We start from the raw sequence: 144,179 nt of genomic DNA on the forward strand, positions 1-144,179 counted from the left end.
ATTACTTAGTTTAGGTATGTGTTTTATTCTTTGCAGTATCTGGTCAGTTTTCTCCTTTATTTTCTACTGGGATCACTATTGGAAAATGTTATTACTATTGACATACAAGTCTTTTACAAAGAGTTCATTTGCTTTGGTGGTTGGAGCTGTGGCACTTGTTAAAATGCAGTAAGGTTGCCCATTCTATTAATAGATCTGTGTTTATCCTATGCTCTTAAAACTGCTCTAGTATAAACTGGCATACTCTACCTGGATGCATTGAATAGATATTAATAGATTTTTATTTGGTCTTTTATTAATAGTTATTAAAGAGGAATGTGCATATTTACTCACTTAGTGGGTACACATGAGGATTTAATTGTATATGATTAAAACTGGTTTAAACTTCCTGAGGGCTTTGTAGGGGAGTTGGGGGTGGGGGGCAGGGGTGGGGACAGGAGGATGGAAACAAAAAGGAACTAGCCATTGAACTAATCGAAAAGATATAGTCCTCTATTACTTTTCACTTGACGCTTAGTTTGATGAAAAAGATAATAGAAAGCATCCAAAATAAAATCTATGGGTCCTCATAGTTCAGCAGTGAAAAAGCTTGAGTTTTAAAGTACAATAAATCGATGCTGTTTTTGAAATTAACTCCTGCTGAGGATTTAATTATTAACCTTTTATAATAGATGGTAAATTTGCCAAAATGTTTTCCTCTAATTCTACACATTTTATAGCTCTTCAAACATTCCTTTGCTCATTGCAGCCAAAAAGTTCTATTTTAACTTCATCAGTCCACAGGACTTGTTTCCAAAATGCATCAGGCTTGTTGAGATGTTCCTTTGAACTTTTTCAATAGAACTTTTTGGCCACAATGAGCAAAGTATGTTTAGAGAAAAATGGATGCAGAATTTCATGAAAAGAACACCTCTCCAACTGTTAAGCATGGGGTGGATCGATCATGCTTTGGGCTTGTGTTGCAGCCAGTGGCATGGGGAACATTTCACTGGTAGAAGGAAGAATGAATTCAATTAAAACCAGCAAATTCTGGAAGCAAACATCACACCGTCTGTAAAAAAAAGCTGAAGATGAAAAGAGGATGGCTTCTACAACAGGATAATGATCCTAAACACTCCTCAAAATCCACAATGGACTACCTCAAGAGGCGCAGGCTGAAGGTCTTGCCATGGCCCTCACAGTCCCCTGACCTAAACATCATCGAAAATCTGTGGATAGACCTCAAAAGAGCAGTGCATGCAAGACCACCCAAGACTCTCACAAAACTCAAAGCCTTTTGCAAGGGAGAATGGGCAAAAATCCCCCAAACAAGAATTGAAAGATTCTTAGCTGGCCACAAAAAATGTTTACTAGCTGTGATACTTGCCAAAGAGGGTATTACTAAGTACTGGCCATGCAGGGTGCCGAAACTTTTTCTTCAGGCCTTTTTGCTTTTTTGTTATTTTGAAACTGTAAAAGATGGAAATAAGAAAGTTTTCTTGCTTAGAATATTAAAGAAACATGTTATCTTTAACTTTATGCCTTTTGGAAATCAGTTCATCTTTTACTTGCTTAGCTATTCACAGTACTGGGAGGCAGATTTTGGAAAGGTGCAAAAATAACAGGGTTGTTATCATGGGTGACTTTAACTTCCTTAATATTGATTGGTACCTGATTAGTTCCAAGGGTTTAGATGGGGCAGAGTTTGTTAAGTGTGTCCAGGACGGATTCCTGTCACAGTATATGGACAGGCCAACTAGAGGGAATGCCATACTAGATCTAGTGCTAGGTAATGAATCAGGTCAGGTCACAGATCTCTCAGTGGGTGAGCACCTGAGGGATAGTGACCACCGCTCCCTGGCCTTTAGCATTATCGCGGAAAGGGATAGAATCAGAGAGGACAGGAAAATTTTTAATTGGGGAAGGGCAAATTATGAGGCAATAAGGCTAGAACTTGCGGGTGTGAATTGGGATGATGTTTTTGCAGGGAAATGTACTATGGACCTGTGGTCGATGTTTAGAGATCTCTTGCAGTATGTTAGGGATAAATTTGTCCCGGTGAGGAAGATAAAGAATAGTAGGGTGAAGGAACCATGGGTGACAAGTGAGGTGGAAAATCTAGTCAGGTGGAAAAAGGCAGCATACATGAGGTTTAGGAAGCAGGGATCAGATGGGTCTATTGAGGAATGAAGGGGGTATGAGAAGTCTTTGGTGAGTAGGACAAAGGAAAACCCCAAAGCATTCTCCAATTATGTGAAGAACAAAAGGATGACAGGAGTGAAGGTAGGATCGATTACAGATAAAGGTGGGAAGATATGCTGGAGGCTGTGGAAGTGAGTGAGGACCTCAATGAATACTTCTCTTTGGTATTCACCAATGAGAGGGAACTTGATGATGGTGAGGACAATATGAGTGAGGTTGATGTTCTGGAGCATGTTGATATTAAGGGAGAAGGGGTGTTGGAGTTGTTAAAATACATTAGTACGGATAAGTCCCTGGGGCCTGACGGAATATTCCCCAGGCTGCTCCATGAGGTGAGGGAAGAGATTGCTGAGCCCCTGGCTAGGATCTTTATGTCCTCGTTGTCCACGGGAATGGTACTGGAGGATTGGAGGGAAGCGAATGTTGTCCCCTTGTTCAAAAAAGTTAGTAGGGATAGTCCGGGTAATTATAGACCAGTGAGCCTTACATCTGTGGTGGGAAAGCTGTTGGAAAAGATTCTTAGAGATAGGATCTCTGGTCATTTAGAGAATCATGGTCTGATCAGGGACAGTCAGCATGGCTTTGTGAAGGGCAGATCATGTTTAACAAGCCTGATAGAGTTCTTTGAGGAGGTGACTAGGCATATAGATGAGGGTAGTGCAGTGGATGTGATCTATATGGATTTTAGTCAGACATTTGACAAGGTTCCACATGGTAGGCTTATTCAGAAAGTCAGAAGGCATGCGATCCAGGGAAGTTTGGCCAGGTGGATTCAGAATTGGCTTGCCTGCAGAAGGCAGAGGGTGGTGGTGGAGGGAGTACGTTCAGATTGGAGGATTGTGACTAGTGGTGCTCCACAAGGATCTGTTCTGGGACCTCTACTTTTCGTGATTTTTATTAACGACCTGGATGTGGGGGTAGAAGGGTGGATTGGCAAGTTTGCAGATGACACAAAGGTTGGTGGTGTTGGAGATAGTGTAGAGGATTGTCAAAGATTGCAGGGAGACATTGATAGGATGCAGAAATGGTCTGAGAAGTGGCAGATGGAGTTCAACCCGGAGAAGTTTGAGGTGGTACACTCTGGAAGGACAACCTCCAAGGCAGAGTACAAAGAAAATGGCAGAATACTTGGTAGTGTGGAGGAGCAGAGGGATCTGGGGGTACATGTCCACAGATCGCTGAAAGTTGCCTCACAGGTGGATAGGGTTGTTAAGAAAGCTTATGCGGTGTTAGCTTTCATAAGTCGAGGGATAGAGTTTTAGAGTCGCGATGTAATGATGCAGCTCTATAAAACTCTGGTTAGGCCACACTTGGAGTACTGTGTCCAGTTCTGGTCACCTCACTATAGGAAGGATGTGGAACCATTGGAAAGAGTACAGAGGAGATTTACCAGGATGCTGCCTGGTTTAGAGAGTATGCATTATGATCAGAGATTAAAGGAGCTAGGGCTTTACTCTTTGGAGAGAAGGAAGATAAGAGGAGACATGATAGAGGTGTACAAGATAATAAGAGGAATAGATAGAGTGGATAGCCAGCACCTCTTCCCCAGGGCACCACTGCTCAATACAAGAGGACGTGGCTTTAAGGTAAGGGGTGGGAAGTTCAAGGGGGATATTAGAGGAAGGTTTTTTACTCAGAGAGTGGTTGATGTGTGGAATGCACTGCGGGAATCAGTGGTGGAGGCAGATACACCAGTGAAGTTTAAGAGACTACTAGACAGGTATCTGGAGGAATTTAAGGTGGGGACTTATATGGGAGGCAGGGTTTGAGGGTCGGCACAACATTGTGGGCCAAAGGGCCTGTACTGTGCTGTACTATTCTATGTTCTATGTTCTATGTCTATGTAACAGAAATTATGACCAAGGGTGCCCAAACTTTTGTATGCCACTGTATATACTCAGTTTCAGTTCATGTTTGTATCTTCTTGACCAACCCATCCTGACATAATGTGCACACTGGGTGAATGCAAATCATACAAGCAATGTTTGTTCAATGGATATAAATAGTTATACACACAATAATTAAACCTGATTTCATCCTTGTGTGCAGGAAAATGTGTTAGAAATGGGGACCGGTGAGGGAATAGAGACTTTCTATGCTTCTAGATTCAAGTAGTATATTACAGTTTACTCAAATATTGTGTACATATTTTAGTTTCAGTGACAGATTCTTTCTTTCTTAAAATAAATTGAACCAAATTTGGCAAGTTTGTGCTGTCACTTGTAACAAAATAAAATCAATTAAGTTATTGTTCTAACTAATTTTAGGAGGACAAAGTAATGAGCTGCCTTCCTGATGCAGATGTGAGCTGAAACAGACTCCTGCACCTGAAACACATGTGATTAAGCAGCACAGGCTCTGAGTGGTATGTGTCATATCCTGAGCTTCTTTCCATTCCTGAATCTGCTGAGTTCACCCTAATGCATGTCAGATGCAGAAAGCCTGAAAGCTGCTGGTAGATTTGCTGGCTGTTAAGCTTTTTAAAAAGTATTTCTGATAGTCAGATTTAAAAATCATTCAAATAGACTTAATTCTATATTTAATGAAAGCACACCCAAGCTAGCATTTTAATTTGCTTGGAGTGAAAAAATAGTTTTTTTCTGTAAGACCGGTGACCCAGTCCTGTCTGGAGTTAATTCTTGATGCAAAGTTCATCCTGACCTTCTCCATCTACAGAAAGAATGCAGGGCAAATGAGGTGACATTCGAGCTGCATCATCACAGATGTCCATGATTGCGTGTGCAAGGAAGTTTATCAGGTAATAGGTAACTAGTTTTTTGTATGTCAAAGCTAGAGTGAAAATAAATTGTTTTTGTTTGCCATCCATACATGCCATTCATCACATCAGTACATCGAATAGTACAAGGGATAAGCAATCACAGAAGATAGACAAAGTCCAGCACAGGCAGGCAATGGAATGCAAGGTCATAAAGAGAAAAATTGTAAGGTCAAGAATTCTTCTGTGGGGAGGGGTCTTTGAATATGCTTTACCTAGGCAGAAACAAGTGTAGATAGAATCTGTGGAGGAGAGTCTAGTTTCTGTGATGTGCTGAGCTGTGTCCACAACTCTCTGCCATTCCTGTGGTTTCAGGCAGAGAAGTTGTCATACCAAGCTGTGATGCATCCCAATAGGATGTTTTCTATGATGCGTCTCTGAAAATTAGTGGGAGTCAATGGGGACATGCCAAATTTTTTAACCTTCTGATTAAGTAGAGGCACTGCTGCACTATCTCGACCATGGTGTCTACGTGGTTGGAGCAGGACAGGCTATTTGTGCTGTTCATTCCAAGGAACCTGAACCTCTCAACCATCTCCACCTCAGCACTGATGATGTAAGCAGGAGCATGTTCACCACCCCCTTCATGAAGTCAAGATGAGCTGAGGGTCTGAACGGCCAATATCCAGCTATTATGAAGGGAACTGCTGTCTACCAGTGAACATACTCTTTCATCATCACTTGATTTAATCTGATGTGATCTTCAAAGAAAGGATATCTATTGCTTATTTTCTTATTTTGCAGAACTCTCATTTTTGCTTTCACCAAAATTTTGACACGCCTTGTAATATAACATTCTGGGATTCAGACTTCAAACCATAAACTAAAAAACTGGCTTTCACATACAACACTTTTGGATCAGATTAATAGCTTTTTTTCAGGTCTTATTGAACCAATTGATTTTTATTTTGTGTGTGTCCATTGACATTGGCAGAATATACTCACATTTATAAGTTTTTATTGTTCAAATTTCCTGACACCTGGCAGTGGCTTATATTTATTAAGAAGAATGGACATACTTGGAAGTCATTATTTTACCAGTCTAGTCACATGCCTTTTATAGAAAGTGCACAAATGAGTTGAGTTATTGTCAATATGTTGTTTAGAAAGAACATAATCTGATCTTGAGCCTTTGCACTTCCTAGATTAAAAAAAACAGTCTTGCTGAATGATTTGATGATTGTACCATTAAACTTTACAGAATTAGAAAGAAGAGATACCCCTAGCTCTGAAAACTCATTAGTGCCAGAAAAATAGGAAAGTTGCGACAGTGTTATGTGGTAGAAATGTCTTGCAGAACTAAAATTCCACAGTACTCCCTGTCTGCTGCTGTGGCTCTGGGAGATGAAGATGGTTAGGTTGCCAATTAATGGTTCAAAGGGGTCAGGGATGTGATTGGGATGAGGTCAGATTGAGACGGGTGTGCTGCAGTGGGAGAGAAGAGATAGATCAGAGATGCTGCCAGTGGCTTTAGAGATATTAGATTTGAAGGAGAAGGGATAGAATTTAAAAGAACACAAAGAAAACACAAACAGTATCAAGCTAACCAAATACTGGCACATCATACTCCATAGAGTAGGCTCCTTTCAACATGCAAAAGCTGTTAACTAGTCTGTATGGTTCTTTGTGAGCGGATTGCTCCGTTAAGAGGCTTTGAATTGACAAATTAACTTTGCATGATGAAAACATGGGCTCCATACCATTTAGTGCCACTGTCCATTCCAGGTAACAATTGTTCACACATGCATGGGTGACCAGCAAGAAATTTTGCAAATTAGATGTCATAAACATGAAGGGTTTATAATGGTATTCGGTTTGCTGTACGTGAAGTTCTGAGGTCAAATGAAGATCATAAGCGATCTCCAATATCGACAGCTACATATATCCTCACTGAAGAGAGGTTATACTGTAGCTATTTAATCTTCAAAGGCTAGATCACTTCACTGTTTATCAGCCATAGCAAGTGATCCCAGACACTTAAAAATTAATGTTGTGAGGACTGACTCTATGAGTATACAAATCTTACAACTATTGATAGATCAGCTATTTGATGAGCTAAGTGATTGAACTAAATAATTTAGCTAGTGTTGGCGGGTTTGATGCAGGCCCAATTAACAAAATCATTGCTTTACACTGCATCTCTTCAGCAGCCATCTACGGGTTGTATGTAGGCCAGCAGTCTGTGCTTTATAGGTGGTGCTGTTTGTTTGCAAAGCTGTGCTTTTAACTGAAGACTGATTTTTTGCTTGCAATTTACATTAAGAACTAAAGAGTGATTCTTGTTTATAACAAAAAGTTGAGCAAAGAATATTGGTTGAAATTTTAACTTACTCAGAAACAACTCTTTGACCCCTAGAATTGTCAACTGCTGTGTTAGAAAGTTGAACTTGGCAAAAAGGCCATGGAGAATGAATGTCCATCACACCACCTACGCACCCCCCCCCACCCCCCACCCCCACCCCCGCTTAGCAAAGATTTCTATCCTAGCTTCTCCTTACGGAAATCGGTTTGGAGATCAGACTCGTGCCAAGGCTCCTGTTGAGAGCAGGCTATCACTTCACCTACTACTCCAGTATGTTACCAGTGCTAGAGGAGGTTTCCTTGATTCGGTGCTCAAAGAACTCATTAAGTACTTACCAATATAGTGGTTTCTGTATGATTTTCTCTTTAGAGTATTCACTTCATTAACTTCAGCTGCGCTCTTTTCTGAAACATCAAAATATTGTTTTCCCATAAACACACGACAACGATGCATATTATAAGTCCATGTAAGCCTAACTTTAAGACGTTCTTCCTCATAAACGGTTCTTGCCTTTTTCTTGATGCAAGATTGGATCACCATCTTTGTTGCCATTAGTTTACCAGGTCAGCTGGCAATGCCCTTCACTAAGCTGAGGCTAGTTCATTTCTTTTATGGGGTGTTGGCAATACTTTGGATGCAGTGCACAATTTTAATTAGGTTTTCTGCAAATGAGTCGTGTAAGCAAGTTACTGCTTGTGTATTGTTGTCTTCTTTTGCCTGAGAATTAATAATGTTACATTATATTAATCTGTTATATGATTCACAATATAATAATATACATGGAGGATGAAACATTTATAGAAGCAGGTTACCTTTACATGTGTAGTGAAGTAAGAAAGGGTACAGTTCTCCTGTTGAGGATTCCATCTGTACTTATAATTGTAGACAAACAGAAAATGGTGTCAGAATGTTAGGATTGGTTATGTCCCTCCCATGGGAATGAATACTCATCGGTATGCTGTAACTTGGCATTCTGATACCACCCTTTCCATCTGCATGAATTTCTTCCCATTTTGCTGATCCTGGACTGCGGGTATAATTGTCCAGGTCTTCCCTCTTTACTTTGTTAAGGATTGGGTCTGACTGAGAGGGATTGAGACTGATGGAGAAGGATTTGGACTGAGTGAGAAGAATTGACACATCTTCCCAATTTTTGTGTTTTCTCAGAAGACTTTCACTGAGCAAAGGCTACCTGCTGTAACCTGTTCATTAGACCATGGGATTTTGACAACCAAATAAACAGATTGTTTCAGTAGTAACATTAGATATAACACAAGTGGCAGTATTGGTAAGCCCAGTGGCCCTACTTGTTACATTGTAGGAATATCGCATATGCAATATATGCCTATACCCAAATAGAAAGTGAATAACAAAATACATCCAAGTACTTCTATCTTGTGACAATATTGCACAACAGAATAAGTAAAAAAGTTATCAAGTAATAACATTCCTCGGGGTAGACACCTTTCTCATCCTGTTAAGTCTTGTAACATTGAATAACATAACACACAAGATATAGTAAGACTGATTGGTTTGAATACAGACATCAAAGGTGTAAACCATGATGGTATAATACCAGCAAAGACAGTGAACAACATATTGACAAAAACATTATTTAAAGTCTTGAGAACCATATTATATAAAAAGTTACCCATGCTAGAAAGTAAAGAAGCAATATCCATAAGTGAGAGAATAATGATTGTCGACTCATTTTTCCATGGGATTGTCTTATTAGACAGATTATTCGCAACAGACACAGTCTGTTCCCCCTCCCCCAGAAGATGAGGTGAGAATCATGCCAACTCATACGTGACTTTAGTGATCAGGACTAGGAAAAGGAAAGGAGCAAGGATAACATGAGCAGGGCCGTCCCTGCTCTTCACTCTTCCAGGATTGAGGGCGAACCAAAGGAATAGGTAAAAGCTGAGTACTTGGCAGTGTATAGCAAGGTAGACATATGGGAGATAGTCTGTGGTAGTAGAAATCAGGTATTGGAGTTAGCAGAATCTTTTGAATTACATATTTACAGTGGAAGACAACTCTATATCTTCAAGCACCTTTGCTGAGACAAACATTTGACACGGAATGTCTAAAAGCCCTGGGGACAGAGATCGCAACCAAAATTAATGCTGTGAGGACTGACTGTATAAGTACACAAATCTCCCAACTATTGAATGATCACCTATTTGATCAAGTTCCAGACCATGGTACAGCTACACAACATATATCACACCGAGCACATAAACCAAAATATAACATTATAAATAAGTTAATAAAATATGATTCAAAATGCATGTGGTAAAGTGCAGCACATGAAAACAATGAACAGTACAGTGAACAGCTCATTATCCTAGTGATGAACCTTTTTGGTGGCAGTGTATTCATTAGACTCACAGCCTGAGGGAAAATGCTAATATCCAGTCTGACTGTCCTAGTCCTGATGCTTCTGTACCTCCTTCCGGACAGTAGTGGGCCAGAGAGATTGTGGGATGGGTTGTAGGAATCCTCAGCATTGCTTTGCGCCCTTCATCTGCAGTATTCTCAGTAAACAGCACAAATAGAGTTAGGGGAGACACCAAATAATCCTCTTGGCAGTTTTTACTGTCCTCTGTAGGGTCCTGTGGTCCAATGTCCTGCAGCTTCCGTACCACACAATGATGTAGCCAGACAGGACACTCTGGAAAATCATTAGAATAGGTGTGGGAAGCCTTGCACACCTCAATCTCCTCATGAAGTGTAGATGCTGCTGTACCTTCTTGAGTAGTGAGGAGGTGTTGTGGATCCAGGTTGGAACATCTGTCACGTATACGCCAAGGAGCTTTGTGCTCTTCAATCTCTCCATGGCAGGTATACAATGGAAAGTTGTTGACCTGTTCCTTCCTGAAGTCCACAATCATCTCTTTTGTCTTGTCCACGTTGAGATTCAGATTGTTGTTCTTGCACAATTTGACAAGCTGCTCTACCTCCTCTCTGTATGCTGACTCATCATTGTTGCTCATAAGGCCAACCGCTGTGGTATCATCAGTGAACACGATGATGTGATTTGAACTAGACCTGGCAGTTCAGTTGTGAGTCAGCAGCATGAGCAGTAGTGGAATGAGCACACAATCCAGGAGGGCACCAGTGCTCAGCATGACAGAGCTTGAGATGTTGCTACCTACTTGGACTGACTGAGGTCTTTGCATCAAGAAGTCCAAGATCCAGTGTTGTGCTAAGTGATAGTTTCAGTCTGGTCTGCAAGCTTTCCTGAACTAAGTAACTTAGCCAGTGTTGGCTGGTTTGATGCAGACCCATTTAACAAACCAATCGTCTAACACTGCATCCCTTGAGCAGCCAGCCATGTGCTGTAGTCCAGCAATTTGTGCTCTATGGACACTGCGGTTTGTTTGCAAAGTTGTCCTTTTAAGTTCAGACTGATTATTGCTTGCAATTTACGGTAAAAGCAGAAGCCCGATTCTTGTTCAGGAAGTTGAGCAAAGAATAATGGTTGGAATTTTAACTTACTCAAAAATAACTCTGACCCCTAGAAGTTTCATCTGCTATGCTGGAAAGCCGAGCTTGGCAAAAAGGCATCCTGAGCCCTGGACGGAGAATGTCCATCACAAAACCTAATCATTGTATAGCTCACATAAAATGGCATGCAAACTTGCTTTGCTAAAGAATTTCTAGATCTTAGTCTTGGCTGATGCGTCTTTTTAAATATACCCCTCCACCAAACAGATGAATATTCTTCATACTTCTGAAGAATGTAGTCTGGACCAATGCTCTCTCTAATCTTTTTTAATGTTAAGATCATTGGAGATGCAAAAAAAAAAAATCAGAATTGAAATAGATTGGGTTCTATTCATAATTGAATTGTAATGGAGTGGGTAACAAAGCAGTATGTGAATTATTATGCCCCTGTCTCTATTCTGCATATCCAAATTCTTTTACCTTTCCCTTCCTTTACTAAATAAAAGGATATTTCCATTAAAACCAGAAAACGTATCATCTTCTCTGTGCAGCATTTACAAGTTTAACCTATTTAGTGGACATTATAGTTTAACAACTGTTCATTTATTCCTGACATTGATTTTTATAATTCAGAAAATCTCATTTTAAACTGGAGAATTTTCCCAAAACTCTTCAACTTAGCCTTTTGCTTTGTCGTGGGTAAAGATGTATTCAAGTTGAATGACATTTAAAAATCCTGAAGTTCCACTGTCCAGATTTATTATTCAGCATATTCATCCGTCTTTTTTTTAAATTTTCAGTGTCTTTAAATTTTATTGAACAAAACTAGATCCAAATGTCAAATTATCCTTTGTATCATAGTATATTATCTTTAATTTAGTACATTGGTTTCTATTGATCTGATATTCATTCATAAGTTAATCAATCATTGCTTTATGAATGCTCGAATTAATCAAGATTTTGTCACTATGATATATTGAGCAGCAATATATGATTCCCCAGGTCCTTTCCTTTGAATGCTATCGCTAACAAATTGGTGTGCTAGACGGTCAGTGCACCAGAACGCTAAGGCTGTTTCAGTAGTATAGCTGTTAAAGCAATGCGCTGACAGCTTGAGGCATCAGAGTTCAGTTCCAGTGTCCTCTGTATGAAGTTTGCATGTGTTCCTTCCCATGAGTGTGTGGGTTTCGTCTGAGTGCTCCAGTTTCTTCCCACAGTCCAAAAATGTACCATTTAGTAAGTTAAGTGGTCATTGTAAATTGTCCTGTGATTAGGCTAGGCTTAAATGGCAGGGTCTGTTCCATGCTTTATCTCTAAATAGCATCAATAAAATAGATCATGGGGGATTTGCAGTAAGTTTCAGTTACCTTCAGCACTACTGCAGAGGTTTATAGAACTTGTCTTCAGTGGGATATTTGCTGAGCAAGACCGTGGGTTGGAGAGAGAATAGGTTGCCACAGGCCTTGAATTGGTTCTTGCAGTTGAGTCAGTGAGGAAGGTGAAATCCTGGAATGGTGTTGGGGTCAGACTGAAGGATCAAGGTGTGATTTTGGTGCTGGTGCTGGTGAAGGAATGTTGTTGTATGGGCCTCGGGACTGGCTCAGGATCATTGAGGGACGTGGAAGTGTTGCATGTTTAAGGATTGAAGAAGTCAGAGCTGCAAGGGGCTGTAGGATTAGGGTTTTTATGACAAAAGAGAAGATGGGGACAGGCCCTGGACCACTAGAGTTTGGGAGTGAGATCAGTGTGTTTGGCACAGGTGTTAATCCATGATGAGTGATGAAAGAAGCTAAAGCTATTTAGGGTCTTCTTGTAAAAGAAAACTATAAAGAAATTACAAATTATTTCTTCTGGAACAACCTGGTTTAAGGTAAGGCCCCCCAACAATGTTTCAAAAAGTTGCCACATAGGGAATGTGCAACCGATAGTAAAAATGAAGGAAATGGGAAGAGTAAATTAATCTGTAAGAGCCCAGCCAAATTTATCAAGTGATGCAAAATGATCTGGAAAATAATATATGCAATTTCTCAATAATGTCAATTTTCAGCTGCAAAATGCTGAAGTAAAAACATACATTATGCACTTTGAATTTCTCAGCCCATATTCATGTGATAAAGAATTGAAGCCAATTATAAAACAAGACTGAAAAATTGGAAGCTATGGTAGTGTTTTATTCTCAGTGACATGTGTGTTAACAGATTGAGAATATTATTTTTTTTATTTTTTCAGTGCTGAATTCTTATTAATTCTTGAAAGTTAATATTGGTTTTAATACTAAGACAATGATAGAATAAATTTCAATAAGCAAGTTTAATGTCAAGTCTGAATGGTTAATTTTGTTTCTGATATCAAGATGAAATAAATTCAAATGGCATAAGCTTAAGGCCAAGATTGAGTGGATTTTATTGCACATAATTTTCTAATCTAGAATGGCCACAAAACAACTTCTCTCCTGCATCTCCAGGGTTACAAATAGTGTGTATTGCCATAACTCACTTCAATAAACCATGAAGGGTTCCAGCAAAAATAAGAATAACCAGTTTGCTTTGATATTTCATCACTGAAAACATCTCCCAGATAATGGGGTTTAATTCCTTTGCATTACTGTCATTTAGGTTTGCTATTTAAAATTACTTTGAAACTGCCTTAGAGCAAAATTATTTAATAAATAAAGTTTTTTCGATAAAGTGTTCCAGATAACTGGAACCCAAAACAACATTTGACTTACAGAGAGGAAAGAATTTGAACTGGTGGTAATTTAAACATCTAGACCTTGATTCATATTCACTAAGCTTCACACAGACATTATTATCAGTTGAGTAGTGATTAGTAAAGCACAGGGATCCACCCGCAAACTCTTTGGAGGTCGGAAAGCTAATTAACCTCTACCTTCATTCCTGAATTCACTGTCAATAGAGAAACCTCCATTCATAAAGGCCCTGTGACAACATTCATCTGGCAGACTTATCTGAACATTTATGAAGGCAGTTAAATCAAAATGATTAGCAAGAACCACATGGGCCTTTTCTTCTAGTGTCTTAAATCAAATATTCTATTATACTGAGTCGTGTTCTACTGGTTGTTAGAGACATTTATACCAGAGTTAGAAGTTTGGACTTATTTTAAATCTACAGCTATTCTCAATGAAAAAGTGATTTCTTAATGGTGTGTCTCCTTTTTAAATTTCAGTTTGTGTTATATCTCATCATTGGGAGCCTTAATGTTAGTCTTGCGCTGTTAGAATGTAGACATTTATCTGTCACTGCACTCAGCATGTAAATACTCTCACGGGTACACTGATAGATAAATGCCTATGGTTGTTGTCTTTGTTACTCTGCTTCATCATTCTGCACCTTAGGAACAGAATTACGCTCCAAATAATGGGGAGGTAACATGCACTCATCCCTACTTCTCACAATGTTCATTTGAACTCTTGGATGGATGGAAGTGCTTCCCTTGTTGTTGCTCGTAAGTAGCTCTCTGAGCCTTCAAACTATCCAAATGTACATGTATATGCCAGTCATCCTGTGCTCCTGGTAAACATGTTCTCTATATCTACTCTGTCCACATTTCAGTAAATCAATGAACAATGCGACTGATCTTTCTTTCTTCTTTTGCACTCCACAAAGTTGCTGTATTGATTCACTGCTGTGTATTTTCAGTACATTTGCTTTAACAATCTTAATGGGTGGTTATGGAAAGATAAAGTCATGACTGCTCCCACTCTAAAAATGAGTAAATGGTGGAAGGGAGCTGAAATATGACATTATTTTGCATTGTTGTGTGCTTCATTGCTATGACATACTATTTGTTTATGCTTGCAAACTCATGAATAATGCAAATAATGCACCTGAATTTGGTTAGGAGAGAGCTCAAAAGCTTTTTATTGCCCAAACAGATCCTAGCATAGCAAGCTAGTACCTTAGCTAGAGGAAATGGACAGAGAATACTCTTCTCATTGAAATTAATGCGGCACCTGTGTATGGTGAATTAATTCACTCTTTATGTACAACAATTATGATTGATTTAACTGGATGCCAGGTAATGCAGCTTCGCAAAGCTGTTGTTTCAGCTTTTATGTTCTGCTTTATTAATTCAGACTTTCTTTCTCTAGTAACACAACTGCCATATCCATATTGGAATAGCCACAAAGTGACTATTTTGAGATAGGAAATTCAGTATCAGCAGTCTAGTCAAACATTATGAGAACAAAGACAATATATCGCAGATGTTAGAAATTTTAGGACATTGATAAAAATTATAAAACCTGTATTTTTTTCTATCTCTCTTACTTCACTGCTGCTTGATCCGTTGAATATTTTCATCATTTCCTCTTTGATTTAAAAAGAATGGAAAATGGCTTTTTATATAGAGACCCCAGCAAGCCCTTTGACACATCTAGTTTATGTTAAACTAATATTCTGCTTAGTCCCATTAACCTGCACCAGCCTTCCATGCCCACCCCCACATCCATATGATATCTAAACTTCTCTTAAATGTGAAATCAAATCTGCATCCACCACTACTGCTGGCAGCTGGTTCCACATTCCCAACATCCTCTGCGTGAAGAAGTTCCCTCTCATCTTCCCTTTAAAAATTTCACCTTTCAACTTTAACCCATGATCTCTTATTCTAGTCTTACCCAATCTCAGTGGAAAAGCCTGCTTACATTTACATCTATCTATGCCCCTCATAACTTTGTATACCCCCATCAAATCTCACTTCATTTTCCTACACTCCGGGGAATAGCATTCTAACCCATTCAATCTTTCTCTATAACACAGATCCTCAAGTCCCAACAATATCATTGCAAATTTTCTTTGTACTCTTTCAATATTATTGATAACTTTTCCTGTAGGTAGGTGACCAGAACTACACGCAATCTTCCAAATTAAGTCTCAGCAACATCCTACATAACTTCAACATAAAATCCTAACTCCTGTACTTAATACTGGAGGCGAGTGGAGTAATGATGGCACCTAACAGCGACTCCTTTGCTTGCATCTTCGGAAACAGCTCTATTTCCATCTTTAATATCTCCATTTTTCCCTTTCAGGGTCCTTTTGAAAACCCTGACCTGGAGTTACATGCTGACTTACGTTCTTTGGGGGAATGGGACCCCCTCTCGGGGTTTCATAACTGGCTGTTGTTCGATATGCCAAGAGCTTGGCCTAAGAGTTCGGCTCACATTTGGAAGCCTAGGATCTCGGGACTCTGGAGATGGGCGGATCGAGGGTTGGTGTTATGGCAGGAGACCTGCGTGTCATCGGGGGAGTCGATATATCTATGGTTGTATGCCCGGAGACCCAAGATCTTTGAGATCTTCGAGCACAGAGTTTGAAAAAAGTGACGTAACGGACTTTTAATGTCGTAAACCAGCGATATGTTTGTTATGTCTCCCCGCTTGCTGGGAAAACAGAGACACCTCCTTCTCCTTTATTAAGGAGCGAGAAAGCCTGTCATATGTCGTATGCCAGGTGAAGTGTGAAGTCTTTGGGGTAACTGCAAGTAGCTGTCTTTGCTACTGCTTTGCTTATGCTTGAGAGCTTGGTGGCAGGTGGCGATACTTTTTTGTCGGTAGGGGGAGGGGGAGTTGTTGCTTGCTACCACTTACATGTGGGAGGGAGGGGAACTGGGGGGGAATTTGGGGTTCTAGCATTTAACTGTCATTCATTCTTTGGGGCACTTGTCTGCTTTCATGGATGGTTGTGAAAGAAAAGCATTTCAGGATGTATATTGTATACATTTCTCTGACATTAAATTGGACCTTCGAATCTTTGAACCTTTGAATACACTGATTTATGAAGACCAATGTGCCAAAAGATCTCTTTCCAACCCTATCTATCTGTGATACCTACTTCAAGGAATTATGAGTCTATATTCCCTGACCCCACTGTTCTACTGCAGTCCTCAGTGCCCTACCATTCACTGTATAGGTCCTACACTGGCTTGCCCTCCTAAAGTGCAACACTGGGACTTTGATTGCTGCTTGCAAAGGACTTGGGAGTCCTTGTGCAGGATACCCTAAAGGTTAATCTCCAGGTTGAGTCGGTAATGAAGAAGGCGAATGCAATGTTGGCATTCATTTCTAGAGGTATAGAATATAAGAGCAGGATGTAATTTTGAGGCTCTATAAGGCATTCATGAGATCACACTTGGGGTATTGTGTGAAGTTTTGGGCTCCTTATTTTAGAAAGGATATACTGACATTGGAGAGGGTTCAGAAAAGATTCACGAGAATGATTCCAGGAATGAAAGGGTTATTGTATGAGGAACGTCTGGCAGCTATTGGGCTGTATTCCCTGGAGTTCAGGAGAATGAGGGGGGATCTCATTGAAACATTCCAAATGTTAAAATGACTGAACAGTTTAGATTTGGTAGGAGCGTCCAGGACAAGAGGGCACGACTTCACGGTTGAAGGACTTTCATTTAGGACAGAGATATGGAGAAATTACTTTAGTCAGAGGGTGGGAAATCTGTGAAAATTGTTGCCACGGGCGGCTGTGGAGGCCAAGTCATTGGGTACATTTAAGGCAGAGATAGATAGGTTCTTGATTAGCCAGGGAATCAAAGGGTATGGGGAGAAGGCAGGGGAGTTGGATCAGCCATGATTGAATGGCGGAGCAGACTCGATGGGCCAAATGGCCTACTTCTACTCCTATATCTTATGGTCTTATGGTCTTAAAAGCACAGCTTTGCGGACAATATTGTTTGCAAAACAAAAGTTGTTAGTTCACAGAAAGGTCTGACTGCTCAAGAAGTGTGATTTGCAAAGTGAAGTGACCAGGAGGCTACTTGTCTGCATTAACTAACTGTAACACTATGGGGTTATGCCACTTAGCATATCAGACATGGTCACAAGCATAGCTGATCTATTAATGGCTGGGATACTCGTGTACTCAGAGAATTAGCTCTCACTCATTTTTTGGTATCTGGGATTTCTGTCACCAAAAGCTTCTTGACTATCTGTGTGAATTATGCTGTTATAGCAAATGTATCTAAAAATTCACATGCAAATAATGTCAGCTAGTAGCAAATAGGTATAAATTTTACAAAGCATTGGAGATTTTTAGGAATGACAAGAATGACAGAAAGATGGGATGGCAGAAGACGAACTAGAATTCATTCCTCAGACCTTGGTTTCTGCAACAGATGACTCATTCCTCAGCAACTGATTGGTATGTTCATTTAGTCTGTAAGAATTTCCACACCTGTGTATGGAAATCATTTGTAGTTTCTAAGTCTATTGTATAGTTTCTAAGTCTATTGTATGAGCGTACTTTGGAAATCTTTTATAAACCGGAAATTCCCTGTGAATTTGAAATGTGTGCTAAAATCTATTTTTCTAAATTTAAATGTGTGTAATTAAAAATAAATAAACTATGCTTAAACTACTTTGTTAGCTGGAGGCATCTCTTCCTTGATAAGGGGGGGGACACATGATTCAAACAGTAGGTATTGTCAGCTAGACCTTGCTGCAGACACCAGACAGTGAAGTGGGTTGGTCCTTATAGTGTAGGTGGGTACATTTTAACCTCCTGATAGTTACCTACATCAGATAGCTTAAAATCTTTTTTGAGTTTAGGGCTTTACAGACAATGAACCCAATACCATCATATTTGGTAGAGGTGATCTTCTTCTTCCTAGGTGCAAGTGCTGCTTACATGGAATTCTAGAACTTGGTCTGAAAATGGTATTTCCTTCCAGGTAAGGTCACCATTCAGGTGTATCCGAATCTCTGGGGCAGAATGTGGATTTGACTTAAAGTCAGATTGTTTTTCTTAGTCTCCTAGAGAAGAAAAATAATGAGTAGATAAGGGTCAGTAAATGGAATCATGAAAATAAGCAGAAAGCAGAATAATAAGCAGGATTTAAGATAAGCAACAGCTCCTAGTAGTAATTAAGGACATTTCTACATTTCTCAATTCTATCATATGAAATGATACCCTATGTCCACTTTAAAAAATTGTTTAAGGATCATGTTGAACATAGCACTGAGATGAAAGCTCCACTTAATTTATAAGAGTCACTTTAGTCTTTAAAAAAAGTGCAATCAAAGCTTCCTTGATTATTATTTCAACTCACCTTCTAACATCAATGTGAGCTTCTCTGAACTTCTGCTCTTTAATGACATATAATTGTCTTTCTCGGACACTTGCTAATTCGAGACGTTTTGAAATTATGTAATCGCATTTACATAACTCCAATATAAATATAGTTTGAGTAGAATTAGTATCACAATATAGTGTTCTGTCAGAATATTTTTCACCATGATACTTAACATGTGCACTATAATTCTGTAAATCCTATGCGTGTGTGATGAATTCATTCTATTCATTATGTTGCACGGTGCCGAAGGGGAGAGCATGATTGATGAGTAAGACACAGATCATCCTGGTCCCAGAAGAGTAGGTTTCCTCCTGGACAATTATATCCTTCACAGCAGTTCAAGAGCTGCCAGTGTTCAATATGCCAACTATTTACACTTTGTCTGCATTTGTAGTTTAAAATCATACTCATTCAAATTTACTATTTTTTATAATGATATTCCATGCCTCACTGTCACTCAATTTACATTTCAGTGTGCCCATTGGAAAAAGAATTATGGGAGGGGGCCTGTTCATTAAGGTTTTTTCGTTACACTTACCACAGATTCATATTTAGGGTCTGTTATTGTTACATGGCTGCACAAACACCTCATCTACAAGGGTAGAACCTTATCAGCACCATGGTGTTTTGGATGAATTGTGGACATTGTAGGGTGAAAACGAGGTGTTGAACAATAATAGAATGACCTTTATTATATTGCATAATTGTACTTTTAAAGAATTCAGGCTTCTTTGCAGCAATCATACAAATTAGACAACAAAGATGTCATGAAGATTGTGATAGACATATGCAACAAAGAGGATTTATTGTTCATTTGACTAACATTTAAAGAATGCAAGGTCATCTCATTTCTTTCTGTGTTTTTTTGGAATCTTGGGCTTGTGGGTCAAATTGGCAGCACTATTACCTGCAAGACATTCAGTAACTGTGAAGTTCAAAACTGGTGGTAACTGGAAAGGTTGACAGAGAATGGTAACATTTCAAAGCATTTCTCATGTACTCTTGAAATCCGATTGTTTCACATTTCAGGTTTAATTTGTCAACCATTTACCAATATAGGCAGAACAATATTACTGTATTTGACATGGTGTAATAAAAAAGATTGCTTTGGTACGTGTGCAAATATTCATACCTCTTCTTAGGTGCACCCTTGAATTATATCAGCAAATAACAACCTGGGAATCTAATCTGGTCCTCTCCAGAAGAGCATGATTTAGTTGCAAAATAGGACTTGTGAAACATGTCTGAGAAATTCTATTGCTTATCATAATTCTTTTATGGATTAAAGATGAAATTTTACCTAAAATTTAATTGCTGAATAAAATTAGCACCTCCATGTCAATATAATAATGGTCAAATAATGTTGTAAAGACTGTGTGCTCAACGATTGTTTAAGCACTATGGCAGTTCAATACAGAATGTACAGACATATACACATGTGACATTAGCAACTCAAAGTTGGCGCCATGATACGGTGATGGTTAGCGCAACATGATTACAGTTCAGGGCATTCTGAAGTTCAGAGTTCAATCCTGGCACTATTCTGTAAGGAGTCTCTGTACGTCCTCCTCGTGGAATGTGTAGTTTTTCTCTGGGTCCTCCGATTTCCTCTCACCGTCTAAAGGTGTACTGGGTAGGTCAATTGATCATTGTAAAGTGTCCTATAATTAGATTAGAGTTAATCGGGTTTGTCTGGGTTTGCTGGGGTGACATGGCTCAAAGGGCCCAATCCATACTGTATTATTAAATAAATAGGTGAGTTTATTGAAGGTCACATCACAGACTGCCTCTGCAATCTTTAAAAGAGTGATATATATGATATATACCGTGAGTGTGTGTGTGTGTGTGTGTGTGTGTGTGTGTGTGTGTGCGCGTGTGTGTGCGTACACAGTTATTCTCATCCTTAGCATCCCTAGCCAAAATCATGTTATCCCATCCACAGTCAATTATAAATGCCCATCTCTTTAATTTATCTGTAACTGGAGTCTTGCCTAAGTACAGCCCCATTCTCACCCCGCACCCCTGACTTCTCCATTAATGCATTGTTACTGCTTTAATAGCTCCCTTCATAGACATTTAGAAACTATCTTGGAAGTTTATGGTATGAAAGAAAGCCAGTTAAGCCCATGCAGTTCTTGAAGTGCTCACCTAGGGACTTAACTGTGCATGGGCAGAAGTAAAATCATGTTTATTACATGACTTTAACCTCTTATGAAACTTCTGACTGGGGGCCTACAGTCTTCAGTTTTTGCTGGTGTAATATATTGCTGATAATACATATTAAATTATTTTTGCCTTATCTAAAATTGTTACATGTCTCATGAGCAGAGCCATTTTTCTTCAGTTTTTCATTCATTGGAGACATTTTATCCATCAGCATTCTCATCAACAAATTAATATACTTGCAAATGTCTGCAGAGCACAAGGCTACAAAGGTCCCAGAAAGATTCACATTTCTTATTCTGTAGAAATCAAGCTTTAGTTTAATCTGTCATGGGCCACTGATATCCATCATATCTAGATTTGTCTGCAAAATACTTCATTTTCCTGGATGCCCTTGATGCCATGGCTGAATGCGGGATAGATGCACTCAACCACAAGGTGTGACATTTTTGCTCTCTGTCAAACATACAAAGTGATCTCCAGGGTTGCAACTTGAGAAGATTGTCTCCCATGGCAGGACTGCAACAAACTACCTTAGTTGCAGTACTGGGTCCAATGAACACGATAAAAGAGCAACATGTCAATTCCAGGGAACAATTTAATGCTAGAGATACCAAGCTCTTGTGCTGCCTCCTTGCAAGATGTGGGATGAAATCAAATGTGTGTCTATCGAATTCTGAAAGTATCTTTATGAAGAGATCAAATTGATTATGATACTCAGTGACTGCAGTTGTAAAGTTGAAGTAAGTTCTCTAAACTGCTACCTTTTACTGAGACTGGACTCACTGATTCATGCAATTTTTGAACATACAGTATAGAACATAGAGAAGTACAATATGGCATGGGTCCTTACCCCTCCAATGTTGTGCTGACCTATAATCAATTAACCATTCATTCTCTCCTACCGTCCATAACCGTCCATCCTACACAGTCTATAACCTTCCATTTTTCTTGCATCCATGTGCCTATCTAAGAGTCTCTTAAATGTCCCTGTTATATCAGCTGCTAACACCACCCCAAGCACTGCGTTCCAGGCATTTACTACTCCCTGTGTAAAAACTTACCTCTTGCATCTCCCCTTAACCTTCCACCACTCATGCTAAATAGATGTTCGCTGAGGTTGGCCATAGCCTCCTAGGGAAAATATAGCTGGCTGTCCACTCTATCTATGCCTCTTATAATTTTATGCACTTCTATCACGTCACCTCTCTCCCTTCTTCGTTCCAAAGAGAAAAGCACTAGCTCACTCACTTTTCCTCATGTGACATTTTCTCCAAATCAGGTAACATCCTGATAAATTTCCTCTGCACCCTTTCTAAAGACCATAATCAGAATCAGAGTCAGGTTTAATATCACCTACAATGGTTCTGAAATCTGTTAACTTTTACAGCAGCAATACAAAGAAATACATAATAAATAAATATAAAGACAAAAAATACTGAATTACAATAAGTATAGATTCCTATTAAATAGTCAAGTTAAAAATAAGTGCTGCAAAAAAAAACAGAAATAAAAAGAGTAATGAGGTAATGTTCATAAGTTCAATATCCGTTCAGAAATCGGGTAGCAGAAGGGAAGAAGCTGTTCCTGAATCACTGAGTGTGTGCTTTCAGGCTTCTGTACCACATTCCCGACAGTAACAATGAGAAGAGGGAATCCTGGGTAGTGGGGGTTCTTAATGATGGATGCCAATTTCCTAAGGCACCGCACCTTGAAGATGTCCTTGAATACTACAGAGGCTTGTACCCATTATGGAACTGACTAATTTTATAAGTTTTCTGTAACTTACTTTGATCTTGTGCAGTAGACTCCCATACCAGATGGTGTTGCAGCCAGTCAGAGTGCTCTCCACGGTACATTTGTAGAGGTTTTTGAGTGTTTCAGTTGACAAACCAAATCTTATCAAACTCTGAATGAAATATAGCCACTGTCTTCTCACCTTCTTTACAGCTGATTCAATATGTTGCATCTAGGTAAGGTCCTCAGAGATCTTGACACCCAGGAACTTGAAATTGCTCACTCTCTCAACATCTGATCCCTCTATGAGGATAGGTTTGTGTTCCCTCATCTTATCATTCAGAAGTCCACAATCAGCTCTTTGGTCTTGCTGACGTGAATACATTTTTTTTCTGTGACACCACTCAATTAACAGGTCTATCTTGCTCCCATCGGCCCTTTCATCTGAAATTCTACCAACAATGGTTGTATCATCATCAAATTTATAGATGCTATTTGAACTGTGCCTAGCCACACAGTTATGTGTGTAGAGAGAGTAGAGCAGTGGGTTAAGCACTCATCCCATAGGTGTGCCAGTGTTGACTACCAGCGAGGTGGAGGTGTTATTTCCAATCCGCAAAGATAGTGGTCTTCCCTTTAGAAGCAGGTAGGAACTTCCAACTATAGCAATGAAAAATTGAAGATATCTATGAATAACCCTGCCAGTTAGTTAGCACAGGTTTTCAGAAGACCATTTGCCCTATCAGATCTGCTCCCCATTCCATCATGACTGGCTTATTGTCCCTCCCAACCCCATTCTCATGCCTTCTCCTTGCTTTGCTTGATCAAGAACCTATCAACCTCTGCCTTAAATATACACAATTACTTGTCTTCCACAGCTGTAATGACAAAGAATTCCACAGATTCAATACCCTCTGGCAGAAGAATTTTTTTCTCATCTCTATTCTAAATGGACATCTCTCAATTCTGAGGCTGGGCCCTCTAGTCTTAGACTGCCCCATTATAAGAAACATCCTCTACACATATAATCTATCCATACTGTTCAATACTCGATAGGTTTCAATAAAATTCCCCCTTTCCTTGTTTTTCTAAACTCCAATGAGTACGGGTCCGGAGCTATCAAACACTCTTCATGTATTAAACCTTTCTTTCCTGGGATCAGTCTCGTGAACCTCCTCTGGACTTGCTCCAGTGCCAGCACAACATTTCTTAGATAAGGGGCCTAAAACTGCTCACCAATACCTGATGAAGCATCAGAATTACATTCTAGTCTTCTCAAAATAAGTGATAACATTGGATTTGCCTTCCTACCACTGACTCAAGCTGCAAGGTAACATTTAGAAAATCCTGGTCAAGTCGCTTTGCACCTCTAATTTTTGAATTTTCTCCCCATTTGGCCTTTATTCCTTCTACCAAAGTGCATCATCATACACTTCTCTACATTCTCCCAATCCTTCCACAGACTCCCTGCTTCCTCAGCACAACTTATTGCTCCACCTATCTTTATATTGTCCATAAATTTAGCCACAAAGCCATCAATTCTATCATCCAGTCATTGACATATAACATGAAAAGAAGCAGCCCAATACAAATCCCTACTGAACAGCACTGGTCACTGGCAGCCAACCAGAATAGGTGCCCATTATTCCCACTCTTTGCCTCCTGCCAGTCAGCTAATCTCCTATCCATGCTACTATCTTTCTTGTAATACCATGGGCTCTTACCTTGCTAAGCAGCCTTATGTGCGGCAACTTGTCAAAGACCTTCTGAAAATCCAAGTAAACAACATCCACTGACTCCTTTGTCTATCCTGCCTGGTATTTCCTCAAAGAATTTCAACAGATTTGTCAGGCAAGATTTCCCCTTAAGAAAGCCAGGCTGACTTTGGCCTATTTTACAATGTGCCTCTAAATACCTGAAACCTCATCTTTAACAGTGGACTCCAACAACTTCCCAACCATGTGTCGTCAAGCTAACTAGTCTATAAAGTCCTTTCTTCTGCCTCCCTCACTTCTTAAAGAGTGCAGTGATTTTTGCAATTTTCCAGTCCTCCAGAACCATTCCAGAATCTAGTGTTTCTTGAAAGAGCATTACTAGTGCCTCCACAATCTCTTCAGCCACCTCTTTCAGAACCCTGGGGTGTAGACCATCTGGTCCACATGATTAATGTACCTTCTGACCTTTCAGTTTCCCAAGCAGCTTCTCCCTAGTATTAGGAATTACTCTCACTTCTGCCCCTGACACTCTCAAATTTCTGGAAAGCTACAAGTAACTTCTACAGTGAAGTCTGATGCAAAATACTTAAGTTTGTCCGCCATTTTTTTGTCCCCAACTACAACTTTTCCAGCAGTCCAGTAACCACACTCGTCTCTCCTTTTCTCTTTACATATCTTAGAATCTTCCATATCCTCTTTTATCTTGTTGGCTCGCTTACTTTCATATTTCACCTTTTCTCTCCATATGGCTTTTTTCTGTTGTTCTCTGTTGGTTTTTAAAGACTTTCTATTCCTTTAACTTCCCTCCATTTTTTGCTATGTTATATGTCCTCTCTTTTCTATAATCTTGTCTTTGACTTTCCTTGTCAATCACAGTTGTGTCATTCTCCCTTAGAATAATTTTTCCTCTTTGGGATGTCGCTATCCTGAGCCTTCTGAATTGCCCCAGAAGCTTTGGCCATTGCTGTCTGTATCCTTCCTTACTAGTGTCCCCTTCCAATCAAATTTGGCCAGTTCCTTTCTCATGCCTCTATAATTCCCTTTCCTCCACTGTAATGCTGATACATTTGACTTTGTCTTCTGCTTCTCAAACTGCAGGGTGAATTCTATCATATTATGATCACCAGCTCCTAAGGTTTCCTTTACCTTCAGCTCCATAATTAAATCTGATTCATTACACAACTCCCAATCTAGAATTGCCTTTTTTCCTAGTGGGCTCAACCACAAGCTGTTCCAAAAAATAAAAATCTCATAGGCATACTACAAATTCCCTTGCTTGGGATCAGACACCTAGTTTTCCCAGTCTACCTGTGTATTGAAATCCCCAAGACTCTTCTAACATTCCCCCTTTTTGTATGCCTTTTTTATCTTCCTTTTTAATTTACCACATATCCCGCATTCTGGCTACTGTTCAGAGGCCTGTGTATTATTCCAATCAGGGTCTTTTTATCCTTGCAGTTTTATAACTCTACCCACAAGGACTCCACATCTTTCTACATGGGTGCCATGGCAACGTAGCTGTTAGACCGACACTATCACAGCTTGGGGCTCTCTGGAGTTCAGAGATCACTCCTGGTGGCATTCTAGAGACTATACATACTCCCCACATAACGCATAGGTTTCCCTGGGTAAATTGGTCATTGTAAATTGTCTTGTAATTAGATTAGCATTAATTGGGTTTGTAGAGGCTTTGATGAGGTGATGTGTCTCGAGCAACAGAAGGTCCTACTCCTCCCTATATTGCTATATAAAATAAATCTTCCTATCATACAGTATGTCACCTCTTTCTAAGGATTGCATTTCATTTTTACCAGTATTGCTACCCCACCCCCTCTATCTGCCTGTCTGTCCTTTTGTTACACTGTATATCCCTGGATGTTAAGCACCGAACTGTCATCTTCTTTCAGCCACGACTCGGTGATGCCCACAACATTATCCCTACCAATCTCTAACTGTGTTACAAAATCATCAACCCTATTCCGTATACTGTGAGCATTCAAATATAACATATTCAGTCCTATATTCAGCACCCTTTTCAATTTTACTCCCAAGTTACACTTCAACAGATCCTACTGTCCACAAATTTGCACTATCATCTGCCTGTCCTTCATCACAATCTCATTACATGATGCATTGTTTTGTTTACCAATGCCCCAACCTCAGTTCTATCACTCCAGTTCTCATGCCCCTCTCAGATTAGTTTAAACCTTCCAACAACAGCTCTTGAAAACCTGTCTGCAAGGATGTTGGTCACCCAGGGTTTCAGGAGTAACCTGTCCTTTTAGTACAGATCATACTTTCCGCACAAAAGATCTCAAAAATCCAGAAATCTGAACCCTTGCCATCCTGCACTAGTTCCTTAACCACTGACTCATGTGTACTATCATTCTGTTCCTGCCATGACTTGCATGTGGCTCTGAGAGTAATCCAGAGATTACTACCTTGTAGGTTCTGCTCTTCAGCCTCCTCCCTAACTCCCTATACTCACTGTGAAGGATCTCATCTCTTTTTCTACCTATGTCATTGGTGCCATTGTGCCCCAGCACCTCCTGGCTGTTCACCATCCTTCTTGGCAATATTCTGCAGCCTCTCTGAGGCGTCCTTGACCCTAGCACTGGGAGGCAACACACTATCCTGGCGTCTCATTAGTAGTCACAGAATCTTCTGTCTGTCCCCTTAACTATCATGTCTCCTATCACTATCACTCTAGATGAGCCTTGAAGCAGGCCACAGAGCCCCTGGCCTAGCTGCTGCTGCTGCTGCTGAACCTGCTAGGCCATTCCACTCACCACCCCAGCAGTATCCAAAGGGATGTACTTGTTGCTGAGGGGAATGGCCATAGGGGAACCCTGCACTAACTGCTTACTCCCCTTAATTCTCTCAGTGGTCACCCATCTTTATCTGAAACCTCCCCTCTGGGTGTGACCACCACACTAAAAGTCACATCTACTAGTTTTTCAGCCTCACCGACTGAACCTTGAGTACATCCAGCTCCAACTCTGGTTCCTTGACTTCACCAGTCAGGAGCTGAAGTTGGGTACACTGTCTGAAGATGTAGTCATCAGGGAGACCATTAGGCACATTGCAATTCCACATCTTACAGAAGGAACATCACACTGCCTGAACGACCCTCCTGTCTACCCTAGTTATACATTTGTCTCTAACTTCTGAAGCTTAAGTTCTACAATCAGCTATATAATTCCAAACTACTCAGCACCCTTAGCCTGTGACTGTTCTCACTCAAGCCTGTTGAGTCAAAGCCTGACCACTCTGTTTGGCCCACTCCCACAGTGGCCACTCTACTTGCAGTTCACTTCATTTCATTGGCTCTTGCTATATTACTAGTAAACCTAGCTATCTCTCACTTGGCAGAAAAGTCTCGACAGGCCCAGTTTGCCTACCAATGATGCAAGACCCACTGGGCTGTAAAGCTCAGGATTATTTCTATTATCTTCCTGAAACAATGGAGCAGCATTTGATTTTCTCCAATCCTTTGGTACTCCTCCTATGGCCAGATATATAAGATTTGAGCCAGAAAATGGCACCCAGAGTCGAAGTGCTTTTTCAGAGCATTTTGAATATGTAATATATAAAAATATCATTGTATTCAGCAGGGGAACAATGCTTTAAGTCATTTTATATGATCATAGATACTTCTTTAATTTTTGCAATTTTGGTGCCAGGCCAGGAACCTTATGATTTCTTGGTGGTAGTTTTGAGGAAACCACTTTTGTTAATGGTAATGGTAGAAAATGTGCCAACTATGAAGTTACAGTGTTAATTTATTAATTTTCTAGCAGATGGCAATTCTAAAAAAAATATTGACAATACAGGTAATTCTAATGAGGAGTGTACAAAACTGAATAGTTATGAATGGTGGGGAGAAAATATATTTGAAAAGCCCTATTTATGTAGGTCTGTAATGTCAGTTTGGATGCAAAATATTCACCTAGAAGATTGAATAACTGGCAAATGGCTCCCTTGTGTTTATATGGAGAAAGCACTAAACACAGCAAAATGTTCATGGAGCAATGGAAACTGTGAATATATGTAAGTACTCCATGCAAAGGAGTAATTACCTCAGCCAACCATCTATTGTCTAGATCCATTCCTCCTTGGAATAATAACTGCAGCTCTTTTTGTTCAATAAGTGGCTTAATGTCTTGCAATACTGTGCATTTTTTCCCCCAGTGAAACAGCTTTGGAATAAGGATTAATAAAATCTATACTGTATACCTAAATTAAGTGCCTATTTCTGATTTACATATGTTCTAAACCATAATCGTTCATAAAGTCTTAACAGCTTAATGTATTTATGATTCTTTGACAGAAATAGCTGAGTCAATTATGGGCAATGGAACTACAAGTGCAGGGATATGCTTGCCTGGAAACTTTAGAAGTCTCCCCTTGATCAGAATTCCAAAATATACCTTTATTTCTGGAGATAGAGCATGCATCGATTTTGCCTGGTATTTTTTCACTGTGGAAGATATGAGAGGTCAGCTATTAGATGACGTACAAACTTCTAATCCAAGAAGCAAAACAACAGTATTGCTGTTGCTAGTTGCAGCTTGGGTAGGTTGGATTGACCAGATTGATAACCAAACTTGACTGGTGGGCATGCAGATTCAATTACATTATTACCAGATTATTGTAATTATGGACAGGTAGTAGCCCTGAATATTTTCAAATCTTGCCTTTTTTCATTTGATATTGTTAATTGGTTACTGGTTTGTTATTATCATATATTCCAAGATACAGAGAAAAACTTTGTTTTGAATGCCATCTTTACAGATCACAATATTAGTACATCAAGGTGGTACAAGGGTAAAGTGGTAACGTACAGAATATAATATTACAATCAGAGAGTAAGTACAGCACAGGTAGACGATATGGTACAAAGCCATGACAAGGTAGAGTGTAAGGTTAATAGTTTATCTTATTGTACAAGAGATCCATTCAATTATTTTAGAAAAACTAAATTGCAGCCTGTTCAATTTTGATGTGCTTTCAGGCTTTTGTATCTTCTGCCTCATGGGGGGGGGGGGGGGATGGGGAGAGAAGAGAGAATTGCTGGGGGGCAGGGATCTTTGCTTATTTTAGCTGCTTTACTAAGGCACCAAGCGATGTAGACAGAGTCCATGGAGGAGAGAGAGAGACTTTTTTCTGATGTGTACTCAACTCTCTACAGTTTCTTGCAGTCATGGGCAAAGCAATTGTAATACAAAATCATAATCCATCTGGATAGCATCTTTCCACAGATGCACCACGGAGAGCATTCTGACAAGCAGCATCACTGTCTGGCATGCGGGGAGTGGGAGGTGCGTGAGGGATGTGGGGCTATTACACAGGATCGAGAGAAGCTGCAGTAAGTTATAAAACTGGTCAGCTTCATATTGGGTACTATCCTCTGCAGTATCCAAGACATCTTCAAGGAGCAGAGCCTTAGAAAGACAGTGTCCATTATTAACGACTCCCATCACCCAGAACATGCCCTATTCTCATCATTACTATCAGGAAAAAGGTACAGAAGCCTGAAGGCACACAGTCAGTGTTTCAGGAACAGCTTCTTCCCCTCTGCCGTATGATTCTTAAAAGGACATTGAACCTTCAAACACTACCTCACTTTGTTAGTATTATTTATATTTTGCACTATTTTTAATCTAACTATTTAATATACATAAATATACTTACTGTAATTGATTTAATTTTTTTTCTTTCTATATTAACATGTGGGCCGGCTGGTGGTGTAGTAGCATCAGCACTAGACTTCAAGGCAGACGGTCCTGAGTTCAAACCCAGCCGGGTGCCAACCCGGGCAGCAGCAGTATCTGTGTGGAAGAAAGGCCTGGCAAACTACTTCTGTATCTGTCATGAGAACCCTATGGTCCATGAGGTCAGGAAGAGTCGGACTTGACTTAATGACTGAACAGCATATTTTCATGTATTCCACTTCACTGCTGCTGCTAAGTTAGTACATTTCCTGAGACCTGATTCTGATACGGATTGGCTGCAATCTGTGGTGCATCTGTAAAAATTAGTGAGGGTCAATGAGAACAAGCTATTTTTCCTTGGCCTCATCAGGAAGAGGAGGTGCTGATGTACTCTCTCGGCCCTATTGTTTGCAGGGTTGGGCCATGACCAGCAATTTGTGACATTATTACCGAGGAACTTAAAACGCTCAGCCATCTCCACCTCAATATCTTTGATGTAAAAGGACTGTGTTCTCTGCCACACTTCCTGAAGACAATGAGCAGTCCTTTTTTTCATTGAAATTTCATGAACAGTTATCATTATAGCACCATGCCACTCTGCTCTCCATCGCTTCCTGTATTCTGACTCACCATTATTTGAGTTTTGGCCGACTATGAAGGTGTCAGAGATGAATGCAGGGTCGGAAAGTATAGTGTTATGGATTTTCTTGGCAGTGGGTGAGTTACTGTTGGTCAAGTTTGCCTGGGAGGCTGGACTGATGTGTCTCATGACCACCCTCTCGAAGTACTTTGGTGATGGTAGATATCTGAGGTACTAGGCAATATTTCAGACCTTGCTTCAGTTTTTTTTCCCCATATCACAATGATCCTGTAAACACTTGCATTGGCTTTATTTTTGCCATTACAGATTTAAGTTGTAAGCAAATCATAGGCGGAATGTAAAATTATTGCTATTTATTTTCTGCAAGTCCTGCTCACAGATTTACTAATTTTCCTTTTTAGGTGAAACTTAATATGCAAAAAAGAAATATGGCCATAAGGTATTTTCTGTAAATGTTATGCAACTTGCATGTCTAATCATAATAAAGATTGCTTTGAAATGGATTCTTGAATGGATGTCTAGTCAGACTTTGGCACAGCATTTTGCAAGGAGAAATATACATGGAACTTTGCGAGACTAAGTCTTTTCATACACAGTGTACAGCCTTGTGGAAAAGATAGCATGCCCTTGGGTACAATCCTTGTGCATCTTGTCACTGTTCCAATTGAGAATACAACTCTATCATTGTCATACAGAGAATGTACAAAAACCACAATGTTAAAGTAAAGTGCTTTCATGTATTCATCAAAGTGATTGTGGGTGTATAACTCTGCAAAGAAAAAAACATTTTCCTTGTGCTGCTGAGCAGAAAGATGACATTGCCCGATTTGTCATCAAAATTGCACCCTGTCAAATTTTAATTTCTTTTGACCTCTACACACTAACTGAACTTAATCATATATTTTTTTGCCATCCTTTATCACTTATCAATTCATGTGAGTTCCTTTTGCAAATCCCAAACCTTCCCTGAGTTTAAGTGCAAAAAGGATGGAAAATTATACAGCCACTGTTCCTTCATGGTGGGAATTTCAAGTATTGTGCTCACTTTGGGACAAATTTGATTCCAGCAATGGTGAATGGTGGAACTGCTATCGGAGGTGTATACCCGGGAAGAGATTGTTCGTTCCTGGTTAATTAGATTAGATTAATCCACTGCAAAGAAAGAATTTGCCTTGGAAACAAAGATTAGGTTTTTCACAAATGGGCAAGTTAAGTTCTTCACTTATAGATTGATTGATATCTGCACGCTCCCCTAAGGCCCATTACTTAGAACAGTACAGCAAAGGAGTAAGCTCTTGGGTCCACAATGTTGTATCAACCATGTCAATTTTAACTAATCTCATTGGCTTGCCATATGATCTAGATACCTCCATTCCTTGCCTACCATGGCTGTCTAATTGCAACTTTAACTGCTTCCACCACTTCCCTTGGCAGTATGTTCCATGAGTCTACAATTCTCTGTAAAAATTGCCTCATAAATTTATTCTAACTTTCCCTCCTCTTAACTTAAATCAATGTCCTATAGTATTTGACATTTCCACCTGGAAAAAAAGTTCTATCCACCCTTCTTATGTCTCTCATAATTTAATATATACTTCTGTCAGTTCACTTCTCAGCCTCTGTTGCTCCAAGGAAAGCAACCCAAGTTTGTTCAATTTCACATTATAGCTTAATCAATAGCATTCAGATAACATTCCAGTGAACCTCTTCTGCACTCTCTCCAAGGTTTCCACATCCTTTCTGCAATGCTACAACCAGAACTCCAAATGTAGCTTAAGCAATGTTTAATACAGCTACAACATTACTTCCCAGGTTTTATATTCAACATTCTGACTAAAGATGACATGCGGCTCTGATGGGAATTATCAAATATTCCTGCTTAGAACTACTTCAGTTGAAATCCATAGTCACAGCCATGGGTACTTTAGTAAGCAACTTTAAGACGTTTCAAAAATCTATCGATCCTCAAAATCGGTGGACCTCAATGGGTTGACTCAGGTTGCAAGTGAAGTTCCTCTTTAGGGAAAAATGAACCAAGAAATGTGTGCTGGGCTGCAAGAATGATAGAAACACAGAGGAGTTAGACTCCCTCCTCCCCCAATCCAGACTATTCTGCTAGAGAAAGTGCAGTCACTGGAAAATAAAATTGAACACCTCAGCGCAAGATTGCAGTACCAGAGGGACATCAGGGACTAATGCGTATTTTGTTTCTTGGAAACATGGCTCACCCCCACCATTTAAGACACAGCACTGCAGACCATGATCCACCACAAAGATAGCTGAGTCTTTTAAAGGTAGAGGAGGGGCAGACCACAGCACCAGTGATGAGGATCAAGAGGGTATGGTTAAGAGAGGCGGAGGATCACTTACACATATGCTTTGAGTCAGTGGACTGGACAATATTCTGGGATTCATCTTTGCATCTGAATGAATATGCCACAGTTGACCCCAACTTCATTGAGATCTGTGTGAATGAGTGTGTGCTTTTTAAAATATACTAGACAGATCAAAACCAAAAACCTTGGATGGACCGGAAATTTGTAGTCTTCTGAGAGCTAATCTGTAGTATTCATGACCGGTGTTCCAGAACTGTAAACAAAGTCCAGGTGTGACCCACAGAAGACTACTTTAAAACCAAAACCCAATTCTGATTGAAGTTAGAGGTAGGATTGGATACATGTCAGTTCTGGTGGGAATTTCAGGCTATTACTTCCTGGGCTCAACATATAGATGTAATTACAAAGAAGGTGTAACAGCAGCCATATTCCATAAGGAGTTTGAGGAGACCTGGTATGTTACCAAGGGGTCTCACAAATTTCTGCAGATATATGAGGGGTGATTGTTAAGTTTGTGGCCTAATGTAGGATTCAATTTCAGAAAACCTAGCACATTTATTTTTCAACACAGTCCCCTCCTATATTTACAAACTTAGTCCAGTGGTCGTGGAGCATACAGATTTTGGACCTCCAGAAAGAGTCCACAGCAGGGGTGATTGATAAGTTTGTGGCCTAAGGTAGATGGAGATGAGTTATACAGCTCTCTTTACATGCGTATGCAGTTCAACTCTTTGAGTGATTATGCAGAAAGGTTGGAATAATAACTCAACAGTTAATAACTCATCAGGGGTGATTGATAAGTTTGTGGCCTATGGTAGAAGGAGATGAGTTATTAACTTCAAACTTTCTGCATAATCACTCAAAGAGTTGAACTGCATGTGCATGTAACGTGAGCTGTATAATTCATCTCCTTCTACCTTAGACCACGAACTTATCAATCACCCATCTGCGGACACTTTCTGGAGGTCCAAGATCTATAAGCTCTATGACCGCTGGACTAAGTGTGTAAGTGTAGGTGGGGACTATGTTCAAAAATAAATGTGCTAGGTTTTCTAAAATTGACTCCTTCTACCTTAGGCCATGAACATATCAATCACTCCTCGTACTTTGGAGAGTATTCTGATTGGTTACGTCACTTTCTCGTATGGAGAGACCAACGCACACAATCAGAAAAAGGTGCAGAAATTTGTAAACTCAAGCCAACTCTATCAAGGGCACTTGCCTCTCCAGAACAGAGGATATTTTTGAAAGATGATGCCTTCCATCATTAAGGACACCCATCATCCAGGACATGACTCCTTCTCAGTGCTACTATCAAGGAAGTGGTACAAGAGTCTGAAGACACACACTCAACATTTGGCAACAGCTTCTTCCCCTCCACTATCAGATTTCTGAATGGACAATGAACTCATGTACTATTTTTTGGATTCTTTTTGCACTACTTATTTAGCTTAATTTATAATATATATTTGTTATTGTTTTTAAATTTATGCATTGCAATCTACTTCTACCACCGTGTTAGATGTTCATTTCTGTCTTGTTTGCTAAGTTTGCTTTCTAAATCTTATAAGATCAAAAATCATTATCAGTACACTTTCAACTCACAGTTGTTTGAGATCATGTTGTAAATAGAAGTCAGTCTTCAGTTCTGAAAATGTAAATGGAAAGCAGTAATCATCCGGAATTCAGAAACAAACTTTATAGAATAGATCTGAAAATAGCTCTGTATATATTGGTGAACACTCTATCTGTGAAAGCAGATGCTATCCCAATACATCTTTATTACTGCTTGAGAAAGCAGCATAAGACAATTATTTGTTTAAGTTAGCTTGTTTCAAACAGACAAGCAGACTCTTAAGCTGATAGTTTAAGGAAACTTGCTGAACAGATGGTTAATATCATTTAACATATCAGTAACTAATATGTTTATCATTGGAGGTACTCAAAGAAGTTAGCTTTACAGCTTTAATGGTAGCTAGCTAAGACTTACTGTATATCTCCAAAAATGCTTTTAGCCTGTTAAAAAGATAACTGAGGAAATATCACATGTGTGAGAAGTCACCCAAGTGGGAGAAAGAGGGTATAAATGTAGAGAGCAGTTCATACTTATTAGGAATGGGGTAAAGAACATCAAGAAACAAGAAAGAAACACGTAGTGAATTAGAACCTATTTTTCCTGTTTCAGTTTTTGTGATGGACAACTTGTTTGTCTGCAACCTATCGGCATATATTTTTAGTTTATCGGTATTATACTTGTATTTTGGAAATCTTTTACTCATTGTCCTTTATGTTTAAGAAATGCTTTGTGTTTGAGAAATCCTTTGTGCTTGAGAAATGCTTTATGCTTTAGAAATGGTTTGTAATTTGGTAATGTATAAGATAGAAATCCTTTGTGAGTTTTAAATGTGTTTTAAGATTCTTGTTTCAGTTTAAACATGTATCACTGTGTTTAAAACTATTTTGTTAGCTGTAACTATATTCTCCTTGGTTAGAAGAGAGAACACACCACTCAAATAGTGGGTATTGGCAGCAAAATCACCCTGGACAATAAACAGGGAAATAAAGTAGTATTTGAAGATTGGGTAATTGCAATATAATTTCCCTTCAGTGAGGGTACTCATGGCTATTCATATTGGATAAGGCTTAAGATCCTTGTGGTCAGCAAAGTAAATACCATCACACCGCAACACAACAAATCTCACAACAAATGCCAGTGATATTAAGTCTGAATCTGTTTCTGATCCTGATGAAGACAATTATACCATACACATTGTTACTGCCCTAACTACTTGTATTGCCAAGTTTAGAGCAGTATAGATTTTCATCCTACAATCGCTCTGTACGTAAATGCTTCAGAGCAGCTTGCCATTCACTGTGTATCTCTTCCTTACATTTGGCCTCATAAAGTGAAAGCCTCACTCTTGTCTAGACTAAATGCCATCTGTTATATCTCTGCCCATATTTTCAGCTGGCCTTTATCCTGCTGAATCCTTTGACAACCTTCCTTACTATTCACAATTGTCAATTTTCATGATGTCTCCAAACTTACCAATGAGTCTATTACATTTTCATCCAAATCATTTGTGTATATATAACAAATATTAGCGGTCACAGCATTGATCCATTCAGAATAGCATGCTACCACCACTAACCTCTGTCTACTATTGCCAAGCTAATTTTGAATCCTATCTAACAGGTCTCCATTGATCATACAGTATGTGCCTTTTGCTTTGGATTAGCTTACTATGAATGACCATTGTAAACATTGTATAAAAGTCTATGAATATTATATCCACTGTCTTATCTTTATAAATCATCTTTGTCACCTCCTGAAAAATTTTAGTCAAATTTATAAGATCTGACCCATTTCTCCTCACAAAGCTATGCAAATTATCCCCAATAATGCTATACTTTTCCAAATGCAAGTAGCTCCTATCCCCAAGAATATTTCCATTAATTTCCTTCCTTATTGATGTAAGACTCATGAGCCTATAATTTCATGGTTGTTGGTTGTTCTTAAAGAGAGGAACAAAATTGACCATTCTCTCCAGAGCACTGGAATCTCACCTGGGGCTAAAGAAGATGCAAAGATCTCTGTCAAGGTTCCAGCAATCTCGTTTCACTGTTATGTTCTTCAAAAGCCCCAATACCTTCTCTCTCTTAACATCAATGTACACTAGAATATTAGCAAATTCCTTCCTGATCTTGCTATCCTTCATGACTTCCTCCTTGGAGAATACTGAAATAAAATATTCATCCGGAGACTCACCCACTTCCTTTGGCACCAGCATAAATTCTGTCCAATTTCAGCTTCCCAAACCTTATATGTGCTTCCTTTTCCTTTTAGATTAAATTTCCATCCAAGGTTCTCCGACCTTGACAACTTTCTTTCTCTGGGAACATTTGTGTTTTCAATAAAATGTTAGAGCAGCAAGTGGTAGAAAGGGAGTGACAGTTAACTTCATGGATATAGAAACATAGAAAATAGGTGCAGGAGTAGGCCATTCGGCCCTTCGAGCCTGCACCGCCATTTATTATGATCATGGCTGATCATCCAACTCAGAACCCCGCCCCAGCCTTCCCTCCATACCCCCTGATCCCCATAGCCACAGGGGTCATATCTAACTCCCTCTTAAATATAGCCAATGTACTGGCCTCAACTGCTTCCTGTGGCAGAGAATTCCACAGATTCACCACTCTCTGAGTGAAGAAGTTTTTCCTAATCTCGGTCCTAAAAGGCTTCCCCTTTATCCTCAAACTGTGACCCCTTGTTCTGGACTTCCCCAACATTGGGAACAATCTTCCTGCATCTAGCCTGTCCAATCCCTTTAGGATTTTATACGTTTCAATCAGATCCCCCCTCAATCTTCTAAATTCCAACGAGTACAAGCCCAGTTCATCCAGTCTTTCTTCATATGAAAGTCCTGCCATCCCAGGAATCAATCTGGTGAACCTTCTTTGTACTCCCTCTATGGCAAGGATGTCTTTCCTCAGATTAGGGGACCAAAACTGCACACAATACTCCAGGTGTGGTCTCACCAAGGCCTTGTACAACTGCAGTAGTACCTCCCTGCTCCTGTACTCAAATCCTTTCGCTATAAATGCCAGCATACCATTCGCCTTTTTCACCGCCTGCTGTACCTGCATGCCCACTTTCAATGACTGGTGTATAATGACACCCAGGTCTCGTTGCACCCCCCCTTTTCCTAATCGGCCACCATTCAGATAATAATCTGTTTTCCTATTTTTGCTACCAAGGTGGATAACTTCACATTTATCCACATTAAATTGCATCTGCCATGAATTTGCCCACTCACCCAACCTATCCAAGTCACCCTGCATCCCCTTAGCATATGAACGATATCAGTAAGAGAGACCAGTTGTATGTGGAAAAGGAGGGGATTCCAGAGATAATGTTGTGGTGATTGCTAACGACTATACTGTATTTTATACTGTAACCTCCATATTTAATTTTTGAGAGATGTGGGAATGCAGGAAGACCTCCAGGGTCCCTGAAGATGACAACTGTGAGGCGCATCTAGCTTCAGCTTCTAACAAACTGTGTTAAAGAGTTGGATCTGGAACTAGATGAATTCCAGATCATTCAGGAGGCTGAAGGAGTGATAGATAGGACATATAGAGAGATAGTTACAACCAAGGTGCAGGACACAGGAAATTGGGTGACAGTCAGGAAGGAGAAAGGGGTTAATGAGCCAGTGCAGAGTACTCCTGTGGCCTTTCCTCTCAACAACAGGTATATCTCTTTGGATACTGGTGAGGGGGAGGGCATGGCCTAACAGAGGCAAGGCGCAGTGGTCGGGTCATTGGCACTGAGTCCGGATCTGTGATTCAGAAGAGAAGGGGGATAAAACTGGCAGGGATGATGGCACAGCATCACTGGCTGGGATTTCTGGAAGTGATTCAGAAAGCACAGGATATATACATCTCAAAGAGGAAGAAGTATTCTAAAGGAAAGATGACTTAACCAGCATAAAACCCAAAGAGAGGGCACATAATAGATTAAAAGTTAGTGGGAAGTTAGACGATTGGGAAGCTTTTAAAAACCAACAGAAGGCAACTAAAAAGTCACTAAGAAAATAAAGATAGCACGCAAAAGTAAGCTAGCCAACAATATCAAAGAGGATACCAAAGGTTCCTTCAGATATATAAAGTGTAAAAGAGAATGAGAATGGATATTGGACTGTTGGAAAACAATGCTGAAGAGGTAGTAATTGGGGTCAACAAGATGGAGGACAAACTGAATAAATATTTTGCATTAGTCTTCACTGTGGAAGACACTAGCAGTATGGTGGAAGTTCCAGGTGTCTGGGTGTGGTAAACCATATATATGTGTTGTAACTGGGTTAACTGTCTGAACACACCCCTCTGCTGACTGGCCCTGTGGCTCCTCTCACAGAGTCCTGTATAAAGGTGTTTCGCCTTGCCCCTCCCCCTCAGTCCGGGGGCAGACACTCACTGTGGAGGTCGTATTGTACAGCGAATAAAAGCCTTTCAGTATTTTAACAAACCTCAGTCTTTTGGAGTTTTTGAAGGTGCTTCACCGGGGTCATAAAGTGTGTGAAGTTACCATAACTAGAGAGAAGGTAATTGGGAAAATGAAAGAGGAGAAGGTAGATAAGTCACCTGGACCTGATTGTGTACACCCCAGGGTTCTGAAAGAAGTGGCTGAAGAGATTGTGCAGGCAATAATACAGGTGTCCCCCGCTTTTCGAACGTTCGCTTTACGAGACCTTACTGTTACGAAAGACTTACATTAGTACCCTGTTTTCGCTAACAGAAGGTGTTTTCACTGTTACGAAGAAAGGCAGCACGCAAAAAAAGCAGTGCGCGAAAAATATCAGCGAACAAGAAAAACCAGCGCGTGCCCCGAGCAGCCGCTCTCCCCGGATTCAGAACGGCATTCTCACTGGCATTGCTTAAACACGTGCCTCTGAGCAGCCGTTTGCAAGATGAGTTCTATGGTATCAGAAAAGCCTAAAAGAGCTTGTAAGGGTGTTACACCTAGCGTAAAACTAGACATAATTAAGCGTTTCAATCCTGGTGAACAAAGTAAGGACTAAGTGAGTTTGGCTTGTGGAAGTTGGCAAAGATGATGTTGAAGAGGTTTTGGCATCCCATGACCAAGAACTGATAGATGAAGAGCTGATGCAATTGGAAGAGGAAAGGATAACAATCGAAACCGAATGAGTAATGATAAAGTACGACTTCAATTTTGAAAGGGTACGTCGATTTAGGGGATATTTGCAGGATGGTTTGAGTGCTTACAAAGAACTGCATTATAGAAAACTGTGCGAGGCTCAGCAGTCAAGCAAGCCTTCCACATCAGCCACAGCAGACGACGAACCTCGACTTTCGACATCGAGGCGGGCAGTCATAGGAGAAGATGAGCTGCCTGCTCTAATGGAAACAGACGACACCCCACTGTCCCATCACCCCAACCCCCGGGCCATGGACAGATACTGATTCGCGGAGAATGCAGCAGTAGCCGGGAGGCACTCAGCACATCTTTAAGAAAAAAGCCGAAATAAACATGCTAATTAATTAGGTGCCACCCGACACATAATTGTCAGCCCAGATCAGAGGCGATGCAATCGGCAGTCGACACCGATCTGGGCCGACAATTACGTGCTGGGCGGCACCTAATTAATTAGCATGTTTATTTTGGCTTTTTTCTTAAAGATGTGCTGTGTGCCTTCCGGTTACCGCTGCATGCTTCGCAGATCAGTATCAGTTCACTGCCTGGAGGGTGGGGGCCACTGCACCACCCAAACACCGACGACTCAGTCTAACACACCACCATCAGTGTGCTCCACGCTTTCCCAATTCCGGTAAGTGATACTACACTGTACATACATTATTTCTACTTTATATCGGCTGTGTATTTTTACATGTTATTTGGTATGATTTGGCAGCTTCATAGCTTAAAGGTTACTGGAATCCGCTTGCGCTGTGTTTTTGCCGACGGCGCTTGCGTGAAATTTTCACTATGGAGAACAGTTCAGGCAATGATGGTGGAAAAGTATTTCTACTTTATATAAACTGTGCATTTATCATATCATTCCTGCTTTTACTATATGTTACTGTTATTTTAGGTTTTATGTGTTAATTGGCATGATTTGGTAGGTTATTTTTGGGTCTGCGAACGCTCACAAAATTTTCCCATATTAAATAAATGGCAAACAACAGGAATTCTGCAGATGCTGGAAATTCAAGCAACACACATCAAAGTTGCTGGTGAACGCAGCAGGCCAGGCAGCATCTGTAGGAAGAGGTGCAGTCGACGTTTCAGGCCGAGACCCTTCGTCAGGACTAACTGAAGGAAGAGTGAGTAAGGGATTTGAAAGTTGGAGGGGGAGATGGAGATCCAAAATGATAGGAGAAGACAGGAGGGGAAGGGATAGAGCCAAGAGCTGGACAGGTGATAGGCAAAAGGGGATACGAGAGTATCATGGGACAGGAGGTCCGGGAAGAAAGACGGGGGGGGGGACCCAGAGGATGGGCAAGAGGTATATTCAGAGGGACAGAGGGAGAAAAAGGAGAGTGAGAGAAAGAATGTGTGCATAAAAATGAGTAACAGATGGGGTACGAGGGGGAAGACCAACCTTACCACCATTCAGGGCCCCAAACAGTCCTTCCAGGTGAGGCAACACTTCACCTGTGAGTCGACTGGGGTGATATACTGCGTCCGGTGCTCCCGATGTGGCCTTTTATATATTGGCGAGACCCGACGCAGACTGGGAGACCGCTTTGCTGAACATCTACGCTCTGTCCACCGGAGAAAGCAGGATATCCCAGTGGCCACACATCTTAATTCCACATCCCATTCCCATTCTGACATGTCCATCCACGGCCTCTTCTACTGTAAAGATGAAGCCACACTCAGGTTGGAGGAACAACACCTTATATTCCGTCTGGGTAGCCTCCAACCTGATGGCATGAACATCGACTTCTCTAACTTCCGCTAAGGCCCCACCTCCCCCTCGTACCCCATCTGTTACTCATTTTTATGCACACATTCTTTCTCTCACTCTCCTTTTTCTCCCTCTGTCCCTCTGAATATACCTCTTGCCCATCCTCTGGGTCCCCCCCCCCTTTCTTCCCGGACCTCCTGTCCCATGATCCTCTCGTATCCCCTTTTGCCTATCACCTGTCCAGCTCTTGGCTCTATCCCTCCCCCTCCTGTCTTCTCCTATCATTTTGGATCTCCCCCTCCCCCTCCAACTTTCAAATCCTTTACTCACTCTTCCTTCAGTTAGTCCTGACGAAGGGTCTCGGCCTGAAACGTCGACTGCACCTCTTCCTACAGATGCTGCCTGGCCTGCTGCATTCACCAGCAACTTTGATGTGTGTTGCTTAAATAAATGGCAATTGCTTCTTCGCTTTACGACATTCCGGCTTACGAACCGTTTCATAGGAACGCTCTACCTTCGGATGGCGGGGGAAACCTGTAATGATCATTCAAGAATCACTAGATTCTGCAATGGTTCCAGAAAATTGGAAAATTGCAAATTGCATTCTTTTCTTCAAGAAGCGAAAGAGGCAAAAGAATGAAAACTATAGGTCAGTTAGTTTGACCTCCGTGGTTGGAAAGATGTTGGAGTCAATTATGAAGGATAAGTTCACAGCATACCTGGAGACACATGACAAAATAGATCATAGTCAGTATGGTTTTCTCAAGGGAAAATCTTGCCTGGCAAATCTGTTGGAATTCTTTGAAGAAATAACAGGCAGGATAGACAAAAGAGAATCAGATGATGTTATGTACTTGGATTTTCAAAAGGCCTTTGTCAAGCAACCGCACATGAGGCTGCTTAACAAGCTACGAACCTTTGGTATTATAGGAAAGCTTCTAACATAGACAAAGCAGTGACTGATTGGCAGAAGCAAAAAGTAGGAATAAAGGGAGCCTTTTCTGGCTGGCTGCTGGTAACTAGTGGTGTTCCACAGGGGTCTGTGTTGGGACCAATTCATTTTATATTATATGTCAATGATTTGGATGATGGAATTGATGGCTCTATTGCAAAGTTTGCTGACGATATGAAGTTAGGTGTAGGGGCACGTAGTTTTGTGGGAGTAGAGAGGCTACAGAAGGGCTTAGACAGTTTAGGAGAAAGAGCAAAGAAATGGCTGATGGAATACAGTGTCGGAAAGTCTTTGGTCATGCACTCGGTAGAATAAGTGAAAGGGTTGACTATTTTCTAAGTGGAGAGAAAACACAAAGCTGGGGTTCAAAGGGACTTGGAAGTCCCTGTGCAGGATTCCATAAACGTTAATTTGCAGGTTGAGTCTGTAGTGAAAAAGGCAAATGCAATGTAGGCATTTATTTCCAGAGGACTAGAATACAAAATAGTGGATGTTAGGCTTCACTTGGAGTATATTGAACAATTTTGGGCCCCTTATCTTAGAATGAATGTGCTGAGGGTTCAAACGAGGTTCATGAAAGTGATTCCAGGATTGAATGGCTGATCATATGAAGAGCATTTGATGGCTCTGGGCCTGTATTCACTGGAATTTAGAAGAATTGAGGGTGACTCAACTGAAACTTATCGAATGGTGTAAAGCCTTGATAAAATGGATGTGGAGAGGATGTTTCCTATATTGAGAGAGCCTAAGATCAGAGGACACAGCCTCAGAATAGAAGAATATCCTTTTAGAACAGAGATAAGCAGGAATTTCTTTAGCCACAGAGAGGAGAATCTGTAATTCTTTGTCGCAAGCAGCTGTGGAGGCCACGTCTTTATGTATATTTATGACAGATGTTGATAGATTCTTGATTGGTCAGGGCATGAAGGGTTACGGGATGAAGGCAAGAGATTGAGGCTGAAAGGATGAGCCATGATGAAATGGCTGAGCACACTGGATGGGCTGAATGACCTAATTCTGCTCCTATAACTTACGGTCTTTTGGTCTTAATGTGACATAAACATAACAAATTCCCTGGATGTGATGGCCTATATCCTAGAGTCTTAAGCACAGTAAAATAGGAATTCTGAATATTACGAAATATCTTCAATGACTCCATAGTTTCTGAAAAGATCCCACAGGATTAAAAAAACTGGAAGTCTAGTGATCACCTTCAAGAAAGGAGGGAGTCTGTAAGCAGGAAACTAAAGGTCAAAGATAAAAATTTAGTGATGGTAATGCTATATTGCCAATGAAATGTTGCAGACCATTCAGAAATTATAGTACAATGATAAACATGAAAAATTCTGTAGATGCTGGAAATCCAAAACAACACACAAACAATGCTAAAGGAACTCAGCAGGTCAGGCAGCACCTTTGGAAATGAATCAACAGTCAATATTTCAAGCCAAGACTCTTCTTCAGGACTGAGAAGGAAGGGAGGGGATGCATAAAAGCATGGGTGAGGGGAAGGTGATACTTGATGTCAGGGCAGTGTGAAAGGTCAAGGGCTGGAGAAGAAAGAATCTTACAGGAGAGGAGAGTGGACTGTAGGAGAAAGGAAACAGGAAGGTACCCAAAGAAGTAGGCAAGTGAGAAGAAGTAAGTGGTCACAGTAGGGAATAGAAAAGGGGGAGGGAGGCTGGAATTTGTTTACTGGGAGGAGAAATCAGTATTTGTGCCATCAGTTTAAGGCTACCCAGATGGAATATGATTTTTTTTGTAAAGAATATGATTTTTTTTAAAAGTATGTACAAATCATTATTTTTATGTTTATAGATTCTGAAAAACTATTTTTAAAGTTCTATATATAAAGTACCATGAATGTTTAGAACTCACGTCATTGAGAGTAATATTTTAACCTTAACACAGGACAGGGTAAAAAACCCATAAATTTTCATGAACTAAATTTTCTTCTCAACTAATTATAATCCATATTAATGTCTTCGATTAAGGCATAAAGTGCATGGTAGCCATATTTAGTGGTGATAAAAGGTAAAGGGGCTAGCAAATTCAATGCATCTGAAAAGTGATATAAATAGATTAAGTGGCTGAGAAGACAATTGGCAGATGGAACATAATGTTGGAAAAGTAAGGTCATTCATCTTGGATGGAAATGTAGCAAAACAGAATATTTAAGCAAAGGGAGAAAGCACAGAACTTTTCTCAATAGACAAATGAGACTATGTTCATACATATGGAATGTTGGCGAGATAAAGAGGGAAGCTTGGTGGAATGAGATGAAGTGCTCCCTGCTAGGTCAGTGTGGAGTGTTCTTTGATGGAGTAGTATGCAATATTCTCCATCATTTCACGCTTTATGTCGATAGTGCTTCTGCAATTGCAATTTGGACTTCTTCCTACAGAGTATGCTGTACACATATTCAGTCCTGTCGTAATAACGTATCATTGAATTAATATTCAAAAAATGTCACTGTGGTTATTGCAGGTAATGTTCTTCTTAATATGAAATAGCCGTCCAGTACAGCATTGGACACTGTTCAAAATAATAAATGCAGATGAAACAAGCATAGGTAAAGAGGCAGGTAGTATGGAGAAAGCATAGAATCTGTAGAAGGACTTGGTTATATTGGGGGAAAAGGGGAAAGATGTCTAAGATGGAATACAACATAGGGGAACTATATGGTCATGCACTTTAGTAGAAGGAATAAAAGAAATAATTCAGAAGTCAAAGATATAAAGAGATAAGGAGTCCAAGTATAGAATTCACATTATGTTGACTTGCAGGTTGAGTCAGTAGTAGGGAAGGCAAATGTAGTATTAGAGTTAGAATATAAAAGTAAGGAGGTTCTGTTGATGTATTACAAGGCATTGATTAGACAATATTTGGAGTATTACGAGCAGCTTTGGGCCCCATATCTAAGAAAGGATGTACGAGCGTTGGAGAAAGTCCAGAGGAGATTTACGAGAATGATCCTGGAATGAAAGGGGCAATGTATAAGACTTGTTTGATGCCCCTAGGTCTGTACTTGTTGGAGTTCAGATGGATGGGGGAAGGGGTAATCTCACCAAAACCTGCTGAGTATTGAAAGTCTAGCAGATGGAGAGGATGTTTGCAGGAGTGGAAAAGAGTAGGGCCAGAGGGCACAGCCACAAGAAAAAAAAAATCCCTTTAGAACAGAGATGAGGAGGGATTTCTTTAGCCAGAAGGTGGTGTATCTGTAGAATTCATTGCCACAGATAGCTATGTTAGCCAGGTTGTTGAGTATATTGAAAGCAGATTTTAATAGGTTCCTGATTAGTAAACGTGTCTAAGGTTACGGGAAGAAGGCGGGAAAACAGAGTTGAGAGGGAATAATAAATCAACTATGACCAAATGGCGGAAAAGACTCGATGAGTCGAATGGTCCAATTCTGCTTCAATAGGATACTTTTCTGCTGCTGCTATTATAGCTTCTCAGTTTGGAGAACATGGGTATTTACTAGTTTATTCATGCTAGAATTTTTTATATTCATGCTAGATATGAGAAATGTTGCTCCTGTGTAGTATATTTAACTTTAAAATCCACTTCTAAAGTACATATTTTCACAAAGAGTGATACATTGTTTTATCCTATCCTCCTATGCTCCAGTTATGTCACTGATGGATATTTGCGTTCCCTTTATTGATATCTCAATGAGCACAATCAGCTATTCATTGTTTTATTTCCAGTGCCTTCTTTTACACAGGCTTTATAATAGGCATTTTGCAAATTGATTCCTTGAAATGCAAAATATACTACCTTAAACAACATTCTACTTAAAAGCAGAGATTTTGTTTTTTGAATGGAGTTGAGAATTGTCATTTGGAATATGACACATGCTCTCTGAAACAAAGACATATACCATTTTAAACACGCTGACATTTCCATGTTTCAATTTTTCCACGATTTACAGAATTATGGGTTCATATTTTAAAGGATTTCTATCATAACTGAAAACATTTTTCCAAGCAGGGGCTTAAATGTGAAAGATATTTTCAAACTGAACACTTACAATTATCTATAACATGTGTCTGTTGGAGAAATATAGTGTTTTATTTTCAGATTCCAATTCTTATGTTTCCTATTTTGCAGTGTTCAGCTATCACTTAAGTGTCACAGAACCTGAGGTGAAAACAAAGTTTTGTGCTTTTGAGCATGCTAAATCGAAATGTTTCTGTGATGGAGTAACTCTGCTGGGGAGTTGTCTCCTGGGGCTCTGTTCCTTAAGCAGGGACACATTTGCATGAAAGGATATTTTTTTTCATATTTTTGTCTTCCACTCAGGAAAATCTTTATGTCGTGAACTGAATATGTATATGAAAGTTGGAAACTTTCTGTGATGGGATTTCGCTTGAAGTTCCCTGTGGCTGCCCTCATTAGAATGAAATCCTACTCAAGAAAATATCACAATGAATTTAATTACCAAATTACCCCCTAATTAACATCAGCATGAGGTTGACTTTGCAAATGTTTCCTCTAGTGATGAAAGGTACAAGGGGATAGGGGAACCATTATTTCAAAAATTCAACTGCTCAAATGAAGAAAGCATTACTTTACCCAGAGATAAGACCCGTAAACCTTATTTTAAGCTTTGAAGAGCTGAACAGCTGGTACCCGACATACCAAAGGTTACACTCCTTGGAAGAGACATGGCCCTCGTTCCCATTAAAGATATCCTCTTGGTAAGGATTTGAACTCCCATCCTCTCAGTGGCACTGACAGTCACCCACCCCATTGGATGTCAAGAGACACTGTCATGTGTAGTTCAGGTCAAAGAAAGTCATTTATTCTCCACTTCATGGCTTCTAGGTTTCTTGTTCAAACATCTCTTCTCTGTACTAAATATACCATTTGCCTTCCTACACACCCAGCCCTGTTGATGTCCTGACCATAGACTCTCCAATGTAAAATCTGTGGAGAGTCTCTTCAGTTTTGAAATGGGTAAATAAGTTAGTTATTATTTCCACTTATATGGAATCATCAAAGTTGTCTTACTAATATTTTAATTTTGTCGATCGTAATGTTCCACTTAATTTTTAAGCAGGTACTGTTACTTAAAACTAAAAATTTACAATTAAGATTATTTTTAAAATTCTTTAAGTGCAAACTTGTCAAAAATCTTGAAACATAATGCTGCTCAATTGGCAATTAAATGAAATAGCGGAGCGGCCTTGAGACTTAAAATAATGAAAGCTGAGAAATGGGCACATTTCCTACTTTATTTTGTGAACAAGATGTTTACACAACTTAATTTTCTCGGTTGAAATTCTACCCATTGCAACATTGGCCCCAGACCTTCCAATCAATATTCAGCATAGCCTGACTGATGGTATTGAAGTGTCAGTCACACAAGTAATACTTTCATCATCTTAAACAATGCTCTGCCTACTTTATTGGCAGAAAACAGAGTATTAATATGCAACCTATAACCTTTATTTATAAAGCCTAGTAATGCAAGATGCCAAAAATGGGATGTGAATGAAAAAGTCCCATTGGGAATTGGTGTAGTTGTCAGTAATTGCTTATGTAAGATTTTGATGCTTTGCATATTTCATATACAATTTTTTGGGCCTTGCAGTATTTATTACAGCATCCACAGCATAGAAACATACTGCAGTTATCATAGAATAAAGAGCTCCAGGCTTGGAGTCACTTGTGTCATGGAACTTAATCTGCACCAACAACCACAGGGGAGAGATGTGACCTCACGTGCTGAGGACTGCCGAATTTTATCTTATTTCCTGCATAGCCTTTTATGCTGTAATACTGATGTTACTATGGAGAGAATTCTTTCTGGCTGATTCATTTCCCATGATTCCCACAGAAATCCGCAGTAGTTGCAGCCTTTGCAAGCAACGGCTGTTTAAGTCTGAGCAGAGCCACTACTGCTCCAGCAGAAACTCCAGCCGAGCTGTTCCAGTAAATTCATAACAGTGCAGTCTAGTCAGTGATGTGGTAAATTGTCCAGGGATATCCTGTTCATGAAAAAAAAAATCCAATTCGGCTAATTACCACAAACCAATGAACCCACTCTCAATCTTCAGCAAAGCAATGGGAGGTGCTGTCAAAGATTTTACAAAACCACAGATTCTTACAGCAGGGGGGCGCACTGAGCCTGCACCCCATCACATGGTGCCAAGTGACACCTCATTCTCCATCATCTTGCTCACTGATTCCCAATTGCACTTTGATAAGGCCAGGCAGCTCAGGATGTCATCGCAGCTTTGTCCAAACTTGGAGCAGAGAGCCTGGTTCCAGAGGTGAGTTGAGAATAACAGCCTTTAAAATCATGGTGCATAAAAACACTAGAAGATGTAGATTCCAGTTACACAACAATCTAACTTAGAAATATTTTGGCAGCCTTTGTTGTTCTGGAATTCTGAAACAGTAGCGCTGGTGTGTACCTTCACCTGAAGGATGTCAGTGGTTCGGGATAACGCATACCGCTGCCTTTTCAGGAGCTGTCAGGAATGGGCAAAATGATGGTGTCTATGTGCTGATTCTTTGCTGAGTCCATATATTCTTCCAACACTGAGTCAATATCACTAGAAAATAGTGATGGTGCTGACTCAAGTATATTTTCTTTGACAATTTGTGTTCTGTGTGTATTGAATGCCTTCTTTAAAATTTAAACTTAATGGCTACTCTTCTATGAAAGTGAAGCTAAAGTCTTTTATGATCATACAGTCAGAAAATTGGAAGATACACAGAATGTATTGTGGATTCCTGGTTAATTGGGACACATCAGGACCAAAACATTTTGACCCTGTTAAGTGGCTGCCCCAATTAGACAAAGTTTCATGAAAATAGTCAAAAAGGAATAAAAAAGACAAACTACCATTTTACTGAGCAACAAATTATGTATTTAACGAAATACTGAACAAATTAGAACACTACAATAGCGTTATGTATATTAGTTTATAATACAGAGGAACTCAAAATCTATACGCTACCGTGGTCTCTTGATTGTTGATTTTGAGAAACTAAATTCCAATGTGTCGGTATTTCAGTGGAAAAAAGGAAATCATAATGATATAAGAGGGGAACTGGCCAAGGTTGACTGGAAAGGGACACTAGCAGGAAGGAAAGCAGAGCAGCAATGGCTGGAGTTTCTGCGAAAAATGCGGGAAGTGCAAGACAGATATATTCGAAATAAGAAATTTTCAAATGGAAGAAGGACACCACCATGGCTGAAAAGTGAAGTCAGAGCCAAAGTAAAAACAGAAGAGAGGGCATACAGGAAGCCAGAGCTAGTGGGAAGATAGAGGATTGGGAAGCTTTTAAAAACTTGCAGAATGAAACTGAGAAGGTCATTAGGAAGGAAAAGATGAATTATGAAAGGAAGCTGGCAACTAATATCAAAGAAGAAGCTAAAATCTTTTTTAAGTATATAAAGGGTAAAAGAGAGTTGAGGGTAGATATAGGACTAATAGAAAATGATGCTGGAGATATTGTAATGAGAGACGCAGAGATGGCAGAGGAATTGAATGCGTATTTTGCATCTGTCTTCACAGTGGAAGACAACTGCAGTATATTGGACATTCAAGAGTGTCAGGGAAGTGAAGTATGTGCAATGAAAACTATGACTGAGAAGGTGCTCAGGAAGCTTAATGATCTGAGGGTAGATAAATCTCCTGGGCCTGATGGAATGCACCCTTGGGTTCTGAAGAAAGTAGCTGGAGAGATTGCAGAGGCATTAACAATGATCTTTCAAGAATCGATAGATTCTGGCACTGTACCGGATGACTGGAAAATTGCAAATGTTACTCCGCTGTTTAAGAAAGGTGGGAGGCAGCAGAAAGGAAACTATGGACCTGTTAGCCTGACACCAGTGGTTGGGAATTTGTTGGAATCGATTGTTAGAAATGAGATTATGGAATACCTGGAGGCACATGACAAGGCAGGCTAAAGCCAGCATGGTTTCCTGAAAGGAAGATCCTGCCTGACAAACCTACTACAATTCTTTGAGGAAATTACAAGCAGGGTAGACAAAGAAGATGCAGTGGACATGGTGTACTTGGATTTTCAGAAGGCCTTTGACAAGGTGCTGCATATGAAGCTGCTCAGCAAGATGAGAGCCCATGGAATTACAGGGGAGTTACTAGCATGGGTGGAGCATTGGCTGATCACCAGAAAACAGACAGTGGGAAGAAAGAGATCCTATTCTGGCTGGCTGCTGGTTACCAGTGGAGTTCCACAGGGGTCGGTGTTGGGACCGCTGCTTTTTACGATGTATGTGAATGATTTGGACTATGGTATTAATAGATTTGTGGCTGAATTTGCCGATGATACAAAGATAGGTGGAAGAGCAGGTAGTGTTGAGGAAACAGAGAGCCTGCAGAGAGACTTAGGTAGTTTAGGGGAATGGGCAAAGAAGTGGCAAATGAAATACAATGTTGGAAAGTGTGTCATGCACTTTGGTGGAAGAAATAAATGGGCAGACTATTATTTAGATGGGGAGGGAATTCAAAATGTAGAGATGCAAAGGGACTTGGGGGTCCTTGTGTAGGATATCCTAAAGGTTAACCTCCAGGTTGAGTCGGTGGTGAAGAAGGCTAATGCAATGTTGGCATTCATTTCTAGAGGTATAGAATATAAGAGCAGGATGTAATGTTGAGGCTCTATAAGGCACTCATGAGGTCACACTTGGAGTATTGTGTGCAGTTTTGGGCTCCTTATTTTAGAAAAGATATACTGACATTGGAGAGGGTTCAGAAAAGATTCACGAGAATGATTCCTGGAATGAAAGGGTTACTGTATAAGGAACATCTGGCAACCCTTGGGCTGTATTCCCTGGAGTTCAGGAGAATGAGGGGGGATTTCACAGAAACATTCCAAATGTTAAAGGCCTGAACAGATTAGATATGCCAAAGTTATTTCCCATGGTAGGAGATTCTAGGACAAGAGGGCATGACTTCAGGATCGAAGGAAGGATGTCCATTTAGAACAGAGATGCGGAGAAATTACTTTCATCAGAGCATGGTAAATCTGTGGAATTTGTTGCCATGAGCAGCTGTGGAGGCCAAGTCATTGGGTACATTTAAGGCAGAGATAGATAGGTTCTTGATTAGCCAGGGCATCAAAAAGGTATGGGGAGAAGGGATGACTGGAAGAATTGGATCTGCCCATGATTGAATGGCGGAGCAGACTCAATGGGCCGAATGGCCTACTTCTGCTCCAATATCTTATGGTCTTATGGTCCGTACAGGAACAAAATCAGGACAGGCAACTAGTGCAGATAATGGACTGCTGTCATACAATCCTTTTGATGATTGCATCCTCCAAATTTTCACTTTCATTGTTGATACCTTCAAATCCTTTGTAGTTCCTAACTTGCTGAAGTAGTGAACTAGTTTCAGTTTCACTCCTGGCCATTTCTGGCATCTTCAAGCCTGAATGCTGAACTGCAGAGAGAAAAATAGTTCTAAATTGTCTTACTGCTTATTTTTCACCAACTATCAGTGACAAAAAATCACTGCTTTTTTGAATACACACACGTGCAACCAATGCTACTTAAAACTGTTTGCTCTAAGAACGGTTTAGTGTCTAACAGGCATACAAGTGCATGCAACTGATGTTAGTTAGAATGTATAGCAATAGTCTCCCGTCCCAATTAAGTGGCAGTTTGTCCCAAGTAAAGGAAGGAAATCACCGTTACTTTCTTGTTTAGTTTTTGTAGTTGTCCCAAATAAGCAGCTGCCCTGATTAACAGATGGCCCAGTTATCCAGAATCCACTGGTTTTTTTTACCCAGCTGATGGGCTACATTAACTTGTATTTTTTCTGGTTTAAATCTTTTGCAGCCCTGCCTTATAATAGTGAAATGTGATTGGCAGTTTTGGTAGGAGTGATGTAACAGGTAAGGAGGGTGGTTGGATTAGTGATTGCGGATGCTGCTGAGATTTGTGGAGGGTGTCGTATCATTCTCCAGTCGCCAAATAAGTTGGGGCTGGAAAATTCAGAATGAATATAAGCTGCCCAAGCCATTTAGACCCCAGTGCAAACTGAGTATAAAATATGCACTGCCTGCATATTAACATAATTTCAAGTCATACAAACTGTGCCATTGATGGTCTTAACACATCTCCACAGGGTTTACAAGTAATTGATGATCTCTTTTAATAATGCTGATGTGAGTAGATATTCCTGCTGCTGAACACTAAATTCTCTTTGAGCTTTGAACACTCTATGTTAACTACATTTTTGTTCTGGTATCAGATAAGTGTTACTGATAGCTGACATCATAATCTGCTTACAGCATGCAGCAACATGGCGAGCACTAACTTATTTCCCAATATGATGACTGGAATGATTACAAGTACACATGCATACATCTTTCTTTTTCAATCTTTTTATTAGTTTCATAAAGATATAAACGTGACGTGGTAGTAGTAAAAAGTTATTGGGAATACATTGTTATAATTAACGTGAGTGACTATAAAGCCAAATAATACTTAAATGATAAAACTCTCAATCATATAGGATACCAATGAATAATATAAAACAAAGAAAAATATCTAAACAAAAATCGTGAAAAAGGAAAAAAAAATAATCCCCCCCCAAAAAAAAACTAATCTAAACAGAATTAATCAACTAAACTGAAAAAAGACCTGGGCTGTTTTAACATCGTAAAAAATGGGAGAAAAGAAAACCTTAGTGTCGACGACTCCGTTCCTATCAACCAACACTACAGAGAAATAAAATAAGTTTGGAAATAGGCAAATTACATCATATGAAAATGCTGAATAAATGGCCTCCAACTCTTTTCAAATTTAATGGAAGGGTCATAAACAACACTTCTAATTTTTTCCAAATTTAAACACAACATAGTTTGGGAAAACCAATGAAATATGGTAGGAGGATTAATCTCTTTCCAATTCAGCAAAATGGATCTTCTAGCCATTAAAGTAAGAAATGCAATCATCCGACGAGCTGAAGAGGTTAAATGATTTGATTCTATCACACATGCATACATCGGGTGGTTCATCAGCACTTAACAGTACGCAAACGACAAATGCTACATACACAAATTTGCGGCCATTACAGCGTCAAAGTGACTCCTCTTTCTACAGGACTGTGGAACAGCTAAGAGTGCCTTAACTATTAGAACAGCCAGATAAATTCTAAAACTAAGCTACATATTTAAAATGAGCTATGCCTTCATGAAAAACCATAATCAAGAGTTTTGTTATTATAACTGTTTGGAAAGACTTGTTCAGATACTGGGATAAAATTAAGAAAACAAGCAGTCACAACCACCCGGAAAGAACACAAACACAGCACTTTGGTCAAAATAATTATCCAAAAGCAAAAAATATAATGTCAATGAAATATCAGCAATGATAAAACTATGCTGGCCAGATTGGACACACTAAGCACATGACAAAACCAACCTTCTATGCTTTTGTTATTTTACTGGTAACTCATATAGGTTATGTAATATTTCATCCAAACTACAAATGGAGATTTCTAAGCTTGTACTTTCAATATTATTTCCATAGTCCAAGCAGCCTGGAGCCAGCAGCATGCTCTGCACCATTTAGACATTTCTTTCTCAATATATTTCTTTAACCTTCAATCTTATTCCTTTAAACTACTTATGCATTTTTAAGTAATTGCTACATTATGTAGAGGTAAAAACCTTGAATTTGTCCGTCATCTCAGTGAAGAAATTGCTAACTTTTTACTCAATTCTTTAGCTCTTTGTAGATTAAATAGATTGTCTTTGTCTCAGACTTTAATGCATCAACTCTTAACCTTTTCTTAAATAAATGAAACTGCAATTAGGGCATTACTTCATAACTTGGAGCATTAAGACCTGGAATAGTTCTGCAAATTTTTCACAGTCCCCATGAAGGTAATCATTATTCCATACAGTATTCAAAATTGAACTCTATCAAAGCTCCTTGAAAATAACCTTCTAAATCATTGGGAATGATAATGCTGGAGCTGGCTCACCTGGAGGATGCTCAATAACTGTGGTAGGGCTTGTCGCTATTATCTTCTACGAAGTGAAACCAAGTGTCATAGCTGACAATAAGGTTTCATTCCCAGTTGAGCTCAATGTTTTCTTTATGCTTGCTTTGACTGTCAAAACATGGAGGCACCTTCTCGAATTCCCACTGCACCTGATGACTCTGTGGTTTCCGACTCTGAGGCCATTGTGAGGGCATCCTTCAGGAGAGGAAACCCATGGAAAGCATCCGGCCCAGATGGGGTGCTTGGCCGAGTGCTAAAGACCTGTGCTGATGAACTGGCTGGAGTGCTCCCTGATATCTTTAACCTCTCGCTTTGGTAGTCTGAAGTACCCACTTGGTTCAAGCAGCCTTCAATTATATTGCTGTGTAAGAAGAATGACTATCATTTATTTGCACTTACATACACTGTGATGAAGTGCTTTGAGAAGTCAGTGATAAAACATATCAACTCCTTTCTTAGAAACTACTTGGATCCGCTCCAGTTTAGATACTGTCACAGCAGGTCAACTGCAAATGCTATTCCATTGGCTCTTCGCTCAACCCTGGAACATCTGGACAGTGAAGATGCATTCACCAGGCTGCTCTTCATCGACTGCAGCTCCGCATTCTGTATTATCATCCCCTCAAAACTAATCAATAAGCTTCAAAGCTTAGGCTTCAATACCTCCTGGTGCAACTGGGTACTCGATTTGCTCACTTGTAGATCCCAATCAGTTCGGATTGGCAACAACATCTCCTCCATGAGCTCCATCAGCACAGTTCGCCACAAGGCCGTGTGCATAGTGCTCATCTTTACTCAATTTATATTTATGACTGTGAAGCTAAGCATAGCTCCAATGTCATATGCTAACAACATCATTGTCATTGGCCGAATCAAAGGTGGTGACAAATCAGCATATAGGAGGAAGATTAAAAATCTGGTCGAGTGGTGCCACAACAACATCTCACTCAATGCCGGGCAAGACAAAGAGGCTGATTATTGATGACAGAGGGAGGAAACTGAAGGTTGATAAGCCAGTCCTCACCAGGGGATCAGAGATAGAGAGGGTCAGAAACTTTAAATTCCTCAACGTTATCATTTCTGAGGATCTGTCCATGTCCTTCACAGCACAGCACAAGAAAGCACAACAGTGTCCAACTTTCTTAGAAGTTTGTGAAAATTCAGCAACCGCATCTAGAGCAAATTGATTGGTTGATTAATGGCCAGGTATGGGAACACCAATGTCCTTAAACAGAAAATAGAATATCTTCAAAAAGTAGTGAATACAGCCCAATCCATCAGGTGTAAAACCCTCCCCACCACGGAGCACATCAACATGGCATGCAGTCACAGGAAAGCAACACACGTATATTCTTAATATTTATTGCTTATTTATTTATTTTTTATTATTATCCTTTTTCACTTTTCTGTATTTGGACAGTTTGTTGTCTCTTGCAAATTGATGCTTGCCTGTTTTGTTGGATGTGATTAATTTCATTAATTCTATTACTGCCAATGCCCGTAGGAAACTTAATCTCAGGGTTATGTATGGTGACATATACAGTATATACTTTGATAATAAATAAATTTGCTTTGTTTTTATTTTGAATCTCCCAAAGTAGTCACCCAAAGAATTCAACCCCTCCCTCCACATTTATTTGGGGCAGATGTGGTGGGCCTTTCTTACTGGCCTTTAACCTTGAGTTAAGTGATAAGATGTGGATCATGATGTGGGAACCCCTCCCATTTGGACTGCTCCTGACACTCTGATTCAAAGCAATTACTGATTTTAGCATTTAAATATCTTTTTTATTCCAAGGTAATTAAACTATTAAAATCAAAGTTAATTTTTACTTTAAATATAAACAAAATAATTTATAAGAAAAAAGATTTTAGATTCCTTCTTCTCCAGCCCTGTATTTCTTTCACTAATCAACTTTCCAACTTTTTACATCACCACTCCCCACCGCCCCGTTTCACCTTTCGCCTTGTGTTTCTCCCTCCCCTCCCTCCGCCCTCTTACTCTGACTCCTCATCTTTTCTCTCCAGTGCTGCTGAAGGGTCTCTGCCCAAAACATCGACTGTACTCTTTTTTATAGATGCTGCCTGGTCTGCTGAGTTCCTCTAGTATTTTGTGTGTGTTAAAAAAAAAATACCTGCTCCTTTTTTTCCTACCTGTCATAGCCCAGGAGCTAAATTTCCATTCTTTAGTATATTACTATGGATTCAGCAGCCATACTGGATCTTATGCAATTGTCCATGGCATTTGTTGTGTAGTCCCCAGGTATGTCATTAGCTCTCGGCTTATAGCATATACATAGATGTCTTAGCTATACTCCAGTCTGACTGGCTAACTGCCAGTATTCTTCCACAGAACCATCAGCCACAACTGCATTGATTCACACAAGTTTCAGAAATAAGTTTCACAGACTGACAATGGGGGAAGGAGTTGATCAATTTTATGAATTTAAAGGAAAATCGCTGTGATCAAACAAAACTTCAGACTTTTTAAGTGGAGGTCTAAAAAACAATTTACTTCACTTTCAACTGAACCACTGTATGTCCTTCATTGTACAATCCCTCTCAGAGCAAAGACTGAAAATCTTTGTATTTTTTCATATGTGTATCCTGCAGCAATATAAGTACATTGCAATCTTTTATTTTTATACATTTTTGGAAAGAAGTATTGAGTTAATTCAAAAATTGCTCAGGTAGATTTGTTTGGATATGTCATTGATGCAGTTCAAAAGACTAATTCAACCTTATTGTGAAAATAACTTACACTTACTGCTTTCTACCAAATACACGATCAAAATTTAATATTTTTCTTCTTGCTGTTCTTCTTGTGTTGCTCATTCATCTGACGTTTTATTCTATTGATCCTTCTCCTTAAATCAGACCTCTCAGTTATCTCACATGAGCTTCAACATTTTGATAGATTTAGAAGGAAGTGGCTGTTTTTGCAAGCCATCTTTTTTTTTTAGCAGTTACCATGAGATGGGAGAAGGGATTGTTTGGTGGAATTAAGAAGATTGGTGACATCTCTTTAAAACATTGTGAAACCAGAGACTGCAGGTCCTGAAATCTGGAGCAATACACAATCTACTGGAAGAACTCTGCAGGTCAAGCAGCATCTGGAGAGGCAAATGAGCAGTCGATTTTTCAAGTTAAGATACTTAGTCTGGATTAAGGGTGTTGATCTCAAATGCTGACTGTCTATTTCTCCCTACCTGTCTCACTGAGTTCCTCCAGAAATATGTCTTTTGCTCTTTAGAGAATGAAAGTTCACAAGGGATATATTATGCCGAGTCACAGTTGCAGTGTTTCAGTTGTCTGAATGTAAATTTTGCATGCGTTCGTTGGGAAGGACATTATAAAGTGGATTCATCACTCTTTGTAATGATGTGCAATTCCCTGATATAACTTGGCTATTCCTTTGTGACATTCTAAATAATAACCTGTCATTTCCAATATCTAAAAGAGATCTGATTCAATTGCATTGGCTTTTCCCCTCTTGTGCAATTTAATCCTGTTACAAGTGTGACTTCCATCTTGGTAGCTGATTCCATTCGTTAAAATTTTAACAATGGCAACTGTTCTTGGAGAGCAATGAAACACAATGAATATCTAAAAAACTGACAGATTTAGAAAATCAACCAGGATCTGTAACATTAAATGAAATTGTTAATGTTATTAACGTGAGGTGGCCATTGATGTGATGGTAAACTGCATAATCAGTAAATGTAGCAAGAACTTTGCAAAAACACAAGATTTTGATAGCTGAATAAAATGCTGTGATTCGTGATATTTTTCAATTTATTCAATAATCCTTTTGCAACTTTTACAGTTGAATTTGATGGTATTAGTTTTATCAGTAAGGTGTCCAGGATGTGGTTAGACTACTGATTGAAATACATACTTTATAAAAATATACTTTCATTCCTGCATGAAAGATTTTTTTTCCTCATAGCATAGCAGATATTAATTTTTGATTTAGTTTAAACCCACCCAATTAATCACACTTAACAACTTTTTATCTTATTCATGAAACATTTTTTTCCAGTAACTCCTCGTAGCTTTTTGGAAACACTCCTGTCCACAAATGGTTATTTTTCTTCAGTTTGTTGAGCATATGTTGAAATGTTTGTATGCTAACAGTCACTGTTCCTGATGAAAGGAAGTCCTTAAATGTTGTTGGGAAAATAAAATAGCATGTCTTATTGTGATTGTATGCTGCTATCTTTATGATGAGTCAAAATTCCCAGGAGTAATTTGAAAGACATTCTGGAAATCTTTGTGTGGGTGGTTGCAGGGAACATCATCAACCATTTTCTATAAGGGTGAAGACACCTTGGCATAAGTGTGTGCAATGATGCTGTCTGTGATGTCTGTTAGCTCCTTAGCATTGCTGCCTCATAAAGACAAAAGAACAGCTGTCAACAAATAACTTTTTTTGAAGGCAGTGAACTCTAAACAGATAGCAGTAGCTTTAGCAATAGTATAAAAGTATATAATGGTATCTAACACAGGTCATACGAAATGCTACTCTCAGATCTTGAAGGTACATTTATGTTTGTATAAACAATACTGCATCCACTTTAAAACATTTTAAATTGATACAAATCATCAATTATTCTGCTACACTAGGTACTAAATTAATTATTTATTTACATAGAACAATGTACATAGTTATAAGGCCATAAGATATGTGAGAAGAATTAGGCTATTTGGCCCATTGTCATCTCTGCCATTCCATCATAGCTGATTTATTATCCCTCTCAACGTTACTCATTCTGCCTTCTTCCCATAATCTTTGACACCCTTACTAATCAAGAACCTATCAACCTCCACTTTAAATACACCCAAAGGCTTGGCTCCACAGCCATCCATGGCAATGAATTCCATAGATTCACCACTCACTGACTAAAGAAATTCTTCCTCATTTCTGTTCTACAGAGACATTATTCTGAGTCTGTGACCTCTAGTCCTAGACACGCGCACTATATGAAACATCCTTACCACGTCCACTAGGCCTTTCAATATTCAATAGGTTACAATGAAATCACCCCCTATACTCCTAAACTCTGATGAGTATAAGCCCAGAGCCATCATACACTCTTCATGTGTTATCCCTTTCATTTTTGGGATCCTTCTCATGAACATCTACTGGACCTTCTACAATGCCAGCATATCTTTTCTTAGATAAGGGCCCCAAAATTGCTCACAATACTCCAAGTGTGGTTTGACCAATGCATTATAAAGCTTCAACATTATACATTTGCTTTTATATTCAAGGCCGTTTGAAATGAATGCTAACATTACATTTGTCTTTCTTATCACTGACTTAACATGCAAATTAACCTTCAGGGAATCCTACATGAGAACACTTAAGCCCCTTGGCATCTTTGATTTCTGAACTTGCCCTCCATTTAGAAAATAGTCTATGCCTTTATTCCTTCTACTAAATTGCATGGCCATATACACTTCCCTACCTCCAAGAGGATCACAAATTCTTGTTTGCTTCAGTGACCCAGAGATCTATATTGGCTGGAGTCAGGGTCTTGCATTTTGGCTCTTGGGAGGCTCATCTCTTTGGCCAAAGAGGTCAAAGGGTAGGGATCAGACTAAGAGTCATCCACTGGCCCTTCAGGTTCAGGGGTTCAGCTCACGGCTAACAACCATGACTGTTCAAAAAATTGTTATGGAAACAACAATGAAGAATCCTTTGTTATCCATGTGTGACAGTGTATCTGAGTCTGGGACTTGCATAGCTGATTGCAGTGAAAACTGAGAGGCAACTACTGGCATGATGAAAGAAGCTCTGAACACTGTCAAGACCAAGAAAGATCACCTACATGGCCACAATCATCATGAGGAAACATTGTAGATGGTTTGAGCACGTGATGTGAAGAGAGGAAAACTCCAGCATTTCTTTGGGCCCCCAAAGGACGGAGGAAATGCAGGAAACCAAAGACAACTTGGCACTGTACTGTTGAGGCAGAAATGATGAGCCTGAACCACTTCAGGCACAGTGGAGAAGATGGTCAAGGACAGACAGAGGTGGAGGACTTCATTGCTGCCATAAACACCAGCAGTGTAATGGGCAGTAAGAAACACTTCCCGACAATATATTCCATATGCCACTTCTTTGTTCATTCTCCTGGTCTGTCTAAATCCTTTCTACTTCCTCAAGATTATCTGCTGCTCCACCTATCTTTGTAATGTCTGCAAACTTAGCCACAAAGCCATCAATTCCATCATCCAAATCATTGGCAAATAACCTGAAAATAAGTGATCCCAACACCAACACCTGCAGAAGATGACTAGTCACCAGCAGCCAACTAGAAAAAGCTTCCTTTATTCCCACTCTTTGCTTCCTGCCAGTCAGTGCTAGTATCATCCTTGTAATGTCATGGCCTCTTTATCTTTTTAGCAACTTCACATACTTGCAGCTTATCAAAGGCCTTCCAAAAATCGACGTAAACAATATCCACTGATTCTCCTTTGTCTATCTTGCTTGTTATTTCCTCCAAGAATTCTGACAGGTTTGTCAGGCAAAATTTCCCTTTAAAAGGCTGGATTTCGGCCTTCTAACAAGTAATGAGTTTTCTCAGTTATAATCTCCACTTCAGCAAAACTTTTCATATAAGTTGTGTATAACATCACTGAATATTCACTTAAACCTAAGATAAATATCTTTGCCTCACTTTTCCAGAGTGGTTTCATAAACATCTGCTCTTACATTCAGTACTGCATCATTGCTTCAACATAAATGTCTTCAACACTATGAATGTATAATGGCTCATCTGGGTAACAAAACACCTACGTTAAACTATTACTATTGACAACAGCTCTGCCTTCAATACCATAATTGCAAATAAATCCATCTCCAAGCTCTTAAAGCAACACACACACAAAATGCTGAAGGAACTCAGCAGGCCAGGCAGCGTCTATGGAAAAGAGTACAATCAACGTTTCAGGACAAGACCCTTCGAGGGTCAACTGTATTCTTTTCCACCAGTGTTTTGCATGTATTGCTTGGATTCGAGCATCTGTAAATTTTCTCGTGTGTGATTGAAATACCAAACTCTTAAACCTAGGATACAAGATCTCCATCTGCAACTGGATCCTAGCTTTCCTGACCAAATGACCGCAGTCAGTAATGGCAGACAACAACAACTCCACCATGATTATCCTCAACACAGGTGTCCCACAGGGATGTATCCTCAGCCCTCTCCACTACTCCCTATTCACTCATAACTGTGTGGCCAGATTCTTCTCGAGTTAATAGCCAGCAGAGTTAAGCAAATTTCAAACCTGCATGAGTTGGAGTACAAGAAGGTGTCAAAGAACCTACTGACATGGTGTCATGACAACAAGATTTCGAACAATATCAAGAAATCAAAAGAGCTAGTCATTAACTTAAGGAAGGAGGGTAGTGCAGATGCTCCTCTTAAATCAATGGTGCTGAGTTGGAAGTGGTTGAGAGTTTTAAGTTCATAGGAGTAAACATCATTGGTAGCCTGTTCTCGTCCAATCACATAAAAGACATGGACAAGAAAGCATATCTGTGCCTCCTGTTCCTTAGGAAGCTAAAGGAATTCAGCATGTTCCTCAAAAAGTTTTATAGATACACCAGAGATAGCATACTATGCAGATACATTTTGGATTGTGGTAATGGACACTGCAAGAAACAATAGGGTGATGTGGACTCAACTCAGCACATCATGAAAACCAGCCTCCACTCCATTGCCACTGTCTACACTTCTTGCTGCATCAGTAAGGCAGACAACATCATCACAGACCCACACAAGACAAGAATACAATCCCTTACTTTTAAAAATTGCAACATTTGCGGAAGTTAGAAGAGATATTTGTTTCTTGGGGACGCCAGTTTGTGTTGCACAGAATTTCTTTACACTTCCTTAAGCCATTTAAATTATACAATTAATTAATATCTGTGGACTGTTTTACCTTAGTAAGGATAGCTATTTCAACATAGCTCCATTGGTGAACAGCAATGAGAAGGTGAATTCAATTTGAAGTATCTGCCGCAGAAACTGCGGAGGCTGTGGATTGAGAAAGCTGAGTAGATGGCAATCCTCAGGAATGATCAAGCTGGGGGGGGTCAGAAATCCTAGAAGCTTTTAAAGTGGGCGCAGAGCAAAGAGGCTACTCCATGAGAGCAGGACTGAGTCACACTGTCTATTCCATTCCAGTAGAGAACAAATACTTTTTGTGATTTTTATTAATGACCTGGATGTGGGGGTAGAAGGGTGGATTGGCAAGTTTGCAGACGACACAAAGGTTGGTGGTGTTGTAGATATTGTAGAGGATTGTCAAAGATTGCAGAGAGACATTGATAGGATGCAGAAGTGGGCTGAGAAGTGGCAGATGGAGTTCAACCCGGAGAAGTGTGAGGTGGTACACTTTGGAAGGACAAGCTCCAAGGCAGAGTACAAAGTAAGTGGCAGGATACTTGGAAGTGTGGAGGAGCAGAGGGATCTCGGGGTACATGTCCACAGATCCCTGAAAGTTGCCTCACAGGTGGATAGAGTAGTTAAGAAAGCTTATGGAGTGTTAGCTTTCATAAGTAGAGGGATAAAGTTTGAGTCGCGATGTAATAATGCAGCTCTATAAAACTCTGGTTGGGCCACATTTGGAGTATTGTGTCCAGTTCTGGTCGCCTCACTATAGGAAGGATGTGGAAGCATTGGGAAGGGTACAGAGGAGATTTACCAGGATGCTGCCTGGTTTAGAGAGTATGGATTATGATCAGAGATTAAGGGAGCTAGGGCTTTACTCTTTGGAGAGAAGGAGGATGAGAGGAGACATGATAGAGGTGTACAAGATAATAAGAGGAATAGATAGAATGGATAGCCAGCGCCTCTTCCCCAGGGCACCACTGCTCAATACAAGAGGACATAGCTTTATGGTAAGGGGTGGGAAGTTCAAGGGGGGTATTAGAGGAAGGTTTTTTACTCAGAGAGTGGTTGGTGCATGGAATGCACTGCCTGAGTCAGTGGTGGAGGCAGATACACCAGTGAAATTTAAGAGACCACTAGACAGGTATATGGAGGAATTTAAGGTGGGGGTTATATGGGAGGCAGGGTTTGAGAGTTGGCACAACATTGTGGGCTGAAGGGCCTGTACTGTGCTGTACTATTCTATGTTCTACGTTAAATATTGAATAATTTGCAATATCTACAATATTGCAATTTAGGTCAGATCTTTGTTTTCAATTTCTCTGATATGCCACTTTGACCATGTCTCTAATACAAAAAGCACAAGAGTTTCAAGCTTTTAAGAGTTTACCATCATCTACAGGTTTCATTCTAAATTGCATACCATCCTCACTTGGACAAAAGATCACCAATTCTTCATCAAAGCTGGCTCTGAATCTGGAAATCCCTACACAACAGCACCAGGGCAATGCCATCACCAGAACAAGAAGCAACCCTTCTCAAGGGCAATTTGGGATGAGCAAAAAAAAAGTAAAAAGCTGTTACTATCTGAAATCTCTGACAGCAATTCAACAGCTAATGTTTGAAATAAGAACTAGTGCAGTTTATCATGGGTTAATTTCTCGTTTATGCATTGACCAGATAGAGATGAATTGAATTTTTCTTATCTGGTATGCACAGCAAGTGTTATCATTCGTGAAATGAAGACACTTCTACACAATGTGAATTACCTTGCCTATTTGTTATATCGTGCAGCATTGCCCCGAACACAATCTATTTCCATAGCAACATACAATGCTTAAATTGCTGTTTGGTAAACTCCTCACTGCTGTAAAATTGTATAAGGAACTAATCCAAAAACATTTTTTTACATATACTTTTTATTCTGTGAGATTCATTGCAGTTTTATATTTCAATGTATGTGCAATGGTGCTGGAAATATATTTCTAATATATAATCTATTTCTAATTATGAAAATTAATACCTGTATTCTGAATATTTAATTCTTGAGGAAATTTGAATCTGGTTTATTATTACTGAGATACAGTAAGTGATGAAATTAGTTGTTTTGTGGCAGCAGAACAGTGGTGTTCGAGAGTTCATGCACTGTTCAGAAATCTGACGGCAAAGGGAGAGAAGCTGTTCCCTTTGGGATGTATTTGGGATGTTATGTTGCATCTATATAAGATGTTGATGAGGCCTAATTTGGAGTATGGTGTGCAGTTTTGATCATCAACTTGTAGTAAAAAAGGCAATAAGATTGAAAGAGTGCAGAGAAAAGTTTAAAAAATATGGTGCATGATAGGGAATGTTTCATGGTGATTTTCATGATCAGCAGTCGGAAATCCATAAAATACACTCAAAAGTATTCAGGAAGCAAAGTCTTTGTTGTCCAGTGAAGTCAGTTTGTATTAAACTGCTGCAGTATCCTATATGTGTTGAATTGTTTCTGATTTCTTGTGGCATTTTCTGCATTTATCATCCTGAATTTGTTGGTCTTTTATTATGTATTTTTGATAATTTTTTGTGTTAACCACCTGGTCCTGTATTGCCACAAGGAGCCCCTCTGTTTCTGGGAAGGGGTCTCCAATTCTGAGCCAGGCATTTGACATTTCCTTGTCAACATCTAGTTTGCTCAGCTTTTTGGGATGCCTTCCACAGAGGGTCATGCTCTTCCATTAGTTAACTTTTTCTTCTAAGTGATAATTTCTTCATTTCTCTGGGTTATGCTTTCATTTAAGTTTACTGGTGTGTACTTCTTATCAGAATTGCATATGCCAGTGTGGAGAGCTGCATCCTGTTTTTGTTGTTGAAAATATATCCTCAAAAGTTTCTTCTAACTGTTGTGTAATTTTTTTATGTCTATTATTCCTCTTCCACCTTTTGTCCTTGGTGGTGTTGATCTAAGCATATTCGAGTATACACAGTGTTTTCTAAAATTTGCCATTTCAGTTCTTTTTCTCTTTGTAAATTTTCCAGATCAGTTTCAGACCAAGATATTATTGCAAAAAATGCTAATATGGGTGTAGTGAAAGTGTTTATTGCCTTTGTTATATTTTTACCATCGATCCTTGTTTGGCCAATTTTCTTCAGCCTTGAAGTAAATTTTGTCGAATGCTTTCCCTTTATCATGCTATGATCTATTTTTATTGCTTGTTGATATCCCAGATACCTTTTATGTTTCATATTCATTCATTTGTTATATTGCATTCTGCTGCTCGGTTTTATATTCTACTCACTCTGTTGCACCTTTCTTTATGTTTAATATTCTGCACTTATCTAGTCCAAAGTTCATGTTTATATCTTTAGAAAATAGTTCCACTATTTGAATTAATTGCTTTGCTTTACTGATGAAGGAACATATAATTTCAAATTGTTCATGTATAGAAGGTGTGTCAAAGTATAATTCATTTGGTTGTCTCTGATTTGATAATATATTTTCATTATAATTATTATTTTTATTGTTATTATTATTTTGTTATTTTTTCTTTTTGTACTTGCACTGCTTGTTGTCTTTTGCACATTGATTGTCCATCCTGGGAGGTCTTTCAATGATTCTATTATGTTTCTTGTATTTACTCTGAATGTCCACAAGAAAATTAATCTCAAAGTTTGTATATGCTAACAAATATGTACTTCGATAATAAATTTACTTTGAACTTTGGTCCACACTGTCTATGACCTCCCGATAAGGATGTGAGGGATACAGTTGCAGAAGCAGATACAGGCACCCAGGTTTTGAAGCTTGTTGATTAGTACAGAGGAGTTGGTGGTGTTGAACGCCTAGCTGTAATCAATAACAGCCCGATGTTGGTACTGTTATTTTCCAGGCATTGTCCAATCAACCCAATAAAATCCAGGTTATTTATAAGTAATGAGTATGGGGTCCTTCAGATGAGAGGTAAAGAGTGATTAATAGACAGCATTAACAGTGTTGTCCTTCCTAGAGATCATGGATTAAATAAATGTACAAACCTATGCACCTAGTTTTCCATTGGTTGTATCAGTCATAATGGAAACTATGCAGAGCAATGGCACTACAATATTTTCTAAAATAAATGAGAAGCAAATTTTTACATTGCTTACTGGGTGTAGCAGCATAGAAAATAAATTATAGCAAATGTTTGTAGTTATGGTCATTGCTGGAGTGGACCAGTTTTAGATTTGTGAATATTTGCCTCAACAGACGGAGCCTGAGGGTGCTAATTTGTTGTTATCATTTGTTTAGATTGTGGGAGCCAGGCTGGAGAGGTTGGAAACAAAGGTATAAAAACCTTGGTGAGAAGCTGCTGAGTAAGTGACCTAAGTGAGTGTGAAAGTCAATGGTTTTAGAAAGAAAACATGGGTAAAACCAGGTTTGCTAGTGCTTCTCGGGAGGGTTTAAACTAGTTTAGCAGGGGATAAGAATCAAAGCACCGGGACAGAAGGTGAAGCCATGCAGCGACCAGGAAAAATGGACAAGAACAAATTAATAGGTACAATAGGATGGATAGTTTGAATTGTGTGTATTTTTATGCGAAGAGCATTATGGGTAAAGGTGATGAACCTAAGGGAATGGAACTATAATGCTGTACCATTACAAAGACTTGGTTGAGAAAGGGACAGGAATGGGTGCTTAATGTCCCAAGGTTTCCATGTTTTAGAAGAGATAGAGAGGGAGGGAAAATGGGTGGGGGGAGTTGCACTGTTAATCAGGGTTAATATCACAGCTGTACTCAGAGGGGACATAACGGAGTGCTCATTCTCTGAGTCCATATGGGTAGAACTCAAACATAGGAAGATGCAATCACTCTGTTGGGATTGTACTATAGATCCCAAATAGCCACCAGGACACTGAGGACAGATATACAGGCAGATTAAGGAAATGTGTAAAAACAATAGGTTTGTCATCATGGAGGACTTTAACTTCCCTAATATAAACTGGGACCTTGTTAGTGCAAGTGAATTAGATGGGGAAGAATTTGTTAGGTGCATCCAGGACTATTTCTTAAATCAATATGTAGATAGTCCAACAAGAGGAGGGTCTGGTGTTGGGTAATGAGCCTAGCCTAGTGACCAACCTTTCAGTGGGTGGGCAGTTAGGGGATAGTGGCCACAACTTCTTAAGTTTTAAGATATCTACAGTATATATAGGATAATTATGGACCATGCAGGAGAGTACTAAATTGGAGTATGGAACTTTGGGCAGGAACTGAGGAGAGTTAATTGGGAACAGCTGGTTTTGGGCAAGTCCACATCCGACATGTGGAGGCTGTTTAAAGGCCATTTGCATAGTGTTCAGGTTAATAACAGATATATTCCAATCTGAAGGAAGAACAAGGTTGGCAAGGTAAGTAAAACTTGGATGTTGAGGGAGGTGATAAATTTAGTCAAGAAGAAAAAGAACAAGTATGTAAAGCTTGGGAAACCAGAATGAAATAGTGCCCTTGAGGATTATAAAGAAACCAAAAAAACTCAAGATGGGAATTAGAAAAGCCAGGAGAGGCCATTAAAAGTCCTTGGCAAGTAGGATTAAGGGGAATCCCAAGACATTCTATACATACATCAGAAACAAGAAGATAACTAGGGAAAGAGTAGGATCACACAATGATAAAGGGGGGCATTTCCTTGGATGCAAAGGATGTGGATGAGGTCCCTAATGAGTACTTTACATCAATATTTACCAAGGAAAAGGACGTGGTGGATAGGGGGATCAGTACTGAGAGTATTAATATGCTAGGGCATTCCAAAGTAAAGGAGGAGTTAGTGTTGGGTCTCTTAAAGAGCATTAAGGTGGATAAATCCCAAGGACTGATGGAATTTACTACAGGTTATAGAGAGAAGCAAGCAAAGAGATTACTGGGGCTTTGACCAGTATATTTCTGTCCTCTCTAGTCAGACTTATGAGCATTTGGAAAGCCATGGCTTAACTAGGGATATTTAGTATGGTGTTGTACACTGAAGTCATGTCTTACTAACTTTATTGAGTTTTTTAATGAGGTGATGAGGGTGATTGATGATAGTAGAGCTGTGGATTTTGTCTACATGTATTTTAGTAAGGCATTTGACAAGGTCCCTCAAGGAAGGCTTATCTAGAAGACTAAGATGCAATGAATCCATGGTAAATTGGGCATTTGGGTTCAGAACTAGTTTGCCCATAGGAGGCAGAGGGCGGTGGTCGAAGGGACTTATTCTAGCTGGAGGTCTGTGATTAGTGGTATTCAGCTGAGATCTCTGCTGTTTGTAACATATATGGATGATGATGAAAATGTAGATAGGTGAGTTAGTAAGTTTTCAGATGACAGGCAAGAATACAGGGAATTATAGATCATCTGCAGTTATGGGTACAGAAACTGCAGATAGAGCTTAACCCAGCCAAATGTGAAATGTTGCACCTTGGAAAGTTAAATATAAAGAGACAGTACACTGTTAAGGGCAAGGTAGTTCTCTGAAAGTGGCTTCACAAGTTGATAGATTGATAGGTCTGAAGGTAGGTAAGTCACCTGGACCAGATGGTGTACACCACAGAGTGCTGAAAGAGGTGGCTGAAGAGATTGTGGAGGCATTAGTAATGATCTTTCAAGATTCACTAGATTCTGGAATAGTTCCAGAAGACTGGAAATTGCAACTGTCACTTCACTCTTCAAGAAGGGAGACAGGTAGAAGAAAAGAAATTATGGGCCAGTTAGTCTGACCTCAGTGGTTGGGAAGATGTTGGAGTCGATTATTAAGGATGCGGTTTCTGGGTACTTGGAGGCACATATTAAAGTAGGACATACTCAGCATGGTTTCCTCAAGGGAAAATCTTGCCTGACAAATCTGTTGGAATTCTCGGAAGAAACAGCAAGTAGGATAGACAAAGGAGAATTGGTTGATGTTGTGTACATGGAGTTTCAGAAGGCCTTTGACAAGGTTCCACACTTGAGGCTGCTTAACAAGCTGCGAGCCCATGGTATTACAGGGAAGATTCTAGCTTGGATAAAACAGTGGCTGATTGGCAAGAGGCAAAAAGTGGGAATAAAGGGAACCTTTTCTGATTGGCTGCCGGTGACCAGTGGTGTTCCACAGGGATCTGTGTTGGGACAGATACTGGGCAAATTATATTTATTAGACAACTGTTCAAAAGACATGAAACAGTTATCCAAGAATAAATCATGAAAACATATTATACCCTTCATTTTCCGTATCAAAAAGGCTTGATCCATAACAGAGGCTTGGAAAAAAATTAGATATAATAGGGCTTGATAAAATAAATTTGTTCAAACCAAAAATTTACGAAATTGAAACCACATTCGTAATGTGTATTTAATTATTGGACTAACTATTTGTTTATTCAATTTAGAGAGAACAAAGGGAAGTGAAGCTCCTAAAATAGAAACCAGTGAGAACCCTTGTACAGAATTATATTCAAGGTTTACCCATTGTGGACTTGGAATTATATTCCAGTCTTGTGTCCAAAATATTAAATATCGAATATTAATTGCCCAGTAATAAAATCTTAAATTCGGCAATGCCAAACCACCATCTTTTTTGGACTTCTGCAAGTATTTTTTTACTTAATCTGGGATTCTTATTCTGCCATATATAAAAGGAAATTTTAGAATCCACAGTATCAAAAAAGGATTTAGGAATAAAAATTGGCACCACTTGAAATAGATATAAAAACTTAGGTAGAATAATCATTTTAATAGCATTGATTCGGCCAATCAATGATAAAGACAATAGGGACCATTTAGTAAACAATTGTTTAACCTGATTAATTAAAGGTAAAAAATTGAGCTTAAATAAGCCCTTATGCTTCTTAGTAATTTTAAAACCCAGATAATTAAAATAGTCAATAATCAATCTGAATGGTGAACGTCTATAAATGGGAATCCTGCATATTTAATGGGAAGAGTTCACTCTTACTAAGATTCAATTTGTAGCCAGAAAAGTTACTAAACTGAGCAAGCAGGGATATTACTGCTGGAATGTATTTCTCAGGGTTAGAGATGCTTTCTCCTTGGTTATGTAGAATCTTTATGGATGCAGTATTTATAGGGACAGATTCTTCTTACATTATATGTTAATGATTTGGATGATGGAATTGATGGCTTTGTTGCAAAGTTTTCAGATGATACAAAGATTGGTGGAGGGGCAGGTAGTTTTCAGGGAAATGCAAAAGCTATGGAAGGACTTAGACAGATTAGGAAAATGGGCAAAGAAGTAGCAGATGGAATATAGTGTTGGGATGTGTATAGTCACGCATTTTGGTAATAGAAATGAAAGAGTTGACTATTTTCTAAATGGAGAGAAAACACAAAAAACGGAGGTGCAATGGGAGATTCATGAAAAGGATTCCAGGTTTGAACAGCTTGTCATATGAAGAGCGTTTGATGGCTCTGGGCCTGAATTCAGTGGAATTCAGAAGAATGAGGTGTGACCTCATTGAAACCTATCGAATGGTGAAAGGCCTTGATATAGTGGGTGTAGAGAAAATATTTCCTGTGGTAGGAGAGTCCAAGACCAAAGGATACAGCCTCAGAAAAAAGGGACATCCTTTTAGAAAGGAGATAAAGAGGAATTTCTTGAGCCAGAGAGTGGTGAATCTTTGGAATTCTTGGCAGCTGTGGACACCAAATCTGTATGCATATTTAAGAAAGAGGTTGAATGATTTTTGATTGGTCAGGACATTTAGGGATATGGGGAGAAGGCAGAAGAGTTGGTGCTGAGAGGAAAAATGGTTTGGCTATGATGAAATGGTTGAAAAGACTCAATGAGCCAAATGGCCTAATTCTGCTCCTATATGTTATGATCTTCTGGTCTTAAGAATGCACTTGGCATGCTTGCCTTTCTTAGTTGTGGCACTGAGTTCAAAAACCAATAAGTTATATTGCAGCTAGTGTTGTACCTTGGTAGGTCTAATGTAAAGAATTAGTACACTGTTGAGGGCAGGATAGTTCTCCGAAAGTGGCTTCACAAGTTGATAGATTGGTTAAGAAGTCATATGGCATGCTTGCTCTCCTTAATTGAGGCAGTGAGTTCACTGTTTTGTAAATTCTGTTGCAACTTTATAGAACTCTAGTTAGGCTGCTTCTGGAGTTCTGGAATCCTGGAGTTCTGGTCGCCCAGTTATGGAAAAGATCTCAAGGCTTTGGAGAGAGTGCAGATGTGGTTTACCAAGATGCTGCCTGGATTAGAGGACATATGCTAGAATGAGAGATTAGACCAATTTGGGTTGTTTTCCCTGGAGCAGCGGAGGCTGAGAGGAGATCTGATAGATGTTTATAAGATAATGAGAGGCACAGATATAATAGACAGACAATATCTTTTTCTCAGGTTTGAAATGTCCAATACTAAAGGACGTGCATTTAAGGTGAGATGTGAGGGGCAAGATTTTTTCCCTGTGGTTGGTGCCTAGACTGCTTGGGGTGGTGGTGGAGCCAAATACCTTAGGGACTTTTAAGAGACATTTAGATAGGCACATGAATGTGAGGAAAATGGGGGATATGGACATTGTGTAGGCAGAAGTGATTAATTTAGTTAGCCTTTTGATTGCTTATTTAACTGGTTCAGTACAACATTGTGGGTTGAAGGGCCTGATACTGTGCTGTACTGTTCTGTTCTATGTTCTGTGTTCTGTTGGTGCACATAGATTGTTGTTTTAGTTCTGGATATGCCTGTAGTACTATGCATTAGGCCTATGTAAAATACCAGTAGATAATTCCACCTAAAAGATTGTCAACTAAAACTGTAAATTTCGAACTTTCAACTTCAGCTGATAACTAACCCAGAAAATATTCAAGATAATTTTGGACATCGATTTCCATTGATAGTCAGTTGTTTTATTTTTGCCTCCTTCTTAGATCATCAGGGCTCCATCTGCGCCCTTGGCAGGATTATAACCATAAACTGCAAAAGTAACAGCTTGTATTTATACAATGCCTTTAACACAGCAAAACATCCAAAGAAACTTCAGAGGAACGTTGTCAAGAAAAATTTAACCATGGTGCATAATACAACATTGCACACTTAAAATAAACAGGCAAAGTTTTGGATGATTCCATATGAGACAATTGTTTCAGTTCTTCTCACTGTTAACCTACCAATCACAGTGAATGCTGCTATATCTACAATCATTTATTCATAAAAGAATTAAATTGTAGTTTTAGTTGTTATTAGTGGGCATTGACTTCAGCAAATAATGGAGGGGTGTGATTTTATTTTACCTCATGGAGGACAAAGCCCTGTAGCCTTGAACTGAAGGTAAACAAAAAAATGTTACTATGTATTCAAGCCCTACTTACCAAGCCCAGTAAGATAATCCAAAGTATTGTAAAGTCAATTTATTGCTGCTTACAAATAAATCAAATGAAAATAATCAACTGCTTTGAAAACTGTTCTCCTATAATAATACTTAATATAGTGAGGGATATGCAGTTATACTTTGGGCTTTAAGCAGAGGCTGTATTCTTATTTGGATAGACGATGGTGGGAAATGTCTTTGAAATTCTGAGTTTAGTTCTTTAATTTGTATTTCTATACAATTCACTAATTGTAATGAAATATATATGTTATATTGGACATGTTGAAAGAGAATTTCATCGCCAATTTACTGTAAGAGAATTTACCCTGTTATCAAACAGAAGTAAAGACACAGGCCTTGGTATACCGTTAACCCTTTAAAACTTGATCACGGAGAGCCATTTCAAGACCCTGCCAATGTCAGGTTACACCTTAAATTTATACAGTAAATTTTGGGGAATAGTTAACAGCTAAACATACTTGGTCAGTGATTTCAAGAAGCACTTGTTAGGTTTCAGCCAGTTTACGAATGTTTCTGTACGGTAGACAAAATTAGAACTGCATGTCCACATTTAGTTCCCCTATTAGCCAGACAAGCTTGGACAAAAGTTAGCAATATCTCATTATTGGCATGAGACGAACAGGCTGTAAGTCATTTTGTTTCTCAGACAAAGGGCAGCAGTACCTCATTATTGGCATGACCTATTGTTAGCTAGCATAAGCAAGACAGAGCCTGCATCTTATCCTGTCACCTTTATGACCCAAATCTTGGCCAATAGTTAGCTAGTCAAGCTTGACAACAAAATCTTATTTTCTTCCACTGTGCCCTCCTTTTTGATCATCTGATGAACCTTATCCCTCACCCACCTCTTCAGTTCACTTCTTTATTTCCTCAGGATAAGGAATATCATGCCCAGGTGTAAAGGCCTCATGCTTACATAGGCATATTCATCATATTCTGGATCAACGGGTTCCCGTTTAACTCATGGGAATAATGTTACAGGAGGAGCTAGAGGCCAAGTTATCTAAGAACAGGCACATCGTGCAACCAGGACCACTAGTGGGATCATTAGCAAAATTAGCCTGTAATGGGTGAGGTTTTCTCTGCACATACTCCTTCCCATTAACTGACCTGTCCTGTTTTTCCATTGCCAGCACTTTTCAGCTGTTTGTATAGCTACATGCAATCTAGGCACTTATGATTTGTTAAAATGTCATTAGGCACATACAATTCTTCAAAGCAATTTCCCTTAAAGAATGCCAATGCGATTGACATTCATGCAGCTTTTTTGTATAATGATTATCTACTCCCGCCTGCATCCATTCCTTCCTTTTGTCTGGCCAATATTAGCTTTTAAAATTGCTGGTTATTTTATCGAAGCATTCTTGCTCCTTTTCATTGAAGGGAATTGGCTTTGTGCATAGGAATCCCCATATACACCCACCAATTACCAACATAACAAACAAGAGAAAATTTGCAGATGATGGAAATCCAAGCAATACACACAAAATGCTGGAGGAACACAGCAGGGCAGTCAGTATCTATAGACAAGGATACAGTCGATGTTTCGGCCAAGACCCTTCAGCAGGAGTCCATGTAGCTAAGCCAAGGTAAGGATTATATTTTTTCTCCAGCATAATAAACCCCAGTAGTCCACACAACAAAGTAATCTCTTTGTAATTCAGTGCTCCATCTTCCCTTCTTCAGGAGAAGATAACTTGCAATTGGTTCCTTATTTCCAATTAGGCTTCCCTTGGATTTTCACAGTAGTCCTTGTCAGCAGGATCACCTGATAGGGCCCTTTCCACCTAGGAGAAAGAAAGCCCTTCTTAAGTGTCTTTATGTATACGTAGTCTCCAGGTTTAAGGGGATGGTTGAGGTAAGAAAACAACCACCTGCCCTTGGTTTGCTCATATTGCTTTACCTAGGGCTTTAACTATTTCTATGATCTTCTCATCGGTCCAGACCAGAGATGTCTGTGCCCTAATTGAAGGAGGCCGAGATCCTAACAGCATTAGCTTTCCTACTAATACCTCAAAAGGTGTCGATTTAGTTGTCGGCTCACCTGATTTAGTAGAGTGTATAGTGATATGGGAAGAGCCTCTGGCCATTTCAATCCAGTTTCCACTCCATACCTTAGCCAATATATCTTTTAATACTCCATTCATTCTTTCTATAAGTCCTGAGGACTGGGGCTGATATGGAATGTGATTTTCCAAAGTAAATCCAAACGCCTGACCAAATTCATTAATTAATTTACTTACCGAATGTGTCCCTCTATCACTGTTAAACTTGCATGGAACCCAAAATCTGGGAATAATTTCCTTCATGAGTACCTTTACCACAGATTGAGTGTCATCATTTCTAGTGCGAAACACTTCCACTCCTTTGGAGAACATATCTGCAATCACTAACAGATGTGCACAAAGTCTATCTGCAAATTGGCAAATGGTGCCTTTGCAGGTAGCAAACAATCAAATTTAGCAGGAGACTTTCCCCTATTGTTTCACAGATCATCTCACAGCTTCACATAACCTGTTCCGCAGTTACTGTTAGTCTAGGTGCAAACCATTGATGTATAATACCCCCGATTTCTGGGACACACAGGGTGATTATCTGGATGTTGCCACACCTCCTCAGAGTTCCTAAAGTTCTGATTTTCCTTCCATACTCCCTTCTTCTTTACTGGGGTTCTGTCTTAGGTGGAAATTCCATTTTGCAAGATTGAGGTAGGGGGTTACAAGAGTACGTTGTACCTGCATATGAACTGACATTGTTTTTCCTGTATTAAGGCTGATTTATACTTGTGTGTCAAATCGACACCGTAGGTATGGCGTAGCCACGAACCCTACACTGTACTTTACGCAAACCCTACGCCGTAGCCTAATGCTCACTTCTCCCAAAATGTAACTATGCGTCGCGGCAACGCAGACTACAACAATTGTGATTGGTCCGCTTGGTAGCATCGCATTTCCTCCTGCGCTGCAATAGCTTCCCATTGGACGACTGAAGGGCAAGGAAGGAACTCTGGCTGCAATACTTTCCATAAAGCTTTACAGATCTCCGAAATTATGGAGGACACATTTCACTTTTATGAAAGACCTACATTAGTACCTGTTTTCGTTAGCCGAAAAAGGATTTTTGCTTTTTTCCTTTTTTAGGAAAAAGACGCTCGCTTTAAACTTGTTTACCCAGAGAAAGAGTACCATGACCATGAAGCCTTGGACGGGCAGGTGTGTGCGCTTATGTGTACGTGCCAATTTTTTTTTCAACAAATTGATTTTGGCTGAAAATTCCCGATTCTGTTAAGTGACACTGCACTGTACATACAGAAAATTCACCCTCCTTCAGTTTCAGTCGCCATTGTTTGATGTTTGAGTTTCTTCGTGCTGAGTTTCAACAGCTAGCGTTTTGGCAGTGAATTGCAGAGTGAAGCAGACACACCAACGCACAAGTATAAATGCTCACAACGACATAGCCCACGCGTAGGCTACGGCGCACACTAGTACACACAAGTATAAATCAGCCTTCAGTGATTTCTTTAGCAACTGCATCTACAGCACTTCCTTTAGTTATGGGATCTGAGGCATTAATGTGAGCTTCGCACTTAATGACAGCAATTTGTTTCTGTAACTGCACTGCTCGTAGCAATTTTTTTATGTGATACGCATGTTGAATGGGTCTACCAGCAGATGTAATGAACCTCTAAAGGCATACCTAGAGTCTATATTGATGTTTACTGTGTATCCCTCGTGTTCGAGCAAAAGGATCCACTGCCTGAGCAGAAGTTCCTTGGGGAAGGGTTTGTACCTCTAAAGTTTCAAAGGCAGTCACTATCGCAGAGCTTGCCAATAGAGAGCTGTCCATAAAGAGTATTAAATCTGAGTTGTCAAGGGGTACAGTAGATAGGTCAGGACATCTCTGCTACTTTCTCACAGTCATGGGGCTCTGAGGGCTCCATCATAGGAAACAGCCTCCCTGCTTTGAGGATGGATGATATCAGCATATTGCAAAGACATTGAGTTAATCACAGAACCCCTTGTTGCATAACGTCTCTATGACGGGTTTAGTACCGCACACGGCTTCTGAAGCTAGGTGATATCGTCTGATGGATGGCAGTCGGACATTTCATTTAGGAGTCATCTGATTGGGAGCTGCGGATTTCACTAATCCTACATGATTAGAATAGGGGGACTCTGTCTATGGAATTCATGTACTGTTACCCCTCTATCTGGTCCATCATAAGTCACTCATCTTCAGTCAGGTGGCATTCTGTACTTCAATACCCATCATGCCATAGTTCCAAAATCCTTAGGCATAAAGGAAGGTTTCACTGGCAGTGAGACATAGAGCAGTGAATGTGGGTCCCCAAGGAAGAGTTCCTCTTGTTTCCTTTTAAACTGTACCTCAGCTGCTATTCCCTCAGGGCCAAAATTACCCTACCCGATAAGAATATTAGCCCCCACTTGCCTTCATGTTGATTTCCTTGGTTTCTATAATCATTATCAGGATCTGAATCCCTGAAGGCCGCAGTACAATGTAGTACAGTTGCTCGTTTACAAGTTCTGGTCAAGTTGTCCAAGAATTCCCCCACTTTAATGTCGTCTTCTATTTGCTGCCACAGCCAGTCTCCCCAGAGTTTTCCCCCAGTTTGCCAGCTGTAGAGAGCTGCTGGACCTTGTGATTGTTCAATTTTATGTAGCATTATATTGCAGAGCTCAGGTACTCTATTCTCAGGAATTTCAAGCTACAATCCTTTGGAAGTACAATGAATAACTGCATTTAGTCTACAGAATGCTTGACGTCCAAACAAATTAAGAGGCGAGTTCTATGCTATAACGTATATTTCATCAATCAAATTTTTTTCTCTATCTTTATTTCAGCTGACTCGGACAGGGGTTTATCATAGGAACTCGCTAATCCTACAGTCTTAATACTTTTGTTGTCTTTTGTTAATGCCACTTCAGATTGGTCAATTTAGAAGAATGTGTTACCTCTGGTCGGAAACAATTTATAAATGTTTGCACTGCCAGTGGGTTGTTTCCTGCTAGGGATTATCCTTGTGCTAGGTTCCCAAATATCTTTAAACTGGGCAATAAAATCAGTAATGGTCTCCCTCTTCTTTTACTGACATTTACTTACTTGTCCAATATCGCTGTGTTGCCTGGCTCCTATGAGAGTAGCATCTTTTGCTCTGTTCAACCAATCATTTATTCCATCAGTAGGACTCCAATCACAATTCTCCCTATTCCCCGATGGAGGAGCCCAGTCCCCTTGGGGTGCATTGGGAAATACTGTTCTAACTCCTGGCCAGGAAGTTCCATAGGCTACCTTGTACAATGCCTGGGCCTCTCCAGGTAATAGATTCAGAAATTGGCAAGTCTGGACCAACCAATTCTGGAAGACTACTGGTTTGCTTTGCCAATCATGTTGTGTACCTCAGCCGGGGTTCAGGGTTTAAGTATCAGGACATTCTCTAACATGATGCAAGGAGCCTGGAACAGCGAGTCTGAGTTACTCATCACCGCCTCCTCAGGGGTTGCTGTTGTTGCCAGAGTTCAGGGATTTGTTAGGACTAATCAAAATGGGACATACATGGTAAATGGTAGGGCATTGAAGACTGCAGTAGAACAGAGGGATCTAGGAATAATGGTGCATAGTTCTCTGAAGGTGGAATCTGATGTGGATGGGGTGGTGAAGAAAGCTTTTGGTATGCTGGCCTTTATAAATCAGAGCATTGAGTATAGGAGTTGGGATGTAATGTTGAAATTGTATAAGGCATTGGTAAGGCCAAATTTGGAGTATTGTGTACAGTTCTGGTCACCAAATTATAGGAAAAATGTCGATAAAATTGAGAGAGTACAAAGGAGATTTACTAAAATGTTGCCTGGGTTTCATCTCCTAAATTACAGAGAAAGGTTGAACAAGTTGGGTCTTTATTCTAAGGAGCGTAGAAGGTTGAGGGGGGACTTGATAGAGGTGTTTAAAATTATGAGGGGGATAGATAGAGTTGATGTGGATAGGCTTTTTGCATTGAGAATGGGGGAGATTCAAACAAGAGGACATGAGTTGGGAGTTAAAGGGCAAAAGTTTAAGGGTAACACGAGGGGGAACTTCCTTACTCAGAGAGTGGTAGCTGTGTGGAACAAGCTTCCAGCAGAAGTGGTTGAGGCAGGTTCGATGTTGTCATTTAACTTTAAACTGGACAGCTATATGGATAGGACAGGAATGGAGGGTTATGAGCTGAGTGCAGGTCGGTGGGACTAGGTGAGAGTAAGAGTTCGGCATGGACTAGAAGGGCCGAGATGGCCTGTTTCCGTGCTGTAATTGTTACATGGTTAGCTGTTGGCAGTCTCAGTGCTAGGACAGCCATTTCTATTATTACCATATCATCCGGAAGGTCCAGAGGAGAGGAAGGGGTGCTATTCAAGGATATAACCTGGTGCCTGAGGAAGTTGAAACTGACGGCCCTGATGGGGGGCACTTTAGCTTTCTGTGTAATTTATTCTTCCTCATTTTTAGGTTTAAATTTTGGAGATGGTGCTGTTTAGCTATCTCTTCCTATTTGTTAAAAAACCGCATCATATACCCTAAATCCCAGTTAGGATCTCCATCCTCAGCTTTTGTTTCATTTCGCCAATACTGAAACTTTCTAGATCAAAGAATCCGCTGTAAAGCCAATCCCCAAAACTTCAGCCATAGGGAGCACGAGAAAAAGTTACAAAGTACCTGCTATCTCCCGTTTCCAAACAAACCTTGTCTGCGCGGGACCCCGAGGGAACAAACAAGTCACCTAAGAGTTGATTCATCTTTTTATACCTTTCAACCCTCTTTTGTGTATTCTTATTTATCGGCACCTTTGTCAGAGGATCAGCGGGGCACGTTTGAAGAAATGATTCACCCTGGGGTCTTATTCTTTGAGCCTTGCGTTGAAACTTACCATTGTTATTACCTATTATCCTTCTCAAGTTACTGTTGAAACAATCTTTTAGCAACTATACAAGATCGAATATCCTTTACAGTTAATATTTACAATTGCTTTTCCTCTAAGGTTGGCCAATAAATTACTAATAAGAGAGGTCTCTTCTCTTAACTTTTAGTCTAAATGTTACCCTTCCAGAGCTTTCAGTATCCGTCTTCCAACCCCCCACTTGTTCCTTTACCTGAACTCAGTGGTGGTTACCAGCTAGCATGAGACAGCTCCAACATCATGTCTGATCTCAACCCCTCTTCCTTAAGCGAGTCAAAGGACAGGTTCACTCTAGTCCGGTCTTGACTTCTATCTTTCAAGTAGGCCTCATGGATGGGTTCGTTCGGAATCCTGTATCATTGGGATTCCCATTCTTGTCGCCAATTTACTGCAAGAGAATTTACCCCGTTATCAAACAGAAAAAAAGACACAGACTCAGTATACTGTTATCCCTTTAACCCTTGATCATGGAGAGCTCTTTCAAGACTCTGCCAATGCCAGTTTACATCTTAAATTTATACAGTAAATTTTGGGCAATAGCCAACAGCTAAATTCGTCTCCTAAGTTACAGAGAAAAGTTGAACCAGTTGGGTCTTTATTCTTTGGAGCGTAAAAGGTTGAGGGGGGACTTGATAGAGGTACTTAAAATTATGAGGGGGATAGATAGAGTTGACGTGGATAGGCTTTTATCCATTAAGAGTGCAGGAGATTCAAAGAAGAGGACATGAGTTGAGAGTTAAAGGGAAAAGTTTAGGGGTAACATGAGGGGGAACTTCTTTACTCAGAGAGTGGTAGCTGTGTGGAACGAGCTTCCAGCAGAAGTGGTTGAGGCAGGTTTGATGTTGTCATTTAAAGTTAAATTGGATAGCTATATGGACAGGAAATGAATGGAGAGTTATGGGCTGAGTGCAGGTCGGTGGGACTAGGTGAGAGTAAGAATTCGGCACGGACTAGAAGGGCCAAGATGGCCTGTTTCCATGCTGTCAGTGATTCCAAGCAGCTCTTGTTAGGTATCAGCCAATTTACAAATGCTTCCATGCGGTACACAAAAGAACTGCAATTAACCAGACAGACTCAGACAAAGGATAGTAATACCTCAATATTGCCATGAGATAGATAGTGAGGCTGTAAGTCACTTTGTTTCTTGGACAACGGTCAGCAGCACCTCATTATAGACATGACCTATTGTTAGCTAGTACAAGCAAGACAGGATCTGCGTCTTATCCTGACACCCTCAAGACCTAAATCTTGTGCAATACTTAGCCAGTCAAGCTTGACAAAAAAATGCTATACTTCCCATCCATTTGTTATCTCCCTGAATAAAGGAAACCCATAGGTTGGACAGGAATGTGAATAGAAAAGGTCAGGATATGGACCAAATGAAATCAAGTAGGACTAGCTTGAATGGGCATCTAGATTGTCATGGACAAGTTGGGCTGAAGGGCTTTTTTTGCATGCTACAAGTGCCAGTGGCTTTATGATTGTAGCTGAGAGAAGTGGGGAATTTTGGTCATCTCATTGGTCTTAAGACCTACTAAATCCCTGACCTCTAAAAAATGGCTGACAAAGGTCAGATTGATTATCAACATCCAGAGATGTTGTTACAGATACTTATTTTTTCCTCTCTCTCTCTCTAGCTGCCCTCATTCATCTATTAACTAGATGACACCAAAACCATTGTGCCACATTGACAACCTTGTTGTCCACATTAAAACAGGTATTGTCTTTGTTCCCTCTATTGTTTACCTTCCCTGCTACTTAAAGCCTACTTTTACCATTTCTGATGCATTAGAGTCATTAACCTGTGTTTTTCTCTCCGCAGATGTTGCCTGACCTACCGAGCCTTTCTGACTTCCTATTTTATTTCAGAATTCCAAACTCTGCACTATTTTGATTCGTAATTAAGAGAAAATGGGCAACCATGTGTATTATGCTGGTAGCTTTAGAGAGTAAAATAGTAAAATTAAAAATATGCTTGCAGCAACTAAATAATGGGTTAGATTGGTCCGATTTGAATGGCCTGATTCTGAGCATCATATCCTTTGCAGCGCTGGCCAGACAATGAACAATCCAGTTTATGTGGTCTTTTCTATCTTTCCCGCCAGTTTATCGATAACGTTCTCCATAATATCTATATGTAGTCAGCTTTCACTATTTACAACACTTCTACGTTTTCTTTTGCTATTTATAAATGCCTTTTCCACACTGTTTCAATTGATTCTATCATAATAGAGGATTAGAGTATAGGAGCAGGGATGTGATGTTGACGCTCTATAAGGTGCTGGTGAGACCTCACTTGGAGTACTGTGGGCAGTTTTGGTCTCCTTATTTAAGAAAGTATGTGCTGACGTTGGAGAGGGTACAGAGAAGATTCACTAGAATGATTCCGGGAATGAGAGGGTTAACATATGAGGAACGTTTGTCCACTCTTGGACTGTATTCCTTGGAGTTTAGAAGAATGAGGGGAGACCTCATAGAGACATTTCGAATGTTGAAAGGCATGGACAGAGTGGATGTGGCAAAGTTGTTTCCCATGATGGAGGAGTCTAGTACAAGAGGGCATGACTTAAGGATTGAAGGGCACTCATTCAGAACAGAAATGCAAAAAAATTTTTTTAGCCAGAGGGTGGTGAATCTATGGAATTTGTTGCCACGGGCGGCAGTGGAGGCCAAGTCATTGGGTGTATTTAAGGCAGAGATTGATAGGTATCTGAGCAGCCAGGGCATCAAAGGTTATGGTGAGAAGGCAGGGGAGTGGGACTAAATGGGAGAATCGATCAGCTCATGATAAAATGGTGGAGCAGGCTCAATGCGCCGAATGGTCGACTTCTGCTCCTTTGTCTTATGGTCTTATGGTCTAATAATTCTTTCTATTTCAGATGTAGTTCTGTTACTTTTGGAGCCTGTTATCTACATTCCAGTGGTGTGTTTTCAGGCTGATCAGGCAATGTCTCCGAGAGCATCCCGTGGGACTGCGAGCAAAGCATATGACACAGGAAACTTGGAGATGAAGCATGAGCCCGTGATCGACTCCATCTCTCACTGATCTCACCAATTCAAGTGCCAAGGAAGACTGAAATCATCAAGGTGTGTGTGGAGGCGAGCAAGTGTTCAGAAGCCATCTACCGGCTTCTTGCTCACTGCTGTCGAGTGATGGTCTCTCTCTCTCTCCATCTCGCTCGCTGCACCTGAGGGAAGATCCCTGCATTCAATATATCATCCCTATTCTCCCAATGGTTTTGGGAGCAAGGTTTAATTGACACAATCTGTCAGTCTGTATATAGATAAGAGTTCACATCATGATATGTTCTATTTTCTGATCACTCCTTTTTTTGGTGCTATTTTTGGGTGATTTTTGAATCAGGGCAGCCGACAGATAATGAGCTGAACCGAAACATGTCTTTTGATTTCGTGTTTTATATTATGGGTTTTTCACTTGTGTTTTTTGTTGCCACTTACGTGATTTGCTGGGGATTTTTGTTTGTGTGGAAGGGTTGATCCTTTGTTTCGTGGCTGTCTGTCAGAAGACAAATTTCGGGGTTGTATACTGCATACGTATTTTGATAATAAATTTAATTTGAATCCTTTGAATCCTTTGAATTTTCTCACTTTGTTTAATGTTTTCTTACAGGGAAGAATGCCACTCAGCCCACTGAGTCTATGTCAATTCCCAGAACAAACCCATCAGTTCTATTCTCCCACTTATTTCCCAGTAATCTGCTCTTCCTCAGAAGCCGCAGTGTTCATCTCCAGTTCTACAGACCCATCTCCCATCTCCCATCTTCAGTTTTCCAGCCACTCAGCCTTTCTGAGGCTAAGTTAACAGTAATCCATCAACAAGCAGATACAGTGGATTCTGTTTAATTGGGACATATCGGAATCAGTACATGTTGGCCCAATTAAGCAGCTGTCCTAATTAGCAAAAGGTTCATGGAAATAGTTAAAAATATTTTAAAAGTAGACTTAGTAGCAAATTATGTATCTAAGTGAAATACAGAAAAAACTTATAACACGACCAATAGTACTACAGTACTATAAAACAGTGTATTAGTTCCTAATAGTAATCAACGGAGGAATTCATCCAGTGTACACAATAAACAAAATCAGCACAGACACCCAGTGCAGACAATGGACTGCCTTCATACATGTTATCAATGACTGCATCCTCCAAACCTTCATTTTCATTGTAATATTCAAGATCATTGTCAATACCCTTCAAATTCTTCATTGAGGTAGCAAAATTGTTTTATTTTCCCTCATGGCCATTTCTGGCATCTCCAAGTCTGATTGCTAGAAACCATAGTTCAAAATTGTCTTATTGCTTATTTATTGCCAACTATCCATGACTGAAATCATTGCTTCATAAACACACACAACTCATGCTATTTAAAAACTGCTTGCTCTAAGTATGGTGTAGCATCTAATAGCCACACAAATGCACACAGCTGACATTAGTTAGAACTTCTTCAGCAACAGTCTCCTGCTCCAATTCAGTGGCACAGTGTCCCAAGTAAATAGTGGTAATCTCAGGAATTTTCTTGATTATTTTTTGTTCTTTAAGAGTTGTCTCAAATAAGTGGCTGCTCCGAGTAACTGATTAATTGGAATCCACTGTATTTGGATGCATGAGAAAACGGGAGAACCCAAGAGAAATACATTTAGGTTAGGGGAGAACATACAAACGTTAAACAGACTGCAGCCAATGTCAGGATTGGATCAAAGCTGCTGGAGCTGTGCAGTGGCAGCTCTTACTGCTCCACTACTGTGCCACTATTTGTTTACACCCGTTCACTGACACTTCCCCTTCCTCTCCAACCCCTCCATCCCACCCTCTCCTCCCCTCGTCTCCCCCCACCCCACCTCTGTCTCTGCATCTTAAAACTACTTTACCTCTAATTTTTCTTGTTTCTGGTGAAAGGTCATAGCCATGATTCACCAAATCTATTTCACCCTCCATGAATGCTGCCTGTCTTTTAGAGTTTTCTGAGAATTTTATGTTTTATTTAAGATGTAAGATTTGTGGTACACAGCTGGAGAGGAAAATAGGAGTTAAAATTTTCCATGATCTTTTATAAAAAGCCACGTAATTCAATAAATATTGATCTATTTTTGAACTGTTGTAATTAGGCACATGAGATGTTTACATTATATTAATATTTCATTCTGACAGCCTGTATGTTAAATGTCATTGCACCCACAGCACCTAGATGATCCCAACTACATTGGAGCAATTATTGTTGTATTGATACTTAGTGAGAGATTACAAATAAATGCAATGGGACAAAACAAAATTCAGAGTCTTCAGTTAACTACATAAATCATATCTTCTTTTAATTCTTCCCTTGGGATGTGGATCACACTGGTAAGCTCATGTTTATTGCCTCTCCTATTTGTCCTTGAGAAGGAATTGTTAAACCATCTTCTCAGGGACAATTGCCGACATGTTTAAGGTAAGAAGGGAGAAATTTAAAGGAGATTTTAAGGTACCTATTTTACACAGATGATGAAATATGAAGGTAAGCTAGCCAATCATATAAAAGAGGATACAAAATTTTTATCAGATATATAAGGAGTAAAAGAGAGGTGACGGTTGTTATCAGACTGCTGGAAAATTACGCTGGAGAGGTAGTAATGGCAGAGGAAGCCAATAAGCATTTTGCGTCATTTTTCGCTGTGGAAGACGTGTGGAATGCCAGAAATGTGAGTGCGCTAGGGGGCAGAAGTGAATGTTGAATCGAAGGATCAGACGTGAAGAGGGTCATTAACTTCAAATTCCTGGGTGTCACTATCTCAGAGGAGCTGCCCTGGAATCATTACATAAATGCAATTGCAATTAAAGCACACAATGCCTCTAGATTCTTAGGAATCTGCAGAGATTTGGCATCAAAAACCTGAACAAACTTCTGTAGATGTGTAGTGGAAAGTGTACTGACTGGCTACAATATGCCTGGTATGGGAACACCAATGCCTTTGGATGGAAAATCCTACAAAATGTAGTGAATTCAGTCTAGTACATCATGGGTAAAACCCTCACAACCACTGAGCACACCTACATGAAATGGTGTTGCAGGAGAGCAGCATCCATCATCAAAGATCCTTACCACCCAGGCCATGCTCTTTTCTTGCTGCTGCCTTCAGTTAGAAGGTACAAGTGCCTTGGATTCACACCACCAGGTTCAAGAACAGTTGCTACCCCTCAACCGATGGGGTCTTGTACTAAAGAGGATAACTACACCCATCTATTGAGATGTTCCCACAACCAATGATTTTACTTTCACGACTCTTTATCTTGTTATTTCATACTCTTGTTATTTATTGCTATTTATTTTTATTTACATTTGCAGTTTGCTGCCTTCGATGCATTTGCTCCATCATTGATCCTGTCACAGTTACTATTCTATAGATTTGCTGAGTACTCCCGCCGGAAAAAGAATCTCAGGGTTGTATGTATGTACTATGACAATAATTTTATTTTGAATTTTGAACTTTATTTTGAATTTTGGATTTTGAAACCAATCAGCAAGAGGTCCAAAAGAGCTACCTTTCAGTCAGGTCCACATTCAGTATTTAACAAGGCAGAGCTTCGCCGCAGTTTCTCTGAGTTGAGGAGCGAGCAATCAATGACAGGGATTTGTTAGAAAGGGCCAATAAAAATAATTGAAGTGCAAGTGGAACAGCCATTCTTTTCAGTATGGCACTCTTTAGTTCAGGCTTGGGTGAAGTTAAGTATTTGGTAAATTTCCCTCTTTCTGTTCTTATTTGTTTATCCTTATCTGTTCGGATATAGTAGTGTCATGAGAATGGCTTCTGGAGCAGTGTTTTTTTTTACCATGTGTGGGATGTGGGAAGTCTGGGAGACCTTATCCCCATTCAAAAAGATGCCCCTCTTTTCTGGGCCTGCATTCTCTAGTTTTAGCTCTCCCACCATAGGAAACATCCTCTCCACATTCACTCTTTCAAGGCCTTTCACTATTTGGTCACCTCTCATTCTTCTGAATTCCAGTGAACATAGGCCCAGAGCCAACAAACACTTTTCATATGACAAGCCGTTCAAACCTGGAATCATTTTTGTGAACCCCCTTTCACACTGTTCAGTTGCAGCACATCCTTTCCAAGAAAAGGGGCCTAAAACTGTTCACAATACTCCAAGGGAAGCCTTACCAGTGCTTTATAAAGTCTCAACATTATATCCTTCCCATTATATATCTGGTCCTCTTGACATGAATGCTAATATCACATTTGCCTTCCTCACCAGACTCAACCTGCAAATTAACCTTTAGGGAATCCTGCACAACTGAGTCCCTTTGTGCCTCAGTTTTTTTCTATTTTTTTCTCTATTTGAAATCAGTCAATTCTTTCATTTCATCTACCAAAGTGCACGACTTAACACTTCCCGACACTACATTCCATCTGCCACTTCTTTGCACATTTTCCTAATCCAGTTAAGTCCTTATTTGCAACAAAGCCATCAATTCCATCATCTAAATCATTAACATTTAATGTGAAAAGAAGCGGTCATAACACCAACCCAACATAGACACCTGTAGATCATCACTAGTCACTGGTAGCCAACACAGTAAAAATGTTAGAACCCCAAATCTCTCCTCCCAATCACAAGTAGCAGCAAAGCAATGACACTGCATTTATTTCATGATGTGCTTCAGGTGAAATCTTCTCTCGCAAATTTGTTAGAAATCTTTTCGGAAATAACAAGCAGGATAAACTTAAGAGAGTCAATGGATGTTGGTTTTTGAGATTTTCAGAAGGTCGTTGAAAAGGTGCCACACATGAGGCTGCTTAAAAAGACAAGAGCAGAGATTATTACAAGAACTATACTAACATGGATAGAAAATTGATTAGCTGGTAGGAAGGAAAGAATAAGAACAATGTGGGCCTTTTCTGGTTGGCTGCTGGTGACTAGTGATGTTCTGCAGGGGTTGGTGTTACAACCTCTTCCTTTCACGTTATAAGTCAATGATTTGGATAACTGAATTGATGGCTTCCTGACCAATTTTGCAGAAGATATAAAAATAGATGGAGGGGACAGGTGGTATTGAGGAAACAGGGTGTCTGCAGAAGGACACAGAGAGTTTGGGAGAATAGCTAAAGAAGTTGCAGAGGAAATATAGTGTAAGGAAGACCACTGTCAAGCACTTTGATAGAAGGAATAAAGGCGTGGGAAGAAAATTCAAAAATCAGAACTGCAAAGTGACTTCAGAGTCCTTGGGTAAGTTCCCTAAAGTTTAACTTGCAGGTTGAGTCGGTGTAAGGAAGGCAGACACAATGTTAGCATCCATTTCTAGATTACTGGAATATAAAAGCAAGGAGGCTTATATATAAAACTGAGGCTCTATAAAGTAGTTGTCCAACTGCACTTGGAGTATTGTGTGAAGTTTTGGGCCCCTTATCTAAGAAAAGATGTGTTAACATTTAAGAGGGTCCAGAGCAGTAATGAGAATGATCCTGGGAATTAGAGAGTTAATGTATGAGGAATATTTTATGGCTCCGGGCCTGTACTCACTGAAATTCAGAAGAATGAGAGGGATCATATTGAAACCTATAGAATATTAAGAGACCTAGATAGAGTGGATGTGGAGAGGAAGTTTCCTATAATGGCTGAGTCTACGACCAGAGGGCACTGTTTCAGAGTAGATGGGCATCTATTTATCTGGAGGGAGGTGAATCCTGGAATTCATTTGCACAACCAGCAAGTCATTGGGTATATTTAAGACAGAGATTGATACGTTCTTAATTAATCAGGGTGTCAAAGGTTATGGGGAGCAGGCAGGAGAATGAGGTTGAGAGGGATAATAAATCAGCCATGATGGAATGGTTGAGCAGACTTGATGGACAAAATGGCCTAATTCTGCTCCTAGGTCTTATGGCCTTAAGATGGTGAATACCTGGAATGAGATATCAAGGAGATAGACACAATGCTCAACAGGAATTTGGACAGGTACATGGATGGGAAAGAATTAAAGGTATCCATGAAATGACGGCAGAAGAGATTAATGTAAAAAAGTACCACGGATGGTATGGGTCAGTAAAGGCTCACGTCTTTGTTATATAGGTTTATGATTCTTTCCCATCATTCTTGAAATACTGCAGCTGTTTTGCTGGAAGTTTCTTTGTACAGATGCTATCTGACCTGTTGAATGTTTCCTGCATTGTCCAATTTTGTTCTCGATTTCCAGCATTTGCTGTTTTCAACCAAACCAGTGGGTGTAATCTTTGCTGATATTATGAAAGTAATGCAGGAACACTTAGAACTGAGATCATTGTTGATTGCAGAATGCTTTAGGTTTCATCAACTGAATCAAAAGGAAGGGGAGTCCATTTCAGTGTACATAGCTGAATTGAAGATATTGTCTTAACATTGTCACTTCAATGACGAGCTTTGTGGTGCACTGAGAGATCATTTAGTTTGTGGAACCTTACAAGAATGCTTTCAAAAATGGCTCCAAACTGAAGCACAATTTACATTTAAAAGAGCAGTTGAAATAGCTGTATCGATGGAAACAGCAGACAGAGTCTCAACAAAATTGCAACGTCCAGACAAATCCCTGCTTGGCTGAAAAAATTGTGCTACCTCTATGGCAGGGGCTCACATACACTAGACCAATGCATATTTAAAGGCAAAACTTACAGAAAATACAACAAAGTAGTTCACATACTTAGAGCATATCAGGCAGACAAAAAAATGGAAAGCACAGGAAAGAGAAAAAGATAAAAAGTCAGGCTGCAGTTTAAAAAAAACACAAAGCTGCATGTTCTTGATGAAAAGTAAGATTATGACGAGAGTGACACAGGAATGGGTAGCGTTGAGATTTACAACGTGGAAATTAACAATAGACAAGCAATATAGTTTACTCCAAAAGTGAAAGGTAAATTAATTAAAATGGAATTGGATACTGCTTTCACTTTTTCAGTCATTCAATAAAATGAGTTTGAATAGCATTTCAAAGATACTAAACTGAGGCCTGTAAACATTCAAATAAGAACTTATACTGGAGAAAAGATAATTCCTGTGGAATGACATTTGTAACAGTGAAGTACAACAACCAAAAAGCCACATTGGGCTTGTAAGTGTTAAAAACAGGAGGATCAACATTGTAGCAACATGAGTGGCTAAGCCAACTGCACCTTGATTGGAAAACCATCTACAATTTGCATACCACATTCCCTATAACAGAGTCAAATGAAAGCAAATTAAGTAAGGTACTGGATGATGCCACAACCATCTCCATGTTGTACACCATGAAATGTTGCTGGAATGACCAAGCTACTCAGAGTGAAAGTGATGAAAGCAGTGTTCCGAATACAATAGTTTTTGTTGGCAATATATCTGAGAGAGCTTCTGATGTGTTAATCAGGCTGTTACTTACAAAATGTGGCTGGTTTTAAGGTGCAAGAGAGTTTAAGTAGAGGAAAGTTGCAGGGTTTTGGCTTTTGTAAGTATAAAGAACCAGAATCTACTCTGCATGAACTTCAAGTGGGAGACAAAAAACACTTGTAAAGTAGGTGCAAAGACCTAAGCCCAGCTGTATGAATGGAAGGCCTAAAAGTGTCAATGGAGATAAGGAAACAGAAGATTCATCAGATGATGTTGTGGATGAGGAAATCGAGGAGAGATCAGATGGTAAAGGGAACAATAGAAGTATTAATAAAAAGAATACTCAAGTGAACTAAATCCACCTTTCCAAGATCAAGAGAAGAGAAAGGAAGGAGAAGAAAGGAGTCCAGTGCTGTCAGAACCACTCCTTGCAGTCTTAGAGTCAACTACAACAACCCCCAGAAACTGATAGTGATTTCACAGCCACGTCTAACCTTCCAATCAAAGTGAACCCCTTTTCAGGAAAATCATTATCCCACAAGAGTAAGAAAACCTCCACGGTGATTGAATTTTTAGGCCTGAATGGGACAATTTAAAATTTACTATGCTGTAGATGTCTATATAGTAGTTGTATATAGTATACTGTATATATACTATGTAAGAAGTACATGAATGGCATATGTCATATGCGCGAATGTCACTTAATGAAGTTAGACCTGTTCCTTTGTTTTCCTTTTAATTAGCTTTATGTTTTGTTGTTACAAAACATGACAGACAGGAATAGGGCCTGCAGCCCATGATGTGCCAAACTAATTAAGACTTCAGGTAAAATGATGACACACTTGGTCACAGTCGCCTCTCCAGGTTCAACAAATGATGCAACTATTTTTTTTGTGCTCACAAGTGCCTTTTGGACGTTGATAATACAAAATACTGCAAGTCCGGTTCTTTGGTTTATTCGTGAGACTGACTGCAGAAGAGCTGCATGGCCTCATTTGTTGCAGTGACCAGGCCCACATGCCTTGGCCTGTTACACCCACCGAGGGAGGGAGGTACCGGGGGTGCTGTGGGAGAAAACAGACGCTCGGTGGGTGCGTTGGAGTTAGTGCTGGCTCGGGTGCTGGCTCTAGCAGGCCAACTCTTCTGCTGGTGCTGTTCTCTAGTGTTCGCTTGCTGGAATACAAGCTGGGTTGCCTTTGTCTGTGGCTGTCCCAGTATGAGATGAGGAACTGCTACGTGCTTGCTCTTGGAGAAACATGTCACCAGGACAACATCCTATGTACATCAATCTTCAGCCCATACCACTCAGGGATTTGTGGTAATATTATTTTGCAACTGTATATGCTATCATAACTACATGTGCTGTGTGAGACTGTATGTGCTGTGTTCTGCACCTTAATGTGGGAGGAACGATGCTTTGTTTAGCTATGTGCTCAACATGTGTATGGCTGAATGACAAACGAGCTTGAACTTGGACATGAGATGAGTATTGATCATTTTGACACGAGGAGAATCATACTGGCTGTCTACTCTATCTATGTCTCTCATAATCTTATAAAACCTCAATTAGGTATCCTCTCAGCCTCTGCCACTTCAGAAAAAACAAACCAAGGTTGTCCAACTTCTCCTGATTGCAAATGTCCTCTAATCCAAACAGTATCCTGGTAAATCTTTTCTGCGCCCTCTCCAAAGCATCCACATCATTTCCAGAATGTGGTAACCAGTACTGAATGCAGCACTCCAGATGTGGCTGAACAAGAGTTTTATAAAGCTGCCACATAATTTCCTGATTTTTGAACTCAATGCCTTGAATAATAAAGGCAAGCATGCCACATACCTTGTTACCACCCTATCAACCTGTGCAGCCACATTCATGGACTTATGAACTTGGACTCAGGGTCTCACTGTACATCAGCAGTGTTAAAGATCTTTTGTTATTAACAGTCTACTGTCCCTTCACAGCTGATTTCTCAAAGTGCAGCATCTCACACTTGGATGGGTTAAACTCCATCTGTCATTCCTCCACCCAGATCTGCAACTGATCAATATCCTGATGTGTCCTTTCGCAACCCTCCACAAAACCTTCAATCTTTGTATCATCTGTGGACTTACTAACCCATGCAGCCATGTTTTCATCCAAGTCAATCATACACATGAGAAATGGATTAGTCATTCCCAGATTTAAAAAGGTGTATATGAATCAAAGTTATCCCTCAATAACAGATCTCAATTAATCTTTGGACTGGTGTTCTTCAATCTTAAAATCAATCTGACTGCCTCTTTGATATTTACTGGTTAGCATTTACTGTGAAGCTTTTATGAATGGAGGGGTTATTTTCAAGTTCTTAAAATAGAATAGTGAGGCTTCAGATAGCAGTTGGGTGACTGTAATGAGCTCTTCAGGTCTGTGCAGGGAACCACAGAGAGCTGGGCTCCAAAGTTATTAGAGAACCTGTGTTGGTTAATTGTTGTTTAATGAGAGTCATTACCCATTCAGAGTGCCTTAAGTTTTTTTCTTGATTGACTTGCTCGTTGTAATACAGTCCCCTAGTGCTTCCTGTTTAAAATTGTTGTTTATTTTGATAGGCTCGGGAATTCCGTGTTACTTGCATTATGTAAGCAGATGTCCAGTTAGCCCTAATTGTGGGGTCGTAGTTTTGAGAATGTTATGTCTCGTGGTGTTGTTCAGCTGAACCACCGATTTCCTGTTGGAATTTCTATAAATAACCTCCACACTTGGGTTCCGACAATGCCAGTGCACATCGTAACAGAAGAAGCCCAGCAAGTATTGGACCCATTAGAGATTGAAAAGTAATGTTTTGATATCGGATTGCTTTCGGTGAGAATGTCATCTATTCTCAAGTACATGTTCTGAGTTTCTTAAGATTATGTTCCAAATGTTTCTAGCTTAAGTCTCAGTTTCTCAAGGCCATGTTCCGAGTTTACATTCCGAGCATCTCTAGTCTATGTACCAAGTTTCTCAAGTCCATGTTCTGGGTCCACATTCTGAACTTTTTTTGTCTATGTTCTGAGCTTCTCTAGTCTACATCAAAGCTTTTTCAGAGCCTCAACATCATCAAATTTCCCCAGGTTTCCCATGACCTATTCAATGACTCTAATGTTTATTCAACATTTCCAAGTTTTTCTCAATGTTTCCAAGTTTTTTTCTATGTTTTCAAAGATTTTTTTCATTTTTCTCTCTGTCTCAATGTTCCCAAATCTGTCTTGAGATTCCCCAGTCTCTCTCGAGTTTTGTCAGGTCTCTCTCTCGAGGTTCGCCAGGTCCCACTTGAATCTCCAGGTCTCCCTGGGCTATCAGTTGCCAGCCATGGGGAAAGGTGTACTCTAATCTGCTCTGCAGGCCCATGCAGTAAGCTGAACAGCATTGGGCTCCAATGTTTTTAGAGCACCAGAATTGATTAATTGTTTAATAAGAGCCATTAATCATTTAGAGTTCCTTGTGTTTTTTTTCCCCAAGCGATTTGCTCTTTACATGTTTTCTGTTTAAACTTGTTAAGTTAATTTTGATGGGCCATGATAGTCCATGTTTTGTATTATTTAAGTGGATGCTTGATTAGTGCTAATCGTGGGGTCCTAGTTTTGAGAATGTTACGTCTTGTGGTGTCACTCAGTTAAGCCATCAATGTTCTGTTGGAATGGTTCTGAATAAACTCTAGTCACCGTTTCTAGCTTGGAGTCTGTCTTTCCACCACACTGAGGTTCCGACATTGTCAGCGCATATCTTATCAGAAGGGTAAAGTCAGACAGAGCAGTCATGATAGGGGGCTCAATAGTTAGGGGAATGGACAAGAGATTCTGTGGCTGCAAAAGAGAAGTCAGGATAGTGTGTTGCCTCCCAGATGCTAGGATCCAGAATGTCTTCAACTTCTGAAAGGCTGAAATTTTTAATTCTGCTTACAGTTTCGTCTGAACGGACAAAATGATGTATTTCACAGCAGCAATTTATTCAAGGTCTTACACCCCTGTATTGCATTGACATTCCTCCTATATTGTGTTAGCTCCTGAAGAATTATGAAGCAACTACTTTTATCCAGTGTGCTTTCTCCATCATTATAGTATTTTGCAAAGGGATTCCTTGATGTATATCGCTCCCCTCTTTGAGGTTTCTTTCAAGTATTACATGGAACTCATTGTAACATACCGGACTGAATCCCTAGATTATGCTGAAGGCATCTATGGGAAACAATTCATATTCTTCTCATTTAATTGCATCACATAACCCTGGTTTGTTAAATTAATGTCAATTCTCCAATTAACTTGATTTTAAATTATAATTTAAGTTTAATCAGCAAAATTCATCAATTTGTTATCCACAATAACAAAATGATTAAACTCCTGAGGATTTTTCAAAGGTTGGAACATTTGGGAATATACTATTAATGAAAATCAACACTGCTCCAATACTGAAAATAAAAGAAAGTTTGCACCCATTTAGAACCAATAAACATAAAATCCATCAATTCGTAGGATAAGGTTTTTCATGTTATGCCACATTCATTTTAATAGCTTTGGCTTAATCTATGTTAATATTATTTACTATATTAATATAAAGTTAATTATTAGTTTTTGTTATGGTAATGATAATTCAATATAAGAACACAAAGCAATACACTCATTAGTCTTCTCTGAAAGCAAGAGTCTTGAGTAAGCGAAATGCTTGCTCTATGTGGAAGTAAGCTCTTTTACTGCCAGGTGATGAGAATAAGAATCTGATAACTGAATGATAAAGTGGAAAAGAGGTGCATTGTCTAAAGAGCCTTGACTTAGACACCTATTTGAGGAGTTTGGTTCTCTTGTAGTACAATCTTGGGATATACCAATTATATTCACTCTGCTTCATCTCTCTGTTATCTTGCAGCTTCTTTAGCATAAAAGGAGTTCATCAGTCCATATTGCTATGCCATTTCTTTGAAGAGATATCAACCACTTGCTGAATTTTATGTCCATTTGATATCTTGGTGCTACCTCTTGTTTTCTCCATCAGAGCTATGCATTTTTATATTGTATTTTTTCTTTTGTATGATTCTACTGCATTTATTCCCAACGTATTATGCTCTAGATTGTAACATGTGACAAATTTGTTCTTTATTTTATCTGTTCTTATCAGACTTCCTGATCCTAGCGCCCACTTATCTGTCCTTGTGGTCTTCATCAATAGCAGCACTTCCATCAATGAAAACCTAGTCAGTCTTCCAGAGTTTACCAATTTCTCATCAATATTATCCCCTAGAATGAGGACGTTGTAACACCAGGTATGAGCTCTGCTCGTTTTTCTCCCTGTTGTTCAGAAATTTTTTTTTTTGTACAAATGTTCCAGATGTAGCACAGGCTCCTGGAGGAAAGGGCAACAGCTTAACAGGGCAGTTTCCTTGGTTAACAGCTCTCACTCACCGTCTCTAACCCGAATGATCTGTTTTTGTGTTGCCAGTTGCTCACAGTCCAGGCGTATTCAAGCAATTTATCTCAGTAACTACGCCTATTATTAATGTATTCATTGCTTAGTAATACAATAATAAACCAGTTTGTCAAAAACTAAATTGTTTGAGTCCCCAGTAGAACTCATAGGAAGATGTAGCCTGGAATAAAATAAATATGTTTTATCTTTAATATAGTAATGGCATTTATTTCCCAAGATTATGTGATCCAATCCATATGTTGGCTCAGAAAATTGAATCACAAATTGAGTGAACAATTGAGTTCTGAATAAGTTAATGCCTATTAACCTCAATGGCAAAAGGCAACTGAATAACATTTTTGTATGATCCTGCATCTTAAGGCTTTATTGGCAAGTCTATTAAGCAGGGAGTGTGCGAGTACTAGGGGAAATGTAATGTAACTAAATTAAGGGTCAAATGTAACCCATTGATATTTTTGGGTTCTGGCTAAAACTGGCAAGGCCAGAATATGTAGCCTATCCCTAATTAATGGGAGAATTGAATACCCCTATTAGTGTCAGCTAGCACAGACTTGATGGGCTGCCATAATTTTAAGGACTATCACTCTTACCTCCCTTCTGGTGCTGGTCCACACTGGAGCGAAAGGGCCCTGGTTCAATATGTATATCAGAGCGCAGGTTATTTGTGAGAGCAATTTTCCACATTGTTGAATAGATACCAATGTACCAATGCTATCATTGCACTGGAACAGCTGAGCTAGAGGTGGAGATAGTTCTGGAAATCCACTGCTACATACAGCATGTTGTCTGGCTCATGGAGTAAATTGAATTGACTGAAAACTTCCCTCTACGATGTTGGGAATCTCAGGAGGTAGATGAGGTGTATCATCTATTCAGCATTTCTTTAGCACCTGTCATCATTATGGAACCTGGAGGGAATTTAATATTTCAGTAATCTTGGATATATATTGGTTGATTGAGCATTCTTGATCTTAAATAATTCATATTGGGTTATATCTAAAAATACATGAATTGCATACTACCACATGATACAAGCACACCTCGCTTAATGTAAGCTCAAAATTAGACCCATATTTTGGACTCCCATGCCTTCCTTTGAATTAGTTTAAAGTTTTGAGGTTACAAATCGACTGCACCTCTTCCTAGAGATGCTGCCTGGCCTGCTGCGTTCACCAGCAACTTTGATGTGTGTTCCATGACCTCTGCTAGTTGTTTGATTGTCCAACACCATTCATGAGTAGATATGGTAACTTTAACAGAATTGTTTGTCATGAGATCACTTAGCTCGGTCTATTGCATTCTTTTATTTTGTTATTCAACATGCATGTAGCCCTGACGTACTTTACTTGGCTGGCATCCCATCATTGCTATATATGCCTGATGATACTCCCAACATATCCTTTGTTCCTGTTTGACCTGGTGCCACAAGCCTCTGAGGCTACTCTGAAAAAATGAGTAGTACACATAGCAGGAGGAATATAGTATTCATGGGGATGTTAACCTGTATATAAATAAGATTAATCTGATTGCAGCAATAACATGGAGGATTAATTCTTAGCAGTGTGGAGGAAAAGAGGAATCTTGGGATCCACTTCCATTAGAGGAATTTTCGGGTCCACTTCTATAAGTGCCTCAATGCTGGCCTGCAAGTTGATAAGGCTGTTAAGGAGTATGGTGTATCGGCCTTCATTAGTTGGGTGATTGAGTTCAAGAGCGACAAGGTAAAGTTGCAGCACTATAAAACCCTAATTATACCACACTTGGAATATAGTGTTCAGTTCTGGTTGCCTCATTATAGGAAGGATCTGAAAGCTTTAGGTAGGGAGTAGAGATTTACCAAGATGTTATTTGGATTAGAAACATGCCTATGAGGATAGCTTGAACAAACTAGGGTTTTCTCTTTGGAGTGATGGAAGATGAGAGATAACTTGATAGAAGTATACAAGATGATAAGAGGCATTGATCGAGTGGCTCGAGAGACTTTTTCTCAGGATGGAAATGGCTAATACAAGGAGGCAAAATTTTAACCGATTGGAGGAAAGTATAGGGGGATGTCAGAGGTAGGATTTTTGCATAGAGATTGATGGGGCATGGAGCACCCTGCCAGGGGAGGTGGTAGAGGCAGATACATTAGCAACATAGAAGAAACTCTTAGATAGGCACATGGATGAAAGTAAAATGGAGGGCAATGTGGGAGGGAAGAATTGGCTTGATTTTACTTACGTACTCCCATTGGCGTTTAGGACAGCATCAAAGGTCTTCCATCTTGTGAAGTGTTCAGGGCTTCCTTCATTGTGTTAGTTGCTTCCTCTCTGTTTTCCCTACAGTCAGACTTGTAAGTAGCAGATGGAGACTTAGGAATGCCGTTGCAGTCAGATGTAGGATTCTTCATTGCGGTTTCCATAACAGTTTTGTTTTATTAGTCAAGGCTGTTAGCCCTGAGCAGACTGATGTTAGATTAGGTTAAAATATCTGCACAGTATCATGTGTTTTTACAGTGTTTCACTATTTTATGTTACAAATTTTGTATGATCTAGTTCATGGAATGTATACAAGATGCTTTTGTAGATTAAGAGGTTAAGGAACAACTAAGGAAAAGGGTTTATGGCACTTGATTTCTTTAATAAGTGTTTTGATAAGCTTGTTTGAAAGTGATGTAGTTTGATGCAAAACTGCAACTTTAAATCTAAACAATTGGATCTATTAAGGTGTGAGCGGAGGGTTCTTATGGTTGATTTGGAGAATATTGTGAAAGGTACGATTGTAGACAGGCAATAATAAGCCCCAGAGAAAGAATCCATAGGCTGCAAACAAAAATGATTAAAACACAAAAGAGAAAGCAAAGAATCTGCCAGACAAGAAAAAAATTGAATATAGTGGTATATCTATGGAAGAGGTTAACAAAGTTGCTGCAATAGTACTAGGCCTGAAGGTTTGGAGCATTTTAGAACTCAGCAAAAGAGAGATGAGAATTTTACAAAGAAAAGAATGACAAAACATAATAGTAACTTAGTGAAGCATAACAATACACTGAGAGAGATTTCACAGCTATATAAAAAAGTAAAAGATTAACGAAGGAGTGTAAGTCACAAGATAATTTATAATGGGAAAAAACAAAAAACAGAGAAATCAAAAATGACTGCTTCTATCTTCACAGAATACAGACAAAATCTATGAGAATCAAGGGTTTGGAAAGAATGAGGAAAAAAGGAATTAAGCATGAACCAAAAAAACATATTTGAGAAAATTGGTGAAAATGAAAGCTGTTAAATCCTAAAAACCTGATGCTGTAAATGAGGTGGTTTAAAGATGGCATGCGTTCAAGTTATCATCTTACAAGTTCCACAAATTGTGGATTCTTTTCCTCTGAATTAGAAGGTAGCAAGTGTGACCCAATTGTAAAGAAAGGAAGGAGAGAAAAAATGGAATATCCAATCTAATGTTAGTATAATGGTTAAGACCTCAATCTATAGGGAAGGATATAATAACTGAGCACCTTGAAAGGAATAACAAACACAAAATGCCAGAGGAACTCAGCTGGCCAGGCAGCACTTATGGAAAAACGTTCAGTTGATGTTTTGGACCAAAACCCTTCAGCAGGACTGGAGAAAAAAAAGCTGAGGAGTAGATTTGAATGGTTTTGGGAGGGGAGAGAGAAACGCCAGACAATAGGTGAAACTTGGAGGGGAGGGATGAAGCAAAGAGCTAGGAAGTTGATTGGTGAAAGAGACAGAAGGCCATGGAAGAAAGAAAAAAGGGGGGGGGGTGGAAAGGAACTCCAGAGGGAGACAATAGGTGGGCAAGGAAATAACATGAAAGAGGGACAAGAGGATGGGAAATGGTGAAGGAGGAGGGGTGGTGGTAGAGGTGTTACTGGAAATTTGAGAAATCAATGTTCATGGCATCAGGTTGGAGGCTACCCAAACAGATTATAAGATGTTGTTCCTCCAATCTAAGTGTGGCCTTATCCCAGCAGTGGAGGAGGTCATGGATGGACATATTGGAATGGAACTGGGAAGTGGAATTAAAATGGATGGCCACTGGGAGATCATGCTTGATCTGGTAGATGGAGCGTAGAAGGACTGAGCCAAACATGAAATAAAAATCATATTTGGCTACTCTCTAGATTTTTTGAGGATGGAATTTATAGAATAGATAAAAGGGAACCAATGGATGTGACATATTTGGATTTTAGGAGATTGTTCAATAAGGTACCCTCACTGGATGTTGATCGGCAAGGTTAAAGCCCACTAGAAATTTGGTTAACATACTGGCATTTACCGAGAGTTTGTTATTAGGCAGAAAGCAAAGAGAAGGAAAAACTAAGGGTTATCTTTCCCTCCTGCCTGTACACCACTGTCCATTACCTGTTCCAATTTACACACCCAGATACTTTTGAGGAATACTTTACAAAGTCAACTGGACTTATTTTAGTTCACTACCTAGTTTGATGCCAGGTGGCTGTACCATTTTTATTCTTGCTCTGCTTGAGCGTAATGGTAATTTTATAACAGTGAGAATAATGGTAATTGTATAACATAGTATTTTGTAGGGTTTGATAAGACATTTTAGAAAGGTGGATCTTCAGTCATATGCAAACCAAAATTGGTAAGAATGTTAAGATTTTTTCCCCTGAACGATAGCAATGAACCTGGTTTGAAAACAATAAAAATTTGGTCATTATTGTTAACTCAATACTAATAACTTAAATTCCACAATAATGTAATTTGAATTCAGATCTCTGAAAAAATCTTTTAAATGACATAAAATACATTACATTTGTCATTACTTGAACTGAAGATTGACCAGTTAAACTAAATGAGTTTTTAATATACCACATCATAATTTCTGGTAAATAACCTTAATTTTTTTCTTCAGAATGGCCAGATAGTAAAAAAAAGGAACTTGCTACTTTGTATTTTTATGTTAATGCATGCCACAATTTTTATTTATACTTTCCACAGATTGACTTAAATATGATGTACACTCAGTGGCCACTTTATTATGTACAGGTGTGGAACTCACTGTTGTCTTCTGCTGCTGTAGCCCATCCACTTCAGGGTTTGACATGTGTGTTTAGAGATGCTCTTCTGCACAGCATAGTTGTAATGCATGGTTATTTGAGTTACTATTGCCTTCCCGTCAGCTTGAACCAGTCAATCTATCCTCTGACCTCTCTCATCAACAAGGCTGCACACTGGATGTTTTGGTTAGACCATAAGACCATAAGATATAGGAGCAGAAGTAGACCATTTGGCCATTGAGTCTGCTCCACCATTCAATCATGGGCTGATCCAATTCTTCCAGTCATCCCCACTCCCCTCCCTTCTCCCCATACCCTTTGATGCCCTGGCTAAACAAGAACCTATCTATCTTTGCTTTAAATGCACCCAATGACTTGGCCTCCACAACCACTCTTCGCAACAAATTCCACAGATTTACCACCTTTTAACTAAAGTAATTTCTCTGCACTTCTGTTTTAAATGGATGTCCTTCAATCCTGAAGTCATGTGATCTTGTTCTAGACTCCCCTAACATGGGAAATAACTTTGTCATATCTAATATGTTCAGGCCTTTTAACATTTGGAATGTTTCTATAAGATCCCACCTCATTCTCTTCAACTCCAGGGAATACAACCCAAGAACTGCCAGATGTTCCTCATACAGTAACCCTTTCATTCCTGGAATTATTCTTGTTTTTGTTTATTGCACCCTTTTCTGTAAATTCTGGAGACTGTTGTGCATGAAAAGCCCAGGAGGTCAGCAGTTTCTGACATACTCAATCCACCTTATCTAGCACCAACAATCATTCCACAGTCAAAGTCATTTAGATCACATTTCTTCCCCTTTTTGATATTTGGTCTGAGCAGCAACTGAGCCTCTTGTCCATGCCTACATGCTTTTAAACACTGAGTTGCTGCCACATGTTTGGCTGATTAGACATTTGCATTAACAAACTGTGTACCTAACAAAGTGACCACTGAGTGTATATTCCATTATTGCAAATTCCTTACTCTGATTTGCTGGTTGGCCTGCCCTCTGTCTGCCCTAATGCTGAATGCCATGGATCCTGTATCGATGACACCAGATTCAAACTGACAAGACTAAAGATTTAAGACTGTTTAATGTCATTTCCTGTAGAGAAATGTAAGGAGAACAAACTAATTGTTACTCCGGATCCGATGCAGCACAACAAAATACACAAAAGATAAAGAATACAATAATAAGCTATTAATAATAATGCTTATAAAACACAGTGAGCAACTTATTTTGAAGCAATATAAAGCATTATTTCTGTATCAGTGACAAATGAATGAAAGTCATTGAATTGAGTGTTTTTACTTTTCTGGGGCAACAGATACTACTATCTCCACTCTCCTCACTTCAGCGGAGCAGCACTCTGTTGATTCATCTCAGCAAGTCTTCATGCTTGAACTTTCGAATAGATATATGAAGCTGAATAAAGAAATATTTGACAGATCTTATGCTGAGATCCACTGGGGTATGACAGCAGGTATGTACTCAAGAGGTGTTTCCCCGAGTGTTGACTGTAATTTAGTCTTCTGTTCTGTAGAACACCTTCAGTGAAATACCTTCTCTGTGCTTGCAAATGTTTCATAATTGTAACAATGTTACACTTAGCCTTGCAGCTTTCTCACTCCCAGATTGATGACGTCTGCTAATTCTGCTCCCGGATTAACACTAGTATGTGCAGTGGCTCTTTGGAATTAATAGGATAAATTGGTTGCCAGAAGGAAGGTATGAAGAGCTTTGCTGTTTGATTTAATTTAATGAATGTAAATATTTCTAATTGTTTTAAGTGTGCATGATATTATATCATAAGAATAATTTTTTTGACATTTTTAACATTTTTACTTTTTGCTAACACCATGAAAGCATGGATAGCTTTGATATTTTGGTGACCTGGATTAGGGTCTCATCTGCTGTCAAAGCCATTCTATCAATGCTGTTGGGCAGTTATGGTGTGTTGAAATAGGCCTTGATGATGAGCTGGGAACCAGGCAGCAAGAGTCACCCTGAGAGATGCATACTTACCTAGAAACAGATACCTGATCATCACAGTGAGCAGGAACTTGCCACTAATAAAAGCATGTAATGTATCAGAGAGAAAAAAAATCAAAGGAAGCTACTAATCTGAGCAGTTTGGAGAATCTAAGAATTGTTTGAAGTAAGTTTTGGTATTGAATAGATTGCTGCCTTCCCCTTTCTTTTCTTAACATACTGTAACAGAAGGTAAAAATTCCCACTGCAGGTTTTTACAGGAACTGAAGCAAAGTAATATAATTGCATCTTATGCTGTACATAGAAGAAAATGAAGTAGTTGTGTTCCAGATACATCACAAAAAAGAAAGATTAGCTTTGTATAACAACTTTCACTGCCCTAAGAATTTATAGATAGTGAAGTAGATTTTGAAACATAGCCATTATTGCAATTTGGCAAGCAATATACATTTTTTTTTTGCTTGGCAAAGCTCAACAAATAGCAGTGTGATATAACCAGAAAGAACTTGCCCTTCCTACAGGAACAGCCAGCTGGAATGTCCCACTGAAAAGGCAGAAGGAGCTTTGTTATAGCATCACATCCAAAAGACAAAAAAAAATCAAGCAATGCTCCCTCAGTTCTGGACAGAAACTTGACATACATTTCTGTTCTCAAGTTTCCCAAGTGACACTTAAACCTAATATCATGAATGTTTGTGAAGTTTCACTTGCGTATGAGCTCAATGCCTTTTATGCGTGCTTTGAAACAAAGACAAAACTACACCTATGTGAATTCTTTCAGTATCTGGTCACCCTGTGATGTTTGTCTTGGAGGCCAATGTCAGAACATCTTTCAAGAAGGCCCTGATGGTGTACCTGGTGGGGCTGTGAAAACCTGTGCTAACCAACTGGTGAAAGTGTCCAAGGATATCTTCAATCTGTCACTGCTGCAGTCAGAAGTTCCCACCTGCTTCAGAAGGGTAACTATCATACCAATGTCCAAGGAAAGCAGGGTGAGCTGCCTCAATGACTATCACCCAGTGACACTCACATCTACTGTCATGAAGTACTTTGAGAGGTTGGTCATGCTAGAGTCAACTCCTGCCTAAGCAAGAACCTGGACCTGTTGCAATTTCCCTATCGACATAATAGATCTACAGTAGATGCAATCTCATTGGCTCTCCACTTGACTTTGGATCACCCGGTCAGTAGCAATATATACATCAGGCTGCTGTTTATTGATTACAACTCAGTTTTCAATGTAATCATGCCCTCAGTTCTAATCAACAGTCTCCTATACCTGGGCCTCTGTACCTCCCTCTGCAACTGGATCCTTGACTTTCTCACCAGGAGAGCACAGTCTGTGTGGATTGGAAATAATGTCTCCTCCTCACGTGCAATCAGCACTGGTGGACCTCAAGGATGCATGCTTAGCCCACTGCTGTACTCTTGCTACACTCACAATTGTGTGACTCGGCATAACTCAAATGCCATCTATAAATTTGCCAATGACGTAACTATTATTGGCATAATTTCAGATCGTGATGAGGAGACTTACAGGTGTGAAATAAATTGACTAGTTGTGTGGTGTCACAGTAACAACCAGACACTTAATATCAGTAAGGCCAAAGGAACTGATTGTGGACTTCAAGAAGGGGAAGTCAAGGAAACACACACCAGTCCTCATCGAGGGATCAGAAGTGGAAAGGGTGAGCAGTTTCAGATTCAAGGATGCCAACATTTCTGAGGATCCATTCTGAGCCCAACATATTGCTGCAGTTGCAAAGAAGACACAACAACGGCTATAGTTCATTAGGAGTTTGAGGAGAATTGCTACGTCACCAAAAACATTCTCAAAATACCATGGGAAGCATTCTAAATGGTTGCATCACTAACTGGGATGGAGAGGCCACTGGACAGGATCAAAAAAACTTGCAGAGAGTTGTAAACTCTATCACCTCCATCATGGCCACTAGCCTCCCCAGCATCCAGAATGCCTTTAAAAGTCGATGCTTCAAAAAAGTGGTATCCTCCTTCAAGGACGCCCATCACCTAGGACATTTTCTCTTCTCATTGCTATCATCAAGGATGAGTTACGGGAACCTGAAGACATACACTCAACGTAAGACTATAAGACAAAGAAGCAGAATTAGACCATCTAACCCATCAAGTCTGCTCTACCACTCAATCATAGCTGATCCTTTTTCATTTATCTCCTCCTCAACCCCGGTTCCCGGCCTTCTCGCCGTAACCTTTGATGCCATGTCCAATCAAGAACCTATCAACATTTCCGGAACAGCTTCATCAGATTTCTAAATGGACAATAAACCCATGAACCCTACCTTAGTTTTTTTTTTCTTTTCCTTTTGCACTACTTATTTAATTTAATTTTCTTAATTTATATTTACTTATTACCATAATTTATAGTTTTTATTATTATGTATTGCAATGTTCCGCTGCCACAAAACAATGAATTTCATGAAATATAGTATGCTAATGATTTTAAACCTGATTCTGTTTCTGATTCTAAATCTACAACTTTTTATTCATCAGCAAAATTATTGCCAGTGAAGGAACAGCAGAGATCAAAAGAGCATCATTTCAAAGTGATTTGCTACATTACCAAAGGATAGAATTGGAACCAGGAGCATTTGTAACATTAAATATTCTGCAAAAATTCAAAAATTCTAGAAATTTACAACAAAGCTGGGTTCATGCTTACCCTTTGAAAGATTTCAGCACATAACTACCCCCTTTTGTCATCTGATGCCCGGACCTTTACAAAGTTTTGTTTTATTAAGTATTTATCACCTAGCCTTTTTGTTTTAATTTATTTGTTTGTGTCGGGGCCGGGTCACCACTTACTGATCATCACCAGTTTTCTGCTACACTTGAATCTGGCAGTTAAGGATGACATTCTTCCTATCCTGAAAGATGTTAATGCTCAGGCTTGCTTTTTTTAAACCATGGTCCATTAGTTTCATGGTAACGTTACTAATAGACGCTTTTTGATTCCTGCTGTATTTAATTATGTAAATTTAATTGCCCAGCTGTCATAATGGGATTTGAACATCTGAACCAATGGTCCGCTCTTTTGGATGAAAGTCCAGCAAGTTATCCACTAAGTACTGTTAAGTACTCAAGAGGACAAAATTATATATTGATTATCTCATTTCAATCCCAAAATTATTTTTCTAAATATTAGCAACACACATCAAAGTTGCTGGTGAACGCAGCAGGCCAGGCAGCATCTCTAGGAAGAGGTACAGTTGACGTTTCGGGCCGAGACCCTTCGTCAGGACTAACTGAAAGAAGAGTTAGTAAGAGATTTGAAAGTGGGAGGAGGAGGGGGAGATCCAAAATGATAGGAGAAGACAGGAGGGTGAGGGATGGAGCCAAGAGCTGGACAGGTGATTGGCAAAAGGGATATGAGAGGATCATGGGACAAGAGGTCTGGGGAGAAAGACAAGGGGGGGGGAAACCAGAGAATGGGCAAGGGGTATAGTCAGAGGGACAGGGGGAGAAAAAGGAGAGAGAGAGAAAAAAATGTGTGTATATAAATAAATAATGGATGGGGTATGAGGGGGAGGTGGGGCATTAGCGGAAGTTAGAGAAGTCAATGTTTATGCCATCAGGTTGGAGGCTACCCAGACGGAATATAAGGTGTTGTTTCTCCAACCTAAGTGTGGCTTCATCTTTACAGTAGAGGAGGCCGTGGATAGACATGTCAGAATGAGAATGGGATGTGGAATTAAAATGTGTGGGCACTGGGAGATCCTGCTTTCTCTGGCTGACTGAGCGTAGGTGTTCGTTCACCAGCAACTTTGATGTGTGTTGCTTGAACTTCCAGCATCTGCAGAATTCCTCGTGTTTACGTTTCTAAGTATTAGTTTTGTTTTGTTTATAAGGTTTTCCAAATTAACCATTTGATGTTATGATTACATAGTTAGATAATTAAGGTACAACTGCAACTGATAAAATGTAAAAATTGTGTATGTCTTTTATAAGCCACAAAGTTTATGGAGTAAACAAAGATTTTTGCTCCCATCTTCAGAATTGCTGTTCCTGGCAGAAGGTTAATTGAAAATGTATTGATCTACTTTCCCAATAACATGCACAAAGTCCTGCATTCTTGAAGCTTCATTGCTTTTTACTTTCCTGAATATTTCCTTTTATGTTTATAATATTAAAAAACTGTGATCTGTCATGTGCTTTTCTGCAAACTGACAACTTGTTGTTGCTTATATTTTGGAATTTAGATACTGATTATTCTCTAATTGTGAAAATATTGCAGAAGGTATACATAAATGCTATGAGGAGATGTTGTAAGTAGAACTTCAGAAAAACTTGAGAAGAAAAACCATGCAATTTAATTTCAATGACAAAGAAAACATATGATCTATGTTATGTCTTCTAGCTTCCTTGTGTGCAGGTGGCTTAAACGACAAAGCAATGCAGACGTGTACTAGGGCATCCTGTAGTATGCAATATGCAGCAAGTAGACAATAGACAATAGGTGCAGGAGTAGGCTATTCAGCCCTCCGAGCCAGCACCGCCATTCACTGTGATCATGGCTGATCATCCACAATCAGTATCCAGTTCCTGCCTTATCCCCATAATCATTGATTCCGCTATCTTTAAGAGCTCTATCCATCTCTTTCTTGAAAGCATCCAGAGACTTGGCCTCCACAGCCTTCAGGGGCAGAGCATTCCATATATCCACCACTCTCTGGGTGAAAAAGTTTTTCCTCAATTCCGTTCTAAATGGCCTACGCCTTATTCTTAAACTGTGGCCTGTGGTTCTGGACTCACCCATCAGCGGGAACTTGCTTCCTGCCTCCAGCATGTCGAATTCCTTAATAATCTTATATGTTTCAATAAGATCCCCTCTCAGCCTTCTAAATTCCAGAGTATACAAGCCCAGTCGCTCCAATCTTTCAGCATATGACAGTCCCGCCATCCCGGGAATTAACCTTGTGAACTTACGCTGCACTCCCTCAATAGCAAGAATGTCCTTCCTCAAATTTGGAGACCAAAACTGCACACAGTACTCCAGGTATGGTCTCACCAGGGCCCTGTACAGCTGCAGAAGGACTTCTTTGCTCTTGTATGCAATTCCCCTTCTTATGAAGGCCAGCATGCCATTAGCTTTCTTAAAATAATTTTAAGTGAAAATGAGAAGGTGCCTATTCTGTAAAACAAAACATATTCATATCTGTGGACATTTTTGGAGCTTCTCAGTTTGTTGATGAGGTGAATTGAACATCAGATTACCATTACCTTTATCAATTAGCTGCCAAGTTTGTTTGAAAAATAATGCTGAAGTAATTGTTTCCTTGCATGCTCCTATTGATTGCTTAATAGCTACCTTGTTTATATGATCAGATTCCTCCAGTTAACTAATACATTGACAGTAAATATTTGCTTACAAGAAGTATTTGAATTTCTTTATGAAGCATTTTAAAGAAAGAACATACAGCAGAGAAGACTGATGGATTAGGCCAAATTCAGGTTTCTGATGACTTCGAACACAGGAGTATGATATTTTGATTTAAAACCCATTTGAAAGCATGCAAGACTAAACACAGAATCCCAACTGTGTTTGGGTGGGGGCACTGCACAGGACCGAAAGAAGCTGCAGTGGGTTGTAAATTAAGTCGGCTCCATCTTGGGTATCAGCGTACAAAGTACCCAAGACATCTTCAGGGAGCGGTGTCTCAGAAAGGCAGTGTCCGTTATTAAGGACCCCCAGCAGCCAGGGCATGCCCTTTTCTCACTGTTACCATCTGGTAGGAGGTACAGAAGCCTGAAGGCACACATTCAGCGATTCAGGAACAGCTTCTTCCCCACTGCCATCTGTTTCCTAAGTGGACATTAAACCCATGAACACTACCTCACTTTTTAAATGTACTATTATTTCTGGTTTTTGCATGATTTTAATCTATTCAACATACGTATACTGTAAATTGATCTACTTATTTATTCATTATTATTTTTTCTTCTTCTTCTTCTTCTTCTTCTTCTTCTTCTTCTTCTTCTTCTTCCATATTATGTATTACATTGAACTGCTGCTGTTAAGTTAACAAATTTCGCGACACATGCCGGTGATAATAAACCTGATTCTTTTCTATTGCATTTGGTGAATTATATGGATTGAATGATGACTTTGTCATTTTTGAGATACATCATGCTGAAAATATTGAAGGTTATCACATATACTAAATGAACAGCCCCAAAAATCTGCTATTCCCATGCTGCGTTGTTTGTGGAATTTGGGCACTCATCTGTAGGGAAATGTAAACGATGAAATCTGTAACACACTGTGTTATGAATTTCCTCACCTTCCCATTCCTTAGGTTGGAGAATCTCCTTGGTGGATCTACAGCTGGTTAGTATTGGCACAGATTGTGCTGTATTTTAATTTCAATAATGTGGTGGATGTCCAGGACTGAGTATAGGTTTACGTTAGAATATCACCAGTAGAAGTTGGGTGAGCTTAGGTGTACTGAAAATGGAAGACTGGAGGCAAATCTGAAGAGCACTGGAATGTTCTGGAGGTATCAAAAGGGGGAATGAGATCATGAGCTGACCTTTGGCATAATGCTGCATATATATTACAGAAAATTAAGAAGTAAATATTTAATTTAATAATCTAAATATTTTTCAAACTTTCAGCAATTAGCTAACATTGAAATTCAACCATCCTTTCCAAATTAACAAATGAATTCTATTTTGCCGTGTACTATTTATCACACATATTCAACTTTAAGAATTACTAATTTGGATGAAACAGTTTAAAAGAGTTACTTTTGTTTGAATATTTGTGATGATCTGTTCTATTTGTTCAGAGAATGATAGCAGATTACTCAGGTCAGGTGGCTTAAGAGAAAGACTCATGGCCTACAGTCCACTAGTGCATTGGAGAGCTTCTGATTTGTTTGTGATGTCAGTTTGCAGATGAGACATTAATCTCTCTGCTCTCTCTGGTGAATATAATTATATGTTCTGCAGCATTTTATGAAAGAAATTCAGGAAGTTATGTCAGTATCTAGGCAATGTTTAAGCTTCAGTCCAGATCACTAAAAGTAGGTAGTCTATAAAGTTATGGACTGTGGGAGCAAATGTAGTCTCCACATTACTGAGTTATCATTAACTGTAGAGCATTAGGAAAGTTTTCGGGTTCTGTTACATGGTGTATATAGGTAGTTGTTGATTTTATTTGCAATGGTGCTCCCTAATGAAATACAGTGTTATGACATTCTCCAGCTGTTTGTATGCTTGGCTTTTATATTACTTTACCTCATTGAATTACTAATTATCAATGAAAATACAGATATAAACATTTCAAAGTGGCCTCTGAATAAGAGGAAATGTCAGCAATATTCTAACAATAACTTCTGAAATAATTAACATAATGCTTTGCAGGACTAGTTAAAGGTTATTCTTTCATTTGCAGAGGAGTAGAATCCTGATTGATTTCTATATAATTAACATTAACATTTCTGCAGTGAATTATTTAAAGGAACTAATATTTATTTTTTTAAAAATTCCATTACTCTTGGCACATATTTTGCCTGCAGAGAAAGAAACTTTTTTGGACAACTAATGTGGAATTTTAAACTGTCCAAGGCTAACATTTTCACTTTTGTATCACCTCAAATAGGAATATGACTTAGCCCGTTAAGAAATTCATTTTGTTCATCCCGCTGACGAAGGTCTTATGAAAAGCACAATAAATTTAATCTAGCAAACTGCATAGCATAAATGTATTAATGTTAAATTCCTTGAGTTTTTAATTCAGATGAAATAATCTTCCTTCAATTTTTGGAAAAGCACTTACTGTAAGATTTTTAATTGAAATCATTCAAGGGGATGTGCCATGGCAATGCCAATAGGGCAAATAAAAGTAATTTATCACACAGAGGCACAGATCATATTAATCATTTAATTTTCATTAGAACTACAAAATAATATTAATAACAGTACAGAAATGTACTGACAGCATAAATTTAAATTATTATTCTATAACACATAATTAATTTTATAAATTCCTGACAGGATAATCAATCATATTCAATAAATAATCATATCATTTTTTTTATCCAGTTATATGGCAGAAAGGTCCCGTTCTACACTTTAAATACACTAGTAATTTGTGAATTAAAAACAGTATACTAATTGTACCCACCTCCTGAATTTTCACTTGTTTGCCATAATCATAATACAATATATCACAAAGTTAAATAAATAAATCAATATATATTTAAATAGTAATATATTTAAACTATGCATACAGGGTTTTTTATACCTTGTTTGTTATAATTTTTAACTTGCATAACTGTCACAATTTCAAGGTAATTCATTGCATGTGGAGTATTTAATAAGATTGTTGGCAAGGAATTTTGCACTAAATAATACATTTTATCCTCCTTTTCATCTTTTCATTGTCTTACCCAAAAATAAGTTGTGGCATTAACCTAGATAATCATGGCTTGGTCGCACACTTGCAGAAATTTAGACATGAACAACAATAGATGCTAACAACTAGGCACAAAGTGAAGGACATGATAAAGACGAAATCAGGACTTGGTGGGACTGCATCCATGAATGAGGAAGCAGAGTTAGAAGCTCACAAAAAGGTACAGTTGCAGGGATCTGAAGAACTGAATAAAAGAAATTTACAGGACAGGAGGCTGTATGCCTATCAAGTTAGTACCATACAAAAATGGAGAAATTCCAGAGGCTCTATTCCATTAGGACTGTGTTAATGAATTAATGCTAATCTGTGTATTGTACTGCTGGTTGGGAGATAATTATTGGAAGAACAATAGGGAGAACTCTCTTGCTGTTCTATGAAACAGTACTATGGAATATTTTACAAGATGTTCTTTTAATGTCTCATAAGAAAAATGTAATCTCTGATATTACAACACTCTTTCAGTACTGTACAGAAATATCATTCTAGATGTTCTTGCATTCAAATCTCTAGAGTGTGACCTGAAACTGGAAATTTCTGATTCAAGAGTCACAGAATCAAAGCTGGCACCTTGTTGAAAGCCATGCAAGATAAAGACAAAAACACAACAGACTCTGTAGATGTTGGAAGCCTTAGCTAACACACACACAATACTGGAGGATCTCAGCAAATCAGGCAGCAAAGCATCTATGTAGGGGTATAACAGTTGACATATTTGATCGAGTCCCTTCATTGGAATGGAAATGAAGGGGGCAGAAGGTGGGGGAGGGGATGGTGTACAAACACATAGGTAATGGGTGAAACCAGGTGAGGGGAAAGGAGGTTGACTGGGGGAAGAGATGAAGTAGGAATCTAGAAGCTGATTGGTGGAAGACATAAAGGGTTGAAGAAGAAGGCATATAGTAGGAAAGGGCGTTGGAGCCATTCTCCATTCTGTTTTCCCTCTCACCCTTCTCTTCACCTGCCTATCACCTCCAATAGGTGTCCCTCCTCCTTCCCTTTATTCCATGGTTCATTATGCTCTCCTATCGTATTCCTTCTTCTTCAGCCTTTTACCTCTTCCACCTATCACCTTCCTGCTCCTTCCTTCATCCCTCTTCCCCACCCACCAACTTCCCCCTCACTAGGCTTCATCTATCATCTGCCAGCTTGTACTCCTTCCTCTTCCCCAACCTTCTTATTCTTGATTTTCCCCCTTCCTTTCCACCCCTGATGAAGCTTCTCAGCCCAAAACATTGTCTGTTTATTTCCCTCCATAGATGCTGCTTGACTTCTAAGTTCCTCCACCATTTTTTGGTGCAGTGCACAATAAAATGATTGGTTCACTGAGAATATAGTCAGTAAACCTTATTTATTGTCAATGAATAAGAGTCAGATCATGGTTTTGGCACACATTGAGGAATTTGTAGCTAACTGCGTGGACACAGTTGTGGATGGAAGAGTTATACAGCACCTTGTGTCTGGGTGTTACAACTTCCAATGCAACACAGAGAGCAGTCACAGTGTCTGAGTGCTGCCAGCAAACTCAAACTGCTGCTGTTATGTCTGCAGATTACAGGCTTGCTGGGTCTCACATCTGTTCCGAAATCCCTAATGGTTTATTAGTTTGTGAAGGCTTTGGCCTGGAGCAGTGGCAGTGGCTTCATGGAGCACAAACTTTCTGTCCTCTGTCAGGAAGCTTACATTTATCCTCCCACCATCTCCACTCCACCAAGACTTTTGCTGTCGCCTGCTGGCCAGAAGACCCAGGCAGGCAGTGCCCTTGTGAACTGATGATCTTACATACTGTTCATACAGGTCAAATCATTGCACAGTGCACTGAGGTAGAACAAGATACAAAAATAGCTGAATGCAGAATAAAGTGTTACGGCTACAGAGAAAGTGCAGTGCGGGTAAACGATAATGTGCAAAATCATAAAGGGCTAGATTGTGAGGTCAAGAGTCCATCTTATCGTAAGAGTGCACAAGTCAATAATCTTATAACAACAGGGTAGAAGCTTTGAGCCTGTTGATATGTGTCTTCAGATTTTAGTATCTTCGGCCCAATGAAAGAGGAGAGAAGAAAGAATGACTGCGGCATGGGGTCTTTGATTATGCTGGCTGCTTCATCAAGGCAGCAAGAAGTTTAGACAGACTCCTTGGAGGGGAGGCTGGTTTCTGTAAAGTGCCAAGCTGTGGCCACAACTCTGCAGCTTCTTGTCCTATGCAGAGCAGTTGCCATACCAAGCTCAATGCAGTCAGAATCAGAATCAGATTTATTATCACCAGCATGTATCGTGAAATGTGTTAACTTAGCAGCAGCAGTTCAATGCAGCACACAATATAGAAGAGAAAAAAATAAATAAATAAGTAAATCAATTACAGTATACGTATATTGGATAGATTAAAAATCATGCAGAAACAGAAATAATATATATTTAAAAAGTGAGGGAGTGTTCAACGGTTCAATGTCCATTTAGGAATCGGATGGCAGAAGGGAAGAAGCTGTTCCTGAATCACTGAGTGTGTGCCTTCAGTCTTCTCTACCTCCTAACTGTTGGTAACAGTGAGAAAAGGGCATGCCCTGGTTGCTGGTGGTCCTTAATAATGGACGCTGCCTTTCTGAGACACTGCTCCTTGAAGGTGTCCTGGGTATTTTGTAGGCTGGTACCCAAGATGGAGCTGACTAAATTTAAAACCCTCTGCAGCTATCTTTCAGTCCTGGTCGGTAGCCCCGCATACCAGACAATAATGCAGCCTGTCAGAACGCTCTTCACGGTACATCTATAGAAGTTTTTGAGTGTATTTGTTGACATACCAAATCTCTTCAAACTTCGAATGAAGTAAAATCGCTGTCTTGCCTTCTTTATAACTGCATCGATATGTTGGGATCAGGTTAGATCCTCAGAGATCCTGACACCAAGGAACTTGAAACGCTGTGGAATCAATGTTTCAGTATCTAGTTTATCTATTCAGTTACATTTAATGAGTCATATTGCTTATTTATTGTGCATATTGAACATTGGATGGCCAGTGTGTTCACCAAACATATGATTAGTAGACAAGTCAGATGGTCTAGTCACTACCCCTTGATGTGTTATGTTACTCAAACGCAGCACAGAGAAATGCAACACACAACACAATTCAGGAAAAACTATACTTAGCAAAGGCTGTGGATTCAGTTCAACACCGAGGTAAGTGAAAATAGCCCTGCTGGTCCAGGAGACCACTGGTTGTAGGGCAACAGCTGTTCCTGAACCTAGTGGTTCAGGACTCACAATAACTATGTTTCTCTTTCTATAGATGCATCTTGACCTACTAAGTATTTGCAGCATTTTATACTTTCAGTGATTAAGTGCTTAATAAGTTATTATCAGATGGTGCACAGAATATTGGTTCACACTATAGAATTTCTAGACAATTAATTTTCTCTGTACAAGTCTTTGCAGCTATTATGAAATTAATGATTTGCCAAATAACCATACTCTTAATGAACAAAGCCTGAAATTACCCACAAATTCAAGTCACGCAAATGAAAATGCTTTTAACATTCAAAGCGTAAAATGTGTAAAAAGGAATATAATCTTAATAGGAATTAACAGCGGCTTGCAGAAATCTGAGTAGCACAAAAATAATTATAGAGTTCTATGATTAACTGGATAGGTCCATTTGTCAAGATCAAATATGTGTGAGGTGAATTCTGACGAAATGTTCAGACTTGAAGCATCAGTTGTTTCTCTTTCCGCGGATTCTGCCTGATTTGCTGAGAGCATCATTTCCTTTTCTTTTCAGATATTTTACAATTTTTTTAACTTTCATTTGTAAAATGGTAGCAGATATTCACATCCTGATGGACTTTATGATGCATTTTTCAAATGATACTTGTATCTTGGCATATCATCTATGATATGTTTTTTGAGACCTTGAATTTCCTGGAAAGTTTTACTGTGATAATGGTATGAAAGACATCTGTATTTCATGAATAAATGGGCGGGATTTGCAGCTGGAGGCAAGCCTGCCTTCAATACTGACCTGTATTTTAAGTTGTTACACCAGGGATGATTAGCAGCCTGAAGCCATCACAATGTAAGTGGCCACACCTGAATATATGTAAGAACCTTAGTACATCGTTACATAATATCTTCCTGTACAATACCAGTGAATATTTGTGTGTGTGTGTCTCTGAACGTGTCTGTGTGCAAGCTTGTGTGCAGACATGCAGCTACGTCTGTGTGTCTTGTGGGAAAGAGGAGTTTAAGCCATGCCAATGACAAAGTGGAAGAAAGTTCAAAATCATTGAAAAGCTATTAAAAATTAATGTACGAATGGAAACATGTTAATTATTATTAAATGTCTTTGAAACATCAATTGAGGTACTACAGATACTTAATAACTTGAAATGTTTAACGAACTGAATTAGCTTAGAATTAAATTGCCTATTATTTACACAATATTTTATCAGTGTAACTGTTGGAATTTGTAACAAGTTTGATATAAGGAATCTAATATTGGGGTACAGTTGTAGGAAAATGACCTACAAGGTTGAGGTGTACATTTAAATGGAATTCCCAGATTTGGTGTGTTATATATTTGGGATGAAACTACTGGCATCTCTCAACAACTTTTGGCCTTGCATTTGACTACTGTTGCCGTACAATCACTAGACGTAAATTTGTTTGAGCATTTACACCATTCCAAACAGATGTCAATGATGAAATTTACCAGCACCTTCAACATCCAAGAGCAGCTTTTGGTCAATTGATGAAGGGGGCTTTTAAAGATCAAGACCTTGGCTTTGGCAGAGAACTCATGATCTACTGGGCAGCAATAAGCCCTACCATCCCATGTGCATCTGAGTCCTTGACTACTTGTAGCGGCATCTACAAACACTGAGAAAATTCAGTTAATATTCCTAGATTCTGCAGATCAGTATCAGCATCCTCACCAGCACAGGGGCTCTCATTACTCTGTGAAATACACTGAGATGCAATAATGCTCATTTGCTCAACTCCAGTCTCCCCAAACACACTTTATTCCAAACTCTGTTGTAGGAGGACATTGCCAAGTAAACAAAAAGGAAGATTCAAGAATTTGCTCAAAGTTTCCTTGAACCATCCCCACTGACTCCTGGGATCTCTGACCCATGAACATTTGAAGTAAAAATGGAGTTTCAGTATGGTACTTACCCCAAACAATGCAGCAGATTAGTAAATGGTGGCAATGGCTCACAGTCAGGTGAAGCAGGTAGTTTTGAGAAAGTAGCGAGGCTATAGAAGTATTTTGAGAAATTAAGAGAATGGACAACAAAGTGACAGATGGAAGACAGTGTCAGGAAGTCTATGGCCATGTACTTTGTTAGAAGAAACTAAAGTGTTGACTATTTTCTTAATACAGAGAAAATACAAAAATCTAAGGTGCAAAGGGACTTGGGAGTTCTTGTGCAGGATTCCCTAAGGTTAAGTTGCAGGGTGAATCTGTGGTGAGGAAGGCAAATGCAATGTTAACATTCATTTCAATAGGACTAAAATATAACAGCAAGGTTGTAATGTTGAGATTTTATAAAGTACTGGTGAGGCCTCACTTGGACCATAAGACATAGGAGTAGAATTAGGCAATTTGGCCCATCGAGTCTGCTCCGCCATTCAATCATTGTTGATCCTTTTTTTTTTCTCTCAGCCCAACTTCCTGGCCTTCCTCCTATAACCTTTGTTGCAGTGTCCAATCAAGAACCTATCAAGCTCTGCTTTAAATACATCAACAACCTGGTTTCCACAGCCGCCCGTGGTGATAAATTCCACACATTTGCTACCCTCTAGCTAAAGAAATTTCTTCGCATCTCTGTTTTAAATGGATGCCTCTCTATCCTGAAGCTGTGCCCTCTTGTCCTAGACTCCCCACTGTGAGAAACATCCTTTCCACATCTACTCTGTCTAGGTCTTTCAACATTCAAAAGGTTTCAATGAGATTCCTCCTCACCCTTCTAAGTTTCAGTGAATCCTGACCCAGGTTGTTGTGTGCAGTTTTGGGCCTCTTATTTTAGAAAGAATATGCTGAAACTGGAGAGGGTTCAAAGGAGGTCCACAAAAATGATTCCAGGATTAAACGGCTTGTCGTATGAAGAGTATTTGATAGCTCTGGTCATGTATTCAGTGGAATTCAGAAAAATGAAGGGTGACCTAATTAACACCTTTCAAATGGTGAAATACCTTGATAGAGTGGATGTGGAGAGGATATTTCCTATGGTGGGAGAGTCTAAAACCAGAGGATACAGCCTCAGAATAGACAAGTGTCCCTTTAGAATGGAGATGAGGAGGAATTTCTTCAGCCAGAGAGCGATGCATCTGTGGAATTCTTTGCCACAGGCATCTGTGGAGGTCAAACCTTTATGTATTTTAAGACAGATCTTGATAGGTTCTTGATTGGTCAGGGCATGAAGGAATATGGGGAAGGCAGGAGACTGGGGCTGAGAGGAATATTAGATCAGCCATGACGAGTTCGAGTGTGAATCCGACCGGCTTCCTTGCATGCTTTCCATCCATACCTGGGTTGAGTGTCGAGCTAACAACTCAACCTCGTAAAAAAAAAACCTGGAGAGGGATGGGCTCCGCCAGGTTTCAGATGCCCAACGTACGATGAGCATACCAAAAAGATCGGTGCAAAAAATGCTTGACATGACAGCACCCCGACGACTCCACCAGGAATTAAGGGCGCACACACCCACACACACGATGAAATGGCAGAGAAGAATTGATGGGCCAAGAGGCTTTATTCTGCTCCTCTATCTTATTAAAAAACCAAACCACTCCAAAGTTGAACAGTGGTGGGTAAGATATTGGAAGGTATTCTAAGGAACTGGATATTTTTGGATAGACAGGGCCTGATCAGGGGCAAACAACATGGCTTTGTGCATGTTTTGAGGAGATGAACCGGAAAGTTGATGAAAAAAGGCAGGAGATGTCTACGTGGACTTTAAAAAGGACTTTGGCACAGGTAAATAAGATTCTGTTGCTTGGCGTTCAAGATGTTATAGTAAATTGGATTCAACATTGACTTAGTGGGAGAAGCAAGGGAGTGGTGATTATTGGTTGCTCTCTAAGTGGAGGCCTGTAACTAGTGGTGGATCCGGTGTTGTTTGTCATCTGTATCAACAATCTGAATGTGGTAAATGGGATCAGCAAATTTGCAGATGATACCAAGATTGGGGGAAAAGTGGACAGTGTGGAAGGATATCAAAGCTTGCAGTGTGATTTGCACCTGATGGAAAAATGGGCAGAAAATTGGCAGATAGGATTGAATGCAGCCAAGTGAGAGGTGCTGCACTTTGGGAGGACAAATCAGGGTCAGTTTTACACAATGAATGTAAGAAACTGTTGAGTGAAGTAGAAAAGGATCTGGGAATGCAGATCCATAATTCCTTGAAAGTTGTGTCACAGGTAGATAGGTTTGTAAAAAGAGCTTACATTGACCTTCATAAGTCAAAATATTGAGTACTGGAGTCGGGATGTTAAGTTAAAGTTAATTAAGATGTTAGTGAAGCTTAATTTCGAGTATTGTGTGCAGCTCTTGTCATGGACCTGCAGGAAAGTTGTAATTAAAATTGAAAGAGTACAGAAAAACAATTTACAAGGATGTTGCTGGGAACTGAGGATCTGACTTATAGGGAAAGGTTGAATATGTTAGAACTTTATTCTCAGGAGTATAGGAAAATGGAAGGTGAATTGAAAGAGGTATACACATTTATAAGGGGTATAAATAGAGTAAATGCAAACAGGCCTTTTCCACTGAGGGTGTGTGAGACTAGAACTGGAGGTTATGTGTTAAGAGTGAAAGGTGGGATTTTTAAGGCAAGCATAAGGTGGAATTTCTTCACTCAGAGGATTGAGAGAGTGTGAAAGGAGCTTTGAGCTGAGGAAGTGTATGTGGGATTGATTTCAACATTTAACAGAAGTTTGGATAAGTACATAAGTATGGAGGCCTATGGTCCAGGAGCTGGTCGATGGGTCTATGCAGAATAATGGTTAGGCATCAGCTAGATGGGCCAAATGGACCTGTTTCTGAGCTGTAATGTTCAATAACTTTTCCCAGCTGTTCAAGAAACCAGGGATCTCATATTAGGTTCATTAGTCACCTCAGAAACCACACAACTGGAGTGAAAGCAAATCACCCTTGATCCTGAAGAACTGCATAAGAAGAAACAAAGAATACACTTAAGTCCACTAGCATTCATGCCCAAGCAATATAATAAATTTTTTGAGGATACAAAAGTAATCTTTAAATGCTCATAGCCATCCATGAGCAATGCTTCTATCTGGTTATTATAGTACAACTTCAATTGTGTCCAACTTATTTCCCTTTATTGAATGACTTAAGAGATATAACTGACTATAACTACAGTAAAAGACTCTGCAACATGTGGAAAACATCACTTAGATGTTTTTGCACTTTACAGTATATAATATTGGGTGGTCAAAACAGGTACAGTAGGAAAATAACAAGTTATATGAAACGTCCGAATAGCTTTTTCAAAAGCTATGTCACTGGCATTGATCAAGAAGACCTCCTTTGGCCATGGATTGTGAATAGAATTAGATTCAACTTTTCAGCCTGTGGTTTCTGGAATTTGCCTGGATGATCAAATGAGTTATGTAAAGTGGTGGAGATAATTGTTCATTGTCAGTGGATAAGTGACTTGTTAAAGAACTCACACACAAAAAAAATTAGAAAGAGTCCTGTGGATGCTGGAAAACTTGAGCAATCCGCACAAAATGCCTGAGGAACTCAGCAAGTTAGGGAGCTTCAATGTAGGGGATAAACAGTCAACATTTCAGGCAGAGACTCTTTATCAGGACTGTATATTCTCCTCCATAGATGCTGCGTAAGTTTATGAGTTTCTCTAGCATTGTGTGTGTATGTTACTCACGTAAACAAAAAGGGAGTATTCTGCATCCTCTGGCAGGATGTCTGGAAGTGTCAGGTACTGGAGAAGCTTTTCATTTTGCTCATGTGAAATCTAACCAAGCAATCTGTTTTGGGGCATTCCACACAGCTTGATTATAGCAACAACTTATATTACTTTCCATGTTCCCTTAAGACTAGCAGAATCCAGCCAGCTGTCTATATCATGCAATAAAATGTGTTGGTAATTGCAAAACCTGCACAGTGCCTGAATTAATTAATTACACCAGAAAATCCTCCTTATGCTTAGATTGCTAACAATCATTTGGACTTGAATATCCCAGGAGAAATAAAATAGTTTCAAGTTATAAATGCAAGTGATTTTGGATACTAAAACCCTAGTGGTTATCCACTGCCAGGATTTTAACATCCTCAGATGAGGAATTAGTTAGTTCTTTATCAGGTTACATTAAAATTTAATGATTAAGGATAGATAAGGAACACACTGAAGGCACAATTGCTCCAAATTGAGAACGACCAATGCTGATAGTACATTTCTCTTTTCAGTTGCCATAGTAATCTATCTTATGTGTAAAAAATACATTCAAAACATGATGGTGGATGTTTTTAAATGGCTTTATTAAAGAGAATTCATGACTGCAATGAACCATTGAGTTTTGGATTTCACATCAAAAAAATGAACTGAAATTGTGTTTATTCCTCCTAAAATGATCTTTAGTGGATCTTAAATTTTCACAGTAGCTGCTTGTTTAGAATGTTCGCTAAGCTTATACTTAATATTAATGTGGGGAATTCCTCTTGGTCCATCATTGCAGCACACATACTGATCAAATAATTTTGGATTTTGAGTACTGATGGATTTTGTTTTTAATCATCCATTTAGCATACCATTACATTACCAAATGGAATGGCAGATGTGAAGGTAATGGGAGAATTGACTGGGCAATGCAATAGCGAAAAGTACAAAACAAAACAGCAGCGTAATAACCACACCAGCTTCTCCTTGCTTACTTGTAATTCTGTGTCATTCCTTTGTCAAGACCTACAGATAGAGAATTATTTTTCAAGTTGATATTTTATTATTATACCTTAATGGACATTGTGCAACGATGTCATGCAGTACAATTACTCAAGGAAAGCTAATGTTCTTGACTCTCTAAGTATACAGCTGATGGTATTTTTGCATTTCTCATTTATTAGGTGCCACTTCACGATCAGATGATGATTGATGACTTAAGATAATCTGTAGTTTTCTCATTTTCCTTAATTTCTTATTCTCTGCACCTTCAACAAGAGCTCAAAATTATCTATTGTCTGCTTTGCACAATCATGCAATATATTATGTGATAGGACTTGAATAATTTAATATTTTATTTCACATGTGTTTGCACTTCTAATTCAAATAAAAGTCTTTTAAGACAATGCTTGAAATTGACCACAAGTAGACGAAACAAGCAATGAACTGCAAGTAGGTGGTAATTCAAACTACATAGGATATAAATTGTCTACTAATAATAACTGATTTGGTACATGTCATGCTTTATATTTTAGGTGTTAAAATACTTCAGTAAATCAGATTGAAGTGACAGCGGTGTAGAACTAATATATTTGTTACTATGGATTCGGAAGAATCTATTTGATGTGCATAGGGAAGTTACATAGAGAATGCATTCAGATAACTACTTTTATATTTTAACACCACTAGATAATACAATTTGTGAGTAATAGAGAATGTGAAAATGTGCATAAAAATTGGAAAGTCACAAAAGGTTTCTTAATTAATATCAGTGATGGCTTGCTGGTTCGATATGACCAACTCCCTTGAGTTTCAACAAAGGATGCTTCCTTTGATTTTCAGGTCCAGGTTTCCCTGTCAGGGTACTCTAATGTTATTACTGCTGATTATCAGACCATGAAGAAGAACATTTCCTTTCCATTACCTCAAATAAATAGTTTTTTCTAAATGTTTATTGGTTATTAAACCCCTTCGTCACCTCTTTGTACATATGCTTAGTATATGCATAATTTTCACATTTAACTATTAATCTCCCTTGTTGGCTGCATTCAGAATACACCACCTGGGAGCTCTGAGTCATCTCAGGTTATGCCCTGAATGAGGAGGAGCTGCCTACGTGGCAAATTGTCAGTCTGTTCATTCAGTTTGGAGCTGTTGTGTATCTGATCGTCAGCCACGTTGCCTCTGAATTGATGCTCATTTATAAATGATCCATAATGCTTAAAACTTATCTGTGAAAATTCCATTTTTGAGGTAATCAGATGAATATTGAGGATTTATTGATTGCTTCCATCAGCTTAACTGAAGCATACCCATGCAAAATGTAGCCATATTCATTTCCTTCTTGTTGGTGAAATAAATTTTGTCTGATTCCATCTCTTTTTGCTTTTGCTCACAAATAATATGATTCCAAATTGAGTTGGAGTATTGGGTACCGCAGGGAATGTTGTGGGTAAATTTATAGGTGCATAATGTGTCATTAGTGGTCAGGAAGTTGACTTTATATAGAATATGCAATGATTGGTTTCCAGTTGGCAAAGTAGAAGGCCATAGTGATACAAGACCTCGTTGTTAACAACATCAAGAGGCTACCAAAGATTGGTCTACAGTGTCATAAGAGTCAAACAACACAAAAACTGATCCTTCAGCCTTTGAGTCTCTGCCAACCAATAGGCATTCACCCATACTAATACTGTTTTATTATCCCCACTTCACTTCAACTCCCTTCAGTTCCCTTTTGTCCCTTTCCCCTATTGTTCCTTTCTTCTCTTCTTCGGATCCAGCTGGCCCCTGTCACTCTATGTCTTTCCCCTCTGTATCTGCCCATCACCAATCTGCTCCTCACACCGTTTCCTGCCCTGCCTCTTTCCCTTTATTCCATGTCCTATCAAATTCCATTATGTTATTTCCACCTGTCACCTCTCAGCTTCTGACATCTATATTAAAATATATATTTAAGAAGTGAGGTAGTGCTTATGGGTTCAATGTCCATTTCAGAAATGTATAGCAGAGGGGAAGATGTTTCTGAATCACTGAGTGTGTGTGCTTTTAGGCTTCTGGACTTCCTTCTATAAGAGAAGAGAAGAGCGCATGCCCTGGGTGATGAGGGTCCTTAATAATGGATGTCACCTTTCTGAGGCACCACTCCTTGAAGGTGGCTTGGATACCACAGAGGCTAGTGTCCAAGAAGGAGCTGACTAATTTTTACAACTTTCTATAGCTTCTTTTAGTCCTGTGCAGTAGCGCTCCCCGCCCCCCACCCCTTCTCCATACCAGGCAGTGATGCAGTTTGTCAGAATGCTCTCCACAGTACATCTATAGAAGTTTTCAAGTGTTTTAGGTGATAATCCAAATCTCTTCAAACTCCTAACAGGCTCAATAAGCTGATTAGAAAGGCTGGCTTTGTTATAGGAGTCAAACTGGACACACTGGAAGCTTTGGTAGAACAAACAACCCTCTGGATAGCCTGGCAATTCTGGACAATATTTCTCACCCTCTGCATGCCACCTTGGCTGAACAGAGGAGCACAGTAATAGAGTAAGCCAACTGTGCTGCTCCAAAGAGCACTATTTGAGGTCATTCTTACCTTCGGCCATGAGGTTCTATAATGAGTCAACCTATAGCCGGGGAAGTGTCACCCCCTCCTGTTAGACCGTTACTAATCTCTGTTTACCAGAGCTCTGTTTAAGCTCTGTTTAGATCTGTTTACCACACCCTGCTATCACGGATACCCTGTGTAGTATTGTGCAATGCTACCATCACTTCTTATCTGGATGGTGTGAATGTGCACCATTACTGTATAATATTACGGTAATTCTTGCACTGCCATCTTATCAGTGTGAACTTGTAAATCTTGTAATTCTTATCATCTTTGACTTGCAAATCCTTAACGTGTTATTTTTAAGGTAACTTATTTTTTTATTCTTTCCTACTTCTAGCATTTGTATATTTGTGCACTTGTAATGCTTCTGTGACACTGTAATTTCCTTTGGGATCAATAAAGTATCTATCTATCTATCTATCAATATCAGCATCTGAGACAGAGATCACACGGTTACTGGGTGCAGCGGGGATATCTTTAACTGTAGTTATGCTCTTCCTTTCAAAGCGGATGTTAGAGTGATTCTTGGTTTTAGGACAGATGCATTTGACAATTGACTTTAACTACCAGTCTTCACATCTAAAAATGTATTGTGGATTTAATTTGGAGAGCAACTCTAAACAATGGGTTACTTAAAGCCTTGAATCCCATACCAGACAATGATGATTAAAATTCACTTGGATGTCTGTAATGTGGATGCGTGTGGAGGTGTGAAGGAAGGTTGTGAAGGAAGGTTGTATGTAATTTCAAAGAAAGCATTGTCCATACATTGCAAATAAGGAATTGTCCTTTGATGTTTAGCGTATAAAATATTGAGACCCATGTTGGGACAGTGAGACCTTTTGACTGAAAGCGTCTCTGAATGATGCCTGCTGCATCTTGTTTTGTCGAATAGAGAAGCTCCTTTGTATCTACCAGTACATTTCTCCAGTGACTTAATTCACAAAACTTCAGCAGGCATAGAAGGCGCTGAGCTCATCTGGTAGTGAAGCATCGCTACTATTAATGTTACTGGGTTTCAGTTTTAATGTCCTACAAACCCTGCCAGAGTTGATGTATATCCAATGTCCCCTCCAACCTTGCTCAGAATTGTTTCTTCGCTCTTGAAATAGCCCTCTGCAAGTCATACCTGAGTAGTTCTTTCCTGTCTTACTGTATGCAGTATTGAATATGTGAATGGGGAGACATTTGTGCCCTCTCTTAACTCTAAAATGCCATTGTGTTGAAAGTTTTGCGTGACCTTTAAATACTAAAATTGTATTTGACATGTAAGTTCAAGGTAATTGGCCATAGAATTTGATGCTGATATTGCATAATAGAAGCTGGGTTACTGGGTCGGAAAGGTCCTGGTTTCAAAGTGCTGGCAGAGTCTTCCAGACCTGTCCCAGTGAATTGCCCACTATATGTGACAAGGATGCCAACTGGGACATCAAAAAGTCATATTATGTTCCCCTTGAATCATGATAAAATAGATGCCTTTTCTTGCATTGATGATTATAAAGCTGTAAATGGTCTTAAGTTGCTGATCTGTTTAACATACCATCATTTTCATTACACTGACTCAGAGTATTCAGAAACATGAATAAAGGGGAACATTTATGGAAGGTATTTTCATTAGTTGAACTTAGTCTCATTTCCCAACAGAAATTATTCAACTATTTTTGTTGAGTCTTACATTTTAGTTATGCACATCAATTATTCTACCATAAACGCAGCTCTCTGCAGGCAGAACAATATCTATTACTGTTAGCTGAAAGAGACCAAATCATTGGAGTAACATCTACTGTTGAAATGGGTGAGTTTGTCGGTGTATAGATACCGTGAGGGGTGTGCTGCTAAGTGAGATCACCCTTAAAACATGGGCATAGTTGTTGTGTCAATTAAGCCCCACCAATTTCTTCCTCTGGTGGCAATCTGCTAACTTCCTGCCGCCCATTAGGAAAATAATTGTGGCATGTAGTCAGTAACCTCATCATTGTCTATAAATCTCAGCAAGGGCAAATGTTGTGAGTTTCTGACAACAAAGTTAGAATGCCCTAATTAAAGGCAACCTGTGTCTCCTTAAAGGGAGATGCACCATAACAGGGGATAGAAGTTATTGGGACCTGGAAAATAATGGCACAACTTAATTTTCTACATACAGCATTCTCACTGACGGAGATGAAAAAAGATAATTAAATTTCCTTGTCTTGCTGCCAAACACTAGTCTGGATTTTTTCCATAGTTCATGGGATTTAAAATTATTGCACTGTGAGTCAGCTCACCAAATAAGCTGTGTCCATAGATGAAATTAGTAAACATGAGAGTTTCTATTAATATGCAATCTATGAGGACTCTCTCCAAACTAAGTTACCCAAAACAGAAAATCTACCAGCACTTAGATAATGTATCTAAAAAACATGTTTCTGTCTTCAAAGATACTGCCCAACCTGCTGAGCATTTCCTGATTTTAATTTACATTTACAGCATCAGTAGTATTTAGTTTTTAGAGCTATATTTAACATACATGCATAAAACTGACTGATGGATATATTCAGACAAGTGCGAGATTTTGCACTTTGGGACGACCAATTTGGGTAGGTCTTACACAATGAACTGTAGGGCATGTTGAAGTTGTATATGGCATTGGTGAGGCCTAATTTGGAGTTTTTGAGTGCAGTTTTGCTCACCTACCTACAGGATAAATGTAAATAAGGTTGAAAGGGTACAGAGAAAATTTACAAGGATGTTGCCGGGCCAGGAGGACATAAGTTGTAAAGAAAGAATGAATATGTTAGGATTTCATTTCTTGGAATGTAGAAGATTGAGAGGAGATTTTTTACATGCAAACAAAGTTATGAGGGTTATAGCTAGGGTACATGAAATAGGCTTTTTCCACCGACGTTGGGTAGGACTACAACCAGAGGTCATGCATTAAGGGTGAAAGGTGAACAGTTAAATAGAGCATGAGAAGAAACTTTTTCACTCAGAAAGTCATGAGAGTGTGGAACAAGCTGCCAGTACAGGTGGTGGATACTACCACTACTACTACTACGTCGACTCAGGCCTAGGGGGCCGGCGTCAGGCACGATGACGGACTTTCCACTTCAACCTCTCCCTCATCAGTGTGTTCAGTTCATCTACATTAGCCGCGTCGCTGTCTTCTAGGAGTGCGTTGACCATAGTCTTGGGAGGGCACCCAGGGTTTATGCTCTCATGCTTGGGCTCCCATATGATGACTAGGCTGGCAGGTAGCTCGGGGTGGCGTAGATAGTGCCCCGCTAGTTGCAGTCTTCTCACCTTGATTTCAGTGGTGAGCATTGGTAGGTCATCATAGAGCTCGACGTTCATCATGTGCTGTTGCCAACTCACGTCAAGAGCCATCCGGAGCATTCGTGTACAGCAACCATCTAGAGACTTTCGCTTAGTCTTGGTGAGTGTCCATGTCTTGCATCCGTATGTGAGAATGGACTCTATGATTGCTATGAAGATCCTCTTTTTAAGCCCCCTGGTCCAGATTTCCTTCATGTCTTTCTTAGCCCTCCACACTAGCACCTTCCGTAACTTTATGTCCTTCTCCGAACCCATCATTCTTGACCTGAGGTACTTGAAGTCAAAGACTTTCTTAATGGCATCATTCTTTACAGTCTTGAGAGTACCTTCATCGCAGTTAAACGCCATGTACTCTGTCTTTTTAGTGTTTAGGTGAAGTCCAACTTTATTGCACTCAATTTCCACTTTTGTCAATAGCTGCTGTGCTTCCTCCATCTGGTCAGAGAGCAGGACTATGTCATCTGCAAAATCGAGATCTGTGAGCATAACTGGTCTGATCCTTTTGAGCGTAAGCGTCAGACGGGTTACGCTCACAGATCTCAGTGGTGGATAAAAGCTCATTTTAAGAGATGTTTGGATAGATACATTGATAGTAGGGGTATGGAGAGCTACGGTCCTGGTGACGGTTGATAGCAGAATAGAAGAATAGGAGAAGGCAGCTTAAATGGTTCAGTGTGGAGTAGATATGATGTCTCCTTGTCTGATCTCCAACACCCACTGCATACATCAGTGGTCCAGTTCCTCAAGCTATCCTATGAAGTTTCTTTTCAGTAATCACACACTAAAGCTTTCTGTCCAGTCTTGAAGCTCCTTGCTACTTCACTCGGCATCTGACCGAACTGCTTATTCTGTACTTCCCTCCATAGATCTTGTTTCAAGACACCTATGCAAGATTTCAGATTCCTGTTCTTGAACAATATTGCAGGGGTTTTTAGTTGTCTTTGTATGAACAGAGTTCTGTTACACAACAAGGATGTCATCCACTTTATGTTGTAGAGAAATGTCCTCCTTGTCCATCATTTTTATGGACCCCTTGAAGCTTTGAATAAACCTTTCAGCTAACCCATTTGTTGCTGGGTGGTGAAGAGCTGGCTTGCAATGTCCAATGCCATTTTTCTTCACGAACAGTTAGAATTCTTCTGACGTGTATTGTGGTCCACTGTCACTCTCAGTTTGTTCTGGTAAGCCACTTATGGTAAAGATAGTCCTCAGAGTGGTCTTTAGGTCTTTACCATCACTGAAATTTTCTCTAATGGTATCTTAGAAAACAGTCTGTTGTAGTCAGCCTCTGGAATTATGGACAAAGCTGACCCTGTATCCAGCTCATTTTCAGTTTTATACCGGACAATACATTTAGATCTAGATGATTTTGTGAACTGCTTCCCTTATACTATGCAGCTTTAGGTATGACGGATCGTCTTTGTCATACTCAATGTTGTCTGATTCTGTTTTACATTCGGTAACTTTATGCATTTGCTTAGTTTTGTGTTTGACACTTTTCACTTGGTTGTGCTTTTTGTCTGCCTTGGATACTCTCTCTATGTGGCTTTATCTGTAACACTTTCTGCAGACCATTTACGTCATGGGAGGATTTGCCGCATAGATAACATTTTTGGCTTTTTGCACCTTTCAGGGAAATATTGTGCATTTCACATCCCAATTTCCTTTTCTGTAGTTCTACTGCATCTTTTGCTGCAGTCTCTAACAATATTGCAATGGTCAATGCTCATTCTAATGTTAGGTCTCTATCAGACAGTAGCCTCTATTGAGTGCTTTGACTATACATGCCACGTACAAACCTAATTCCTAATGCATCAGAAAGTCCATCTCTAAAGGTACAGTATTGGGAATGTTTGCGCAGTTCTGCAAATGAATTTGGAAAGACTTTCATCTTTTGACTGGTTCCTTTTGTAAAATCTAAACCTCTCAGCTATTACTAGTGGTTTAAGGCTCAAATGATTGTGTAAAATTGTAACAATTTCAATGAACGTCTTGCTTGCTAGCTTTTCAGGGGTTACTAAATTACATTCTTTGGCCCTTTAAGCTAAGAATTGTAGGTGCTTTCTTTTGCTCTTCCATGTTGTTGACGTTACAATACTGTTCAACCCTCTTGATATACGACTCTCAGCCTTCCTTAGTGCTATCAAGTTCATCAACGCTACTGATTGAAGTCATCACCACATTATTTTCACTTTAAATTCAGTACATTTTTCACTTGTACTCACACATTTGTTGGTGTCCGTGATGACCTTCTCTGTACCGTTTAACACTTGCTATTTCATCCCGTAATCATGCCATAACTGTCGGTGGAGTTCATGATATTTTCTGACATTCAGGTTCATACTCACCGCCAATGGTTTATCAAGACCTCTGTAATATTGATCCATGGGCAATTACGTAAATCCATTATGGACTGTGATTTGTGACTCACTGCCCTCCACAGTGTGACACTAATGCAAGAAGTTTTGAAGGGAAGGCAGTCATTTTGGAAGAAAGCTACAATCAATGAGATTAGTTGACACTGTACACTCTTTCATTAATAAAGTGCCTGTGTTGTTACTTTTGATTTTCTACTATTTTCCAGTATCCTAGGAGTCAATAAGTGAGAAACTGGGACAAGCAAAAAATCATAAAGCATAACATTTTTTAAATTGTCAACTGGAAAAAAAAGCTTTTGAGTAAAGAAATATCATCAGATAATTCTAGATCCACAATGTATTGAATATATTTTTCTCTGTTCGAAGAAAAATTAATTAAACTACCATTAACCTTTAACTTTAAAACAAATGTCAACTTAAAAAGGAAAGGAAAATCTATGACCTAATTGAAAATGTCACGTTTAAATGAGTCGTGCATTTTATGTGATAGCAGTAGTCATAGATATAATTGTGGGTCTAGAGGCAATTTTTTCAAAATTGTTTGGAGTGAAGTTATTAATCTCATCGAATAGGATTAATGGTATTAATCATCTCAGTCTTGCCACAACTGTTCGCAAGAGCAACTTATATGGGCCACAAAGACAACTAATATGTCTAAAACATTGAAAATGTATAAACCTGCTGTATTACAGATGATGCATTGGCATGTTTAATAAAGAATACAACTTAATTTTAAACTTGGGCCCAGTTTAGTTTCAGAATCAGAATCAGGTTTATTATCACTAATATACAGTGATAAGTCATGAAACTTGATGCTTTACAGCAGGAGTACAGTGGAATACATATAAATATGACTGTAGGTTTAAATCAGAAAATATAAAAAAAAAGTAAATAGTATTTTTTTTGAAAAAGCAGGATAGTGAGAAAGTGTTCATGGGTTCATGGACAGTTCAGAAATATGATGGCGGAGGAGAAGAACCTGTTCCTAAAACATTGAGCATGCACCTTTAGGCTCCTGTATCCTTTCCCTGCTGGTAATAACGAGAAGAGGCATGGCCTGTATGAATGATGCTCTTCTCCTGAGGCATCAACTTTTGAATATGTCCTTGGTGGTGGAGAAGCTAGTGCCCATGACTGAGCTGCCTGAGTTTACAATCCTCTGCAGCTTTTTATGATCCTGCGCAATGGAGCCTCCATACCAGATAGTTGTTCAGCCAGTCAGAATGCTCTCCACAGCACACCTGTAGAAATGTGCTAGCCTCTGGTGACTTGCCACTCTCCTTATACTCCTAATGAAGGAAAGCCACTGGCATTCCTCCTTTGTGATTGCAACAGTACATTGGGCCCAAGACATAGACTCTATGAAACGATGACGGCCAGGAACTTGAAATTACTTACCTTTTCCACTGCTGACCCCTTGATGTGGACTGGTGTGTGTTCTCCTGATTTCCTCTTCTTGAAGTCCACAATCAATTCCTTTACCCTAATGACAGAGTGCAAAGTTGTTATGATACCACTCAGCCAGCCCATCTAACTCACTCCTGTACACCTCCTCGCCTCCACCTGAGATTCTGCCAACAACGGTTATATCTTCCGCAAATATATTGATGGCATTTGAACTGTATCTAGCTACACATTCATGAGAGTAAAGAGAGTAGAACAGTTGGCTCGAGTTATAGTGGAATAGTAGAATAGTGTTGATTATCAGTGAGGAGAAGATATTATTTCCAATTTGCACTGACTGCTGTCTCCCGAAGAGGAGATCAAGGATCCAATTGCAGAGGCCCAGATTTTGAAGCTTGTTGATCAGTACTGAGGGGTTAATGGTATTGAACACTAAGATGTAATTAATAAATGACCACCTGACATAGATACTGCTACTGTCCAAGATGTCCAAGGCCAAGTGGAGAACCTGTGAGACTGCATCCATTGTAGACTTGTAGCAAGAGACAAAATAAAATGGGCCTAGGTCTTTGTTCAAGCAGGAACAAATTCTAGCCATGACCAGCCTCTCAAAGCACTTCATCACAGTATACGTGAGTGCTACCAGATGAAAGTTGTTGAGGCAGCTCATCCCATTCTCCTGGGGCACTGGTATGATTGATGCCCTTTTGAAACAGGTGGGAATCTCCAACCTCAGCAATGAGAGATTGAAAATGTCCTTGGATGCTCCAGACAGTTGGTGGCACAGATTTTCAGTTGGTGGCCCTAGCAAGTACTCCATTGGGACCTGATGCCTTGCTGTGGAACATCAGTATCATGAAGCACCCCAATGGTATGAAATCTACTCTTGAATTGTACTAATTCTAATTCTATTCATTTCAAAGGAGAGAAAATGCTGCCAGGGAGAATTGTAAGTTTCACAAAACATTTATATGTTTTGATTTAATGTATTTCATTATTTCTAAGCGAGCTCTATCAATTTTTGTACAAATCTTTTACTTTTAGTACGTTTTAATGTTATTTTTATATGTAACATATTCTAGATGTTTTTAAATATTTTTATATTTTGGATAGATATACAAACATTCAAGCTATTTGATGGGTTGACAGCTACTTTATAATGCAGCAAGAAAGCTTTGGGTTTAGGAATTTAGTGAAGCCTATGAGAATTTTGCTTAAATTCAACCGCATGCAAACTTCATTGGTCAAGCAGGCCAGGAACTAATTACACAGAGTAATAAAAATGTAATAGGAAATAACAGAACCAAGTAGGAAGGTCAGAATGGTTCATCTAGATGAATGATGTGCTACAAACAAACAAAGGAGACACAGATAGTAGCTACAAACAGATGGCTACAAATAACATCTAACAAGGCAAGAACATTGTAAATTATTTCAAGACAGAAAGGTGACAGAGAAGAGATAGGCAGAAAGGTTAGTATTGGCAGAAAACTGTTGTGTATTTAGTATTTCAGTGATATTTAAGTAATATTGTAACTATATTGCTTGATTAAGTTTTCTTTTTCAATATGTAAAAGTATGTGAATGGCATCTGTCATCACGCCACCATGTCATATGCACGCGTCGCACTTAAAGTAAATACAAAACTCAAAGGTTTCAAAGGTACATTTAATGTCAGAGAAATGTATACAATATACATCCTGAAATGCTTTTTTTTCACAACCATCAATGAAAACAGAGGAGTACCCCAAAGAATGAATGAAAGTTAAATTTTAGAACTCCAAAGCCCCCTCAGCTCCCCCCTCCCACACATAAACAGCAGCAAAGCAACAACACCCCCTCCCACACCAGCAAAAAAGCATCGGCGCCCCCCACCGAGCACTCAGTGTGCAGCAAAGCATCCATAAAGACACAGACTTGCAGTACCTCAGATACCACTTGCTCACCCAGTATTCTGACATACCATAGGCTATCTCTCTTCCTAATGAGGGAAAAAGAGGTGTCCCTATTTCACAGCAAGAGGGGAGACATAACAAACAACTCACTGATTTATGATGTTAAATTCAGTTTTTAAAAAAATGCAACACAGAGCTTTTTCCCTAGAGAAGGGATAGACACAATCAACTTGCAAAAGATGGCAGTAAACAGATGAATTTAAGGGTTTATAAACAGTGAGTAACCACGTGATATTAATAATAAAACAAAGTAGAAATGATTGGCTACATTGGAAAAATAGACAAGTTTGACTGCATAAAAACATAACTGGCTGCAGTATACATAATGAATTGAGTTGTATTTTGAAGCAACTGAAATAGCCATTGAGAAGCAAGTGCCCGTTTTGCTGAGAATGTTGGTTTTAAAGGCATACATTTTGTATGGAAGTTTAACCGTTCCAACCAAACCAGCCGAAATGAGCTTTGCTGATATCATGAAAGTAATGTAGTGTTGAAATTGCGGGGGCCCTGGCAGAAATATTTAAAATGTCGCTGTCTACGGGTGAAGTGCCAGAGGATTGGAGAGTGGCTCATGTTGTTCCATTGTTTAAAAAAGGATCAAAAAGTAATCCGGGAAATTATAGGCCGGTGAGTTTAACATCGGTAGTAGGTAAGTTATTGGAGGGAGTACTAAGAGACAGTATCTACAAGCATTTGGATAGACAGGGGCTTATTAGGGAGAGTCAACATGGCTATGTGCGTGATAGGTCACGTTTGACCAATCTGTTGGAGTTTTTCGAGGAGGTTACCAGGAAAGTGGATGAAGGGAAGGCAGTGGATATTGTCTACATGGACTTCAGTAAGGCCTTTGACAAGGTCCCGCATGGGAGGTTAGTTAGGAAAATTCAGTCGCTAGGTATACATGGAGAGGTGCTAAATTGGATTAGACATTGGCTTGATGGAAGAAGCCAGAGAGTGGTGGTAGAGAATTGCTTCTCTGAGTGGAGGCCTGTGACTAGTGGTGTGCCACAGGGATCAGTGCTGGGTCCATTGTTATTTGTCATCTATATCAATGATCTGGATGATAATGTGGTAAATTGGATCAGCAAGTTTGCTGATGATACAAAGATTGGAGATGTAGTAGACAGTGAGGAAGGTTTTCAGAGCCTGCAGAGGGACTTGGACCAGCTGGAAAAATGGGCTGAAAAATGGCAGATGGAGTTTAATACTGACAAGTGTGAGGTATTGCACGTTGGAAGGACAAACCAACGTAGAACATACAGGGTTAATGGTAAGGCATTGAGGAGTGCAGTGGAACAGAGGGATCTGGGAATACAGATACAAAATTCCCTAAAAGTGTTGTCACAGGTAGATAGGGTCGTAAAGAGAGCTTTTAGTACATTGGCCTTTATTAATCAAAGTATTGAATATAAGAGCTGGAATGTTATGATGAGGTTGTATAAGGCATTGGTGAAGCCGAATCTGGAGGATTGTGTTCAGTTTTGGTCACCAAATTACAGGAAGGATATAAATAAGGTTGAAAGAGTGCAGAGAAGGTTTACAAGGATGTTGCCGGGACTTGAGAAACTCAGTTACAGAGAAAGGTTGAATAGGTTAGGACTTTATTCCCTGGAGCGTAGAAGAATGAGGGGAGATTTGATAGAGGTATATAAAATGATGATGGGTATAGATAGAGTGAATGCAAGCAGGCTTTTTCCACTGAGGCAAGGGGAGAAAAAAACCAGAGGACATGGGTTAAGGGTGAGGGGGGAAAAGTTTATAGGGGAACATTAGGGAGGGCTTCTTCACACAGAGAGTGGTGGGAGTATGGAATGAGCTGCCAGACGAGGTGGTAAATGCGGGTTCTTTTTTAACATTTAAGAATAAATTGGACAGATACATGGATGGGAGGTGTATGGAGGGATATGGTCCGTGCGCAGGTCAGTGGGACTAGGCAGAAAATGGTTCGGCACAGCCAAGAGGGGCCAAACGGCCTGGTTCTGTGCTGTAGTTTCTATGGTTCTATGGTTCTATGGAACACTTAGAACTGAAGCCATTGTTGACTCCAGAAGATTTTTGGTTCCATAAGCAGAATCAAAAGGAAGGGGTGTCAATTTCAGCTTATGTGGCTGAATTGAAGAAGTTTCCTGAGTATTGTCAATTTAATGTTCAGCTTAATGATGTACTGAGAGATTGTTTAGTTTGTGGAATCTTACAAGAAAACATTCAAAAATGGCTTCCAACTGAAGCACAACTTACATTTTAAAGAGCAGTTAAAATAGCTGTATCAATGGTAATAACAGAGAGATGCAATTGAGTTACAGGCAGGAATAAAGTGAGCATGAACAAAATTGCAATGTCTAAACGCAACCTACTCTAGCTGAACAAATTGTGTTACTGTTGTGGCAGGGGCTCACATACACCAGACCAATGCAGACAAAACAAAATGGACTGCACAGGGAAGAGAAAAAGACTTTAAAGTCAAGTTACAGTTTCAAAAGGTGAAGTAATCTGTACGGTGTTGATTGAAAATCTAATGATGATGTGAGTGACACAAAACTGGATAACTTTGAAGTTTACAATGTGAAAACTAACAATAGACAAGCACTATTGCTTAGACCAGAAGTGAACGGCAAATTAATTAAAATGGAATTGGACCCTAGCTTTGTTGTTTCAGTCATTCCACAAAATAAATTTGAACTGAAGCCTGCAGATATCTAACTAAGAATTTATACTGGAGAAAGGTAATTCCTGTGGGAATGATATTCGTTACAGTGAAATACAACAACCGACAAGCTACATTGGGCTTGTATGAGGTGAAAACAGGGTGGCCTGAATTGTGAGGACATGATTGACTAGGACAACTACAACTTGATTGGAGATCTTTCCACCATTTGCATGCCACATCCCCTGAAATAGAGTCAACTGAATGCAAATTAAGAAAGGTACTTACTGATGCAACAACAGTGTTCAAGTATCACACTGGAAAACTCAAACATATCAAGGGTAAAGAAGTGTTAAATGAAAATACCACACCCAAGTTTTACAAAGCCCGCCCAGTTCCTTATACCATCTGTGATGAAGTAGCTAGTGAGTCAGCTCACATGGAGGCTGAAGGAATTCTTTCTAACTTTATGTAGCTCACGAGCAACACCAGTGGTCACAGTAGCCTAGAAGAATGGGTCAGTCATAATCTGTGATGATTTTAAGAGCACAGAAAATAGATTGAAACCCTCTGCCCAGGATAGAGGATATCATTACAAAGTTTTCTGAATCGAAAAACTTCAGAAAAATGCACTTAGCTGAGGCCTACCGACAGATGGAGATGGAAGATGCATCCAAAGTGTTTCCCATTCACTATCTTTGGCTTATTTTTGGAATAACATCAGCACCTGCACTCTGGCAGAAAGCTGTGGACCAGGTGCCTGAAGGCTGCCCACCCACTCAGTGTATTCTGGAAGAGATCATTATTACCAGTAAGGATGGCAACAAATATCTTCACAAATCTGAAGACAGTGTATTAAAAAGATTGGAAGATTATGGGCTGAGTACGCTGCAACAAGGGTGAATTATTTAAACCAAGCATCACCTACTATTGTCACATTAATGATGCACAAAGATTACACAAGTTTGCTGAAAAAACTCAAGCACTGGTGGATGCTCCAGGGCCAAACGACATGCCACATTTGCAGTCCTTTCTAAGATTTGTCAATTACTATAACAGGTTCCTACTAAACCTACCAACTGTGCTCCACCCCTTGAACTTCTAACTACAGATGAGGAGGAAATGGCAGTGGACAAAGCAGTGTAAGGTGGCTTTCAAAAAGGTCAAGAAAATAGTAATGTCAGACACTGTACTCATATGTTATGATCCTCATTGTCCAATGAAGCTTGCCTGTGATGCCTCACCTAATGGTAGAGGTGCTGAATGAAGCAAGTGAATGGCCCATATCCCTTACCATGTTCCCTTACCACAGTAGAGAAAAAAATTACACACAGATTATCAGAGATGCCTTGAGTCTGGCTGGGATGTAAAACGTTTCTGATCATCAACCACTAGTATCTATTTTCAATCCACAGCAGTCCACTAACAGCAGCAGCACATATGCAGAAATGGGCTCTATTTATTAGCAGACACAATTACAAGGTTGAATTAAAGAGGACAACTTATCATAGAAATGCTGATGCATTGTCCTGTTTACCCTAGGAAAAAGCAAAAACAGAAAATATTACACCAAAGGACATTCCTCTTGACGTATTTACCCTAATGCAAATCAAAAGTCTCCCAATTGTGGCAGAGATGATCCTAAGGGAAACCAGAAAACACCTGACACTCTCTCAGGTCCACATGGCCACCCAAAATTTCTGGAATGTGCAGCAGAATCTCCAGTTCCCCATTTTTACCAGCTCGGGAATGAACTTGCCCTTGACGGGAGTTGCACATGTGGGGATTGAGAGTTGTTGTACCATACAAACTGAGAGCTAAAGTGTTGAAAGCACTACATGCAGGTCACCTAGGCATGGTCAAAATTAAAGTGTTGGCTCAAAGTTTTGTCTGATCCCTTGGGATAGATCAGCAGGTCATGCAGGTTGCCAACACATCCAGAAGAAAGGTATTCAGAGCTGTCAGAACCACTTCCTGCAGTCCCAGAGTCAACTCTTCAACCACCATGGAGGAGGCACCAGAAACTGCGATTGTTTCCCATCCACAAGCCTCACCCACCAAGCAGCATGACCTCCCTTGTCATAAAAGGTATTATTCCACAAGTGTAAGAAATCCTCCACAGCAATTAAATCTTTAGGCATGAATGGGAAAATTTAAAATTCGCTATGCTGTGGATGTCTGTATAATAGTTGTATTATATAGTATAGTGTGTATATACAAACGTTCGTAGTTGAGATGCATTCTATATTATGTTGGAGTTTATAGCTAAGCAGGGAGGAGTGTTGTGTATTTAATATTTCAGTAATATTTGAGTAGTATTGTAAATATGTCATTTGATTAAGCATTCTTGTTAATTTAAATCATTCATTACATGCTATATGTAAAAGTATGTGAACAGCATACTTGATCATGCTACCATGTCATTTCCACGCTTCACTTAAAGTAAAAATGAAACGAAGACATTATTCCCAGCTCCATGTTTTTATTAATTAGTTTTAAGTTTTGGAATTACAAAACACAACAAAAAAACAGGGCAGAATTAAACACAATCAGAGGTGTATGAAGGTATACAGTATATTTCCTAACACACATCAAAGTTGCTGATGAACACAGCAGGCCAGGCAGCATCTCTAGAAAGAGGCACAGTCGACGTTTTGGGCCGAGACCCTTCGTCAGGACTAACTGAAAGAAGAGATGGTAAGAGATTTGAAAGCGGGTTTGAAAATCTCTTACTAGCCCTTCTTTCAGTTAGTCCTGATGAAGGGTCTCGGCCAGAAACGTCGACTGTCCCTATTCCTAAAGATGCTGCCTGGCTTGCTGCGTTCACCAGCAACTTTGATGTGTGTTGCTCAAATTTCCAGCATCTGCAGATTTCCTCGTGTTTGCGAGTATATCTCCCAATTTAGATTTAGAATTCACAAACACTAGACCTTAAGAGGCATTGTACCTATGCTCAGTGGCCATTTTATTAGGTACCTCCTTTACCAAATAAAGTGGCCACTGAGTGTACCCTTGTAGTTTCTGCTGCTGTTCGACATGTTGGACGTTCAGAAATGTTCTTCTGCACACCACTGTTGTAATGCATGATTATTTGAGTCTGTCTCCTTCTGATCAGCTTGAAGGTGTCTGGGCATTCTCCTCTGACTGCTCTCATTAACTCCAGCTCATTGGATATTTTTTGTTTTTTGCACCATTGTCCGTAAACTCCAAAGACTGTTATGCACAAAAATCCAAGGAGTTCAGCAGTTTCTGAGATACTGAAACTACCCTGTCTGGCACCAAAAATCATTCCATGATGGTCAAAGTCACTTAGATCACATTCATTCCCCCCCACCACCCATTCTGATATTTAGCCTGAACAACAACTGAATCTCTTGACCATGTTTGCATGCTGTTATGCATTATGTTGCTGGCACTTGATTGGCTGATTAGATATTTGTATTAATAAGCAGGTGTACATTTTAAGTGGCCACTAAGTGCATGTGAGCAAAGAGGCTGTATCAGATTGAGCAAACAACTTAAAATAGTATATAGGAAATGTCTTGGTCTGATACAATAGTACTAACTTTGGACTTACATGTGAATTTGGAACTCAGTACAAGTTGCTGGCTCAGCTTAGGCAATTGATTCCAATAGCAGGTAATCTTAAAATAGATTATAAGTGCTCGTCTGTCTGCTGGTCTTTAAGTATGTATTATTATTGAAGTCACTTCTCCATTTTTGATATATCAATATTAAAGCACTGACATTTTAGGGACATACTTGGATGTTTTTGAATGTGTGTACTTCAGATACGTTTGCCAACAATCAAACTGGTTGACAGCCAGTTTATCTGGGGACATGATTTAATCATCTTTAAAGCATTTTTGGAGGGCTAATGATCCGAAAGTCCTGTGCTCTTCAATACTCTGATCAGATTGGATCTGCTTTTAGGACAATGTTGTTCCTGGAAGATTGTTCTGGCTGAGGGCAGATCTTGGGGAAAAGGGAGTCACAGGCAGAGGTGATTTGTCACTCCTCGAAGGTTTTGCTGTCATTCTCAGGGCTTGCTGAATCTTGGTGGCCCATAGTTTTCATTACGTGTTTCATACTCCAATGTGTTCATAATTTTATTAGAATGGTGTGTCTGTGATTAAATTACCATATTAATATGCCTGGCAGGCAATCAGATGTTTGAGTTCAAATCTTGAAATGGCAATGAGAGAAACTAAATTAAGTTTATAAACAGAAATTTGATAAAAGAACTTTCATTATGATAAGGATAATCATAAAGCCACTGCATTGCTATAAAACACACCTGGTTCACTTGTAACCCACATAACAGTGGGAATATTGATGGAGAAGATGGAGTGAAGGAGAGGTCTTCTAGATCATTTCTCTGAAGGCAGTGATGCCAGATGGTTGTGATACATCTCAGGACCAAAAGACTTAATTTGTAAGACAGTGTGTGAGCAGTCCATGACACCTTGCACATTAGTCATGGCAAGGCTGCGTGCTTAGTTCACTTATTGCTCTCTGGCAAGAGAGGGTGAAATATATTATGTTCTTCTTGAATAAAAGATATTAGCAACCAACCTTCTACAGCAGTGAAAGGTAAGATGTAGCATCATGCAGACGTGATGCTGATTAGGAAATAACTGAACACACATTGCATTTAAATAAAAAAAAAGCATGCCCCATTTTGTAACTAACCCAAACCAAAAGATTATTCCAGGACAGGTCATTTTTTTAGTAAGTAAAAGGGGAGAAAGACTTTATGAATGGTTGGCCAAAATGTTTTAACCATTAAGCATTCAAAGGTTAATTCTGCATTTAGTAGCAACCCAGAAACTATTATTGATTTATGAGTATTACTTCCACTAATTGGATAAACAAAGATGTTTCATTGTGTATGTAGCTAACTGAAATAGGAATAGCATGCCAATCATTTATCACTTAAATAAATTAAATATGGTAATTTATATATTGACCAATTTTGCACAAGTGGAGTGGAATATCGATTTGTTGTACTTCTCAGCATTAACGGTTAGAGAAAATGAATTTATGGAGTACCTTTAAAGTAGCAAACATCCCAAGCAAAGTATTTCATGGGTGTGTCATCCATCAATGTTTAGGGGTGCCAAGCAACAGAGAGATGTTCTGTGATAGTGTAGGGTAGTGTAATAGGTGAGAGATGATATTCTGGCTGTGCACAACTATATATATATTAAATAAGAGCACAGACATGGGAGATAGCTTTAACTGGTGTATTCACATTGCAGCGAGAGAGAAAGCGAACAATGTGCATACATAGACAACAGTGCATATGCATACAACAGATTAATACGAGGTGCTAATGAGGGGGGATCATTGCACTAAAAGAAATAGATCCATACATAACACTTCCTCCCTTTTTAGATTAATGCCACAGAAAACTGCACATGTACAAAGCATTCAATTTTGCTTTCATAAGCCATATTCCAAATAAATATGCTTTCACAATAACTGTCCATAATTAACTTAACAGCTCTAAAGACAAACAAAAGAAAATCTGCAGATGCTAGAGATCCAAGTAACACACACAAAATATTGGAGGAACTCAGCAGTTCAGGCAACATATATGGAAAAGAATATGGTCGATGTTTTGGAGCAAAACCCTTCAGTAGGTCCTGTACTCTTTTCCATTGATGCTTCCTGGCCTGCTGAGTTCCTTCAGCATTTTGTGTGTATGCCATAGTTCTAAAAGTTTGGGTGCTGCTCTGTTTCTTTCAGGATAGTGCCTCTGGACCTGCGGTGTCTTGTCAACGATAATGTTCTCGGTTTCCAGGGTCATGTTGCTGTCAGTGACATGATCATCACTGAAAGGTAAGTCTACTGGCTGTAATGTGTCCATCTTGTTGAATGCAGCCAACTCAGGTGTGTTCTTCAGTTGAGCATCCAGTATCTGGTCCACATGACATCTCCATGTCTGATCTCCAACATCCACTGTGTACATTAATGGTTCCAGTTCTTGTAGCTATCTACTTTGTGTCCACTTGTCTTCTCGTTAATCATGCTCTAGGACTTCCTGTCCAATATCAAAGCTCCTTGTTGCTTCACTTGGCAACTGGCTGAACTGATTATTCTGTACTTCCTTCCGTAGATCTGGTTTCAGGAGGTCTATGCGAGGCCTCAGATTTCTGCTCATAAATAGCATTGCAGGTGTTTGATTTGTTGACTCATGAACAGGGTTCCAATACACAAAAAGGAGGTTGTCCACCTTGTGCTGTAGAGAAATGTTCTCCTTGTCCATCACTTTAATGAGATTCTTGAAGGTTTGGATAAACTGTTCAGCTAACCCATTCATTACTGAGTGGTGAGGAGCTGACTTGAAATGTCTGATGTCATTTGCCTTCATGAACAGTTGAATTCTTCTGAAATGTATTGTGGTTCATTGTCACTTACAATTTGTTGTGGTAAGTCATTTCTGGTGAAGATAGTCCTCTGAGCAGAGACAGTCTTTGCTGAGGTGGTTGACTTCAGTGGTATAACCTCTGGCCACTTTGAATGAGCATCCACAGCAATCAGGAACATAAAGTCCATGAAAGGCCAAGCAAAGTCAATACGTACTCTTTGCCATATGACTATGGCCACTTCCATGGGTGTAATGGAGCTTATGGGGGTGCACCTTGATCTTTTTGGTATCCTGAACAGCTTTTGGCCGAGTCTTCAACCTGTTCGTCCATTCCTGGCCACAGGACGAGGAAGGTATCTGCCAGGTATTCAAAAAAGGCTTTCATCTTTTGACTAGTTTCTTTCGTAAAATCTAAATCTATCAGCAATTACCAGTGGTTTAGGGCTCAAGTGATTTTATAAAATTGTAACAATTTTGTTGAATGTCTTCTTTGCACCCTTTGCAGGGGTCACTAGGTTGCATAAGAGACTGTATGCTCTTGGGCCCATTAAGCTAAGAAGTGTAGGGGTATTCTTTCACACCTCCATGTAGTTCGCATTACAATACTGTTCAACCCCCTCGATATACAACTCCCAGTCTTCATTAGCGCTATCAAATTTGTCACCTTTCCCAACTGAAGACATCACCACTTTAAATTCAGCGTGTCTTTCACTGTTACTCACACATTCCTTTGTTAGCGTCTGTGCTGTTCAACTCTCACTTTTTTCTTCCATAATCATGTCGCAATTGTTGGTGCAGTTCCTGATATCTTCTGACATTCAGGTTTTCCCCGTTGCCAATTTGTTGTGTCTGTGCACAACTGCATATACAGTATATTGAATAAAAGCACAGACATGGGAGATGGATTGTGAATTCACATTGCAGCGAGAGAGAAAGAGAGACCAATGTGCATGCATAGACAGCAGCTCATGCACAGACACAGATCAATACATAGTGCTAAGGTGTTGGGGTTGGTGATTCCTTTAAGATAAATAGATCCATACACTACGGATGGCACATATTGTTCATAATAAAAGCTGTTCTACTGAATTCACAAACACAGTCATTGGAATTGTTTTCTGCACTTTAAGACATAATGATGGCAACCGATTTAGGTTTGTTCGTAATGGAAGTAAAGGGCTGTGGCTTTTGTTAAGCACATAAAACTCTTCTCACATGTTTTATTCACAAAATCTTACATTAGTGGTGCTGATGCTCTCAGATGACTCCAGAGTTTCTCAACGAAAGGTCAACTAACCCAGTCGCTTTGAAGCTGCCAGAAGTTTGGGAGTAGCACACTACAATGTGGTTTGCACAGGCAGAAGCCCAGTTCATGCTGTGAGAAATCAATGCAGAAAATACCATATTTTACTGTGTTGTAGCATAATGAGGTAGATCCACTGCAGCCAGAGTGGACAGTCTATGAGAAGACCCACCTACACATAATAAATATGTCACTCTGAAAATTCACCCATTACTGACTCTTTGACTGTCTGGTCTGAGCATGCCAAACAGTTGCTCTCCTTGCCTGACATGGGTGATGCTAGGCCTTCAGAACTAATGGACTACACATTATCTCCACTGGGTAATCACCATCCTTGTTTTATTTTTAAAGAACTCTGTGCATCAAATTCCTGATCAAGTTTGCATAGCCCTCACTAATACACCAGTGTGACATGGGCGCTCAATTGTGTGTGCTGCCAGCATTGTCCATTGATTATAATAAGGCAGAGAGTGATGGACCCTCACTGGAGGCTGCCAGTGGCAGCAGGATCCAAACTTATGGGACACGACAGTGATGCTCTGTTTCAGTGGATGACGCCGATCACTGGACTTTGCCTCAGTTAAAAATGCTAGTCCTCTGCTCTGCACAGATCTCCTGTGCGCCAAAGGACTTAGTGGGCCTTAAGAACCACCAGCATGTGTATGCTAAGGACTTTGGGTCGCTACCCTATACACCCTGTAGGTTCCGCAAGACAGCTCTCTCCCGTGCATGCGCCAACACATGCAAAATCACTTGCCTGCTGGCTGAATTCCCAAACCTGATTAGGCCCACATTTTCCACTACATACACAAAATATGGGGTACAGCACCACATTTCCACAACTGGATCATCTGTTCCATGTCTGTGATGTTGCTGGACTCACAAAATCTGGCCAGTGCAAAGGCTGAGTTTTCTAACATGGAAATGCTTAACATTGGATACAAGTCAAATAGCCCTTGGGCTTTCCCCCCTCCACATGGTTCCCAAGTCCAATGGTGGTTGCCGTCAATGCTGCAGCTACTGCTGCTGTAATGAGGACACCACCCCTGATTGTTATCCGGTCACAAATATTCAAGACTTTTCAGCATGCTTAGCTGCAAAGATAATTTTTTCTAAAATGGACTTAGTCAGGGCTACCATCAGGTGCCTGTGTATGCTGAGGACATTCCAAAAACTGCTGTTATAACCCTGTTTGACCTATTTGGGTTTCTGTGCATGCCGTCTGGGCAGAAAAAAATGCTGCACAAACTTTCCAGCTGGACCCTCTGGCGAAAGACTTAGATTTTCTTTTTGCTTACTTGGACAAGCGCATTCAAAACTGAACACTTACCATAACTCCACACACTTTTCAACCACTTGAGCCAATATGAGTGAATTATTAACCCTTCTAAATGCCATTTCAC

This window comes from Mobula birostris, chromosome 2 (genome assembly GCF_030028105.1).
Source record: "Mobula birostris isolate sMobBir1 chromosome 2, sMobBir1.hap1, whole genome shotgun sequence".
Taxonomy (NCBI): domain Eukaryota; kingdom Metazoa; phylum Chordata; class Chondrichthyes; order Myliobatiformes; family Myliobatidae; genus Mobula; species Mobula birostris.